Source organism: Anas platyrhynchos, chromosome 1 (assembly GCF_047663525.1).
Source record: "Anas platyrhynchos isolate ZD024472 breed Pekin duck chromosome 1, IASCAAS_PekinDuck_T2T, whole genome shotgun sequence".
NCBI lineage: Eukaryota > Metazoa > Chordata > Aves > Anseriformes > Anatidae > Anas > Anas platyrhynchos.
The window spans coordinates 61,014,668-61,158,846 of record NC_092587.1 but is presented as its reverse complement, the minus strand read 5'-3'; the positions used below and the strand labels follow the sequence as shown (position 1 = coordinate 61,158,846).

The window sequence follows — 144,179 nt, the reverse complement described above, 5'->3', positions numbered from 1 at the left end:
ATGATAAAAAGAAAAAATCCACCCTTGGTTGTTCCTTTGTCAGAAGAAACTCTGAGACTTTAGTTTAAAATAATTTCAGCTGCAAAAGCTATATCATGCTGTATTAACTTTTGCCTATTGTTCAGAGTTACCTCTTCTAAGGGGTTTATATTCCATTAACTTATTGGCCTAATCATAAAACAGTAATTCCTAAGGGGCTCAGAAAGTGCTGATTATCTTCTAACGAGATAAAGTACCTCTCATGTCTAGGTCACTGCCTTGAAATCATTGCTAGATCCTAGTGGCTAAACATGTTCACAATCTGTTGATTAAAAAATATGTTAATAGTGGTGACTACTGCTGCCCCCGAGCAAAGTACTTAAACGAAGAACCTAGATGAAAATGTAGAACTTTGGTAGGGAGGACTATAGTTTTTATCTTTCATTTCTGTTATTTTTCATCAGGTCAGCAGTTCATGTGAAACAAATTCAAAACTAACCTTCAGCTCAGACCAAATATGAGCCCAGTAACGGTTTCTGAATACATCTCACCCACGCATTTGTCAGGAAATTGTATTACTGTGAATTTTTATTTCAATGTCATACCTCTAGTGACATGACTCAGAAAAGCAATACAAACCCGGAAATTAAAAAAATCAGTAAAAATTAAAATTTCATTTAACACAATTTCATCATATATCCAATGATTTTTTTTTTTTGTATATATTTCCATATGGTGTTATGACAAGTCAGTGGGAGTCAGGCTTCATATAACACACAATTTTAAACACATATTTTTTTGCAGGATATCCCATTTCATGGGAAGTTATAGAATTATTTTTTTTCTAAGCCTAAACAAAACAAAACAGAAAAGTAATTTCTGAGTTCTCCATGAATTGGAAATTCCATATTTCAGTGTCTGATATTTACATAACTTCTTCATATACTTACACACATATATGTACACAACTGAAAATACTTTTCAGTCTCACTTAAAAAGCTGAAGACCAGGATTTTGACATGCTGGACACTGTACACAAGCAAGCACAGAAGCTAAAGTATAAACTACCTTTCCCTTAGTATAAATATTTTTGCAATATTTATATTAAAACCTGTATTAAACATAATTGTGCAGTGAGTATGGTTTAAACAGAACAAAAATGAAATCTGTTATTCTAAACTTCAGGAAAACACTGGAAAGCAATCTTTCTTTCCCAGTCTAGAGCACAGATGTTTGCTGTCTCACTTTTGTGTTGCTCCTCAAGTGGGGGGAGGTGGCTGAGCCTTTCCTTAGTGCCTGGTACACCCATGCCACTCCAGACCCCAAGCAGCAATTGTCCCTTGCAAGGCTTTATGACACCTGAGCAAGGTCAAGGACCTTTGGAAGGCAAGAAAGGTGCTTTTCTCTCTGCACAGCCTGGGTGCCAGATTCTTCGCACCCCTCTCAGGAGAACAGCTCTGTGTATTGATCAGCACAATACAGCTGTCCACCCACGTGGTTATTAATGGATAATAAACAGCTCAAGACCCAACAAACAGTATTTTTCTTAGCAAGCACCAGTCTTGAATCAATTAAATAACAACAAGAAGGGCTCTAAGTAGTGCTATCAATTGTAAAAGTTATTACGCTCTCAGGATGTCTCACTGAAAACTCCCACGCAAAGCAATCAGATGTTGACTGCTGCTGCGTCTTAATCAGGAGTTTTCTGTAGGGTCACAGAGCCCCTCCAGATTACCTCCAGGAAGGAATGAGACCAGTTTGCTGGCCGGAAATCCGAAAATGTTGTGTACCTTTGAAGGAAGGTATGAGGAAACAGGTGCTTTCCCATTTTCACTGCTTCATTTAACATCTTACTGTTGGGTTCATGTTAAAGTAATTGTAGCAAAGCACAGAGCAAATTTATTTAATTTTAAGGCCAGGTAGAAAAGAGTTGGATAGACGTAATATTGTCATGTCAGAAAAACTAAGATGAGATTTTTTTCCCCTTCTTGTTTGTATTTGTAATAAACAAGTTATTTTAAACAATCTAAGCTATGTTCTGTAGTGTAAAGTAACTTCCAACCTGGTGTTATCACATTTCTCATGCTGTGTCTGTGATAACAAAGGAAAAAGGGAAGGGTGACTGACTTCAGGTCACTAGCCCACAGCAAGGGGAAAAAGTGAGCAAGCATATTTAGCAGAAGTCAGTAATGCCAAACAGGTCTAATTTCCCCTGTGCCCACACTTCTGACATAATAAACAAACAGAGCAGAAGTTTCAGTAAGAATTATAATACAGTAAAGTAACAAACCTTACCCGGCATGCCCGTACTTTCTTCCATGAGGGCAGAGAAACAGTCATACCAAATGATAGAGAAAAAAGAAACTACTTAAAGGAGCTTAGGCAGCAACTGAGCAAGGACTTTGAGTATGCAAGTGCTGGGCACTGGCTCCCAGTATGTGGAAGACTGAACAGAGTGCTGGTAAAACACCCCTAGTTCCCAAATACTTGCAGTTGCATTGCTAGACTGCCTCAGCCTGCCGAGTGCGGAATGAGAAGTCTCAGTTCATCCCCAGGCTGTGCTGGGATTAACTCATAAGCAAGTATCACTCTGTCTGTCTGCAGACCTACCAGCTGGTCTCTGCTGCCCACACCACAGCAAAGCAGCAAGACCCACCTTGACCCATCCTCCCTATCTTGGGCAGAGCATGCCAGCCCAGCTCCTGTGTCCTGGAGAGATGCAGGGCTCTGATTCCCAGCCATTCTCTACACTGGCCAAGTGACCAGACCATCAGCAGTGTCTCCTTGTATATCATAGCTGAAGCACTCCTACTTTTCAGTAGAAACACTTTGGATCCCAGTGATCCCTTCGTATAAAGATATTAGGATACTCAAATGGGGCAGCAGATAGCAGTGGATGCCTCAATATTAGCTGGGACATCAACCAGCACTTACTTTCCCCCTTGCTTGTCAGTGCCCCAACCACAAGGCTATGTGGTTAGACTAACTTTGTTTAGTCCAATAAGCGGAAGTGTTTTATCTGGATCAATCATTCTTATAGAACAAAATGGAAGATGTATGCTTGAATCTTTTTTGTCATGACAGTTAGGGATGTGAACCAGGGTCTTCTAGAGGTAGGCAAGCATTCCTGTGCCATTAAAGTATTGTTTTAAATCTAAGAAACAGAGAGCAAGCTGGGGCAAAATTGCATCTGTGAACACAACATAGAAGAAAATATTCAATATTATTAAGCTTTATTTTTTTCTACACTGCCTCACTGCCAGCTAGTGAGAAAAACAGGTCCTCTGCAGCAAGCAAGCTTCCAGGACTCCCTCTCTAAGGCCCTCATCTCTTTACAAAGGGAGATGGGTTCTTTCTTCTTCAGGGCTCTTTCATTGAAGGGAAGCATACAAAAATGTCTGGCATTGCAGTGCCCAGCTACTTTTGTGTCTCTAACCCAAGAACTTTATTAACGAGGTAGATGGATGTTTAAGAGGTTTGCATCTGACCAAAACCCAGAAGATCCATTCCTATCTATGACATATAACGGGAGCAATTAAAACCCAACAGAATAATTATAGCAGTAGGAAAAAGAAGGGGGGGAATACACTTGCTTTCAATGCTCATCATTACTAATGCGTCTATGTCTGCAGATGATTGTTGCCTGCTGTTTAATTAGAGGGAAATGCAATGCAATGCATTCCTGTGGAGGAGTTTCACAGGTGGCTCTCCCAGCTGGGGACCCCAGGCTGCCACCCAGGCTGCTCCACCACCTGTCCACTGCATCAGGCTCTTCAGATCAGGATCCAAGAAGAGTTCTGCTCTCCAGCCCTAGAAGAGAGCTAGAAGAGAGATATTTTATATACAGCTTTATAACCTCATTTCCCAGCTGACCATGAGCACAAAGTAAGCTATTAAGGACTACAAGCAGAATCAGGCCTGGTAGTTGAGATAACAAATCAACTAAGGCTTCATCACTCAGCCCCATTTGTTGAATTAAGCTATTGATCTCACCTGAACATCCCCAGCCCTGCCACCCTTCCTTTTTCCTCTCTTCCCATCCTTCAGCTTTTACCTTGGAGAAAAACTTAGTTACAACCCACCACTTTCAGCTGAAGGACACAGGCTTCTGGAGTCATAGAGATGCCAGTGGTGATGCTCTCAATGTATAAGAGGCTGCGTATGAGCATGAACTCATGTCTTTGTAGGCAGCAACCTTACTCAAACTATGTTTGGGTCATAATACGCCTGTTGACCTTTAGTACTATTTGAAGTGAAATAACAAAACCAGAGAAGGTGGTTTTTGAACCTTTTTTCTCTTCTAGAGTCAAACTATGCAAAATTTTGCATATATTGAGATTAGTTGATTACTGCGGTTTTCTAGCTAAAATGTGTTTGTTTAGATGGACTATTTACTTTAGAAATAAAACAACAGTTCAGCCAGAAGCTCAGATAATCCAAAGCATGTACTGAATCTTCTTTGAAACTTAATCCATTTATAAGCTTTGCATTTTACAGTAAATGAGGGGATGTTCAAAAGAAACATATTTTTAACAGCGTGTGAGAGATGTCATTCCAGAATGCTATCTCTGTGTTTTTACGTACTTCACCTCTGCATATTGCTGGGAGCTTTCCTCATCTACAGCATGCTTAGTAAGAAAACAAAATGGACTTAAAAAAAAAAAAAAAAGTCATCTCTTTCACCTTTGGGAAAGTTGCAGAGGTATATCTCTGAGGTATATACCCTTCAGAATTGTACTATAAAATCTCAGTGAAAAGAGAGTAAAATTGGGCAGGAAAAAATATGTATATTTCTTCTACAGAAATCATCACTAATACTGGTGAGTTTTCCCACTCCATCCAGCAGTGAGATATGTGAAATAAGTGATACTTATTTGCCCCATCAGCTATTTATCTCCCTTTATCATTCTGATAAATGTGCTAATTTGATACTGTATACTAAAAACAACTTGCAACCATCCATATAAACAAGAATCTACAATTTTCTGGCATCATCTCTGTAGAACTAAGACTACAACTTAGCAAATCTTCAAGGGAGAAAGCTGGCATGTAAGTTCAGGGACTGAATGCCCTTCAGTAGGGGGGAAAGTGCCAGAAAGTGAGTTCAGATGTCTTTTCTCAAAGTCCTGTCATTCAAGCCCAGAAAACAAGGTACAGACATTTTCAGTGTAGGAGTGAAAAATAAATATTTGAGTCAAGCAAGCTATTTGTGTAAAGTTTCTCAAACAAGTTTAATCTGGAGAAGAAGGAAGACAAAGTTTTAGACTGAATAATTTAAATATTTTGATGAAAATGTCAAAAGGAAGCAATATTTTTGAAAAATCACCTAAATTACATTTTAGTAAGTGAAAAAAATTAAGGAAGGGAATGGAAAAAAAAAAGCTTTGCTTCATTTAAATAGATTCTGACGGGAAATCTATTGAGAAATCTTTTTGTTTGACCTAGTATTTTTTATTATAATTCACTGTAATTTATGAGCCTGAAAAAGTAACTGCAAAACTTTATCTAAAAAAATAGCAGTATGATCACCTTGTCTGACCTTCTGCATATGACAGACCATGGGGTTCTATCAAGTGATTCCTAAAGCAAGTTCTGAAATTCCAGTTGAATTAAAACTTATTTTATAGGGAAGAAAAAAATATATATATGTTTTTGTTGAATCTTGAAACAGTTCTAAAATAATCCTGGTTTAATGACTACAGTTGCTGACAGATATAACCCATTTCTCTAAAAGGTGCTTCAGAGATTGATTATCCTTATCTTAAACATTTGACATTGATTTCTGTTCTGAATTTGAGTAGCTTCAGCTTCCAGCCATGAGAGCCTTGTTGCAATTTTTTATGCCTTCAGAAGGTTAAATTGTTGTCTCCTAGTAAATCTGCTCCACATATAGGCACTTATCTGCTGTGAACAGACACCACTTACCTTTAAAGATAAACTGAAAAGACTAAATGTCATGAGTATTTGTAATAAAGAAGATTCTCAGGACTCTAATAGTTGTTGTAGCTCTTTTTTGGACGTTTCAGTTTGCCAATATGTTTTTGTTTTGTTTTTGTTTTTGAATAAAAATGTGAAGTAGAGCTGATTGGAAATACTGTTTTATTTAAAACACCTTTTCTCTATGTAAAGCTTTGACTTTCATGGAAACATTGAGTTACTTGAGATTTCTAAACTGCCTTAGAATTAGATGAACAATGAAAATATTTTTCAGGGACATGGCTTACACATGTTCAAATCCTCCCAGTTCAAAGCAGGCATCTTGAATCTTTAACTCCCATAATCCAAGGGATTGACCCAATCACTGACTCTAGTGTTCTATGTTGATTGTCTCCAATTGGAGGAGTTATTCCAGTTTTTGCAACTCAAAACTCAGCAGACCCAAACTGAGAAAACAGTCATTTGTAATGTGCTGTGAGAGCCTTCTCCTGGCACCATTCCTGGCATAAAAATTTCAGGTTCATATCCCTGATCTGAACCAGGTAGAGCAGATGCCACAGAGCTTGAGCTCTGACATGGTAGGAGGCACCATCATCTTGATTGTCTTTTTGAGTGGCTGTCTGACAGGATAGACATGCCCAGGTCCCTCTGTAGGAGCTCTGTCATGGCAGAAAAAGTAGGCAGCTGCTGCTTGTGACCACCGAGGAGTCTCAAACATACCATACATCAAGTACCTAGTTCCCATATCACCCCATGGGGAATACAGCCATTTGAATTTCAGTCCCTGGTGGCCCACGGGAGCAGTGCCACTGCTTATCTCCAGCTAGCTTGGCTTCCTATGTGTTTTCTCACATTTCATGCATGCAGAAGTCTAACCCTTTCAGTTTTGCAGGGTTAAAAAGAATTGTTACACCCTGAAACATTATGTGGAACAGAATCTTTGCTTTCTATATAGTCTTGGTTTAAATACAAAAGCTGTATTCAGTCATGCCACACGTAGTGGTAACAGAACCTCTTCTGATTGATCTTTCTCTGTTTATACAATCAAGGACTACAAACACTTTTTTCTTGCTACTACTCATCCTTAGAGCTCATGTTGCAATGAATATCCACCCTGACCCTGCAGCCCTTTATCTCAATCATGCTTTTCAAAATACAATCTTCTCCTTACATAAATATGATATAGAGTTTTCATTCCTAGATTAATGATCTTGCATTTAGCTGTATTGAAAAAATATGTTTGTTGTTCAGCTGAGCCCCCTACACTGACATCGACATACAGCTTTGGAGAGTTTCCATATGTCTCATCCTTCCAGCTGGAGAAAAGATTTCCACAGCAGATGTGCCTGCGGGAGTTGAGCAACAAAAATAAGAACAAAAATAAGAAAACTGGGGAGATTCTTCCTTGCTTGCATACAGGAAGGCAACTCAGAAAACTGCAGTGAAAAGATTTTTAGTCCCTAATTACCTACCAGCTATCTGTCCAGGAAAACCAGGCCTCTGAAAAAAGTGGAGCCTCCTACACTTCCCAAAGTCTTCTCTACGTCTGCAAATTGGCATTAATACAGTTCATGCCTCCTGCAGCTTCAGCTCCTCATACAGACAAACAGATTTGAAAGCTAGTCATGCCCTTTTCCCTCTCAGTGAAAAGGCAGTCCAGACAGGAGATTTTGTATGTTGAGGGGGAGCAATAGGGGAGGGAGGGGTATGTCTGTGTTTCCCAAGATACAGATGTAATTCTTGGGCCTCAGGCAAAAAGAAAGAGAGACAGAAAAAAAAAATCTGTGCCTAAAGGCACCCAGCTTCACAGTTCAACTAGGTCCTGCACAACTCTTCCAGATAAAGGAATTATTCGGTTCTGAACTGTTTCAGGCGCAACAACACATGGGAGCCAGTCTCTTCTTTTTCTGAAGCACAGAATGGATGTTATTGGATATTATTGGATATTATTATTTTAATGACTAGCTAACTTTTGAGATGTTTTTTAGTATTTGTTCTAGCCTCCTAATGCGAGCAACTTCCCACAATGGTAGGAACTGTTGAAGTGACTGTCTTAGTCCCATTCAATGTTCAAAGGAGTCTTCTCTGTTTTGCTTGTCCTTTGTGAAGCTGTATTCCCAACTCACCCCATAGAAAATACAGATTTTCAAAGATGTACATAAGTGGTTTTTTAGGACTATGCCTTTTATGTACAAGTTTGCTTTTGGAGTTTGTCTTTTCGATACAATCATATAATAGATTATTTGCAGTCCATCACCTTGAATGGACTCCTCTCTGTTTTTCCTATTTATCTCAGGATGCACAAGGTATTTACTCATCCCAACTTTTACCTCAAGACAAGAGATTCAATTTTCTTGAGAGAGTGATCCATGAAGCCTTTAGTGTACTGCTGAGGCTCCTGAATTGCCCCTTCAATCCGGAAGATATCTTTCTGCCTGTTTTTCATTTATATACATCAAAAACATTTTTTCTTTGAAATACAGCCACCTGCAAAGATCTTTTTTGCCATTTAGCAATAAGACTTCTTTTCTGTTTTACCATTCGTTCACCTCCCAAAAGCATTCCCAGGGTCCATAGAGGACGGCCTGCACGTTACCTGAATGAGCACGGTATATCCCTGCATGAAAGAACATTGTATGTATAATTAAGACAATGTGTTTGGGACATACAAGTGTTGTGACTAAAAGATAATCCAGGCTCTCTCAGTCTCTACCAGTAACGTGCTTCCACTTCTTATTGAAATATGTTCCTGGTTATTTGTACAGTCCAACTGTACATTTCAAAGTGATGTTCTTTGGGAAATTTTTTTAAAATCCTGCAATTAAAAAGTTTTAATCCTGAACTGCCAACACTCTCACCCTTTAACTATAATGAAAGTCCAGCCTAGTGTTTTTTAAACTTTCTAAACATAAACCAATACAATTTCCAGTGAAAACAGACAGCTTTTATGAAAGCGACATTTGAGGGAGAGAGTTAACATACACATAAAAATATATTTCCAGAGAAAGACTCTCATTAACTGTAATTTCATGTTTTAAAAATGAGGTGTCTTCCTGACCTCACAAACCGCTGCAAATGCAAAAGGAAAATGCAAAGAGCTCTAATATCCCTGAAGACAAATCTGTGGTCAAAGGGAGAAGCTTTAATACAATGTCCCTAAAAGAGACCTAGACAGCTCATATTGGACAGCAGTAGCTCTCTGTCACCCATTTCCCAACCTGTCTCTGAGCCTCCAGGTCCTCCATCAACAAGGTGGCACAAGCTGTGGTTGTAGTTGCACAGCTACGCAGACACATCACCATTTCATACTGGAAAAACAATCAGTGTCATGGCAGATTAACGTAAGCCCCTTTCGTTTCCAGAGTGGGGAATTTATTGATTACCATAAGCTGCAACCTCATTAAAATATCACAAGAAATAGTATATTTCTGACATTTCTAGTGCTTTCAGTTTTTTAATTCACTCATCCTCACCAGGAACAGCTATCAGGAGTGTGGGAGGACAAGTCCTGCTAACTAGATTCCAATGGCTAACAGCTCTGATCCAGACTTTTGAGGAAGAGGGAAAAACAATCCCCAAATGATGTAAATCTTCAAAGGATAGCATGAACACTATTCTGGGCAAAAACAATCTGTAGTTGTCCCCCACCTCCCCATTGACTTCACAACATTTTAAAATTCCCTTTACCTCTGTTTTCAGCTCCAAGACCAGATAAAATTGTAAAATTGATTTTCCTTTTTTTTTTTTTTTTTTTCCCTTCACTGAAGTGTTGCTTATGGACTCCTTTGTGCAACACCTTACAAAGACAAAAACTTGTCCTGATGAAGCTGAAGAAAATGAACAGTGGATGAGTTAAGGTGAATATACAACATGGGTAAAATACTGCTAACCCTGTGAAAGCTGAGATGGAAACAGAAGAGTGGAAGCAGTCATACAGACCTACTAGCTTACCTTTTTCCAGTTGTTATGATTTCTGTGGAGAATGACAACTGAAGAGTACCCTCCAGCTGAGGTGAATCAAAGAACTCAAGCAGCTTGTTTCAACCTTTCACAGAGAACAGCTGGTGGCTGAGGAAAAAATGTAGTGGATTTTTACTAGCAATAAGAATACAGGTCTCCTTCCATTTGAAGAAACTCTTGGTTGCTGTTTCTAAGCATTATAGAAATGATTGGTCCAATTGAGCTAAGCAGAGGGTAGAATTCAGCCTGGCAGTAGTTCTTTTCCTCTGGCAATGCTCTCCTGATCACCAAAATACATGGGACTAGATAAATATCAAGCAGGAATTGTATTTTGAGAAAATACCTGAATCTTTACCACTTGTTTTCCTCTCATATTGGTTTCAAAGCCAGACCTCTTAAAGATATTCAGTAACATCAGACAGACTGTGCTCAAAGCTTGGAACAGGATGGAGAGGAACCAGGCTCAGGTCCCTGCTGCTTTGGATTTTGCTTCATCCCAAGCACAAGCTCCACACAGCAAGCTATAATGTCAATATCCATCAGGTTATACATTTGGCAATACTGCACATTCCTTGTACATAAAATAATAATAATAAAAGTAAAAAAAATGCATAAAGGGGAACATGAACCAGATAGGTTCTTCCTCTCTCACATGTTGACATTAGCTGAGAATCAAGAGAGTTCAAGCAACCCACCCCAAGCTACAGCAGTGGATAAAAAGAATTTTTGTTTGAAACTATAAACATGCAACGCAATGACTAATAAATAACAGTTTGTACATATCCTGTCACACAGAGATATAAAGGATATGCAGCCAACAGTTGCCTTTAAAAGAAATTGACTTAATAAGGATGAAAATATTACCGAGGTTACCTACAATCATTAGCTAAAGTCAAAAAGGGTACTTTTAAAATATCAATAGATGAAAACCTTTACATGAGAACAAGCTTAGTGAAAAGAGAACACCTTATCCATTATGGTGTTTATTTTATTTTAATTATTCACATAATTCATTATACATCTTAGATAGGGTAATCAAATATTACAGTAGTGCTTTATCTTAATCTAAGGTATAAAACACATCTTCCCACTGCTTTGTGATCAAACTCCTCTGTCTCTAAAATTTAGCAGCTATCTAGCTTCCTGTTACACTAATTAAAGTTAAGCTATTGCTACTCATTCATGAAAAACTACTGTTCCCATTCTTATCTTGTTCCACCCCTAACAGTGATTTACTGCTGCTTTGACCAGAAATCCATCCTATCTGAAATGCTATCTTGGCAAATCTGCGGTATCATATTAAAAAAGCAAAAACAAAAAACAAAACAAAACCAAAAAAAAAAAAAAAAAAAAAAACACCTTAAAATATATTCCCTATTCATCTCTAATAAGGCTTTGAATTTTTAAGTAAAAAATGCAGAAAGAAATTACACTAACTTTTTAAAAGAAATTCCTAATTTAATGAATGCTTCTAATGTGTAGCTAGGAGAATTTCACTTTGAATTAGCATAAAGGATCCAAGACATGTCCCCTCTAGAATCCCTCTGGGTTTTTAATGTCATAAGTAGAAAAGTAAAAAACAGGGTGCCTCCAAGTCATCTAAAATTCATTTCAGGCAAAACCTGTGATTTTGCTCTTCATCCAGAGCACACTGCTGCATTAATTGTGAATGGAAATTTATGCATATTCAAATTCCAAATAGCCAACAGGCTTTGGCCGGCTTTTCTTTTGTCCCTTCCATTAAGTAATCATGAAAATTTTAGAAGCTCAGTTTTGAATAAAAAATCAGTTCTTGCTTGATTAAAGAATTGATAGTGAATCAGCAACGTACATGTAGATATATTATCCCTATGACGATAACATGTCCTTACATTGTCATGTTGTCATGGGCTGTATCCCCAGTTAATTCAGTGAAAAGGCAGAGAAGGGTCCAACTTCCAATTTCCCCCAGTCCAGGAGGGCAAGGAGCTGCTCAGCTCTGCTTTACACTTAATTTGCTTTCAAGTCTGTACCAGGTAGATGTAATTACTGTCATGTCTAAATAGGGTCTGTTTTGTATTCCTTTTGAACTGCTATGACTAAATTATGTTCCAATATGCAAAACATTACGCCTAAAGAGCCAGATTTTACCTCTTTATAACTTTTAAATCCTATTTGTTTAATTGTAAAATAGAGGAATAGAAACTTGGACTCAAAGTTTCCATTTTATGTCCTGGATCCCAGGGCTGGTACTGGATTCTGGCTCACTTTGCATTTTGTCTGTACACTGTGAGAGGGAAATGGGTAAATTGGGATATTGGGACTATAAACATGAACTTTTTTCTGCTTGTAATGCATGTGTGTCTCAGGATAGTATTGGGAGCAGGTGGCTTCCTGAAGCCAAGCACCACACAAGCACGAGACATTTTAAATACTCCCCACAACTTCACTTCAGCATTCCCCATTTTCACCTGACAGAAGTTGCTGAAGGGGTTGATTGTTAATGCTTCAACTCACAAATCACAATTTGTGATTGCATCACAAATGCATTCAATATTGAGACTGATGTAATAGATAATTCCTTTGTAGGCTTTAATGGAGAAGGTTTTAACAAACACCACTTTCTCCCTAGTATTTTTTTTCTTTTTTTTTTCCTGTGATTTCAATAATAATTTAAATATTGTTCTTTACATGTGGAGAGTTAGGACTTAACTGTAGTCACCTCCCTCTGTACATACGCACAGTCTACTAATACTTGTACATGTTGGCACACAAAACAAATATTAGCTCTAGGCAGCAGAGGAGAGGAAAATAAACTTTAGAAAAACAAGTGCACTTATATAAGTATTTGTCATATCTTGTTGCAGGGTCCAGCAAAATCTAATGAAACTTCAAGAGGAATTTAGAAAACAATCACATTCTGTTACTCTGTGGATAGATTCAAAGGCATGGAGATAACAGAGAAGGCCCTTGAAAAATAAAATAAAAATATCTCTTTAAACTGAGTGAGCTGCAGTTTTTCAGATTATTAGGAGTATTTTATTCCTACCAAATGTGAGAAGAATAGGGACTTTTTTTCCTCACAGGGAAACAGTTTGCTCTTGATAAGTGACCCTGGTTCTTGAGCAAATGAGAGAATTACAGCTACACTTGTCCTGGGAATGGTGTGTGCTCCAGGGGAAAAGAAACAGATCCGGAAGTCCCAGGTCTTTCCTAACTCTCTTCGACATTCCTGGAGATCATGAATTACATGGATCTACCAGGAAAGGGCTTGCTAAGCCCTTCCTCACTTTCCTTCTCTCTAGGAAATTGCCAAGTCTGTATAATATACTACCCCCCTTTTTAATCCTCTCTTGAGGTTAATAAGTTGCCCTGAATACTGACATGATAAATGTATGAGGTTAACACTTGGTTAATCATTCTTCCCTCTTTGGATATTACATTCTGAAGGTGAGTATATAATAAGCTTTTGTACTTGTATAGTTACAGTGGAATAGAAATACCTTGGCTTCATTTTACATGGGCTTGGTGGTATTGTCTATATGCTGATATACATTTTGTATGTAAGCATATTTGTATATGTATATACACGTGAGCATACTGTGTGAGTGTGCATTTAGTGGCTTACATTTGCACAAGAAATGTATCTGATAGTTTATGAGTGTTTATCTGTTATGCACTGAAACTTTGAAGTTATACACAATCCTTCAGAGGCTCCCACAGTTCTGTTGTGATTTTTTTTTTTTTAAGCAAACTGTTGCTGCCTATAGGAATGCTACAAGGGAAAAAGAGAGTTTGTTTCCAGTGTCAGTTTGTCTGCAATAAAACCACTTTCACTGCCTCACCAGAGAAATAAATCTGGGATTTGTAGCTACTCTACAGGTTATCCTGAAATAGTCACTGACACATTGACAAATGAACTATATTCATTCTTGCCTACTGTTAGAGCTTCAGGGAACTTCAACTTCCTTGAGAGATAGAGGAAATAATAAGGTGGAATTGTTTGAATACTGTCAGTTAAAACCATACAATATGCCTTAAATTCCTCTTCTCCTTGATTCTTGACTATCTGTATTGCATCTAGGTAGCTTTATGGGTCTCCTTGTGTCACCTCTGAGTTGTCAATTCCCTATCAATTTAAATAAGAATTTTCTCAGTGTGGAAACTAGAGATTAGCAGATACTACTCCATCAGGATATACAATAAGGATGACATCTGAGAAGCATCTTTGACTTATGATCTTTCCTCTTCAGTGCTGCAGTACAGCTGTTTCAGGAAGATTTCCAAAGATAGAGACTGACATCATTTAAGATGTTGTGACACGTCTTTCATTACCTCTGTTAAGTGCACTTTCAGTGTAATCATATGTCATGATAGACTGTAAAAGAGTAAAACAATTGTGCCAAAACTAATAGAAATTATGAAATCAGAGATTTGAAGTTAACAGAGATTAACTTAAACTAGAAGAATAAAAATAAAAATAAAAAATAAAAAGCTAGATAGAAATAGATGATGGATAGCTAGTTTTTATCATCTTTTTCTATTACATTTTCTTGTTCTTTCTTTCTCCTTTTTTGCATTAATTAAAGTCTAGTTCAAATCAATGAAAAGATGTTTTCCCAACAGAACCCTCAAAATAATTTTTTTTGGGGGGGGGAAATTCAAATTGTTTAACCTTGGGGGAAGTATAGGGGAGGGGATGGAGAGGGTGGGGATAGGGAGATGAGGGGACAGGACAGGACAGAAAAAGCTGTAAGTAGATGATAAAAACCAATAACTGTATGTGGCCACAATGTACTGAACCAGCACACCAGAGATGGAAATATTCATGGTGAATTTTTGCTTTTCTGCACAGTATTAAAAATTTGAAAACAGAAAATGTAATATGAATATGTGTCCTGCTTTCTTTTCACTAAAGGAGACATTACATAAAAGAGCATCATTGGTTTAGTCATAGCATTTTTCACTTCAAGATTTCAGCACAGTGCCAGTATTTATTTTTCCACTGGGCTCGCCCTCATGCTCTTTCTGGATATGCATAAATAAATTCCTGCCATATATATCCACTTTTAACAGCAACAGTTTAACTGCTCTGGTCATAAGAGCTTATAAATTAACATTAACAAAGAAGTTATGCTTTCATTGCAATCATTCCTCAACCAAAAATACCCCAAGAGAACTGGCTTGTAAAAAACTCTGGGATGTGGGGAAGAACAGAAGGATTTCAACGATCCATCTCATCTCTCAAACATGAAAAGCTAAATTTTAGACCAACCTGGATGCAAACTGCAGTAATTTAATAGTTAGACACTTCTCTGCAGGTTGCATAAGCAAATACAAATATCATCAAGAGAGACTGTGTGCTTCTTTGCTCCCAGTCAGCACAGGAAAGAGCTAGTTGCAGGGTAATGGCTCCCCTCCTCACTCTACACCCGATAAAGGAGCAAGACCAACAACATGGACTTCACACAGTTTCCATTTGCTGATGGTATCAGGAAGGTAATTTGGGGCTGTTCAACACTTTCCTTCCTAGCCCTTACTCTACTTTCTACTTTTCTACTTGCTTTTTCTGGAAAACATTTTTTCTGGAATTAAGCACTTCCCCAAAGCTGAAACAACAGTAAAATTTTTCCTTCATGCTTTGAAAATGGTGTACACCCTGCTGTGGTCTGTGCCTGTGATTTTGCTCAGGTTGGAGCTGCCACGACTTCCAGCAGAGTGAACATAAGGAGACTTCCATCACCCGATATACCTATCAGACTGAACTAGCCCTTGCCTACAGCATTTCTCTTAAGAGCTCAGTAACAAAAAAAAAGAAAAAAAAAAAAAAAAAAAAAAAGTGAGTTAAAACTATGTCAGTAATCAATGAAAAATTTTCTTCTTCTCGAGCAAAAGCAAGAGTAAAAGCAAGAAGTAGACAGTAAGCAAAGTCTAACAGACGCATCCATAAAAAATCCCAGGGTATCACTCTAACCATCTAGTCTGGCCAACAGCCCTACACAGGTCACACAGCTTCCAGGAACCAATTTTTTTGTGTGTTCAGACAAATGTCTCCTATATGGAAGAATGATCACTTTTAATGTAACAGTTTTCAAGAATGAAGAATTCATCACAATTCAGGAGAAAATTTCGTAGGGTTAATTACTTCCAAAGTTTAAAACGTACTTCATATTTTAAGGAATTGTCTCTCAAGAGTGTGATTTAAGATGTGTAGGGTACCACATGGCTTCAAGTTGAGAAAAAGTCCAAATAAACTTTTTGCAGAACAGAACATGTTGCTTTCCCAGATTACTTTTTCTTTATGTTGTTGTTTTCTAAAAGTTTGAAAAATATAACTCTACCTTACCTTCTGCCTATTTGAGGTGTTTTATAGAAGCAAAAATTTCCTTTGCTTTTATTTTAGTGGGGGCATTTGCACCATTTGGCACTGATAACAACATATGTATGCTGGCTAATGCTCCCTTGAAGGACCCTGGACTAATGGGAATGTTTACTTCACTGGACAGGCTTCCTGGAAAAGCTTATTCTTGAAATAAGTCACCTACCCTCACTTGACCCTGCATTTGATGTCAAGATAATACTTTGCTTTGGATGTCGCTAGCTCAGCATAATTTTCCTTCACTAGAAGCTCAAACACAATCAAAGGAGGAGATGGGCTCAGAGAAGGCAATATCCAATTTAATTGCAAATATTTATACTATTAGTTAGAGATAAATTGTGTTATGAGTTATGAATAAAAATAATTTTAAAAGAAAAAGAACTAAGATTTCAGTTTCTTGTATGGCTTTGATCCTACAGTCTGGCACAGGCATATGATTTTTCATCCCTTATGTATGTAAGCTAACACAAATGCACAATGCCAGCTCTATCCATCTATTTCAGAAGAAACTAGCATATTTACACACCTTACATTTGCATACTCTATAAAAATCAATTTAAATTTAATCAAAGGCAATGATTATATTTTTAATGAAAAAATGTGAAACAAACACTAATATACATAAGTATTTCAGACAAAATTTGAATTAAAAAATAACAATTATTTTTTTCATGTTTTACTTTCCAATTTAAGGAGCAATTTCTACATTTTTCCAACTGATTTTTTTTTTTCTTATAGATTAAGGTTTATGACTTCAGAGTCCTTTTAGTGGTATGTTTCTTCACCAACTACAGAGAAACTTTTTTTTTTTCAAAATGAAATAACATTGAAAATAAAGATTTCATAAATATTTAAAATATAAAAGAAATAGCTCTAACACTGTTGGAATGCTAAATCATTTTGGCTGTTACAAGAAAATTTCACTAAATAGATTCAGCTTTTCCAACAACTTCTAATATTAAGAAATTGACCTATGCCAGGCATCCAGACCCCAGGTTACTGAGTCCATATAGCTCAAAAACAACTAACTGTTGCTGAAATCTGGTTCAACAGAAGATCCTATGAGAAAGTGTCATCAACTTGAGTATAACTGAGTGCAGAGATGTTTGCCTGGGGAGGGCAGCAGGTCAGTGTCAGATAGAAACCAAAGTAATTCAGTAAAATGACAACTGATGCTCTTCTAAAACTGTGCCCAAATCAGCACGAGCCACTGTTTTTCTTCTTTTCTTTTTTCTTTTCTTTTCTTTTCTTTTCTTTTCTTTTCTTTTCTTTTCTTTTCTTTTCTTTTCTTTTCTTTTCTTTTCTTTTCTTTTCTTTTCTTTTCTTTTCTTTTCTTTTCTTTTCTTTTCTTTTCTTTTCTTTTCTTTTTTCTTTTCTTTTCTTTTCTTTTCTTTTCTTTTCTTTTCTTTTCTTTTCTTTTCTTTTCTTTTCTTTTCTTTTCTTTTCTTTTCTTTTCTTTTCTTTTCTTTTCTTTTCTTTTCTTTTCTTTTCTTTTCCTTTCTTTTCCTTTCTTTTCCTTTCTTTTCTTTTCTTTTCTTTTCTTTTCTTTTCTTTTCTTTTCTTTTCTTTTCTTTTCTTTTCTTTTTTTTCTTTTCTTTTCTTTTCTTTTCTTTTCTTTTCTTTTCTTCACAGAAGAGGAAAAAACAGTGATTTGGAATGCTAAATAGAAGTAATTGCTTTGGAAACACTTCCAATATTTTTATTATTATTATTTTTTGTAAGAAAAGAGAATACAGTGTAAATCAAACTGATGGTTTTCCTCTGCCACCTCCCAATGTCCTTGACAGTTTTTATTAATGATAATAAATTCATCAGTCACAGATTCTGTATTGCTTTAAAGCCTCAAAGCTAGAATGTTACATCATGTATTTACAACATTTTTACATCACTCACATCTTTTACATTGCTTTTAACAGCACAGTGCAGGACCCCCTCAGAGAAACTAGCATTTCTCCAAATGCACACCAGTGATAGGGAATTCACGGGCTTATTTGTCTATTGTCCTGTTTTACCTAGAGTGTAAAACGTTAGCAACTGGTGGTGACTAGGAACAGTCACTGGAACAGGCTGCCCAGGGAGGTCGTGGAGTCACCATCCCTGGAAGTCTTTAAAAGACGTTTAGATGTAGAGCTTAGGGATATGGTTTAGTGGGGACTGTTAGTGTTAGGTTAGAGGTTGGACTCGATGATCTTGAGGTCTCTTCCAACCTAGAAATTCTGTGATTCTGTGACTATAAATGACCACAAACAGAATTAGATCAGGCCAAAATGTATGTGTGTATACTAGAAGGCTTCTCCAGGGAACACGTTAAGGGCACACATTGAAGAAAAAATACAGCATATACTCAATATAGTTTCCAAAAAGACCTAGTTAACATCTTAACTTTTTAACATTTTAACATTTTAACTTTTTAAGATGTTAACTGTGCTGAAGCCCAGTGTTGCCCAAATCATGCCTCATTTTCTAAGCGCTCTCTTACCTTCCTCTGTAATATTAAAGCAAACTGTCAAAGCTCCCGAAATAGCTGAATGCCATCACGTTACCCTTAAATAAGGGATCCTCCAAAGTAAAAAGCAGTCACAATATTACTCAAGGCTGGACTAAAGATTCATTTCACCTCCTAAAAAACAGCTTGTTTCATCTTTTTTTTTTTTTTTCTCTCTAGGTATAGCTAGCACTTTTCATACCCAAACAAGATATTTTCTCTGCATCTTTTCTTCTAATACTGTCAAAGTTAATCTCTGTCATTTCCTGCTTCCTTTCATTCATTCTTTCAAATCATAGGGCAACTTCAGTGCTGATTAAGTCTGGAGAACTTTAGGATAATACAGAAGAGGAAAATTACCTTGGAGGTATGAAAGGTTTATCACTGCACTCTGCATGTCTTATGATGCCAAAAAGGCACAGGTGCCTAAGATTATCATCGTTTACATGGCTCACAATAATTCATAATGAATTATAGTCTGTTTCTAAAGATGAACTTATTTAGCTCAGTTGGCTGTGCTTCTCAAGTGTTTCAAAACAATTTTAAATAAAAAATAAACTGATATACTGTATAGCTAAAATAGAAAATTGAGTAAGAAACAAAATAGGAGCACAAAAAAAGTTCTGTAAGGTTGTATTAATAACTAATATTTATTTTTATTCATCCAAACCTGTAATAGTTGCTATAGATTATCAGAAGCAGCTTCATAATTTTTTCTGTTGATCTGGATGAGCTGGATTGGGCAAGCTTGCTAATCAGGACTGATACTTTTGCTTTTTGAAGATATGAGCATAAAGCATATTATCAAAGGTGGAAACACAGAAAGCACCTTTGCTGCACTGATGCTCAAAACAGCCCATGCAAACCAGGTAGAAGAGCATATAATTATTATATTTGCAGAAGACAGGAGAGGTCTTAGAATATTCTTGCTATGCCAGAAGGCTTTTCAGGGCCAACACACTTTTAAGAATGAAATACCCAGTGACAAATCAAATTACTCAGAGGCTGTTTCATCACTTTACTTGAACAACAAAATATTTCTTTTAAAATATGGCTGTAATCAAATGGAAAAGTCAACAAACATGAAACTACAGAACAATTTATTACAATGGTGTTTTGCAATATATGTGCTTCCTCAGCATCTCAGCTAGCTTTTACCTCTCTTTCTCCCACTGTCCTGCACTAAACTGGAATATCCATCTGTTAAAATATAGTCTCTCTTGTTTTTGTCATCTTTGTTGGCTTCTTCTTCTCTGCTGCCCTCAAAAGAAATGGATAGCACAGAGCTCCTTTATGAAAACTAAATTAGCAGAATTCCTGTTACAGTTATTCCTTCTTTTCTTTCTGTAAATGTCACATAAACGCTACTTCAAAGACATAAAATTGGGAAAGAGGACTCCAATACATACTGTACTGTTAATTTCTGGGTGATTGCTTTTCCATGCCTACCATCATTGCCTACCACACAGCTCCTATGTTTTCCTAAGCTTCAGTTAAGGATTTTCTTGATCTAGTACACATATAAGAGTAGATTCTGATACCTATGCTGTATAAGTAGCTTCATCACTGACACTGTCTCAATGTAAGACACTCTTTAAGGCAAGTAGGAGTGCCACAGATGTAGTATATTTCCAATAGAAATGGTAAAATACAGATCTTTGGCTAAGAAATTTTTGGAAGGTGGTATGACAGACAAAATAGAATGGAAAGTGGGAAGAGAGCATTTTGCACAGACAAATGTTGGCTTAAGAAAGGTGTACCATTACAGTGCTTCTGCAAATGTCAGAGAGAGAGAAGGGGTGAGGAAGCCCACAGTTAAATTTCCTTTCTGGAGGAGTATCCCCTTCCCACTGTAGTTCTTGGAGGTGGCATTCCTCAGGCAACAGTTGGTCTGAAGTATTTTCTTGAAACTTCCAATCTCAGATTTCAGAGATTTCAGGTCACCGTGAAGAACATACAACAAACCTCATTAAAGCCCTGTGTCAGAAGCGTATCCTTCTGAAATGCTGACACCTCAGGAATCAAGGCCCCCAGCAGCATATGGACACAAGCTTTCAAAGCAAGAGGATTTTCAGTTTTGGAAAGACATTATTTGTCCACAGAGTGCCTAAATGGATCACATGCATGTATCTATTCTGCCACAGCAGTGACACAAACCTTCGTGTGGTTGCCAGCCTCTAATGTCAAGGATGGCTTCCATTAACTATAGAAATGTTGCTATCACTAACTCTACTAATAATAGCAACTTCCCAGGCCTCAGCTGCCTAATGGACTTTCAGAATACATACAGCTAGTGATTTCCTTGATTTCTTGTCAAAGCTGAGGTCAAAAATAATCTCAGGAGACTCCAGACTTGGCCTTTTCAAAATTTTATGCTTGTCAAATTTTAGTGCAGAAGATGGATTATCAATGCAAGCACTGGGAGAGCAACAGTTTGACATGTACAATGCCTCAGACTGATTCAGATATATGGACATTTGTGTGTCAGCAGAATCAGAAACAGGATGATCCGTCAGTTGCACTCACAATGGATTCCTGTATTTCCTATCCAAAACAAACTGATTACCATTAGCATACCCTTGAATTCATTCTTTTTTTGTTTGTTTTGTTTTGTTTTGTTGTTGTTGTTGTTGTTGTTTTTTCTGTTCAAGAATAAACAGGCAAACAGTAAAGTAACCTCATCCATAAGGTTTCCCACTCCTCTACAATTAGCTTTCCTTTTAAAAAAGCCTGATACATGTTATATTCACTGTGGGAAGGAATCACAAATTATACAGGAAACCTATTTCCCCTCAGAGAAAGGGTGGGCCATAATTTTATTCCTTAACGTTATAAATTAGGCTTTTCTTTGCTTTAAAAGTTATAAAATACAGTAAAGATTAATAACATCATTGTTTGTGAACCACTGAAATATATAAGTTTTCACAATAAGGAGGCAATATTCTCAGTGAGACACTAATCTGCTGGTAAAGAGAAATGACTTAGGAAATAGCCATGCCTAAGTTTACTGACAGAAAGCAATTAGAGCTTCTCTCCAGCACTTAGAAAACAGGCAATAGAGTAATTGACTCATTGCACTTTTTGAAATAAACCAGCCAGACAACATACAGAAAACATAATCTTGATACTTGCGTAAAACTGCGAGTCACAAATCCTATGGAATAAAAGGGTACCAAAGAAACAGCAAAACTCAGGGCATCAAGAAGACCCTGATATCAGTGACAGATTAGATAGCTAGACTGGCAGACCGTTTGTATATAATGATGCAGCTGTACTTAGCGTATGAATATATTTCATGTTATGAAGTTTCCCTCGGGCATTAAAAATGTTTTTTAGTCTGTGCATGTACATGCAAGAGGGAAGGGACAAAGATGATTTATGAACAGGCTGCATAGAGTGTGATACAAGTAGCAACTGCAATGTAAACAGAATATAATTTCCAATTTAGTTACAACTTGGATCTAAAAAGTAGATCAGGTCTTAGAGCACAGAACTCTGAGCATTCTCAATAGCTATAGGGACAGGTTGTTGGATGATGAAGCTCTGTACAGTTCACAAGCAGACTGGAACTTGTGGGACGTATTCTGAGTTTATATCCATATAGTTAGACAAGGGTTATGCCACTGTGGCTTTTTTGTTGTCTGGCCAGTGGCATCTGCCCCAGACAACCAGAAGGTAAGTACTGTGGCTTTGCTCTGGAAATGCTGGTGGTCAAACCAGAATCCCTTTCCTCAATACAACCATTTTCTGCCCATGCACAACCAGAACTGCAGAACTGCAGTTTACCGTCATTTCAGAGTCAGCTGGATGTATCCTTTATGCTTTGTAGCATCTAATTATGTTTCTATGTCTTCGATGATCACTTTTATTTTTTTTTAATTAACACAATTAAATTAAATTTTCTAGTTCTAGTGACTGACTTGTGCTTCCTGCATTTTAGGTTTCCTGTAAAGTTTTAGGTCAAAATAAAACCGCATTTTTTCTCACTAGTTGAAGTAAGTGACAGTAAATACTATCTGGAACAGGACACCAGTGATTTTCAATTAACATTAAATAGGAAACTGTTTAATATAAATTGTTATTAAATGGGCATATTAGCATTAAATTAGTGCTAAATGGCATAGACAAACTTCTCCATTAAGCAGGCCCTTATTAAGTGTATTCAATCTTTTACAGTATGCACCATTCAGTCTCAGGTTTCCTCAGCTGAAGGATGTTTCTTGATAAATGGTCATTTATCACATTTATGCCTCTTAAGCTCCTAGCTTCATTTGATTTCTTTTATAAATATTCACTAGATAAGACATTCTTGTAAATTTTGCTGTGCATTAATTCTATGGTTCCTGCCAACAAATTGTCCTTTTCTTTGAACCTTTCATTTGAGCTTCACCTCACACATATCACTAACATTTTTTTGCTGCTCCACAAGATGAATTCATAGTGTTTGATGCTTGTCCAATTTGAATGAGGACCAACTGCTGATATCAATAATATTAGAGAAGAAACAAAGGTAGAAAAAGGTTTGATATTTTTAAAGACAATCAGTGCCAGAACATACTCTTCATTTACATGAACTAGCAGCTTCTAAAATTCAAGAATAACTTTTAAAAGTGAAGTTTGTATGAATCAAAAAATTGTCATATATGAATATTTGTCTTCACAGGAAATCCTTGTCACTGGCTGAATGACAAATAGATGTTGAATTGCATAGTGGGGAGGGTATTTGCCATGAATTTCCCCAAAATGAAAAACCTACAAGATTATCTGTGTGGACTATATCTGAAAGCTACAAGGCTCACTGTATTCTTAGTGAGAGAGTACCAGAGTCCTCTATCCCTCTGGTATTCTGAAGCTCCTCTGAAACTTTGTTTGTTGGGTGTGTGAGGATACAGCTTGAAATATGATTTATTCATAATCAAAGAAACCTTGGGGTTTTTAGTCAACAGATAAGCTTTAAACCATACTGTATACAAGGCCTCTTGGATCACTGACTTTTCTGCTCCCACAGAGACCATGTTCCATTTGTTCACTCCCTGAACAAATTTATCAAACTTTAACTTAAAAGGTTAACATGCCTTTGAGAGGCATGTGAGCCTCTCAAAAGAGGCAGCTATGTCTCACATCCTGATTTCGGAAGTAAAATATCTTCCCAGAAGGGAACTAGAGAGATAGATAGTGTATTAATGAAATTGATACAGAATTGAAAAAGAGCATAAACATACTCTTTTTAAAGGAATTTTTCATTTTGCTCATCTCAAAATGGGGAGTATGATAGTTTTAAATATAGTTTCAGTGAGTTTGTGAAAGCCCCAGCCTAGATTTTCTAATATATATGAACCGTTATAAACAGAATGAAAAGCAATTCTTGCAGTCTGCAAACATTGAGTCTTACTGAATTATCTTCAGAGAGAAAACAAAATAGCATTATACAAGAATTTTGTGAAAAACAGCTTGTCCTGTGTTTGTGAAGTGCCAGCATGTTAGAAAACCAGTGCAACAGTTCAATGGGTTTCCATGGAAACTGCCAGACTCAAATGCATGGGTGCACAAGTAAGCTTGCCACGTGCCCATTATTGGTTTGGAGGATGGAAAAGTTACATTTCTACAACAGCTATATAGATCAGCTGAGCAAGATGCTTTCCAAGTAATGCACTTGCAAAAATAGATAAGCACCATCCAGACTAAAACTTGTTTGTACTTTTTACAGCAAGGTGCATAATTTGATCTCCCCTTGAAAATGTCCAGATTGCAGTTTCTACCCATTGACTATTTCACCCAAAATACTATGGTCTTCTGCTGCAAGGTAATTTTCTGGGGAAAAAAAAAAAAAAAAAAAAGAACACCTCATAACACAACAGGTAGGATGAAGACACCAAAACTGAAATGGGAAAGTTATTACATCAAAGAGAACCACACAAGCATTTTGGATACCAATGAGATACTTAATAGAATGAACCACAAATAGGATTTACATTCACTGCTCTTATCTTATGGACTATTTCTAAAAAATATGAACATAACCAAGCTCTCAACCACTGTAATTTATCATTATTTGGTGAAATCTGTGTAATTCTGAAAGCTTTCGTAACCAGAGTATTTAACAGCGTTCTTCAATGGAAGGATACAGATTAGGAACGTCAGAATTTCACCGGGTCCCTAATGTATTCTTTCTCAGTGTAAGGATGTTGTCTTCTTTATTAAGCCTTTGAATTTGCTTGATGTTTGAGTAAGCAATGCAAATATCAGAGTGTCATAGTCACACCATATTGTGCAGAAAACTTGTGCATAGGAGAAATTCTAGAAAGCCTAAAGCAACTGGTCTAAGTCCAAAGAACACAGTGCTTGGGTAGAAACTAAGACATTTGATAGTTTTGTCTAGGTCCATGAGTCTTATGCATAGCTGGAAGTGAAAACTTCTTTGTCAGCATGTTAGAATCTTCTAACCTGAGTTTCTGGGGAAAAAAAAAAAAAAAAAAAAAAAAGGACAATGTACTTTTTGTACTCTTGTACTCTTGGAAATGACAAAAAACTGGGGAACCTTATGTCCACATCAGTTTCAGACATAAATATATCCCAGGACACCCAGGACATTTACCAGAGAAATCAAAGAAGATAACACTGGAACTTACCCTGACCAAAGAAACCAAAAATACTTTGGCTCATTCTCATAAACCCCAGACCAGCCTAGTAAGCCACCAAAATGGTAGTTCCCTTAAGAAGACACTGATCAAAATCTGAGGACTTTTACAAATGGACCCCCTGAGCTCTGTCATTGCCCAGGAAAGTTAGTGTTGCACAACTGTTAGCCCAGATGGTGAGCTCAGATTTTGGATAACTATAGCTATCAATAACAGTCTAATAATAATAGAACTAATAACAAAAAAAAAAAAAAAAAAAAAAAAAAAAAAAAAGAATAAGACCCTTATTCCTAATTAATATGGAGGTACCTCTTTTATATTCCTAATGTAGATGTCTACAGTTTGGAGCTGAATCTCATCCTCAGTTTCAGCCTCTCTTTCCAAACCATGTATATTTGCTTGTGAGTTTTAGTGCTTAGCCACATACCAAACAGCAGTTTGAGTATCAAGTATTCATGTTAGTAACAGGGATTGTTTAAAAAAGCTGTATTTCACACAGCACTCTCGTAATTATATATGCTTATAGCTTCATATTAGTTCAGCGACACCCTTTTAAGAAGAATAACAACTTGACAGAGATTAATAGTGATACCCATCTACAGCCTATGCCCAAACATTATTTTTCTAATTACTTGCTTGCTGTTTCACAAAAGATTCCTTTTCAAAACATATGTTGTGTCTGTCTTCAAGAAGTAGATTGCTGCCTTTGCTTTAAATTTAGATCTAAAGCTCTCTGAAGTATCCAGCCATGAGCCCTTCTACGGGGTAGCTGCTGAGACACGCAGTTGTTGAAGATGTTTCTTTTCATATTACTTCTGTTGAGGATGGAACACTTGTGCTGTAAAAGTAGAGGAGATGAGAAAGAGCACTATCACTTCACAGAGGTTAGCTGGCAGAGATACAACATGATCTCTGAGCCTCGTAGCTTGTCCAATGGGCTGAAAACCAAACAATATAACAGCTTCAGAAAAGGCACAAATAGGTGTTTTGCACACACATGCATTATTGCATGTGGTACTTTTCCATTCCTTCATTTGACTAAATCACAGCTTCAGGACAAAATGATGAGACAAAGAAAACCTTGTACAAATGTATTTAGTAAAATAGCTGAATGAGCTGACTCTGGAGAATCCTGCATGTTCAAGCAATATTTTCTTTCTGTTTTTTTTTCTTGACACTAATTCTGTCTCTGGCTTCCTATAATACATAACTGATTGGGAAATTAAAGCATGAGTAGAGATCAAACAAAAAGTCACAATACTTGTACTTTGTTGTTCTTCCTTTCCCAGACCAAGTCATTCATATTACAGTAATGCAAACTCAGTTACGCTATGCAAATATCAATTTCTGAAACCGAGGACAGTACAGGACAACAAGATGCTAACCAAAGGATCTGCAGAAGATCTTGGCATTAATTAAACATATGATTTTACATTTTTCCTGAAGCCAAATTTCAAACTGGGAACCTTTCAATCCCTAAGTACAGTATGTTTTTAAAACAGATAAAAGAAGAGAACTGTCAGTAGGGCCCTGTAACTTCACTTCCCATTACATACATGTAAACTTTATTACAATTTTAGCCCTCTACTGGTGAGAAGTCTTTATCAAATTCATTAACATACCTGTACTTAGCTGAAAGTAACATATTGTAATTCTTTCAAGCCTATCAGACAAAGAAAACATTGGTCTTGAATACAACAATGAGGCTTGAATAGAACAATGGATCACTCTTCAATAGGTATAACAGCTGCCTCCATGGCATAAGAGTATCAGAAATTAACATGGAAAAAAAAAAAAAAAAAAAAAAAGTACATTGAACTTCCTGGTGGGCATTTGGAATTCTGAAAGGCTTAAACTAACATAGCTCTTAGAGATCTGCTTATTATCTAGGCTCTGAAGTCAAATAAGAATGTCTCAACTTATAATGCTCACCAGAGCTTTTTACAGGGGTACACAAAAAAAAACAAAACAAACAAACAAAAAAAAAACAGAAAAATTTTCCACAGACTTCAAACACCCTTTGAATTCAGACTCTACAGTTTGCACTCATACTGACACTAGGTACTGTGAAAAAAAAAAAAAAAAAAAGTAATAATAATAATAATAATAATAATAATAATAATAATAATAATAATAATAAAAAAAAAAAAAAACCATCTTTGGCCATGGAACAGCAAATTATCAACCATAGTGATAAAATTCTTGTCTCTACTGTGACAAGCCAATAACCTGATGAAGTATTAGAGACTGTCATGAACTTCTCGCAAGTTCTACATTATATCTAAAGCTGCCCCTCAGCTGTTTGTGTGAATTTTGAAAGGGACAGCAAACACTTTCATTGAAATAGTTATTGCTTCTGCAGATGTTGAGGTTTCCTTCTGGAAAGGACTGCACTCATGAGGACATGGTAGAAGCTTGTGTTTTCATGGAAGTTTCACTTAGAAGACAGACATGCTATTTTGTGAATTCATAATCTGAATATGGGACACAGATGTGCATGATGTAAACATACATTCAGTTTGTCTGAGTACATTCTTCAGAGCAAGCCACAGCTGAGGTACCTCAGAAATAGAACAACCACCAGGAGCCAGCTAAGACCTCATGAATGCTTTGATTGATGAAAGAATTATGCACATACTCCTGGACTTTAACCAAACAACAGATAGATGAAAAGGCTTAAAACAAAGTCCATACTTAAACATTGGCATGTGCCAGAAATATTCCAGAACGGGGGCTCAAGCCTGTACGAAATGTTGCCCTAGGTTCATTTCATCTGGGAGTCATGTATTCTGTTGCAGCTTTATAACATGTAGAGCACAATTTGAGAGAATAGTTTCCACATTATATATGAAGATGCATTTCACTTCTCAGTAACACTTCATAACTATAGGCTTTTCAATTAAAATTCAACTGCAATAGGATTCTTTAGATTGGCTTACAGCATCCCTTAAATTCATACAGTCATCAGAGTACTGGCTGGAAGGGATTTCTGGATACCCCTTAGCTTATCTCACATAAAAAGCGGGACTGTGGCCAACATTAGATTATACCAGCTGTTGCTTTGTCTAGCTGAGTCCTGAAAACCTCCAAGGACGAAAAGTCTCTAACCTCTCTGGATTACCTGTTCCAATGCTGCAACACCCTCCCAATGAAGATTTTTTTTCCTAATATCTAGCATGAAGCAGGCCCCTGATCATTCATTCCTCAGCTTGACCCTCTCTATTTTGTCCCTTTCCCTCTTGGACTGGAGAGACCCTGAACTGGAAACTGTGAAGTGTGGCTTCACCAGTGCTGAATTATCACCTCCTTTTGGTCACGCTGCCCCTAAGGTTTCCTGCCATGTGTTTTGTGTGTTTTGCAACAAGAGCACACTGCTAACTCATATGTTTGGCATCCACTGTGACCCCCTGGTCCTGTTCAGTGGGGCAGCTGCTCAGATAGTCTGTCCTAAGCCTATGATGATGCCTGCTGCAACTTCTTCCAGGTAAGGAGCTTTGAACTCCCTTCCCTGCACTTTGGGAGGTTCCTCTTGGCCCAATGACTGATTTTTTTTTTTTTGAATACAACTCAGCTGTTAAGTATTTCCCCAGTTTCACATCATCTGCAAATTTGCTGAGCATTCAATCTGTTGCCAAAGTTGAGTAATTAATGTTAATACAAGCTACAGGAATTAGCACTGATTAGATGTTATTCCATGGTGTTCCCAGAGCTCATGTGAGAAAAATGAAATGTCCCAGTAAGGATTTCCAGTTGTCAAGAAACAACCAAGTGTGGAATGACAGAGTCCACAAACAGAAACATCTGCTGAATAGTTATTTGCTTGTTGCAGCACACTGTGCTCAGGATTAGCGCAAAATAAAGGGAGAAAAAGACATGCTCAAAAAAAAAATAATAATAATAATAATAAAATGCGGATAAAAACTGTGAATAAAAACTGGCAGGATGGATAGTACCTTCCATTTTTATTTTCTCTACAGCATTCATATTTTAGCTGGCTATAAGTCTGTACGGATTATATCAGCAGATATTTGAGTTCTACACTGTGAATTTACCCTCCCCAATGAACAACATATATTGAAGGTACCTCAAAAGGTACCCTCAAAAAAATAAAATAGAGCTTTGCAGTCTCAATTGTTTTAACCACAGGTATCTTCTTATATTTAATGAATCATTTTTTCTATACCTGAAGAATGTTTCCCCAGGTGCACACAGGAAAAGAAGGAGGAAGGAAGGAAGGAAGGAAGGAAGGAAGGAAGGAAGGAAGGAAGGAAGGAAGGAAGGCAGGCAGGAAGGAAGGAAGGAAGGAAGGAAACCACCCTTCATGCCTGAGAACTAACATATTTTGTAGAGCAACTTTCCTAGTTCACTGTTCTCTTGGAAAAAACAATAATAAATAAATAAATAAATAAAAAGTCATCAGACAGGCTGTTTTCACATCAGCACAAGGCATTGCATCTCATGGGTTGGAAGAGATTGCCGCTTTGTTTGACTTTACCTTCGGCATATTATCTTTCCTCGAGACAGAAAAGCTTCAGTGTTCAGCATCACATCATACTTGCATTGCAGGTTAGTCCTGGCAAGAGAGAGGAACATTTGAGACTCATGGAAAGAGTTTCTACATTATCATTGTGATGGGATTGAGGATTTATGTCTCCAAAAGCAACACTTAAGCAATTTTTCTCCTGAAAGAGGAAACAAACAAACAAGAAACAAAAATTATGAAACATGTCCATCAAGGCTGAAAGAGAACTAGGTGAGTGATCAGTTTTGCCAGGGAACATGACCTCCATTTCTGAGACAGCTAGCCTACTCTGTACCACTAAAAGGTTCCCATGCATGCCTTAACAGCTCCAATGACATGAAAATCAGTTTACCTCACATTACATTAGTCCATATCTCTGAAGAACTATTGAGGAAGGACAGTCTGTTTCTCCAATGGCAAGACACTGCATCTTTTCTCACTTTTTGCTGTTCACAAAAGGCCATCAACATAGGCCATCCACACTGCACCTGCATGCTCAAAGCAGTGGCAAAATCAGCCCCTCTCATCTTCTTATGCTAATAGTTAATTAATTAATCCACAGAAGTGGAACAGCTTTGAATCTCTGGTCTCAAGCAAACTGATTTAGGACTCACATATACTAGCATATACTAGTCTTATAAATCACTTGGCGATGCTTTCTGGGGAAAACAAAACAAAACAAAACAAAAACACCTTTCTTTTCCCTTGGAACTGTTTTTGGTTGATTACCAGAGACAAATCTGAGTAAGAAAATGAATCATATCCATGCAGACTGTGTTAAAAAGCCCAGTGATCACCTGGAGGGACAAGAAGCATAAAGTGATCAAGACTGTTTTTTATTTGAAGTTAAATGCAGACTGACACATAACAGTAACTTAGCCCTTTACTGTAAACTCTGGCCGTGAATAAAAAGCACTGACTAGCCTACAGCTTCACACATTCCTCATCAAATCTCAAACTGCAAAACATTTAACCACAAAGAGCAGCCCCAGTAAAAAAAAAAAAAAAAAAAAAAAAAAAAAAAATCTCTTATGAAAGTGATGATTTGACCTGAAATGCTGAGTCAAGGAGAACCTGAGAAACTGTTCTTTGGCTCCAGGAATACAATGCCCCTTGATTTCCCCACATGTGGTGTTTTCACTCATTTTTCTTCATCTTTCCTCTCAATCTGGCACTAAACTGTTCTATCCTTCCCTGTAGTGAAGAATATTTATTCAGATAGAAATTACACATTCAAAGGAGAATTCATTACCAAGAGCAAACCATGGGCTTACATTTGTGTTTGGATCCAGGCTCAGATGGAAGATAGAACACCTTGTGAACTCTAACCAAGGAGTAGGGGGATGTCACCTAACCTTGCAATCTTCTGTCAAAGAAATCTTCCATCCTTCGGTTTGGTTTCCACCAGCAATTTTTACAAATTATTCCTTGGCTAAGTCTATGCAATCCAGTATTGCACATTAAATCATAGGTTCATTTCCTTGCAGGTTTGTGCTCAGCAGAGGTTGGTCTATAAAAGCTGCCATCAGCTATTGTCAAATCAGAAATGAGAAATGTTATTAGACGAAACTGTGATTCTTTCTTCCACTGGCTATGAATCAGTGCTTTACTCCTTGTTTATTGAGTTACAGAGTATTGGCAGAATGCTGCCATTATGTCCAAGGAACATTCTTTCAATTTTTTTTTATTTTTTTTTTTTATAACTACACTGCACCCACTATAATTGTGTAACAGCACTTCCTTTGAATTGAGACAACCCGCATTGCGGGGTGTCTCATTATTTATGAACTAAAGTGATGAGAATCTCTTCACTGAAGACAATGGCCAGGCAGAAGGCAGCGGGAAGACAAATCACGCAGGACTAGAGCTATGGGCTCTGGTGTTCTCTTTTTTGCTTTGTGTTCCCATCCTCATGGAATGCCATGCCATGCCTGGCTCCAAATGCCTCCTCAAAGCATCATCTCCCTATTCATATAGTTCCTCCCAGTAGGTTCCTTTTATCCACTGCTCCCACTGAGCCCCAACCACTTCCCTGTACAAAAGCTCTGGTCAGCCAGACTCAGCTTCCTCTGCCTTCATTCAGTGTTGCCTTGAGTAGTGCCAGGAGCAGGGAGCCCCTCTGCTACAGCTCATCATGAGGCAACAGTTAGGGCACTTTTCCCTGCACATAGGCCTACTTTTCTGTAGACCCATGAGGTTAACATAGGAGGTTATGATCATAAACTTCAATAAAGATTATGAATCACTGTATTAAGTGCAGGGTTAGAACAGAAGTATATAGTATATAGTTCATATATTCAATCCTTTGAAAGGTAAGCCAATGTCTAGGCTGGGAAAGACTCACAATTAATTGCAATTGCCTACACATGGGATATGTGGAGATCAACAAGGTACTCCAGGCTCACTCTGGATAAAATAGAAGAAGCATAGGCACTTCCAAAGTGCCAGCCCTATGAATCTTCTCTGACTCCTTTTGGTTTAGGTACAGGGCACTCAAAGCCTCCCATCACTCCTCACAGTCTGCAAAGGGGGCCCAGAGTGATGATCACTGTGACAAGCCACTTTTCCAGTTCAGAGCTCTGTTAATAAAAGGTGAGTGTTTCAAATGCAAAAAGAAGAAAAGCTTCCCGAATACCCTGTTCTGTCTGTGACTGTTCTGGCATATTCAGCTTGCAGGAGCTGGATGGCTTCTGGGAGAAACACCACTTGTTCTGGGATGCTGATGGAAGAAGGATTCCTTCCGCAAGACCAGCCCTGCCACTAGCAGCTCCATCAGCTCTGAGCTCTCAGAAAACAGAGAAAACAGAGCTCTGGACATGGGGATAAGCGTGATGAATGTACAAGAAATGGAAGGTGGTGTTTATGTGGGGAGCCAAACCTGAAGGAATAGAAAATATGTGGTGAAGATGCACCTGATGCACCTGATGGCTGCTCATCATATGACTTAAGTGTTGGGTACATGATTGTTGGAAAACTGTAAAGGATCACCAAGGGTAGTTCCTGAATGAACTCCTAGAAGACAGTGAGAGTCTGGTATAACTTAAGATTAGAAGGATCTCCTGCAACAGCTTCTGATTAAGAATTTGGGCTTGAAGATTGCTGAAAAGAAGTTTAGCTCCTATCAGCTTTCTAGAAAGGTAACAACTGAGAAAAAAGATTGGGAGAGAGATATTTCCAGCTGTGAACTCAATTGCTGTTCCAGATGGTGGCAGAAGAAAGTCACAATATGATCACAGAGTATCTGCATCCCTGTGTATTCTGTTGTGCTTAACTGCTACTTACAACTTGCTCCCTTTTGCAAAAACAAAAGGTGTCACAATCAAAGCTGCAAATAAGCTGAGACCTAGCTGTTACAAAAGCAAGTTTGTTTCTGCAGATCTCACTTTTCATTATGCCCTTGCTCCCAACACTACTAGTGTAACCTGTAAAATATTATGTTTCTCCCTAAATATGCCAACACTTATAACTGCTTCTGGCAGGGAACTAGAGACATGCACCAGAGAGCAACAAATCAGGAATGGCTGAGCATATATTTCTCTTCACTAAGAATCATCGGATTGATATGAAAGGGTAAACTAAGAACAAGGTTCTGTCCTGGTCTAGTGCCATGGTCATGAAGTGAATGTCAAAATGATACCACCACTGTAAAGAGGTCTAGATCTGCCATTGAGCACTAACACCAAATTTTCAAACTACCAGTTCTTTGCATACTGCATAGTAGAAGACAGAAGCTCCTTTCATTTCACTAACTCCGTAGTGCAGGTTTTCAGACTCAAAACAATATTTTTGTTTTAGGAATATAGCAGTCTCTTACACTGGCTGTTTACCAGGCAGATCCAGGCAGACGATGCAGAGGAGCAGGCCAACTGGAGCCATGGTATTAATAGCTGTGAAGAAAAGAACATTATCATGTCTAATACAGTCATGGACAGATGGCCTGCGTGTAGCACAGTAATCCTTCAACACAGTTTCAGGCTGTAAAATACATCCTCTCCGTCAAAATAAAACATACCAAATAATGACTCAGGATGCTCTGCTTCCTTTCCAGGGGCAAGTCCCATCACAGAAATGTTTAAATCAGCACCTTTTCTTACATTTAAACAGATTTATCATCATATTTTTTTGTTCCTACATTCATTGCTTCCCTGTTCAATGTGATTCCCTCTGTTCCATTTCAGCAACCCTCCTCCAATACCAGGGCATCCACAAGAGCCCCTGCAGATGCAGTAGCTTGCAGCAGAGCCCTTACTGGAACAAATCCCCCATTCCCTCCCACCTCCATTCCCCCAGCGTCTGTGAAATCTCAGCAGTTAGGTCTTGTCAAGCTGCACTAGAGCTTTGCATAGCTCAGTTTGAAAGAAGCCAGACAAGGTGAAAAGGAGAGGAATTTTTTCCAGCTCCTCTCTTTTTTGACACATTGACATTTTTATAAGGAAAAAGACAAGAACATGAAGATTAAAAATTAAAAAAAAAAAAAAAAAAGAAAAAGAAAAAAAGAAGAAGAAGTAATAATTAGAGAGAATGAATGAGAGAGGGGTTAATCACGTGGTAGCTGAGAGGCAGTGAATCACTGCTGGCATGTGTCATGACAGAATCTTTGGACTGTACAAAAATGTCTTGCATTAAAAAGCCCTGTGTACCCCTCCAAGTTGCTCATTGATGTGCTGAGTACAGCAGCTATTCTGACGCATGGCTGAGCGCAGCTCAAATGTTTTTAGACTGTCTTTATATCTCATTGGCTTCCCAGTAAGTACATGCATCCACTAGAGTTTAAAATATGACCTTGGAAGGGCAAAGTGTAAGGCAAACTCTGTGGCAGGGTGCCCTAAGAGACTGTCACAGCTCTGACTTCTTCCATGCACTCAGCTCTAACAAACCAGATCCCAAAGTCTCTCTCTTCCCAGTTTTGAATAAGAGGCCTTCTCCACAATGATTAATAATAGCAGGAGCTGCTGTGCTGTCTTCTCTTTTGTCACTCCTACAGTCTTGTATTTATATTGCTGCTAGTAGCTGTGGCTGCTGTTTCTCCAGTGTCTTAGAAATCTTTGCAGTATCCAAAACTCACATCATTGTTCTTTCTATCCCTACTGCCAAATCTCTTTATTACTGCTTTCGTTGGCTAATACTACTGCAATGTTATTCAGTCATTAACCATTTAGTGTATGTCTACATTGGTATAGACTATAATGTATCTCAGATGATCTCCAAACCATACAGTCCAGGTACTGGAAGGAGTCTTAGTTATTATAAGTTATTATAAACTAAGACACATTGTAAATTAATCCATGTAGGAGTGTCACTGAAGAACTTCATGGTTCTATGGCTATGATTAAACTTTCTCAAGCATCCATATGATATCCATGATGTGTGCAAAATAAAAGTAACAGTAGTTTACTGACAAGCAGCACACATGTATGCCTACCCTGTCCTTCCTGTGCACCTTATTTTGAAACAAAACAAAAATTTGGTACAATGTCAGAACTAAAGAACTAAAAGCACTAAAAAAAAATCTGATTTTTGTATAAAGCAAAATATAGATTTTAATCCATGAAAAATACGTGGTGCAAAACTCTGTGCTGAAGTAATTCTCACTTTCCTCTTCTCACCACTCCCTACTATGTTTTGAATTTGTAGCTGACTGAACACTGGTGTGGGGATTGTAACTTTAATGTCTTAATTTTGTGACTTCCACTCATTTAAATTCTCATCCATGAAGCTGCATGTAACTTGACCACAGAAAGGTCCCCAAGTCAAAAACATGACTCTTGCACACTGTCAATCAAAGTAGCCAAACAGCAGAATGATGGCAGCTTGAATGAAAGGCAACAGCAAAACAATAAGAGTCAGCCCAGCCCTGTCAAACTGCCATGTTTAGCCAGATTGTTGTTAACAGGGCTCTAAAAAGGGCTGGCTGAGGCTGTGACTAGAAGGCAGTTTTGTCTTCTGTTAAAGAAAGCAGATGAGCTGCATTTCCTTGTAATCTGTGATGCTGGATTTCCCATCTTTCAAGATTCAATAAATTTTTTGTTGTAGAGAATAAGGGGTGGAGAATTGAAGGGAAGGGGCTGGAAAAGAAAAGAAAAAAAAAAAAAAAAAACTTTTTCATTCTTCCCTTCTTTGGTCAGTCTGGTTTGGTTTATTTTATCTTGACTGTAGGAAAGGATAAAACAGACTGCCCTAGAACTTGTATAAACATTATCAGTAGAAAAAGCTTTGTTTGCTCTTCCCTTCACAATTCAAAGCTACAAGCTATTAACATCAGTTGTCATTTTTAAAAATGCAGAGTACCAACTAATTTCTGACTGTGTATGTTAGATACAGCTGTACCTAACAGTAATCACTGTTCAAAATGCCAGGCAGCAACATGAGGAAAAAAAAAAAAAAAAAAGTATAAGAGCAATACTAAAAAGCAAATAAAATGAGGTAACAGCACCCATGTCTTCCTGTTTTTCTCCCCTCTCCATTCACAGAATTCATAGCATTGCTGTCAAAACACAATTTCCTAATTTCCTTACTTTTCAAGTATTTTCAAGTATCTTCTTCACAACACACAGCTTTGTGATAGAAACATCCTATAGTACTTGTTTATATAAACATGCTTAGCTCCTTTAAGTCTGCTTCTTTTCCTTAACTCTCATGAAGCAATGCCAATATAAACCAACCTGAAACTGGTCCAAACTGCTGCCTTTCACAGCACTGCTACCTTCCTCCCCCTTAACTGCTGCAAAATCGTGTGCCCTCCTGATGCTGCCTGCTTTTGCTCTTGCTCAGTGAGTGAGCTCTGATAGCATTTGAGCTGCGTGCTCAGATGGTCTTGCTCTCTTCAAACTGAGTTCATTTACGTACCCAAGGCACCGTGTGGCCTTCAGCACTCATCTGCTGTGATGGGAACCAGCACCTCTTCTGCTCTGTTTGTTTGGGCTGGACTAAGGCACATTTCTGCTGTCTCCCTGATAGCATGGATAATCCTTTCTCCCCCTAACAAATTCCTAATTCATGTCCATGCTTGGTTCTCTGAACTTCACTTTTAATTCCTGTTATTGGAATATATGCTCTTTTCCATCAAAAGGAAAACATCTACCTGATGCCACTCGGCTTTGCTTGGCTATGAGTGCTGGAAGCTCTGCTTCTGTCCCATGTAAAACTGACATGAACAGAGCTGAAAAACAGAGGCACTGCCATGGCAAACTTGGCCAGCTGGATTTGCCAGCACTCTGCAACACACCCCACTAAACAAGTTTTATGCGCATGGTCAGGAAAATGTAATTATTGTCAGCACTAAATGAAAAATATTTCACTGCATAGCAGAATTAAGCCTTCTTTCCAAAGCAAGTTGCTTTGAGGAGAGGCATTTCCTCTCCTTTTTTTTGGTTTTCATTACCCTGAAATTCAGCTGAACTGAAGTGAAGAGACAGGTTCCCGGAGCATTGTACCAAATAGCTACTGACCCCAGCACTCACCAGAGAAAGAAAGTATAAGAAAGCCTGAAGAAGCTTGGCTGAAGTATTTTTGTGCTTCTGTCCTTATTCACCTGCACCATCCAGGGGAAATTTATTTGAGAAAATTCTGCAGAGCAAAAAGTTGCAAAATCATATACTGTGTTAAAATTATTCCAGAATAATTCCATTCTGGAACATTACTTTAATCCCAGATTATTTACTGTTTCACCAAAGTGAATTTGTCTGGAATCTGCGTAGATTTTTAAGCCTTTCCTCGAGTCTGGAATAGTTATTGCAGAAATGTTTTTTTAGTTTTGTTTTGTTTTGTTTTTTTCTCTCTGTAACTATTATTGTCAATTGCCCCATTTTACCACAAGACAGAAGGAAGAGAAGATAATTCACTGCAAGAGGGAACTCTAGTCATATTATTCCTAAGGGAAGATGGATTTATGGAGATGGCCTGCTCTGGTTTATTTTTTCTTCCTTTCACCAAAAAAGTCCAAATCAGAAAGCATTTGCTGGATGGCTTTCATTGCTTTGCTGCCAGGCTAGTAACTGATGCTACCACCTCATTAACTAATCCATTTCTAAATTAAATATGGACAGGATTCAACAAGCACGTATACAGGAAGGGGTAACGTAGATGAGTGTAATGGAAGTGTAATTGTTTTTGATGCGATGTAATGTCAGTAAATGTTCTACATTAATTGCTCTTCCAGGGCAATCCGCCTGCTCTCCAACTTAACTCGTATAGGATGTTAGTTTATGTAGGTATATATACAGAGAAAGCTTTTTGGCTATTCCCCTGGTGTAAATATCAGAATTAAATGACATTGAGATGGGAAAAGGATGAATAAAATAAAATGCCTAGGATGGTAGTGTGCTTTCTTTACTTAGACCATAAAGTAAATTTGCTAACTTACCTAAGGCTTTATAAGCACAATAAAATGACTTGCAGTGATATTTTTCCCTGAACACTGTCTCAGTCCACACTTGATTTTTCAATAAAAGCAGCAAGGGACAAGACTGTGCCAGAGGCAAAAATGGGACCAAATGGCAATTGCAAAGGGGAATTCCAGGAGGTGGCTGAGCAGTGAGAGCTCAGCCACAAGCTCTGGATCAGGTAGCACCTGAAGAAACAAAAGTGATCATGAAAATGTCCCAGCCACAGACTGCACTATGCAATGACCTGCATAGCACTGTACAGTGTGTCAGAGTCCCCTTGAAAAAAAAAATGCAAATACAAACAAAATAAAAATAAAAAGATCTTTACCTGTCTGGTACTAATCTTCTGTATTCCACCTAACAGATCTGTTTCCAGTCTGTCCCTTGTTGGGAAGAAACAATGCTTTGACTAAGAGAGAGTCAGCCTTGGGCTCTCTGCTGAAAGCCTGCAAAATCACAGGAGGCTGACTTGGTGTTGGCCCAGTTTGCAGAAGGAAGCCATCTCAAAAGGCAGAGATGGCTAAATGGTGAAAATGTGTTTTCACAGGTATGAGATTGAGAGCAGATAAATTCATAAAGTGTGTTCTGCCTTGAAAATTACATGACAATTTAAAGATCGAGAGTAATGGGGGAAAAAAAATCAGTAATGATGTGTTCAAAGCTGAACTCACAGAAATAAGTAGAGAACAAATCATTTCACTATCAGAGAACAATATGTCTTTTGATCGAATTCACTTCTGTGGTAGGCCAGCTATATTTTTTAGTAGTAACTGTAGGGAAATGCTTCAAGTTATTACTAGTCTCACAAAAGTACATGGATTTTTCTGCTTTCCTGGAAAGCTGATATTCTCTTCAGCAATATACAGACACAGTAGTAAAATTTTATTTTTTGCTTTTGGGGTCACAGTACATGCCAGCCCCTTTCAGCAGTCACTGCTTTGAATTCAGAGTACATGCTACCACTTTATAAAGTCAGCACAAGTTCAAACTGTAAATATACTAAAAATAAATAAATAAATAAATAAATAGAAAAGCACATTCCTTAGACATAAAGGTAAGTTTCCATATCACATTTCAGACTAGGCAAAATAATTAACTATGCAAGAGTGTTCACCTGTCACCGAAATTTCCCAGTTTACTAGAACTGAAATAATCCATCTTATAACTGATCAAAATACCTAAAGGCATGATCATTCAGTTCTTCTGGCTGTCAGCTTCTCATGTAGCTTAGGCTCCCATGTAGCTCTGTGGAAATTTAGCCAAAAGGAAAAATTCAGGGAGAGTCACGGAAAAAAATAAAATCTCAGTGAATTGAGTGTGAAATTTCTTCCACTAATACAAATTCAGATTATAAATGGGTTCACTCTAGATCACTCATAGATCTCCTTTTTCTATTTTCTTTCTGAAAATAATTGTAACAGTGTGTTTTCCTGGCAACGAAGTCAGAATAATTAGCTCATTCATGTCAATTTCTGAATTTGAAAATTTTATAATTCCTGCCATTTAGGCAATCCTAAAAGTTTCACAGAATCACATATCAGGGTTCACACCATTCTGCATGTGCCCAGCTAGAAAACAGTCAATGCAGGACAAGATTTCACATAACAAAACCCTGATGCTTGCAATTAACTCCCAACGATGAATCCCTCACATATAGAACAGCTTGTAGAATCTGTTCAAGAACAACAGCGATACAGAATTTAAATGGACAGAATTATCTGTCCATTTAAAAATATCAATGAAATTGGGATAAATATAACAGGTTAAAAACTAACATAGGGATAATATGTGACATCTCCAGCTTTACCTATGCCTGTGGCAATGCTGTCGCTCAAGCCCAGAAAAGATGAGAAAGAATATATATATTTTAACACTGGAAACGTTACAGAAAACAGGAAGATAAACAACCAGGTAAGAACTGAAGTCCAGATAGCTCTGTGTTGTTTCCATCTAGCCTATATACTTTGTGCTGTCTTCTATTCCTATTAAGTCATTGAGCCTCAATACCTTTGGTATATCTAATATATTTTGCCCTTTTCCACCCTGAAGGGGATGAGACTGTGAAGTACTTTTAGAAGTCGAGAATCAGCCCAGTTCTAAAAGATGTCAGTACAGACAATGGCCAATAGTACCTGGGAAAAGAATATGAACAGAGCAAGTAAGACAATCTCCAACTCCGAGCTTGTGTCTGTTGCAAACTCTTCAGCTGCACCTCAGAGACTTACTAAATTACATGTGGCAACTTTGCATTTAGTAGTCTGAATGGATTATATCTTACTATGAATTTGCCCAATCACTTTTTGAACCTGATAAAAAAAAAAATATATAGCAATAATCATAACTCACCAGAAAGAGTCCCACAACTTAAGCACACACTATGTTCACAAGAAAATAACTCACAAAATGCATATATAGTCTATGCAAAATATATTTAGATATAGGCCAGGTATCTAAATATGCATGTGTATTTACTTTTTCTATATATCTATGTATATATTTCTATTTTTTTGTTTATTATATATATGTAGATGAATAAGTTTTAGATCATTTCATTACATCTCATACAGTGCAAGTCCTAGCATGCTGACCAGCTTGCAGAACAGAAGACCCAGCTGTCTTGCAGTTCTCCTGCTACTCAGACATCAACCTCCATCCCGCATAAACCTACATCTCTGTGTTCCCCTTCTCCCCTATATAGTTTTCTCATGCTTCTATGTACACGAAAGCAGTGCTGATGGTTCATGTTGTACTTCTCCACTGTGTTTTGAATTTACACCCTACAAGTACCTGACAGCTTCCCAGGCTGGAGTTACTGGGGTGGGTTTCCAGCTGGTCTCCTGGTCTAGGTGGCAGATATATGTATCAAGAATTTCTGGAAGCTAATAATAGTATTCTGCATTGAAAATATGAAAACATATGATCTGCATAAGCCTTATGTAAAACAGTTATCAATAGTGGTGTACTCTCCACCTGTGCCAGATAGCAAATGGACTCCCTGCAACATCGTTAACACAAACAGTTGATAAAGAAATTAAGCATTTTTACAGGCATATCTTTGAGTCCTAATACCACATCACCACAACCTGCTACTGTCACCAAAAAGACTCCTAAATCATGACAGAGAAAGAATAGCAATTTCATGCTGAAAACATTGACTATTTCTCTTCACTGTGCCACTTCATCCCTTACAGTCTGCTCTTTAAATAGAGGTAAAAGCTTTGCCAAATGGTGCTTGTAAATGTGATGTCCCTTGCAGAGTGTCCTTCCCCTGGGATTTTGTGGTTGGATAAAGGAACATCACAGATTAGTTCAAACCCAAGCATTTTCCAAAGGACCGAGAGTTATTATGCATGAAGCTGTCTGAAGTGGTGCTCAGGGCTCTTCCAGACCAGCTTTTTGGAAAGTCAACTAGTGCTAGCTTTTTGTCTGTGAGCCATGTTTTCTTTTGGTTCCACGGAAGAAAAAAAAATAAAAATCAGATTTCCTTCCAAAACTTATCAATGTAAGCAGTTAAAGGGGATTATGAAAGTTTTAAATTTTAAGAGTTCACACAGAAAAAGTCGAGTAGGGAAAAGCCTGTAGCTCCATCCCATGACTGTTGAATATGTTTCATGGAGCAGCCTCTTCTTGAGATGTGAAAACTAGAAAGCAAGTAGCTTAAAGGTGCATAACGTACTGTGACAGAGAGCAGAGTGTTGAAACAGAGGTGTTTCACCAAAGAACAGCAAGTTAAATTCCCTAAGTTCTTGGTACGGTATGATGCTTAGGAAGCAGAGTTTATTTCAGCTTACTGTTCCAAGCCAAAAGGTATCTCTAATCCATTCTCTCATTCATTAAAGTTTCTTGATGCAGAGCTTTAAACTGTTTTGAGCAGTAGCCTGTCTAATTTTACAAGTGCTCTTTTGCAAGCCTACCTGGTAGACTATGAAAACAAACTTCTAAGGAAAAGATGCTTTCTCTGGCAGAAGGCTAGGAGGTGCACTGTAACCACTAGATAAATGTAGGAAGAAAACATATCCTGACATCTATACCGCTTGCCAGGAGAAACCTCCTTGAAACTGTGGAGCAAGCTTGAAAGTTTAGTTTTCTTTTGCCTCATTTTCCTTGCGTGTGTCACTGTGAATTTGTCATCTTTCTCACACAATGTTCATTCAGAATTTCTCAGCTTTGTCCTTTTTTCACATAATTCAGCTTTACTTTCTGATCTAGCTATGGGTTATCCCTTTTTTCACTGTGGTAAAATGACTATTTTAAAAAAATTAAAAAATTAAATGTCCCATCTCTTTTACCATAACATGGCTGAGGTTCAATGCCTTTTTCTGTGAATAGAAAGCTGTGATTCCTAGGAATGTCAGTTTGGTACTTCCAAAATTACATGCTGGTTGACATTATAAAAATTTAGATTCTTACACAAAATTGTTTCTCTTCCTATGGATATTTATAAAGTGTGTTTTCAGGATTACAGACAGCTTTATAATCTGCACTATTTCTGGTGGGAATCTGTGTTTGCTTTCTTTTCTCTACCCCTTTCTCAATATCCCATATGTTTTTACCACAGGTTTTCAGTGTCTCTTCTTTCTGCCATCTGAGAGTGTAGGAAAGTTAAGAAAGGTTACAGAGGAAGGGCTTTCTGCTGGAGCCCAGAAGACCCAGACTGTCTACTCCTGTCAGAGAGCTGGGGGGACCTGTTAATTTCATAGGTGGAGGCCAGGCCAGCTTTGCACAGCTGAGAAGAAGAAGGCCTATAATCTCTGAAGAAAGCAGCACTACAGGTTTCTGACTATGCTATGATCATGTTCCAGGTGCATACTTTACTCTTTGGATTGTGATGGTAAAATTGCTTGAATAAATCTGTATATGTAATTTGGTTTCCACTTTCCTGCTCACTTGTGCACAAGGTAATCCATATGTCTGCCACTCCTGCTATTGTCTTTAAGCAAGAAGCATGTTCTTCTGTTTTCCTTCATTCTCAACCCTGGCTGCACGTACAGACTGGGCGATGAGACGCTGGAGAGCAGCCTAGAAGAGAGGGATCTGGGGGTCGTGGTAGACAACAAATTGAATATGAGCCGGCAGTGTGCCCTGGCAGCCAGGAGGGCCAACCGTGTCCTGGGGTGCATCAAGCATGGCATCGCTAGTAGGTCAAGGGAGGTGATTGTCCCGCTCTACTCTGCGCTGGTGCAGCCTCACCTCGAGTACTGTGTGCAGTTCTGGGCACCACAGTATAAAAAGGACATGAAACTGTTGGAGAGTGTCCAGAGGAGGGCTACGAAGATGGTGAAAGGCCTGGAGGGGAAGACGTACGAGGAACGGCTGAGGGCACTGGGCCTGTTCAGCCTGGAGAAGAGGAGGCTAAGGGGAGACCTCATCGCAGTCTACAACTTCCTCGTAAGGGGGTGTCGAGAGGCAGGAGACCTTTTCTCCATTAACACCAGCGACAGGACCCGCGGGAATGGAGTTAAACTGAGGCAGGGGAAGTTTAGGCTGGACATCAGGAAGGGGTTCTTCACAGAGAGAGTGGTTGCACACTGGAACAGGCTCCCCAGGGAAGTGGTCACTGCACCGAGCCTGTCTGAATTTAAGAAGAGATTGGACTGTGCACTTAGTCACATGGTCTGAACTTGGGTAGACCTGTGCGGTGTCAAGAGTTGGACTTGATGATCCTTAAGGGTCCCTTCCAACTCAGGATATTCTATGATTCTATGATTCTATGATTCTCTCCCATCATATTTTGAGGGCTACAGCCCGTAACAGGGTTCTTCTCTCACTGACTGAGCCAGACCAATTTACAGATGCTGAAAATCAGGTGCTGTTTCCAAAACATATTACTGTGATGGAACACTTGTTTGCTTTATGATTTCCCATTTCCTTTTGGCTTAACCTCTCTGTCTCACCGCTCATACTTTATATTTAAATGAGCCATTTGCTCAGAGAATGTCCATTTCACAGTTCCTGGAAAGATTCATCCAAGTTCACTCAGAAAATCTCTCCACAGGTGAAAGTGCTGTATCAGAAAAGCAAAATCTGCACCAGCAGAAATTGTAGGAGTGCATGTGAATTAGTGATAGCAGAACTAGTAATTCACACTAGAAAGCTGAAACATTTTTAGATTAGTCCATTCCAAAGTAAGCCACCTTTAAAGGCACAAAGAAAGGAAAATAAATGGTATGCGATCAGAAGTCTGCCAAATGTCCAGACGTCCAAATGTCTTACCACTTCATCATAGAATGGCATTGGTTGAAAGGGACCATAAAGATTATCTAATTCCAACCCCCCCTTCAAAGGCAGGGATGCCACCCACTAGATCAGGTTGCCCAGGTCGCCATCCAACCTGGCCTTGAACACCTCCAGGGATGGGGCTTCCACAGCTTCTCTTGGCAACCTGTGCCAGTGCCTCATTACCCTTACAGTGAAGAATTTTCTCTTAATGTTTCTCTTAAGTCTAAATCTATCCTCTTTTAGTTTAAGACCATTCCCCCCTTATCCTAGCATTATCTACCTGAGTAAAAAGTCCATCTCCACTTATTTTTATAAGACCCTTTTAAGTACTGAAAAGCCACAATGCGCTCTCACAGGAGCTTTCTCTTCTCCAGGCTGAACATGCCCAGCTCTCTCAGCCTTTCCTCATATGGGGTGTGCTCCAGCCCTCTAATCATCTTTGTAGACCTCCTCTGGATTCTCTCTAACAGGTCCACATCTTTCTTGTGCTGGGGGCCCCAACTCTGGAAGCAATATTCCAGGTGGGGCCTCACAAGGGCAGAGTAGAGGGGGACAATCACCTCCTTTGACCTGGTCACAAGTCTTTTGATGCAGCACAGGATGCAGTTGGTTTTATGGGCTGCAAGTACGTACTGGTGATGCAGACTTCTTCCAACAGGTAACATCCTTTGGAAACTACTGCTTGATGAGGCCCATTCCTGTCCCAGTTAGCCCTGATTTCCATATCAAATATCATATCAAACTCAATCAAATATCTTATCATACTCAATCAACTGACTGCAGAGCTTTAAATTCATTATAATGAAAAGATTATCTCTGTTCAGACAAAAGGTCTAATTCTCTCTAGCTCAGATCTCATATACCTGCAAAGCAAAACTCTGGAAAAGTTTCTTTAACTCACTGTTTGTGATGGAAGAGAGAGTTTGGCATCTTCAGTTGCATCCGATTCATAAAAAACAAAAGTCTGAACTGATTTCCAGGCTCTGGCTTAGATTCTCAAAGGTATTTTTGGACATCTAATTAAAGTATTGCAATGTTTCAGCAGGTGATTCTGAAAAAAAATAAATATGGTGACTGCAATCCTCACATTGCCAGGAACCAGTAAGCCCAGAAGTTATCTGAGTTTGGGACTGTTCAGTTTAGAGAAGAGGAGGCTTAGGAGGGATCTTATCAATGTCTATAAGTGCCTGAAGGGAGGGTGCAAAGAAGACAGAGCCAGGCTCTTTTCAGTAGTGCCCCATTCCAGGACAAGAGGAAATGGGCACAAACTGGAACACAAGAGGTTCCCTCTAAACATTAGGAAACACTTTACTATGCAGGTGCTATGCACTAGCACAGGTTGCGCAGAGATGCTGTGGAGTAGTCCTCCTTGAAGACCTTCAAAAGCCACCTGGACATTGTCCTGGTTAACCTGCGCTGGGTGGCCCTGCTTGAGCAGGGGCTTGGGCCAGATCATCTCCAGATGTCACTCCCAAGCTTAACTGTTCTGTGATTCTGTGCTTCTGGGTTTTTCCCTGCTATGAAGCTGAAGTTTTCTCAGGGCTTCTTATCCAGCTCATCTGGACTAGCTCCTGCTTAAAGTCCAGAACACTGTATTTCCTATCCACTTGCTCTACACCTTCAGAATCGCCCACACAGTTGGGAATATTGTTCTCAGGGAGTGTTAAGGTTACATGGACACAGCCATGGGTGCTTGAACACACTTGGGCAATGAGTCCCTTAATTCAGCATGTGCTTTAGCTCCAAAAGCTGGAGGTTCAGTCCCTAGTAGCAGTAGTTGTCCTAGCCCAGCTTACTGTATCTGCTGCAGAAGCGATGATTGTTTCTTTATTTGGCTAGATTGCTAAAACGATACTCAAAACCAAAATTTAAAAGCAAGTACAGTCTTTCCTTTCAAAAATGACATGACTTGGCTTTGAGACAAAAACAACACCAACTTGAGACATGTCAAGAAAAATGTGGCAAATTCATCACCCCAACCCATCATCTCTAACTCCTGTTCTTAAATATGCATTTCTGAAGCCCCCTGACAGCGCCTGCTCCCCTGGAGCAACAGCACAGCCTGCCAGCTACAGACTCTGGCCTCCATTCTCTAAAGTTCACACCTCCCACCTGGCACCGAAAGCACAGATATAAATACTTGGTTTTGTCCTGGCAGGGTTTTGTCCCGCATGCCAGGCATTTGGCTTGGCGCTCCTGTCACTTCAGTAGTTGATATGGGTGTAAGAGGAAGAACGCCGGGCTGACAAGAACTCGTCTGTGCCAAATAGAGAGCAAGCAAGCAACTGGGATGTGAATAAGAGGGGCCTGTGGGCACTGTGATAATTTTTTTAAAAGCTTATGTAGCCCATTTCAACCAAAGAATTTGGAGAGATTTTTTGTCCAGATCAGCTTTTCACAGAGAAAAGTAGTTAGGATACCAGTTTTAGGTCTCTCAGGAGATGCTGAATGCCTTGTGGGATGAAGCCCTAAATGAAGCCCTAAATCTGTCAATGGGCCATTCTAGATAAGAAGTGGTCCTGCAGTGCTATTCCCAAAGAAGCCCCTTCTCGCTCCATGGCCCCTTCCTGCGTGCACTTGTTTCCAGGAATTACTGGCCTGCTGTTGAGAAATGCAGCTTCGTCCTGGTTCCCAGCATGGCTGTGAAAGAAGCGGGGGCATCAGCATCCCCATGCGCATTCATCCAGGGAGAGGAGCTTCCCATTACACCTGCTGTGTCACACAAAGGCCGCAGAGCGCCGCAAGGACTCAGCTCCCTCGGCTCCACGGGAGGCACAGCCCTCGCCCAGACTCTATCCTGCAGCTGAGCCAAACAAGTGAACAAAAGCAGAGGCTTTCTCTCCCCTCTGCCTCACTACCATCAGGAGGGCCAAGAAGGAGGCAGTGAGCTCTCCTGTTTTACCTCTGCCCTGCTCTCTGGTCCCATTCAGAGCTGTGTTGCATGGACAGTCCTCCCTCCACAAAAAAGATTTACACTGGAACAGTCATTGACACAATGCACAGTCTTGGCCCATTTGCCTTACAATTTTGGGGTCTCTTTTAAGTTAAGACTCCTTAATTTTAAAATTCCTAAATATCTTTGAAGTGCTGGCCTTCAGTGTTGCAGCTTGCTATCTTAATGGGAGGGCAAAGTACCATGCAAAACTCAGATCAGACTAAAACCCTTAATTTCCCTAAGCTCCCTCCACAGCTAGCAAAGAGAGAAGCCCTTCATGACATCTATCAGATTTGTTAAATTAGCCCTCTACTTTGAATCACCTTCTGAATAGACTTGTCATGCTTCATTGACTACAGAGAGAGCCTAAGGACATCAGAGATTGACCCTCCACCTCATACACAGGGATAGTGGGTACTTAGCATTGACAAATTGCTTAGAAGTTTTGCAATCAAAGGTGTTAACTGAGAACATGTTGCTAAAATACTGTACAAAGCATAATAATGGTTGTTAAATTATTGTTGTCATTGCTACTACTAGCAACAAAAATGCATACTTCTGGTTTTAGGATTAGAGTGTATTCCATCTCTGTTGATGAAATCCATGTATTTCAGGGACTCATAGCATAAACACTACAAAGTAGGAAGATGGCTGCCTTTTCTGTTTTTTTGTCTGTTCTTTCTTTCTTTCTTTCTTTCTTTCTTTCTTTCTTTCTTTCTTTCTTTCTTTCTTTCTTTCTTTCTTTCTTTCTTTCTTTCTTTCTTTCTTTCTTTCTTTCTTTCTTTCTTTCTTTCTTTCTTTCTTTTTCCTTCCTTCCTTCCTTCCTTCCTTCCTTCCTTCCTTCCTTCCTTCCTTCCTTCCTTCCTTCCTTCCTTCCTTCCTTCCTTCCTTCCTTCCTTCCTTCCTTCCTTCCTTCCTTCCTTCCTTCCTTCCTTCCTTCCTTCCTTCCTTCCTTCCTTCCTTCCCTCCCTCCCTCCCTCCCTCCCTCCCTCTTTCTTTCTTTCTTGGTTTGGTTTCCTCTACAAGCTAGTTCTTCTGCTTTCTTGTGCTGCCCTATTGTGACCCTGATATTAAGGTTGCAGAGCACTTACTGCTTTTGGTACACACTGGACAGAAATAAAATAAACTTGTCTTTTCCTTCCTGCACTGGTAGAGAGAACGGTGGCCTATTTAGGGAGCTTTCCTGATAAGACAGCAAGTAGCAATGACAATACACAGGCCCAGCTCAAATTCAACTACTTATAAAACAGCCTTTATCTCAAGAAGAGTGTGTTTTGTCTTTGTGTCACTCAGTTGTGCAGGTGGCTTGATGGACCCCTGTCATCAAGGGAGGATAATAGCAGAAACAACAAACTTTTTACTTTAGTCTCAGTTAAGGTTCTGATTCTGTCATTCTTTGTTGTTTTTTTTTTTACACCAGGAAGTGCCCTACTGAATCAGTAGGATTATCCACAGCACATAAAGCACAGCACTTTCTGAATTGTTACAGGACTGAGACATTATGCAGCTGAGGATCTTTATACACTATATCATGATACTCAGGACATTCCTCCGGGCTGAAAATGAGCTGTTTCATGTTCAGAATATATCTAAAATCAAGTCTAAAATATCTAAATTCAACACAAATATTTTTTTAGTGTATCTTGCCTCGAGATAAGAAGAGGAATCTCTGGCCTTCCTTGCAACCAGTTCCATCTCCTGCTCAGGTAATTCTATTTTGGGAACTTGGAACAGGGCTCTTCAGCACCTCAGTCTTCTGCACTTTCTTTTTTAAATTTTTCTGCCATGCATACCTAGTTTCTGAAGGAGGAGGGAAGGGAGTGGAAAGGGGAGGGGAGGGGAGGGGAGGGAAGGGCAGGGCAGGGTAGGGCAGGGCAGGGCAGGGAAATTACACCATGTAATTTCTCTCTGGACACTACCTCCACCTTATGTGCTTTGAGGAAAAAGTGGAAGCTGGTCCATTCCTGCAGCTGGAGGCTCACTTTGCACCATACTCATTGCCAGGCAGCCACTGCATCGGACTGAGGCCCACTGTGCACCTTGGAGCAGCACCATCCACACTTCACCAAGGCTGAGTATCCAGGTCCCATGAGTACTTGTGGTGCTACACAGTGAATAGTAGCAATACATAAATTAATGTAATAAAAAGCCTAGAGCTTTTCAGATGGAAAAATAACTGTATAATTACACGGGTGTAGCCCTCTTCTTTATCAACAGTGGGTTTCTGAAGTTGTATATCAAGGTTAAAAGAAATAAAAAAGAAAAAGGAAAAAGAAAGAAAAGACAAATCTGCCTGTATTTCAAAATGCAACAGTATGCAAGTTGTCACTATTATAGAAAGCTCTTTTCTCTTTCCTCCAACCAAGCATACTGCATTTCTCTTTCACTCTCTCTCCAGAGCCTCCCATAACACTTAAGTATTACTACATAGCTATCAATGAACTGAAAATGTTTAATGTTTATCATTTTTTTTTTATATTATTATTATTATTAAAAGGAAACATTACTGATCTTGAGAGGCATTATCTACTGTACAGAAAAAAAAAAAAAAAAAAGAGTTACTGACCTTTTCAGATCCAAGCTGTTGTCTTTTGCTCCTGGGGTAGAAGTGGAGCAGCAAATTAAAAGGACTACAGTGCAACTGAGAAAAGAAGAGACAGAATAAATACAAATAAAAATATTCTTTGCCAATGGAGACAATAGTTTCCATGGTGATTGTGTAGCAATAAGCCCTTCTATAACTCAGGGTACCCAGAAGGAATGGAATTATTTCTGACTGTAAAAGAGACTCTGTGTGTGTGTGTGTGTGTGCGCGTGTGCTAAGCATACTTGCTTGTGTATATGCATGTGTGCACAAGTGTTCATGCATGTGCACATGTATATTCGTATATTTTTATATTTGCATTTAATATCAAATCTTCTTTGACCATAAATTGCATAAAATGGTGTTTCCTGAGCAAAGTTCTCAGAAAACAGTGAAGATTTTATAACAGATGTGTTTCAGTATAAGATTGTTTTTGGTTTTGTTTTTGTTTTCTTTCCCTTGTGTGTTTTTTCTTTTTTTCCTAGGGATAATCAGTACAGGCTAATAAGTAACCTGAGAGAAGACCTCTGCAAGGATGACTTCCCAAATCATCATAAAAGAGGACAACAGGCAAGGAGTTGAAGTATTATTTTGGGGGAATGTTTCATCCTGTACACGAACAGCTGAATGTACAAAATCTCCACTCTGAGTGAAAATCAGGTGTTGTCTCTCATCTACAAGGCAAGGGATGAATAGTGTCTGCATGTGTAAATATTATGCATTTACATCAATATTATGCATTAATTACAATTTTACCTTGTATAAGACCAGAGGGATGATGAATTACAAACAAGTCATTAGCTTCAGCTGTAGTGGTGTATAGGCTGAGACCATAGACTCATTTCATGAACCACCAGTGTCAGAAATTTTGAGCAGAAAGTAGTAGCAGAGTTCGGGTCCCTTCTACATGAAGTGCCATCCATTCATGTAACCCATGCATAACAAAAAGAATCTATATAAAGACAGAGATGGCTTTCTAAAACCCTATTCCATGAAGGAATCACCAGAAGAGAGCTGACCCAAAAACTCCTTGCCAAGCCTGTTTGTGACTTAGTCAGCATTTGTGTACAGAGGTAGGAAGGACAGGAGAAATCAGAGACCTGGGTGTCCTGAATGATGGAGCTTAGGGACAAGCACTACTTGAGACAGTCCTCAAGCAGCTCAGGCTCACTGAAAAGATCAGATAGCTCCCAAGAACAAGAGAATTTTAAAACCATCATTACTTACTAACCTAAAGAGGTAAGTAGCATATAAAACAGGAATTAAGACTTTTCTTTTGTAATTAAACACTAGTAAGCACTTGGGTTTCATTTACAAAGAAAAATTAGGTTGTTGAGTCCGTTGATGATTTGAAGAACGCACTGTTGTTTTTCATGATTTATAGTAGTCCACTTTCTTCCAAAGAATTTCAGAAAACTGTATAATCTCCTTGTCTTTTAACTGGTATGGAGCATCTCCCTCTTTTGGCGGTGAGTCATGGAATGGCTTGTAGTAATTTTTTTTTCTAAAATTTTAACTAATAGTCGGGCACAGAAACAAAAGCAGGAAGAGCTTTGAAAAGGAAAGCAGATTTAGGGGAAAAAAAAAAAAAAGTATAATGAAGGGACAAAAAGAAAGGAGAAGAAATGACGTACAATGAACATTACCTGAATTTCCTCCTCATTCAGAGTAGTCCATTAATGCAATTTAACATCTTTGCTCTATTCATGAGACTTAATCATCTGTCACAAAACACACACTCATTAAAGTCACTGTTAAAGTGAAACAGCTAAGCATGACATGGCTGGGAATAAGGTTTTACTGTTGCTTATCTGACAGAATAATTAAAAATAGTAATAATAATAATTCCAGACTTCTTATACAGACTCCTTAAGGCCACCACTGTGTCAATTACACCAGATACTAAAACAAACTCCCTTATATGAATGACAAGTTTGGCAAATTCGGGGCAGACAATTTTCGGCATTCCCAAATCAAAGAGCCATTTTCTGCTACAACCATTTCTGGTAGATTACTTCCTACAGATTCTTACTCTTCCTACTCTTTCTGAATTTACAAAGATAAATATTTCTGTGACATGCAACACTTATAGCTGACAGGAAATTAGTACAGCAGAGGCAGACCACTAATAATATTAGGAATTAATTACAGGAAATTCAAAAGTCTTCCACAGTTGCGACAACCAAATGATGACACCACATTTCTGTGTATTAGTTTATTTAATTCTTTATCTAAGAGCAAGTAAATTATGTTGATACAATTGGTAAACATATACATTCGCTAGAGCCTCTCACAATCCCACAGAGCTAAGAGAAACATTGAAGGATATTACAGGATTAATGCTTTCATTCTACAATATGGATATATGGCTTTCATACAAGTTTAAAAAAATGAAAAGGTAACAGACTACTAGCTTACAAAATCAATATACAAACTGAAAATAAAACGGAAATTGAACAGGGTAAAGAATGTAACCCATGAAAAGATACTATATAGCACTGGTTTAATAGATATATACAGAATTAGAAATCCATTGAAGACAATATTCAGGCTTTAATGTTATTTTGACTTCCATTTCTTCTTTTCTTTAACACCTAAACTACAAGTGTCAAGAGGATTCCTCTTTTACTTTATGTTGCTTTGTTGTCATTGTTGTTGTTTTTGTTGTCTGTTTTTGTTTTGTTTCATTTTTTACTTTTCCTCACTTTTTCTTTGCAGAGAAGAAGCCTTTTTCTGTCTGGGTTTCTACTTAACCCAATCAGTTCTTCCACTTCAACACTTTGAATAAAGCCCTTCCATGTACTTGGTGTGACAGAAAAGAATGTCACCTTTATACTATGTCTTATTGGCCATTTCATTGGTGTGTGTTTTGCATTTTCCTTCAACACAGCCATCCTTAAATTCCTTAATATCCTTAAATTGAGGAGGGAAGATAAATGGCTCTTCAGCCTATATACTACCCTTGTATTAAAATAATAACAATAATAATAACACAGGCCAAAAGCTTTTTCACTTCTTTAGCTTTAAAATACGTCAGCATGACTTGTGAGAGACCTTTTGAGCTATGGGTACCTTTTTTTTAATAGCTTTGCTTTTCCATATATGGACATATATATATATATATATGCAGTATGTATGCATGTATATTTAGAGAGCTGCTGTATCTGATTGTGACAAGCTGATGAGGCGGTTCCAAGCTCACAGCAGCAGCAGTTCTTAGCTTGCATCTGCTACAAATCCCCTCAGCAACCACAAGAGTCTCTGGACTACTCGAGGCATTTTCTTCGGGTGTAAAAACCTAGATGTGCCACATAATTATAATATGGGAAGCATAATGACTCACCCATTGAGAGAAGTTAGTGTCACGTTGCCAGGCTGATTATGATGAGGGAATTCAAACAGTGTAATTAATTAAATGAAGTTGGCTAGGATAAGACAGTCCAGAAGAGGCTATCCATTTTCCTAGCTGTATATCCCAGAATTCAAGCTGAAGCTTTTCTACAGTCTTTAACTTTGAATGACTTTCCAAAATGGGCACACTTGGAGAGCCTCTGTTTTGTGTCATCTGTAAAACCATATATTGGACCCATGATTTCAGTTTTGTTGTGTTTTTAGATAACTACTGATTTTTTAGCCAACAGGGATCTAGGAAATATAGCTGAGGTCCCATGTTTTCCTTGAAATATCTCACTTCTGCTCAGGTCAGAGTGATGGGGCCTCAAGGCAGACTGCCATTTTTGAAGAGACACAGAAGAGGAACACTAGGAGAATGATTAGCCTTTACCATTTACTTTGATTTCAAAAGCACATGAAATTTTCTGCTACTATGAACAGCACTATCTAGACCTTCTCCAAGTTCAGTCACCCATGGGGAGGAACAGGGTCTTTCCATGCCCTACTTCGCTCATACAATTCTCACTATTTTTGAAGCTCTGTGTGCCTTGTCTCTTCCCTTTAACCTGAAGGTAAAGAGAATTCAGTGGGAGAGGACGCAACATCTTGCTCTGTTTATCTGGCTAAGGGGTTCTCCTGTTTGAGGGTAGCTATTCTTTCATTACTGTCTACTCTTCCATCATATAGGACTCATTTCTTTTCTCTAGGAAGCCTCACCCAGGTTGAGCTATGACAGAGGTTTTACCAGCAAGCCACCTCTGACTGAACCCAGAGAATCAATAGCTTATTCTTACATTTCTTTGTCCATTGTTGTCTTCTGATGAACAAGTTACATTCTGTCATTTATTTTTAATGTTAGAAGGACACAATAAAAGGTACCTAATAGTAGGGGCTTGCTGAGGCTGTTTTACAAGCCAGCAAGTAGTGGAGAATATACCCTCCTAGCATGAGAAGGATCAAAAATGTATGCAGAAGTTTGGGCGGGAGGTAGATTGCCTTAGCAAAATTGATGGAAAAAACTACAAACACTATCAAAATTAGATGTGAGTAGTAAAGCAGACAACAGGTATAGTCTGTCCCCCTAGAGGAAGAACACAAAAGTTCAGAGAAGATGCTGTCTTATAGAGTTTAAAAAGATTGCATAAGACATGCCTACCCTCGTTCATATACTGTTTCTCCTTACTGTAAGAATCTGGGGGATGTGATAAAGGATATTGTGTCATATCAGAATGGTGTACCTGAACAATATTTTGCTTTAGAAATGTGGAAGGGTTACATTGCTAATGTAGTTGCTGGCCAATTTCAGCAGCATCTGAGTTCAGAAAATATATTCATAAATTAAAAAAAAAAAAAAAAAAAAGATTCCTAGTCTGAAAGAAAGCCAGGTTGCCTCCTGGTGGACACATTCTTTTGAGGATGGAGTGGGAACTCTTCTGTATTTTCAGTAACATTCCACTATTGCCCAGTTTGCATTAAGGCACAAACCAAGCAAAGCATAAAAACAAATGTGCCACTCGGTAATCCTGCCTTCTCTACTCAAAGAAGCAAGTGAAAGAAGTTTACATAAAATGTTCCTTACCTAGTACATGTCTCTTCTTGACATGGGCCCTACATGGCCTGTTGGTATGTATTTATAATTATTACACTTTTATTTCTCCTTATTGAAGAAAAATATATCCGTTTTGAAAATTTTTCCCTTTTGAAAACTTCTATCTTTGAAAAAATTATACAGTTCAGAATGTTGTTATGGAATTAGAAGATAAGAACTGATAAGTTTGCTTTCCCTTTCTAGAACCATAATATGTACCTTATGCTATAGTCTTCCTGCACTTCATAATCTCTTAAATATGCCAGGCTAACAGGCAACGATTCTCTTTCAATATGGGCACTTCTGTCAGGCGAAATATCAAAGTGAGAAAATCCCCCAGTCCTCAAGTACTGATTTAAATCAAGATATAGACAGGTCTAATTGCTTGGAAGCATGGTTCAGTCTACTCAGAAGAAGGAAATGGAGCTAAATCCAAATCCCCCTCAATCTAATCTTGCTGGATTCCAGGATGTGGATGCAGATTCATCCTTAGATAATGTTCAGCAACTCACTACTTTCTTTTCTGAGCATTTATATCTTCTAGAAAAAGGCTGTAATTTAGGGGATTTTTATCATCTCCTCATACCATACTATAGCTGTAGCAAATGAGAATGGAAATCACTTTGTGAGTGGGACATTCCTGAAATGAGTTTCAGTCAGTTCAGCTAGTGCCTTATGGATGAGGAGGGCAGAACACGTATCTCATCCGAAGTAGCCAACCTCACAGCCCTGTCTCATAAGCTTGCCTTCCAGAGGGTGAAGGATAGAGGATTAGAAAACAAATAAGGAGAAAATTCATAATAACTCTGGTAGAAACTGAGCAAGATAGGGCTGGAAGAGGTTTTGTTCAGATATTTGCCTCTTTCTTTCTTAATAATGTCACTAGTGAAGCAATTACACCTGTTCTCCTAGGTAGCAGGTGCCTTCTTAAAGAATTGAATTGACTCGCCTCTTCTTTTGAACCTTACTTGATGTTTTACCATCAAATACTTTTATCATTGCCTTCATAGAATAAGTTCCCACAGACCATTTTCTGCTGGAAATTTTCTTCATTGTTTGTAAAGTGTGGCATATACAAATACAATTATTATTAACAATATGCCAATATAGATCCAACCATATGTGGCTGAGTAGTACAAAGAAGTGCTCTATTTCACACCCTTTGCTCACAGGACCACTGTACTTTCTGCTGGTCCTTACATGGCATTTGGTTTGCTTGTTTGTTTCTGTAAACTCTCTCCATGGAATACCTATACCACCACCACAATGGGATCTTGACTAGCCTCCTTCAAAAACTGTTAGGAATGTTCCTTTAAAAATCCAGATGAGCAGTTATTATTAAGGGCCATAAGATAACACAGGAATCAGGGGAATTTATTTTCTTTTTACTCACAGAGGTGGAAATCAGAAGTCATATCTAAAGTTTCCTAAAGGAGAGTCAAACTGTCGGTCTCAGCATCATTCCCAACTCCTGCCAACTCCCTGTGAAACATGGACTAGATCAACTGGTGTAGGACAATGGTGCAACAGTGTCTACACTCAAAGCTGAACCACTTTAAGTGAACTGAACTGATGCAGCATTTAGACAGACAAACCTTTGGTGAGTGAGAAAGCTTCTTCCTCTGTTTGCTTTCAATCAGATCTACCAATGCATTAGTTTAAATCTGAGGCACAAGCATTGGCAGATTTGATTAGACCATGAAAAAAAAAATAGCACCCAGAACCACCCAAATAAAAGCCTTTATGAATGGCAACTTGCATTTTTGGGTTTGGTCATTGCGTGTCCACAACATTTGGGACATTTTTAATTACACCACTGTCTCAGGTATGTCTAATAGTATCGTCAAAATAACAAGGACATCAACAAAGACTGCAAAACACACCCAAGGAGTCTGAGAAATACTTGTGTGACTAGTCTATCTTGAGCTATGCGCAGCCTTGGTTAGCTGGCTTCAAAAGGGTTTGGGAATGTCCAGAAGGACTTGCCTCACTGCAAGTTGAGATTGGCCATAGTCCTCATGTTAAAAAAAAAAAAAAAAGTCAAAAGTCAAGCTCTGCTTTTTTTTATTTTTTGCTTAGAAAAGGGAAGTGAGAAGTTAGTCTGGAAAATGACTCTGCATTTCTACAAGCTAATTCTGAAAGAGCAGAGTGATTTACCCAGATGAATAGATGAATGCACCATGATGCAGCTTCACTGAAGTCAGCGGGTATCTGCAGGAATACAAGGGAGACTACAGGAGATTTCCTGTTGACCAGCAGGCAGGGCTGGAGTCTACATAAATGATGAAGCTTACTTCTTAGAGTTGAAATTTAAGATTTATAATTTAAAAGCAAAGATTTAAAAAAGAATTTGGGCACTGAAATCCTATATATTTCCTCTAAAATATCTGGTCTGAAGGTTGTTTGGTTTGTAAGACAACCCTTTACCTGGGGATATACAACCCTTTGCCAGATATTTTTTCGACTTTGTCATTTCTGTCAGGACTCATTGTCATTTGAGATAGGTAAAAATCAAACTGAAAAACAGCAGGTTGTAAGTTTTCTTTTTTTTCTTTTCCCTGCCAAGTTTTCTTTAAAAAAAAATAATAAATAAATAAAGTACAGAACTATTTTTATTATGGCTGAGATTTCCCAAGGTCTTTTTGCTTATATAAAAATGGAAGAAAGCAAAAGGTACTATGTTGACATATTCCTTCTGTTTTACTAGTAGAGAAATAAAAATTAATTTCATTCCTATTGGTTTCAAGTCTCACAAATTGTCCCTTTTTTGGTAAAAAATATAATCCATCTCAGTTTTCAAACTGAGTTTTTAAAGTTTCTGTCACTTTCCAGCAGACATACTTTCTATTTTTCAACCAACTATAGCTAAAATCAACAGGAAGATTCCTATGAATGCAAAAGGGAGCAGGGTCAGGCAGAATCACAACAATTTCAACTAGATTTCTGTGAAAAAGATATTCTCCTCTCTCACAAAATAAACAAACAAAAGAAATCATTTTTCTGCTTTTGCAGGTAAAACAGTGGATATTACCATCCACCAGTGTTGATACGGTGTTTTTAAAAAAAAAAAAAAAAAAAAGTATTTTGCAATTTGAAAAATCGCTGCTACAAAATTCAGGACTCTGTTATATCCAACCACTAAAAGATTTTAGATTTTTTTACTGTCATCAACCAAAATAAGGCCAAGGATAGAGGAGTGTTACTAGTTTTAACACAGAGATGGTGACAGTTTGGAAGGAGCATCACCACATGTAGAAGAAAAATCTTTGCCTGCAAGTACTCAACAAAATGCCCCTAACATTTCCCCAAATGAATAACTTCACACAGCTATCCAGAAATAACAAGAATTAAGAAACAAAATCTGTTTTTCTTTCAGACACATGGTCCCAATCTTAAATAAAACTGCATCCAGACGAACTCCTATGTCCACACAGGGCACCACTGGCTTCAGCAGGGTTTTACACAGGTTCAGGTTCTGCTTGCATGGAGTAATTACAAGACTGAGACTTGAGAAAAAAAAAATGTTTTAAAAAACCTCTACATTGTTCTATATATAATAGACAATTTTCTAAATGAGTTTGGAGTCCTTTATTACAGGCCTCTAAAAATTGTTGTTAGGGTTATACATTAAAAATACTAAAGTAATAAAAAAAATGATTTTTTTTTTCTGTTTGCTCATTTTCTTCTATTGTACCATTAAGCTATAAATAATTTTAGAATAAAATGCCTAGTTATAAATGAAACCGTTAACTGAACGTGTTTGCTGATGTCCCTTTCTCACATTGCTCAAGTTGGCTCCATTAATCCAGCATCTTCTCTTGTTTCTTGCCTTCCTTTTTCTTCTTCTTTGATTCTGTAAAGATAACAATAACCACAAAAAAATATCAACAACCAATACCCCTGAAATTACCGCTTACTTTCTCTATGCACATAAGAACTAATTTTGTTTCCTTATTCTTCATAGGGGAAGGGGAAACTGAAGGAAAAAGAAAAATAAAAGGAACGATCAGGGACCTAGAGATGGAAAGGGGGTGCACGTCCAGTTCAGATCCCTTCCTATCTGAGCAGCTGACCCTGTTTGGCATGCAAAGCATTGTCTCAGGAACTTGCTTCAAAAATAAGAAAACAGCAGGCAGCTCCTGGAGAAACCGGGTCATGGCTCAGCGGAGAGCTGGAAGAAAGCTTTGCACACACTACCCACACACATTCCCCTCCCTTACTTCCTTTCTGTTTCATTGTTTGTCTTTGGCTTTCCCTGAAAATGAGAGCACTCCAGATCATGGTGAGAAAGCTCACTTGTTTCTTCAGCTTCTCCATTGCCAACAGTTCCCTTTTTGTCTGGGACAAACACCTACATACACTCGAGAGGCAGCTGAGGTTTGGCCTGGAGTCATTCAAGCACGGTCTGTCCATCCAGTTATTACTGATAGGATAGGGATGAGAAGAGGGAGAATGTGTTGCTCTGACTAATTTGGGGTCAGTAAGGGAACAATGTGAAGCTACAAGTGAAAGCATATGTATTATACCACTGTCTGCAGTAAATTCCCCCATGGTGTCAGGTAGCGTGTGTTCTATGGGTAGAGGAAACTGACAGAGGGGCCTAAAAACTAAATACGGAATTAAGGGGATGAGATATTCTTATCACATATAACCTTGTAATGGGGGAAATAACTCTCACTGGGAGCACGAACAAATCCTCACAGATACCACTGTGAAATACAGCAAAAAAGTTACTGAAAAGAGACAGAAACAGGTTTTGTGAAGTATCTTGCCTGGAAATAAAACAGTAAGCAGTAGACTCATGTTTGCCTTAACCTAGATTTCACTGATATGCACTTCCCTCCTTTGAATACTGCCTCTATTTCTTCCTTGTCAGAAAGTACAAAAAAAATAAATAAATAAATAAATAAATCTCTGGATCTCAAGTTAAACAATGAATATCACAGAGAATGTAAAAGATGAGCACTTGGGCCTTAAGGTGGTCTTTTTCTTCAAAAATATTATTTTTTCTTTGGCCAGTTCAGGTAATATAGTTAAAAAACCATCACCTATGGCAAAACCAGCTTACTTGGATTAAAGCCAGGGGAGCTTTGTTGACATCCTTCAGCTATGCATAGGGCCACAGTACCTTCAGGAGAAAGTAGACTTAGGACCTCTGATTTCTTTGACTGTTGCTTTTCCTATCCATTAATTTTTCAAAGCAACATTTTTTCTTCAGCTTTTTCAACAAGACAAGAATTCTGAATAATCTTTTCATCGATGTGAAATAAAATACTGGTTTCATTTTTCTAGCCACATAATCAGTTCTAAAGTCTCATTCCCTTAAAAACTTTTTTTTTAAAAAAAAAAAAAACATTGAAAGAGGTAATGATTTAAAACAATAAGCAATTGTTTTCAGTTTGAAAATGTGAAAACTTTTTTTTTTTTTAATTACTACTATTTTTCCTCTGTCTTTTTATATGTGTCAGTGTGTGTGTATGTGTATGCCTGTGGCCTAGAGAAATTCACAGTATCTGGAACTATTTTCCAAACTGTCATTCCAAAATGTCATTTTTCATTAAGTTAATATAGAATTTGCTTTCAGCTAAAGATTCCCCCCCACACACTATTTCTCTGTCTTCTCTCTTATCCTCTTTTACTCATGTCTTTCTCTTCCTCTCATTTTCCCACTGTATCACTGACCCTCCTGAACTCTGTATTTATTGGTCTCTCTCCCTTTCTTGACTCAGAAATAGCAAGATTTTATCAATCAAACCAGCAATGGAATTTTCTGGTCTGTAATTTGTAATATCTATTCAATCTTACCACAAACAAAAATTCACTCTGCAGACTTCAACTATATTTACTAAAAGCAAAGCAGACATGTAACTGTGGGCTGACCACTCTACTGAAGAGTATGTGCAGTTCGTGTTTGGGGTGAAGTCACTTATTATCAGGAGAAGTTTTTATTCAGGAGTCATTGTGTGGCCACATCAGATCCCCATCATCAAAAACTATCTGCCTTGCACTTGGCTTGAGTTACCAGACAACCTACTATTTATTCATTTGCACTTGAGCCCCTTGTGTATGTATTTGCCTCTATTAGCCTCTCAGTAAAAGGGAAAAAGCTAAATCCTCCCCATTGGCCACCTTGTGATAACCTGCATGTCATCCAAACCTCCAAACCTGTCTACCTACACAGACAAGGGATTCTGCTTCATGCCTCAGGAGAACAAAAGGCTCCTGCCAGGGATTTAATTCCTCTCACACCACCAGAGCTTAATCTTTTGGATGGGTATGATGTATTGATTAAAAGCACATTTACTCCATGAAACCACATGCACCCTCAGAGCTGTGGCAAATATATATATATGTATATACACACAAATTGTTGAGCTTTTATATATATATATTTTATATATATAATATATAAATATATTTATATATTATATGTATTTATATATAAATATATTTTTATATATATGTCTATTATATATATACTTATATATATATATAAGCTCAACAATATATATATATGTATATACATACAAACTTTTGAACTTTTATATATATATACGTATACAAACTTTTGAGCTTTTATATATATATATACATATATTAGCTGAAAAGTTTCCCAGTCTCTTTAGGCTCTTTTAAAAACCCTACCCCAGACACCAACACCCAGGTACTAACCCATGAAAATGTTGCTGGTCATACTGTCTTGCACAAGTCTGTTCACAGGGACCCTTCACCCATTTTTACTGAAGTCAGGCTACAGACTATGGTATGTAGAAGTAGACTTTTGCTTTAAGATGTACTTTATTCATGTTTTCTCACTACTTAGACCTACACTATGCATGTGTGTCATTCAGGCTTTCATTGCTGTTCACCCCAGACTACTATCTCAACTTTTATCACATCCTATCAAGTCAGCTCACACAGCCACACTGGGATCCACATCATCCTACTCACTCAGTCTGACAATGTTTCTCTTTCCAAGGTAGCCAGCCTTGACTGAAAGGGTCCTGACACCCTCCTCAAAAGCCCTGACCAATTCAGAGTACAGCGCCAGTTACCTGAAAACTCAGCAGCCCCATAACCCTACCAGTTAAGTGAAAGGAAGATCGCAGAGATACACCACCACCAATAATCCCATTGAGGTTTCTACTCCATATGTGAAGATTACCTGCATTAAATCCACCTTAGCACAGATTGGATGTAAGTCTTTCAGCTCAGCCATTTCCTCTTAATATGAACCCAGCCTGCCATCAGAGTCTGCAGTAACCCATGAATCTGTGCACTGGAAATAGCTTTTATGACGGGGAACCCTCTGTGCTGCTTTCCACATCTCACTGGCACAGCAAAGCAGCTTGATCACGCTGACGCTCAGTTTCAAGGCAGAAGGAAGCAACATGGTGAGTGGCAGCTACCTTGAGCAGAATGCTGCCATGAGCAAGCACCCTGCAGCAACAGCAGCCTCCTGCACCTCACCTAGCTGATTAATGCAATGCTTGCAAAGACAGAGCTGTGCATCAGCTGTGTGTTGGCTACCGGGAATGTATTTGCCCAGACAGGTACTACCAAGAATATCTAGAGTCACCATGGTGAGATGATCCAAATAGATAAAATCCAGAACATGCAAAATTTTAAATCCGAAATCTCATCTGAATTCTCATTGCACTAGCTGCTTTAAAACTAGGTGGCTTCATATTTTCAATACTGAGTCAGACATTGCTGGGAGGTATATACACAGTGGAGTTAAGGACCCAGAAAGGAGGGAACAAGGCAGAAAGCAGGATCGCTTCCCTACCTGCTCAGCAGGACTAGGTGCCTAACTGTTACAGATTTATCCTGGACGCCACATCTGGTTCACAGGCCACAAACTGGAACATCTTGATATAAAACCTTATCAAAGGTGAGTGAATAACTTTGATATTTACACTCAAATCCATTAAAGGCCTTATCAAAGCTAGTTATCCCATGGACACTGATACCAGGGTCAGCACTGAGCTGCGAGTGGGTGTTTTCTCTCCCTGTCTCTCAACACGAGGTAACTAGGCTGTGCAGTAGAGAGAAAGGGCATGGGTAGCTCTTTGCCTACTCCTCTGAGCGCACCAGGCATTAGTGCTCCAGGCAAACTGTCCTTCCACCTCAGCACACAGCCACATTGAGGAAAGCAGCAGCAGGAGTTGGATATGTCTTCTCCACTCTCCACCAAGCTTGTTTCACATCAAGGAAATACTTAGCTTTACCATCCCTGTACATCCTTGCAGCAAAACAAAAGATGAGGAGAGCGAGCTATGAATGGTCCAGAATATTAATGAGGATGGCAAAACAGTCCTCAGTTTTTGTGCCTGTTTTACAGTATATGCTTTCTGCTGTCCCTCCCCCTTCCCTCTTAGCCCGCAGTGTGAGAGCTCTTGCACAGCAGGAAGCCAGAATCCTGGATCAGGGCACATGCAAAGAGCTAACTCAGAACACCTTGCCGATCCTGCAGAGAGCAGCAAGCAGCATCCAAGCAGTGCACAGACATCTTGCTCCCCGCCCCCGGAGCCCAGAGCACTTCCAGTGAGATAAAAACACCCATGTGGCGTTGTACAAATAGCCCTGCGAGAGCAAACTGTGTTGATGTACACACACTTGATTTTCTAATCATTCAACAACCTGAATAACCCTATGAATAACCTAAGAACTATTCACAGGATTAAAAACTGCACAGTTGTGGATTAGCACTGGGCACACTTCTGTCTGCTTATACTGTCTACCAATAACAAAAATCCAGTGAATTTAAGTTGAGGACCCTACCAAGTAAATAAATTAATTTAATATGCCCAGCTTTTCATATGCAATTTATAATGGCAGCAGTTCTCCTTAAATAGTCATCTTTATTCTGGAGCCTTATTCTTACTATGCAAGCAATAAAGGAAAGTAATTACATCAAACAGAAGCCATGTAAGATTTGAAGCCCCTCTTAATGCATAAGGCACAAAAGTGAAGTAACTGCATTTTAATGGACTACAAGCTTTAAAAGCCAAGACTTGCAGGTATTTATTTTCATTTGTTTAGGAGAAGGTAACAATTCACTCATGGCATTGCTGAACTCGTATACGCAAAAGTCAAGCAGTGTCTCCAAAAGCTATAAAAAAAATAAAGCATTCAGAATAGCAAAATCTGTGCTGACAGAGGGTTAGAGCTATGCATTTCAACACCAGGTGTTCAAGACAGTTTTGTCAGGAAGCAGTGCTCAGTTCCACTCAGTACAGAGGAAGGCAGGTTTCCTAAAGAGCTCTCTGCTTCTTACTGCGGCAAGTTTCCTGAAGCACCTAGTTACTATGGTGGTAGTTAATGGATACAGGACACTTCTGAATTTTATGGGTAAAATGCCAGCCTCCATAGAAGAAAGAGGACTTGATTTTGACAAAGCAAAATATTTTATTCCTTGGTTAAAAATATTCACCCTAAAAGGCTGTACCCTGCTCTCTAAGAACAGGAACAGTACTATCTTGTGATTTCCATGATTGCGGAACAAATCTATTGATTCTGAAATACCCTTTAAATATGTTATTTCTTCTATTTCTACATGAAGACAGCCTTTCATGGTCATCTAGTTTCTTGTACTTATATAAAGCATTTATTTATTCCAAATCAGTTTAAGAAGTAAAAAATATTGCAATAGCAATTTTGTTCCAAAATGAATTATTAAAAAGCTCTTTGAACAACACCCAGTTGTACTGGATGGTAACAAAAGTAATATTCCACTAGTTACAAAGCCATAGAAGGCAACTCTCCAATGAATCAATGACCTTGATGTGTTTTTACTTCATTAATGTATTAGAATTGATTACATCCTCCACAAGTAAGCTCTGTGTTTAATCACTGTCTCTTGTTGTCCTTAAGTGTTTCTCGATTTCTCTACTCCTTCAGTCACTCTTCTCCAAGCAGGTTTTGTTCTGTGTCTCACTTTGCTAAACTTCTGTTTGGGATAGCCTTGAATTTGTTCCCAGCTAAACACTGCATTCACCCAATTCAACCTAAAGGATGAACATATGTTAGGAAGGTGTTCTGCTGTGTGTGTTATCAATGGGGAAACAGCTAGATTCATGCCTGTAACAAACACTAATGTATCTGACAAATAAATGGACAAAGGAACCACTTGTGGAAAAGGTTCTCTAATTTCTTTCTTATTGGTATGGCAGGAAGAAATAAATGCGGGGAAAAATTAATCCAATTTATTCTAAAATCATCCGTGAAGCTCTAAAATTCTCTGAGGCAGAAGCCATCATTTGAACCTGTCATCTGAAGGTAAGACTTAAATGTCGTTAGGTTTAGAATTCTAACTTCAAACTAGTCAAGTATTACAGGATATTTTTTTTCTAAAGATGTAATTTGTTGAAATTTGTGAGAAAAAAAAAAAAAAATCAAAACTGCCTACACACAGACACACAAAAAACAACAGAGATTTACGCATCTTCTGATTTTGCTAGATGTCCTATTTGTCCAGTGACAAGAATTAGGAAAGTTCTTCTCATTTTATTTTATCGTGGTTCACATGTATTGAATATATTAGAACCTTAAGAGTAAGTTAAACCTTTCACACAATGTCTGTTTTGCACTTGGAAACCGCTGAAACGGTCTGGTTAATTGGAAAGTGTTTTCCAGAAGAAGCTAATTTTGCTCTTCTGTTTTCTTCTTCTTTTCATCTATATCTGGCATGTTTGCACTGATTATTCTTCAAGGAATGGACATTCTTACTGCTCTTTGTCATGTGCTGCGCTCAGCACAAGAAGGACCCCATCTCAGCTGGCTCTTCAGCTATCTGTCCCCGCTGTACACAAGATCCATCTTAATGCCAGTAAGGCAGATGCAGGAGTAGACTGACACATTCAGAGCTTACTGTCTACATTCACTTGTCTACAGGATACTGCTTAAAACAAAGTAATAATAATCCCTTTAAAGTTTGGCATTTACCTACATCCACAGAGAAGCAAAATGCTACATTGAGGCAGTTTCTATGTCAAACGTAGATCAGTAAATAGTTGTTTAGCAGACAATTATTTGTGGTTAACTGTGAATAGAAACCTAATTTTATTTAGCTCTTTTTTGAAAACCAGATGTGCACATTTCTTAGTTGTGCTTTCTGGATCTTCCCAGCCCGGGCATCTTCTCCATCTTCCCTCAGGGCATGGGACAGAGACTTTGCTTTGGTCAGTGCTCCACAATGAAGAGCTGCCTGCAAAACTTTTGCACTAAGTACAGATAGAAGAACAGTTACAGAGAAGGTGATGTGGAAAACGAGATGGAGGGAGAAAGCAAGAAAGAAGGACAAAAATAAAGCTTGAAAGGAAAGGAAGTGGAGAAGTAGAAAAGGAAAGGACAGAAAGGAAGGAACAGAGCTTTCTCTCTGTTTCACTGCTGGGAACAGTAATGAGTGTAAACATTTGCTGATGGCATATCTTTTATCACAGTAAGTCCCACAGCTTCAGGCATTTTCACGGCTGAGGGGCAGCAACTACTGCCAAGGAGGCTGGATGCTGTTGCAAGCCAGGAAAGTGAGACAATGAGCATGTAAGAGAATTGGCACATAGTGGGCTGTTTAAACTTTCACCCCAAACGGTCTGCATTAAGAACCAAAAGAAACTCCAGCAGGCACAAAAGGGTTAAACAAGAACATTTGTCACATCTAGTTTTTCCATCTTCTGGAGCAGCACATTAAAAAGCATTTGAAATACAAACTAGGGGGTGAGAAAATATGGAGGTCTAGTTTTCCCATGAAGTTTCCCAGCTTTTTTCTTTTCGAAGTCACCTGTTAAAGCTGCAGAACTAGAAACTGAAAAAAAAAAAGAACTTAAAAATATTTCTCTTTCTCCATCACCTACAAGCATTTCTCGCTTCCTGGAATCAGGGCTGTGTGAATCAGATTGATGGTGCATCTGATCATAGAATCATAGAATATCCTGAGTTGGAAGGGACCCTTAAGGATCATCAAGTCCAACTCTTGACACCGCACAGGTCTACCCAAAAGTTCAGACCATGTGACTAAGTGATGAAGCATTCAAATTATTTGTCCAAAAAGTCTAATTTTTCAAGGGTACAAAAGCAGTCTCAAGGGAAACTACAGTGGAAAGACTCCAAGAAACATAAGAAAATGGAAGCAGAAAAAACTCCATTAAATGACATCTAAACTTGATTAGGTTAGGGTTGTACTGGCAGCTTACTAGCAGCTTGAGGCCAGTCCACACTCTAGCCAACATTGTGTTTTATTTTTCATGTATGGCTTATTCTTGTTCTCACTTAAATTAATGAGAAAAATCATATTTCCTGATAATACTGCAGCAGGGAGCCAAGTCACAGAGACACGTCTCAGACATTAAAGTTCCCACTGAGTTTTACTTCATCTTGAAATAACTAGCCATGTCCTCAAGACTATGAAGGAGCAGTGGGAAATACAATCAAGCACTTAGTACTCGGTCTCACCCCTCTGGACCACTGTTTCTCCTCTTGGTTTTCACATTTCTCAGCTCCATGAGGTATAAATTATTCATGTCAAAACTGCCACTCACAATATTTATGCAGTGCTCAGTACAATGGCACCCTTTTTCAACTGGGGCCTCTGGGCACTCATGCAATACAAATAATCATGATGATAGCAACAATAATAACAGCCAACCATGTTGTTCCCACTGGGCATCCACTGCCAGTGTCTGCCCCACAAAGCTCAGATCACTGTATTTCACTGCAGGCTCCTGGTCAGTGTCAGGGACCATTCTTGAATAAGCATCCCTCATCCTTCAGGGAAAGAGAAAAAAACTCCCTTTTTTGCCTTTCAGGGTTTTGTTTAACTATAACAGCTGTTTCCTAATACGAGAAAATCCCTCATTTTTATATCTAATTAGTTTGAGCACAGCCTATTGTTCTGCCTCCTGTAATACTAATTATTACGCTAGCTGTGTGCCTGCATGACTAATGAGTTACATTAAAGACGGGGAGTTCTGCAACCTACAGAAGGAGGTACAGGAAGAGAGGGATTCCAAAACAGAAGACACCAGCATCTTTCAAACAAAACAAAGTCACAGTCCTAACAGGTCATTTCTTCTCCCCCACATCTCCTCCAGCTACCCTTCAGAAGCAGTCATCTCATTGCTGCAGGAGGAAATTTGAGGGAGGGCACCACAGAAAAAGCAACCCAACCACCCACCTTGCAAAATGGGGTAGGCCATGAGTGCTTCCTTTTTGTCAGAGTAGCACCCAGCTTGTCTGAGTAACAAATATCTGCAATATCAGGTGAGCAATTAATTCAGACGTTATTGTCAGCTCCTTGCAACACATCAGCAGCCAAGTCATTCTGCCAAAGTGCAGACAGTCTGTCCCAGCAAAGCACTGTTATTAAGATGTCCTTTCTGCAGGTAGGAATCACGCCTGCAGTGCTCAGAAACCACATGTTGCATTCTGCTTCTAGCACCAAAGTAAGGACAGGGATAAACCACTCACTAACAAAAGCCCAGCTCCACACTTTGACAGCAAGCTCCCTTAAGAAGACACATGGCAAATTAATGTCAAACACTGTCATAAACCCACTGAGATTATAACATCAACATCAAAGACCCTAGCTGAAGACCATAGTTCAGACACCTTGAAGTGAATTGTCACATTCTGATAATTGCAGACTGGGACAAAGGGAACAGCAGTGAGACCTAATAGTGAGAGCAGGGAGCAAAGGGTCAACAGCTCCTAGCTGAGCAGCTGGACCTGCCAGTGATACTGTAGTACCCTGGAAAATCATTTAGTCTTTCTGACTTTCAGTTATTACTTTTCTTGAAACACTTCCTCAGCTCCAGGGAGTGATAGGAGGATAACATAGTTGTAGTCTGTAAAGTTTCTTTGATAGAAGAAGCAATGTAGTACAGATTATTTATATTGAATTAACTCTTAAATAAAGCTCCTCAAACAATGGGAAATTAGTAAAATCACAAAGTGCATTGTCTTTCCCCTAATGTAGGAACATGCACATTGTGCCAAAGACAGGAAACTGCACTGACACCTTGCTGGACTCTCAGATGCCACACCTGATCTGCATTACAGGAAAGAGATTACAGTCAATACTATCCACAGCAGCTCTTGCCTTCCAATGAGCAACCTTTCAAAAACAGTGTGCTGGAGAATGTGACCTTTGGGTGCAACCCCAATTATTAAAGACTGTGGCATAAGTAGTGTTAATATTTGTCAGCTGTAGTTGGAATTATTTTCCTAAGTGTCAAAGGCTGATCTGAGCCAGAATTAAGAAACTCACAAATCAGATACACTGTAAATTGATAAAGACTTGTGAAGGGAGATATACTGAGAACTAAATACATCTGGGTGAGAAAGTTATCAGAGAATAAAGTAGCTGAAGGAAAAAAATGAAGGGTACACAGCTGAAAGAGCAGGTAGACTGCTTATCCTATTTAGTTTCATCTTTATCAGAAGAATAAGTAGCTAAAAGTACAAGAATTATGGAGAGAGACAGGAAGAATGAGAGTGACAGAAAGACATAGTGAAAAAAGAAATAAAGCCTATCAGGCTACCTAGCTCAATAAAAATAAATTTCTCCTCTCTCAGCAGTAAAAGCAAAATGTTTCCTGAATCCTGACAATACCCCATTCTTTTACTTTCTGGCTGGCTGGAACCCAAACAATCATCAATCACATTTGGGTGGCTGTGAAGTAGGCCAGATGGAGTTTGTCGGAAGCATTTTCTGCTCTTCAGTGGAAGTTGGCCATCAGAGCAGCTGCTCAACAGAAGTGCCTGATTCTTTCACATCTGTCAAGATGGGTTAGGGAGACCTTGAACATCACCGGCACTTCAGACAGTGATTAGAATATGCAATTGTGTGTGCTAAAGGAGAGGTGGCTGCCTCCAAGAGGATCCTGTGATAAAAATTATCCTTTGATCTTTTCCAGCCTTTGTGATGGATTTTCTCATGACCTCATTTGTGCACTAAATACACAAACCCTAGTGTCTGGGATACTGCTGTCACATCACTGACAATCTCTGTCAAAAACAGCATTCAAGAACATTCACCATTTTTTATCGTGTGATAACTGTATTTCAGCACAGCAGCCCAAGACCAATCTGAGAACACTTCAGCAAAACTAAGGAGAAAAGAGCTCAACAGAAATACAAATAAAATTCAGAGTCCTGATTCATCATCTGCTTTCTCCCTTAAGTCCTACATACAGCAAAGGTTCTCAAATAATTCTCCTATTCCAATCTCTAAGCTCCAAGACTAACCAATCCATACTTAGAGCGTCAGCTGTTCAGAAGGAAAACACCAATACGGAGCAACTACTAATAAGGAAAAAACACAAATGTTTAAAGAAAAATTATCCAGGAAGTAACATTAGTTTCCAAACTAATGAGAGTACTTAGTAAAGATTTTAAGTCCTTTCCATGAATGATGACTAATGATAAAACAAATCCATAAAAACTCTTAGATCACCAGTTTATCAGGCAATCATTAATTCCTAAGGTTAATGATGATCTCCTGGCTTAGTTTATCAGAAGTTTTGCTTCAGAACGAAGTTCCTCAAAAAACAAACAAACAAACAAACAAAAAAAACTTAAATCAATACATCTGCAAAATGCTAATCCTTAGGATTTTCCTGTAGATGCAGTTTTCCTTTCTCTTAAGCACGGGTCAAATGCCCACGAAACAGCACTCATATTCCAAATTGAGTGAGATGAAGGAGATACAGGATTCATGCTACCATCATAGGTTTCCTAGGTTCATGAGGTTGGAAGGTGGTTAAGCAACAGGAGAACAGCAGTTACAGGTGACATCAAATCATTTGTATTATTCTCAAAGAGCAGCGAAGGTGAGGAAGAACTTCAACCAAACTAAGGAAATGTGCCTGGTGAAATCTGAGGCACAATACTGCATTGGGCAAGTCTAGACGAAAAAAATCTGACTTACCCACTTAGATTCATTCTTGAGTTCTTAACTAATCGTATTTTTATTTTATTTCTTTTAAATAAGATTTGGGGAAAATTGTGAGGTCTCAGATAAAGATAGCTGTTCCACATGCAAGCTGTGATCAGAAGGAAAACATTAATTTACTTACTGAGCACAATGATGAACAACAAAAAGGAGTATTACAATGCTGTTTTCCTTTTCAATACAAATCTGTAGAGAACATGCTTGGAACACTTTGTACAGTCCAGTCATTTAATCTCAAATATAATTTAGTAATAATAAAAGGAATTTGGGCAAGTCCAGTAGAAAATATTCTTAGCATGGGCAAATTGTTCTACAATAAAATACTTAAGTCGGAGGCGCTGCCTTTAAAAACAGGCAAGTGACAGAAAGTAACAAGAGCCACAACTGATTGGAGAAGCTAAATGGGGACTTTTACTGACCCTATTTATATTAACAAATTAAAATGAAAAGTGATGTAATGAAGAGGCTACAAAAATGATCTAATACAAGGAAAAAATCAGGGCATGGGAAAGAGGGCTAATCAGTAAAATTATTAAAACCCTTTTTCTGAATATACTGCTACTTTTCTGTGAAATATTCTTAGTTGGTTCACATCCAGTTTTCACACTCCCAAGCTACTGCTGTCGGAGATGTACTCAGTGATGCAGTTCTTGAAGCTTACACCAGTCTGAAATGTAACAGTTTAGCAGTAGAACAGATTCCTTTAATCAATAGGACCCTCACTTACTATTCTGCTGCCAGCACTCACCAATGCTAGAGAGCCACTGCCTTTCTACTCCAGGCAATCGCAGTGGGAACTGACAGCGGTTGAGCAGCCTTTACAGATCTAGCTGCATATATATACAGACCTGACACAACATTACATCTCAGGAAACAGACTGCTGCTTCCAAATAATGTATTATATGTTTGTTTTTTGTTTTTTCCTCTTGTAGTCTCGAGCCACTGATGTGAAGCTATGGGAGAAAAAGGAGCCTAATATATACCTGTAGTTCATTTCAAGTGCTCAAACAGTAATCTAGATCTTACTTCTTGGTTCCAAAGAATTAAATATGGTCTATTCTAACTATAGATTGAATTTTCCTTTACCTAGATGTGGGTAGGGACTTATGTCCAGTCTGTAATTTCCTTCTCCTCAGGAAGAAAACTGACATACTCTACATGTCAGCACTCCGATTTTTAACTCAAAAATAAAGTTCAGTAGGGCACAACATTTCACACAGTATTCTTCTGCTTGACCTAACTTCTTATTCTAGTTCCTCCTACTGCGGTCAACACACTTTCCAGCATAGCTCCTATGCAGTTATTCACATATCTGCAATAGTGATTTCTTATCTTTAGCTCAAGGCCCAGGCAAACTGCAAGTGTTGACTTCCATGCTTGGTGCTCCTACTGATGTGAACAGCAGATGAACAAGCAGGTGGCACACAGGAAGATGCTGTAAGATTTCCAGGACAAAACAGGAGAGCAGAATTTCTGCCCATGTTTATTATGACTGCAAACCTACATTTGTACTTATTTCTCTATTTGCAATCTTTCAAATCAAATGAATTCAGGTTTGTTAATTAACTTGCACCACATAATTATCTTGCTGCAGCCAGTCACGATCCAACTTTCAGGATCAGTACAAACTCACTAAAATCCGGAATCAGTTAAAAGGAATCCCAGTCCAGAAATTACACAAGCTCTGCTAGGACATGCATTTAAAACCGTAACTTGAAATGACCCTGTACCACCCAACAGCACCATTCTCACAAAAGAATGCAGCACCAAAGCTCTGCTTTGTCTCCCTTTTCTTCCAACAGCCATCGATAGAGCCCACTGACTCCACAGGGGCAGGACAAGGCAGAAGGCTTCAAGTGGCTCGAGTGGTTGAGCTCCTCTGGCAGCACAACAGGAAGCTTCATTCAATAAAATTCCAAATGCCACTTAAGCATGAAAACTTGCTTTAAAAAAAATGTCTTTCCTTCCAAACTAATGAACAATAAAATCACACAGCTCAAAGCCCCCTTGCTGCTTTTATTCCCACTCAGTCACTTCTGTCCCCGAAGGAAGATGTTTATTGCTGTCAACTCAACCAAGTCAGCTGGTCTCTGAAAATCTAGTTGTATAATTTCTGCTTCACAGTCTGTATTATCTGCACAGGTTCTAGACTCAGCACTTATCTGATAGCTCAATGGAAAGTGTGCAAGGAAGGCCAGTTACAGATGCACTGACTGCAAAGTACATGGAATCACGCACACATACAGAAAGCATCTGTCACCTAATCAGACACCTCTTGGGTTGCACAAGAAGAACAGGTCACTTGCAGGTACCCTACAGATCATTAGTGCACTGCTATCCACAGTTTGAAAACTGCTTATCCAAGTTCCACGTGTCACTCCTAATCACATTTATTTTTATAAATAATTATTATCCAAATACCCAAAGTCTATGTTTAACCTAGCTGATTTTCAGCATAATAAATGCCAGGGTAGCATAGCTTGCATCATCCACTTAAAAACACATTACTTTGGTAGTTCAAACAAGATCTCACAGCTTTAGCTCCCACTATAAGTCATCCTAAATAAATAACAATTATTCCAACAAAAGAGTATATTAAAAGGCCTCAATGATTAGAAAGAAAAATAAATAAATAAACCACAAGTTTGTCTGATTTAGGACACCAGGAATCAAAATGCAGGGCAAATGCCTTTGTGTATACCTGGAATTACACTGTCACTTCCAATTATAAAAGACATTTACATTCCATACTCTCCTCCCTGCTGTCTTTTAATAAAGAATATACTACCCACAATGTGCAGGACATCTGCATACCCTCTCTTCAGCATGCAGTGAGCAAAACATCCCTTCAACACTATGTGTTCAGAAGGAAAACAGTCCTTTTCCTCAATTACTCAATACCAAATGCCAATATGAAAGGTGTGTTTATCTCACCAAGAGGTGTTTTTGCATGCTATTACTGTGGTGTTCCTGTCAACATGCAAGTTATGAAAAGCATCTGAACTCTGAAGGCCTGCATCAGCAAACTAATGGCAACACATACAGTGTAAGGTTGAAACTGGGACCCTGATCTTCATCTCACCTCATCTGTTAGTCTGCCTTGACTATACAACCCAGTAATATTGCCGACCCGATAGCTGGCAGACAGGAGCAATGCAGAATGAGGAAAGGCCATTACAGTACAATCTCTTGTAGCACTGAGTTCCTACTGAAGCATGTGGGACATCATTGATCTGAGTGAACTAGTTTACAACTTTCTGTAAATGGAATTTACCTTGAGGTTTCGGTTTGGTAAGCTTCCCACAGGGCTTTGAGATTGTAACAGTCTTCTGGCAATCAGCATTATGGAGAGCTCTCTTTAGGTTTCCAGTTCGAGTCTTCAGGGCAGTATTCAAGTCACATTCTCCCCAGGCCTGGAACTGGTATTTACACTCCGCTGCAATGAGTAAGTAAATGGCAATTTTTAAAACAGAATGACAGGATGAAAGTAAAAATGTTAAGAATCCAATAGTAAATCACAAACAGACAGTGCTTGTAGACAAAATGATCATGCAACTGGTGAAAGGAATCCCAGAAAAAAAAATAAAGATGATTTGCAGTAACAATTGCTGTCTCCCCTGGCACAGAAATGCTTTAGGATGGAATCTTGCTTTTGCATGGATACTGCATTATTGTCAGTTCATAATATAGATAAAAAGAAAATGCAATCAAATAGGGAGATACACAATAAAGGAAAAAAAAAAAAAAGGAAAAAAAACAACAACGGGAAATATTGTTCACATTCTATATGATTGTTCCTCCATTTCTATGATGCCAAAGGTTAGCAGACAAAGCGTGAACAGTTTCAAGAATGTATGTGTAACTATGAACTTGTCAAGTCTGAAACTGCTGCACTGATTGCTTTGGTAAGGTCACACTGATGTCAAAGTCATACAAGCTGTTTACTGGAAGAAAAAAAAAAAAAGTCAAATTTGCAAGAGTAATCGAAGTCCTGGACAGACATCTTGTCTAACACATATTTCTGAACTGTTATAAAGGAACCTTATGAACTGAATAATATGGTTGAAATACCCTGGTCTCCATTCACTCCTCTCAATGCACACACAGTGTGCCACCCATGCTCCATGCTGAAAATCACATATCACAAGGTCACGTAAAGCCTGTGGTAACCACAGCAGAGATTCACAGCTGTGAGAGAACAGATGACGCTTACATTGCTGCCTTAAATAGGGTTGTACACAACAGGAAAATAGATTTAAGCATGCTGCTGGAATACTGATTTTAAAATAAGTAGATTATATGGACTCTGCTGGAGGAGCTGCTTTGCTCTGGGGAAGATGCCTTCTGATGCTTTAAATGCTCTAGTTGCAATGGACTTGAAATGTGGAGGTACCACCTTCACAGACATTTACAGAGCTAAGCAGAAAATACAGGCTTCCTTCAAGACATTTAAGAAAAAAAAAAAAAAAATCCAGCCTCTTGAGACTGCAATGCTTACCTCCAAATTGCTTCTTCCAGTTGCAGGGAATTTTACACTTCTGAGTCTTGGTGGTTTGCTTGCACTCCGCCCCAGTGCGGGTGCCCTCGCGTGTTCCCAGGCCGCAGTCCCCATTGGTGGGCACGCAGACACTCCACTGCCATTCCCCACAGTCAGACTTCTTCGCCTTTTTCTCTGAACAAAGACAAGGAAGCAAATCCAATCAAGAGAAGTGGTCAGTATCCACAGCTGATAGAGCAGCTTCCCTTTACTAAACATGTTAAACAGTCACAGCACCTGAAAGGGTGACTAAGGAAATGGTTTGTAAAACTGCTTCACCAGCAAAAGATCTGCCATCCTTTTCACAGTTGTGCAGAGCCAGGTCAGCCTCTTAGGCTTGGATTCCAAAGCAGGGTGGATTGTTCAAATTCAGTCCCACTACTACATCTAATAGTCAGAGAAGATTCTCACCTTCAGAATGGGGAGTCATCTAGACCCCCCTCAGGGACCACTGACCAAAACAAGGAGAGAGCACTCAGAAAGGGACTCTTCTCTGTTCCCCATAACTGATGTAAATACTTTCAGTTTCATCTGAAGCACTCCACACTGTACAGATAAGGAATTTATGTGTATTGGGATTTGAGCACCTCTAGGGAATAGCAGTGGGTTACAGGCTTTTCACTTGGTGAACACCATGTTACAATATGTCTCTAATGGCAAAGAACAAACTACATGGAGAAGGGCACGGGGTTCATGGCACGTTAATGCAAGTTACTTATGGTTATTGATCTTCCTGCATGTAAATGGTCAGAATCTTATCAGTACAGCTTGAAACGCTGATAACCTATAGTGGTTTTGTTACTCAGGGACAAAAGTAAGAAGCAAGATTTCATTTAAATCCTTACACTCAACTCTGATGAGAAAAGGCAGCAATGTTATGAAATTGAAATGTTCACAAAAATAATAAATTAGTCCCCCAAATAACACAAGTAATTGTAGATAACCTTATATGGAGTGGATTTGCCTTTTAGTTATTGCATATTTTCTCATACTTCCTTACAGCCACGGTGATTAGAAACGCTCATTTTTAATGGGAATGCTCACAAAGCATTATTAATCAGTATGTTAGCAGCCTGTAAATAATAAGACCTCAAGAAAAACGCCATTAGGATGCGATCCTTAAAAACCATCAAAACTGGGTTTGGCGGATGTGAGTTTTCCACTCTAGGCCTGTTTCTCTTGCAATGAAGTCTGAGTTCATCACTAACAGAGAGCACTTTGTGCTGGATGTCTGGCTGTCCATCTGTAGCATTGAGTTAGTTCAAACCTTTGCTGAAAGATTTCCATATCATGCAGCATTGGTGTAGTATTTACTTATACCACACTGAACAAATAACATGGTAACTGCTCTTTCATCACACATGTGGCTCTCCTTAAGTCAAGCAGGAACCCATTCCCAGAGCAAATTTTAAGGAAAGCTGCTTTGCAATACCCAGTCTCTGATGAACTGAGGACTCCTGTCACTGGGGCTCTCAAGCTGCTAGCTTTCAAGGAAATTAATTTCAGTTTTCCTATTTAATATAGAATAACATGTCAAAGCTACAAATCCCTATCCTGCATATTAAAAGGTTAATGAATGCTCTGAATTTCACAACAAAACAAAAAACATATGACATTCTTCCACACATCCAATGTAGCTCAGGGATTAACCCTGGGTTAACTGGACCTTACCTGGCTTCTCTTTCTTGCCAGCCTCAGTGGTACTCACTGCTGCCAGAATGAAAACAAGTGCCAAGAGGGCAGCTGTGAACAGCCGACGTTGCTGTTGTTGCTGTTGCATTCTGGGGAACAACAAGACAGAGTAAAAAGAGGTTTGGTTAGATTGCAAAAAGTGGGACCCCATCTAAACTGGGGGAAGCTCTTGGGGGAAGCTCTGCTTCAGGGCCTGAAGACACAAGCAAGTCAAACACAATTAGCCATTGACAAAATTAACAATTATTGTCCTTTCAAAGAGAATACAAAGATTCTTAATTTTTATTTTCCATCCCTTGTACCAAATCCCTGATCAACAGCACTGTGGATGAGTTTTGCCCAGAAAAGTCAATAATTATTGTTCTCTGCTAGAAAGCATCACAGTCTCTTGATGGGCCTGGAACTTCTTTCATCTTTCCTGATCTCTAGCTGTGATTTATTGTGTAAAACTACACACAGCATATAGTTTGTGTTCTACTTTATCCATTCATACAAAGTATGAATGTTACAAATTATGAATTTGTAACATTATAATGTTACATGTAAATGTAAATGAATGTACAAATTATGTTACATAATCTACCTTACAAGTCTACCTTGCAAGGTTCTTATTAGGCTTACTCAACATCTGAAAAGATTTTTTTTTTTTTTAAAGAAAAAGACTTGCATAGGTTATATGTGATGCATTACCTTAATTGTTATTGGCATGTTGCTATCTGTCTTCTCCTTCCCCACCAATTAGTGTCTCTTCTTAATAGCAGTTAAGCTAATTGACTAAAATGCAAAATGGGCACAGAGATAGGACTTGTGCACACAGAGGCTATCCACAGCATTCTAATGAACCCCAAAACTGTATTTGTGAAACAAATATTTAAATACAGGGAAAAAAGAAAAAAAAAAGAAACAAACAAAAAAAAGATTTAAAATCATTTGCTTGGAGGTGAAGGATCAGTTATTAGCCAATCACCAAAAGTTACTCAAAGCTGTCTGACTTAAATGTGTCAGATCTGGATTTTAGCCTGTACCAGGAGTGTGGACAGCAGTTTGAGAGGGGATCCTTCCCCTCTATTCAGCTCTGGTGAGGTCACACCTGAAATGTGTCCAGTTCTGGGCTCCCCAGTACAAGAGGGACATAGAATTTCCAGAGAGGGTTCAGTGTAGAGCCACAAAGATGATTAGAGGACTGGAGCAAGGAAAGACTAAACAACTTGGGCCTGTTTAGCCTAGAGAGGAGAAGATTGAGAGGGGGATCTTATCAAACTCTACAAATACCTGAGGGGACAATGTAAAGAGGATGGGATGAAACGCTTCTCAGTGGTGGCCACTGATAGGACAAGGAGTAATAGGTATAAATTGAATCACACAAGGTTTCATCACCATATGAGGAATAACTCTGTGATTTGGGTGACAGATCACTGGAACAGGCTGCCCAGAGAGGTTGTGGAATCTTCTTCTCTGGAGACATCCAAAACCTGCCTGGATGTGATCCTGTGTAACATGCTCTAGGTAATTCTGTTTAAACAAGGGTTTAGACTAGAAAATCTCTAGAGATACCTTCCAACCTCAACCGCTTTGTGAAATGGTTTACACACATTTCTTTCTCACTTAGCTATAATTTGCATTGTCACATTTTGGCATCATTCACCTGAAACTAGGGCTATAACAACTACTTATGTGAAAACTGAGAATTCTCCCCCATTTCCCAGAAGCGTCTCTCTAGTAGGTAGAAGGGTACCAAGACAGTGGTCTAACGGTGGCTTGGATGAAAGGTCTCCCTAACCTTTTTATTTTTTATTTTATTTTTTTCCAAAACAGGTCTATGCCAGGACCTAGAAGGAGGCATCACCAGTGCTAGCCACTAAGATAGCCTTCAACACTCCACTAAACTGACACCATAGAGTTTAGAGGATATCTGAGATCACTTCACTGAGAGGAGAGAAATAATTCTCACCACAAACAAAGAACAAAATGTATCTGAAATTTAATTTGGCACTTCTCACTATTCCCTGCTGGCAACCATCTTGTTCAAAAGCAACATAATTGTAATTGACATGGAAAACAGGAGAGGAATCTGCAACACAGGGACTTTTAAGTATCTATCTTTAGATTGATAGAGAGATGTTAGAAGCCAGATGACAAAATTTAATAGTTTTGTTTCAGTATAGTTCATGTGCAAGCTACAAGATACCTGGCATTCAAGTGCCTGAAGCAGCTGTCATTAACCCCAGTTTGGTTTACCGAAAAAAGGACAAACAGTGTTCCCAGAGATCTCAAACAGAGCCTGAAGCTGAGGCACACATGAATCCTGTGTAAGGTTTGTTTGTTTGCTTTGTTTTCTTTCACTGTATGCTTCCAACTAGAGCCTCTTCTGTTTTAAAGAAAATTAAATTAATAAATAAATACGTACATACAATATGCAATAAATAAGAAAATAAAAAATCTGCCTTTTTATTCAACTCATCAAACAAACTGGATCTCCATAATTAAACATAGTTACAATACAGTTAAGACTTGACCTTTCCCCCTTTAGGCCCTATTCCTTGGAGAAACTTCACCACCAGTAGCACTGCACCTCACCTCACATCCCATTTTCACTACAATTTAACTTCTCACTTCCTCTCTTCCAAACAACTAACTCCTTAATTAAAGAAATATTAACAGCTTGTGTGAAAACACAAAGGGAAAAAGAGACAAATAGTTCTGTAATCTCAAGGCACTGACACATGATGAAGCAAGGCAGCACTAGGGGCTTTGCAGCTCAGGGTGCCACCAAATGCAAAGAAATACATGAACTGGGCTGAGAGTTTCTTTATGCATCATTGCTGCCCACCCCAAGGACCTGGGATGTAGTAATGCACAACCCCACAGGCTGCCAGAGTCACTGGGAGCTGTGAGTATCTATCTCTAGGGAAGCTGACTTACATTGAGTTGAAAGAGACTCAAATTCAAATCTCATTGATATTATTTTCCACAAAATTGCCAGGAAAAATACCTGGGTTGTAGAGTCTGAAATGCTCCAGAAGCCCTATAAACAAAACCTCATGGAGCCCTGATGTAGCATATTTGCCAAAGACTCCCTGCAGCCAAAATCCTTGCCAAGTTGTCTAAGGAAACACTAGACCTGCAGACATGTGTATCTCTCTGGCAGAGGGAGCCAGGCTGCTTCTTAACTGCCTTTGCTATTAATTATAAGCAAGAGGAAAACCATGTTGCACAGAATGAAGCCTCATCTTACACCACACAAACACATCAAATCCAACATAACAGGTGAGACAACAGAAATTTACATCATTTTTTTGTACATAATAGAACAGCAAGAGCAGGTGCTCCCATGAAATTACAAATATGGATAACATTTCTAGTTCAACCTTTGATTTAAAGAACTGTCAAAGATATTAGTAGCAAATGGACTCCTTTGACGTTTTGATTTTTGTAATGAGACTTTCTACTACGCCAATGGTAACAAGATCAGGTGATATTTACAACCAAGAGGAAGAGAAAAAAAAAGAAAGAAAAAAAAAAAGAAAGAAGAATTTTGTGATGGGATGAACTGCAAGAAACAGCAAAGAGAAAAGGTAGAAAACAAAAAGCTTAGAACAGTTTAAATGATGAGTTAGACCAAGATATGAGAGAGAGAGAGAGAGAGATTAGAGAGATTTAATAAGAAAAGACAGTGCTAAAACCATGAAAGGAGCACCAAAACAGAATTACAGTTACAGAAGACAGAAATGGTTAATGAGAGTTAAACACTGAAACAGAAAGCATTAGGAAAGAATGAAGTGTGTAACGAGGTGAGAACTGAAGCCCAGCTGAGATGCACTGTAGCAAATAGCTTCTTCAAACAACTCTGAGGCATAGGAATTACTTCAATCTTACAGCTGATTTCCCAATCAATCTCTGCTTGGGAGACCAAAAAATAAATGGGGGGGGGTGGGGGGGAGAGAAGAGGTGGATGAACTCATCCACCATCCATCTACACTGAGAACCTGAGAGAGTCAGGCAGAAGTCACACTAAGTGTAGAGTTTAAAGAGCTTGAGCCTCCACTACAAACCCCTCATGGCCTCCTGAGCTGATTTTACAATTACACACACCTTTCATGAACCTGATTCATTAAATCATTCATTTCCTGTGACAACTATAGTTCACATGACTAGGTGCACCAACTCTTCTAAGAAATATCTATCCCATGGACACACATCCCAACTCTAACGGAGATCCAAATTGGTATCCACATAGGGTAGCACAGTGGCAGGCAGACACATCCACTTGTAGAAACAATACAGACGCTTTCATGCAGTCACCAACAACCCAAGAAAAAAAATAAAAATTACTCTCTTCAGCACAGAACCCTGCAAATGCAGCTTGTGTTCTCCATACCTAAGTTAGCAGCCCAAGGCAACCTTGATGTCCCTGATGTTTTCACACTGCATTCCTTAGACCTTTGGCCTTCAGTTAATGCAAGTTGTAGTCCCTGGAGCAAATGCTATTAACTCACACACGGTTTCTCCATTTCTCACCTGCTCCAACCAGAATAAGTCTTTTCCTGAACACTAGCATCCAGAACAAAACAGATAATTTTGGATGAGGATCCATTGGTGAGCAGCAGCCTTTATTTTTCCTATCCCTACTGAAGTTAGCATATGCAGCATATCCTAGGATCACATATGCCTTTTGCAGGTGGCTTTTTTCCTGTTAATATCTATTACTCAAAATCTCTTCCCTTCGTCTGTTCTTCCCAAAGCAACTGGCAAGGCCCCAGCTTATAGAAACAAGTGTCTTATTATTAGTCCATATGAGTGTAATCTCCCACTCCAAGTCTTGTCACGTGATTTAACCCATCCATATCCTCCAGTTCCTTCCAATAAAATATACCAAACACCATCTGTGCTGACAATGCTGTCACCCTGCAAGTATTGTAACGCTATATGTATTGCTGTTCCTTAATACAGGCCAGAGGCTTTGTAATGAGTTTGCAAGGCCTTGAAACTGAAGCTTGTCATGGTTTGCTCTGTCCAAGCTTTCTTTAATCTATCCATAGCTTTGTCACATTTGGTTTAGCTGCAGCAGCAATTTTTCTAATTGACCAGCTGGCTATGGCTAATTTGATTTACTTTTGTTTATCTTTGCGTGGAGCCGCTCAGGTTTTATGACTCTATTACAATAATGTACTGTAAAGAAATATAGGGCTGGTGTCTTAGCAAAGGACTTGAGACATGGAGACACAGGATACAATATTGAGAATGTGTATGGGAGGTACAAGAACAGGCATGGACTTGACAATGCAGACCTCAAAGCTATAAAAGAAATCTCACCAATGGTCAGATAAAGAAATGAAGACCTGTAGCTGGAGAGAAATAGGAGTAAAAAAGAGAACAAAGAAATAGTTTCTAATATACGCAAAAGACAACACATATATAGTAAGCTTGGCTATAACACGGAGCCACAGACCAATGGAGAAACAGAAAGGTACAAAAGCAGGTCATCAAACATTTAAAACCAACCCTAAGATGATCCCAAAGTAAGGAGAAAGGAACCATCAACATGGACATCACATTCCTCCTGGGAAAGGACTCTAGATGCTGACAGGTCACCACAGCATCATCAACACTATAATGAAACCACTGACCTCAGGGCTCAAAGAAGCTGGGGAAGGGTTAGGATAATATTAGGAAAATCAGTTGAATCATAGTGTATGTATGTATGTGTAACTATTTTAACTGCTATTATTATATTTGATAGACATATTCTTTCTCCTTCTGTAGTAATTACATTTAGACTAATAATAATTCTTGCATCAGACTGCTAAGGTTTCAATCATATGAACAAAATTCTCGATGCAAATATATATAAAAGGACACAAAAATATTACTCCTTGGCCACAAGCAATATTTTGAGCATCCTATGATTCACAATTTATTACAATATCATTTTCATCCCATGATCATGAATAAATAAAATGCATCCCTAAAGCATACTTAAGAAATTCCTACAGCTCAGTATTTCTCTTCACATCACTGTTCATTTTGATTCCTCTATAAACTCCTTACCAATGTTAGGACAACCTTTTGCACTGATACCCACCCACCCACCCCCCTTATATTTTTTCTCGATTGAATGAATTTATCATCGAGTTCTGAAACAAATACTTTAATAAGTTATGGTTTGAATAGTCTCAGATTAGTCACAGCTAGAAAAATCAGTTTTTAAGTGAGGTAGTTTGGGAGATCAATCTCCTTTCAGTAAGCACATGCCATGTTTAATGAACATTTACATCTATTTCTTAAATATTTACTTATTCAAAACACTATTTATTTTGCAGTCTATTGGGGCAGATTAACAGGTCAGCAGTTACCTGAATCCATTTATTTCTTCTTTCTAAAATATAAATATTGTATTTGTTATACTTCAGTTATACAAAAGCTGGAAGCATTTGATGCATGTTTTAACAATCATTTCTAACAAACCCAAAATGTCAACTGCCACTTTTGCAGTTCTCTAAGATGGAAGTAGTTTTCTCTGTAAAGAAGAAGTTAAGAGGCTGAAATGAATTTCTTAGGAGTTTGACTTCTGCAACAGCTGCAGAAACTTCTGCTTCCCCAGTACGCTCTCATTCACAATGTGACACATGCCTCTATATCCTATGTGATCTCCCGTATTGAAAACTGACACAAATGCTTACTCACTTTCAGAGCTAGACCTTTGTGAACTGTAATCACCCCGCTGTAAAGTGTTCACCCTCCACCCCACACACATTTTCTCTATTGCATTTGTTAGTAACAGGAAGAAAAATAAATAAATAATATTTAAAAAAAAAAAAAACACTGTTTGCCTTGAAATTTCCTTTGAAAGACTTAAGTCAGCTTGATTTTTGTTGATTCTCTGCAGCAGGCCACTCCTGGACTTTAAAGACACTGCCTTCCTGGGTGATCAGTACGTTTTCCACAATTCGTTCAGGAATTACTCTAGGGGCTTTCTTTTCCTTCTCTTTCTTGAGGAAACAGATTATTTTTAATTTGATACCAAGATCTGAAAAGGTCCTTTATTAAAAGTCTTGCTTTGGGCCAACACATTTTACCAGTTCAACTAATTTCTTTAAAAATTTATTTTAAAACTGAAACTTTATTTTAAAACTGAAAAGCTTAGACTTTTTTTAGTTTATGATCCAATGCAATATAACCTGAATCAGCTTATTAACATTTCATACTAATGGTCATTTTTAAGGATGAATTTTGTGGTCATACTGAAATAAACTCTAAAATAGCATCAACATTTAAAAGTCCTGTGGTAGGTAGTAAAGAAATCCTATCCACAGATACCTAGCCCCTATTACTACTAGGGCTTTTTTGCCATCCAATCTAAATGTAGAAAGATAAACCCTTCTATAATGGGAATTACAGTTCTCTTCTATAACAAGAATATTATATTTTCCTCATGCATAACTCTACCAGGACTTCTAACTAAATCTACATCCACCTTTGGGTTGACATTAAAAACACAGACATTTCACTGTACTCCTCCAAATTAATTCTGAATCATGAGTTCTATCCTCTGTATACCAGTAGTATTTATTTGATTACTGACTATCATTAATTTTGATTACAGCTACATCATTTTTACTCTGATTGCTACTGGGACATACTTTTCAAGCCCTGGCTTCTGGTCATGTTTACAATTTCAACATGTGCCTGGGCTAACCCAATGATATTTGCATGTACTCCACCTTTTTCCATTTTCTTCAATTCATTGCACAGGCCACTTCCATCTGATATTTCTGTCTGATCTCACACAAATGTCTTTCAGGTACCAGCTTTTCCTTACATGTCTTCCACCCTAACCACTTCAGTTATCAATATGTAACATATTTCTTTGTTATAGCTGTCCCTCCATTATAATACTGTTTCTTTATCTAATGCTACATGTTTATTAACTTTATTTTTCCTTTCTGGGTACTGTAAGTAGACATGGAAATGACACACGTTTCTCTGTGTGTTTCCTTATGGGTAAAGTTCCCCAAGCCCTCCTCATGGCACAAAGCCTTGAGCCAGCTTGCTGATCTCTATCATTTAGTTGCACTTCCACAGGTCAAGAAATGCTGTGCTCCTTTCAAACAGAAATATAACTTTCTGTTTAAACCACTAAGCCTATACACAAGCTAAGTTTTCTGAGGAAAGCACCTTTAATTATAGTATCATTTGGTAGACAAATCAGTTGCTATCTGTCTTGAAAAAAAAAAAAAAAGCCTTCTCATTTCTCACCATGATTATGTTTCAGAATCATTTTATTAAAGAAAAACCTATTAGAACAATTATGAAACACTGAGTTTTCATATATCAAATTAAATAATGAAATGATATTTTACCTTCACCTAGGAAGAGCAGGGAAAAAAAAAAAAACAAAAAGGAAAAAAAAAGGCATTTGTTCAGAGTCCTGCAATCCTCTACAAAGCATAATCTTTGTCCTCAATTCTTTTTCACCTTTTACTTTACTCTGAGGGATCATTACAGTTCTCTGACATGACATGACATTTTGGGACCTGCACCAGTGACAACAAATAGCAGTAGCTACTTGTCTTGGCCTGTGTGCTAACAAGTTAGTTTAAAGCGGTGTAGGAAATTCCAAACCCTAATGGAGAAAAGGTCCTTGCATCTCAGCTGCAGGAGAACAGCTGCTTGTAGGGTTCACATCTCAACTCCAGTCTCCAGGTCACCATTCCAACACACATGAAACACTGCAGCCAGCAGGTTGCTCTGTTCAGCAAAGCAATACAGAATTTAAGCTAACAGGAATATCTCAGCTTTTCTTCTTTTTTTTTTTCTTCTTCATTTTTCCATCTTCCACTTCACTTCCCTGTGTGGGGGGAAAAGAAGGGCCACCCCACATGGAGGCAGCTCCAGCAATGCTCTCCCCTTTTTGTAGGATCAGGGAAGCTGCTAAATGGTAGCTAGTAGGGAGGAGGCAATTGCCTCAAATGAGAACCAGTACTGGAAGGAGCTGCAATTTATTCGGTGGTGTAGTAGTAAGTAATAATAATAGAGTATAACTATCTGTTTTTTGCTATAGATCAGCCAGGGAGAAGTAGGAAAACTTTAGAGAGCTGAAATTTTATTTGGTCAACTTTCTTTTTCTTTTTTTAACCAGCATTTACCCTCAGCTACAGCACAGGGCACCCATAATAGCAAGCCACAATCAAACAGTTAGCTTAAAAGTAAAAATAAAATTACAGCATGACCCTGCTGATAAGCCCAAGTCAAACACTTCACTTCAAAAATTGCAGTGTGCAGCTTGGGGACTACATTTTCCAATATGTAATCAACTTCACATTCTCTTTCCAACATAGGCATCATTAAGGGCCAGAAAAAACAAGCACTGAGGCCAGCAGGTTATGCCAACGCTATACAAATGAGCAGGGAACTAAGAGAGGCACAACTGAAGAAAATGATTTAAATGTAAACAAAGAAAAAGTTGAAAACAATGATCAATTAACATGCCTCATATAGCTTTGTTCAAGTAAATAAGCTGAAGTAATTAGTTAACTTGTGGATAACAGTTCCCCTAGCCTTTGATATTTACATAATCAATTGCATGCTTGTCTCTTGCATCAGGTTAAGGCAAACACATGCTGTGGATATTTTATACTTCTGGTTCTCCAGACATAAATTAATAGTTCAAGCTGATAACAGATACCCCTGGGAATTCTACCTTTTAGTGCAGACCACCATAAACTCAGAATGACTCAAGATTCAAGGAAAAAGTAAAAAAACAAAACAAAACAAAACAAAAAAAAAAAACACACTTTTTTCCACTGAAAATGTTTTGTCAGAATTGCAATGTTTCATGTAGAACAATTTTAACAAGAAAAGACAGCAAGTTTATGAAAGTATTTTTGTAAATTAAAATAAAATTATTTTTGTTCTTATTAGCTTATTAGTATTAAACTATATTCCCTACAATAAATAAATAAATAAATAAATAAATATATATATATATATATATATATATATATATATATACATACTGGCTTTACAAGGTGTCCTACTTATTTCACCCTCATCCACAATGCACACATTTACTTCCTCTGGTATCCTCATGGTGGTTCTGAGTGAGTCAGTGGGAACAAACACTGACTTCTGTAACTGCCTCATGTATTGACCTTCCTCTCCCACAGCACTAGTTGAAAGACTTAAAAAAAAAAAAAAAATAATATATATATATATATAATATATTTAAAAAAAAAGAAAAATTTCAGTTCATACTGCTGTATTCCTAGATCCTATCAGGAAGGCCTCTTTTAAGCCACTTCTCTGTGATTTTTTTTTCTTTCTGCTCTGCTCTTTCCACAACAATCACACCTGCTGTGTCACTATCTATGAAGTCACACAAAATTTCTTTACGTTTTCATTTTTCCAAGACTAGAGATGAGATTAAACAATCCTGGATTTGATCAGCCAACACCTAGGCAGACAACAGGAGACCCATATCTGTTCTCTCCAACATTTTTTTTGTCTCATTTATATGAGACATATATCTCTTATATGTCTCTTCTTATATATCTCTTATATCTCCGTATGTCTCATCTGGAGAATCAGTGTGTTGTAGTCATGTTTCCACAACCATCAATAAATCATCTAATCTCCTTCGACACCTTTACAGCTTCTCCAATGTACAGAAAATAAAACTGCTTGATAACAGCAGAAGGTCCAAGCATGCCTATTCGGGGAAGAACATGCTCTTATTCTTTCTGCCTCCCTTCCCACCCCTCCAGCTACCGTCTTTGCTTTAGCTAACAGTCTTCTTGTTGACTGAAATGTTAAGACATACAAGGTATTTTTTCATGGTTTTGCAACTCCTCTGACAGAAGTGTCTAGATTGCTACTACTTGGCTACCAAGAAACTACAGGACCAGAAAAGGGCAAATAAACATCATAATACAGAATCTTTTGTTATAAGGAGCACAGCTGACATCTACTTGGCCAGCTAATGTGTTTTCATCTACCTGAGATGAATTTGGGTACCTACTGAAAATGTATGAGAAAGGGGTGGCATATTCCATCCAGTTGGTAAACACAGAAATTTATTTCTCATTGTCTCTGTCAGGCCAAGAGCAAGTGTTCTTCACTATTCTAAATCTATTGAAAATGAATAAGCTTGAGAGGCCTCATTTTCTTTACTGCAGTATTTGTAACAATGCCTGTGGTAACAGATTAAAAAAAAAAAGAAAAAAAAAAAGAAAAAAAAAAAAAAAACAGAAGCAATCAATGCATACAACTATTTTTGTAATTAGGACCACAGCCAAGGGCTATTACTTCTACCATGAGGAAAAAAACCTGTGTGCAGATATAACCTGATATCACCACAGTCCCAGTCAGTAGTCACATACTGTTATGGAGAATGCATCACAATTAGAGAGCTGTTTAAACTATGATATGATTTTCCTTACATACAGCTGCACCATACAGGCCTGGCAGCTACCTCCACTGTATTATCATTTTCTTTTTCTCTTTCTGCCCCAGTGAGGATGTTTTCAGCTCAATAGCAATATAGGCAAATCACAGCATTTGTCACTGTCCTCACTTCTCCATCTATGAAACAGGAATAATACCACTTGACTCCTTCGAAAAACACCGTGACACCCATAATGAAAAAGGTGTATATTCTATACACCCAAAATAAGATAGCCCATTTCGTTATTTCCTCTACTTATTATGGCTCCCAGTCTCCTTCACTGTCTGACTATTCAAATGCCATTCCAGAATATGCAATACAATCAGAACCCTATTTAAGCTGAAAGCACGTGCCTCAAGCCTCTCACCTATGCCCTCTATTAATCTTTTTGAGGTACTGCACATTTTGAGGTACTGCACATTTTTTTTACGCCAGAGGAACTATTGCTTCAAATGACAAAAATCTCACAGTATAAGGGACAACTATGCAAAAACAAATGAGGAAAAAAATATATACACAACATGCAAATGAATATCTTTTTAGCCACATTGTAGCATAGGGATACAATGTGTTTTTCAGTCAAACTTCTCCAAAAGCAGGTTTGCTCCTCTGCCGGTCAGAAAAGAAACAGCATCTCCAAGGCACATACACTCTCCTACCATAGTATCAGTCAGAAAAGAAAGAGAAAACCCCAGGCCTCAGCTTCTTCAACTGGTATTCCCCAGACTCCAAGCCTTTCCTACTTAGTTAGGGCTTTAAGAACAGCCTCTCTTATTCCAGTGCAATTTAGCAACCACCCAGAAAGGAGCCTACCTTGAATTCATAAAGGGACATGGACCATGGCATTTTATAGCAGCAAGAAATGAGTTGGGATTGAGAGCAACTCCCTTTTCAACTATGGGAGCCTGGCCAATGTCCACAACCACTGTAGGACTCTAGGAAGAGTTGCCATTTCTACTCCTGTTACTTACTTTACCTGCATTAAGCTTCATATTTCTATCCAAGGCAGAAAAAAATATATATATTATTATTGTGGCTATACCATTAGATGCAGACAGCAGAAGATGAACTTATAGAGTATGTGATATATAGGGATGAGACTTCAGAGCAGCCACATTGTGTTTTAGACTGTTGGGCTCTTTTGTATACTCCATTAAAAATATATATATATTTTGGAAGTAAATACAGAGCTGCATACTCCCACCAAAATGCTGTTAGCTGAACAATAAATCTGCTTGCTGTTGTAGGAGTACAGTTTAGAGGCCACTGTGCCTGTCAGCTGTCTTCCAGCTACACAACAGGTCAAAATACTTGTGATCTTTTCAATGTCTGTTTCCATCTGGAGCTGGTGGGAGAGAGGGGGAGATGAGGGGAAATTGTTTTCATGACTGATTAGCTTTCCTCATCTCTTGGAATGCACCTGGGGGAAAAAATGAGGAAACCCCATTTGACTAAAAATTCTTTTTATCTGACATCCCTTCTTTAGTTTGATGTCCACCATTTAGCTTTGTTCTTTTAATTATCCTTCCAAGTCTCATCTTCTCAATCCCAGATGATCTCTCCTTTTACCTTCACTCCTTGATCCTTGTACACACATTTTTTCAGAGAATCAATTCATGAGTCACTCTACATCTTACAGCTGCTTCAGGTCACAGAATACTCTCTTAGGACCACTAAAACAATTCTTTTTAAACAACAAGTTGCCTCTCCAAACTGGAAGACAGTGTTCATCAAACCATTGAAAGTTTGATGTTCCTAAGAGAAGTCATGTCCTTTTAAAGCCAGACATATCTAATTCCATCCATGTTTAGAAAACAAAGACTGATATCTAACATTGGAGGAAAACTAGGAAGGAACACAAAGGAAAAAATGGTGGGAGTTATTTATACTATTAAATATTTAACAGAATAATTAGGTAGGAAAACCATACAAACCAATAATCAGAGAACTAAAAACTTATTAACTAATGTAAAGCGTGCAAGACAAAACTGAAAATCTTCTTAAGATATGGGCAGGCAAATATGTATTTCTCCGTATTCACTGTCCAAGCAAGAGATAGAAAATCTCAGCAAGACAACTGGAGATTTTGACAGCTGACAGAGAGAACTGAACCCACCATTATCCTGGAAGTCCAAACAGGAGAACAGGATAGCCAAAAATAATAATAATAATAATAATAATCAAAATGGAATTGAAGACGGTCATCTGTAGTATACAGAGATAATAGCCAGCCGAGAAGAAAAATGATACAAAGCCTATTTTTTTTAATTTTATTCAAGATTCAGATTGATAAAAATGCAACAGGTCAGACTTGAAAAGCTTTCTCCAAAGTTGTTTTTCCGAACCACGATGCATAGAGATATTTTTATTATTTTTTTTCTAAATAAAGTCCAGATTCTATGCAAACGTGGCAAGAATTGTAACAAACTGTATCATCACAGAATTACTGAATAAGCACAGTGAATGCCAGAATTACAAGACTGAGTTTAAGAAGAAAGCAGTTGGCATTTTTAACCTCTGAACGGAGGTTACAGCCCTGGAGGAGGTTATACTACTGCTGGAAGGCAGCTTTGATTTGAATGGAGTTCTTATTATCATATAAATAAGGCAATTTTTTAAAAGCTATACACCAAAATGTAATAATAACTAGGAAAAAAAAAAATCAGGCTGAGAACAGCTCAGATTTGCTGTTGATCTACTGGTTGGTTGTTTCCAGAAAATATCCTCTCACTTCCCTCCAAACTAGGCTGTATTCAGCTTTAGACTTTATATAACAGCATCCAGCCAAAAGCTATTTGAGAAACACCCCTCTGGGACTTTGAAAAATGAGTTAGTTACACAAACTGAGTGCTAATTCAGTGGGAGAAATTAAAAGAAAAAAAAAGTAAAAATCATTTAAGATTATGCTTTTTGTTGAATTTTATAATGATTTCAAAATAAAAATGTGAAGCTTGGAAGATCTGTCTTCAGATACTTTGTGGTTGATAGTAGAGGTTTTGATTAATTTCTTACTTCTCAAGAGAGTCCTAGCTGCAGCTCAAAGATTTTTCAGGTGAGCACCTCAATCTCCCATGCAGAGGCTGTAACTCGTTTCATAGTACAGATATTTCTAATGGCCTCAAAAGCATTTTCCTGGAAGAAAAGATTGTTGTGCCCTAGTAGCTATTTAAGTATTTTATACTACATGATTAGCTTTCACATGAGATTTGGAGAGGCTGCTGCTATAAAATGCCTTGTAGGATAGTATTTGCAGCATTCAGATATGCGAGATTTTGTCTGGGAGGAAAAAAATAAAAATAAAAAATGTTTCAAATCCAGCAGAGGGGGGATACAAATCAGGGCTGTTTCACTATATGTTCTATGCAAAAGACCTGTATATAAGGGCAAGGCAGTACAATAGAGTAACTTCACTACTCTTTCTTCCCTTGTCTGAGCAGCAGTTAGTCTTTTTTTTTTTTTTTAAACTTAACCTGCAGTTATATGCAGCTGCATCTCATAGTTGCATTTCTTGGTGAATAAAATAATTGAGTGATTCAAGAGACTTTTCTTGAGAATGTGTCTCACATCAGAGCTGCAAGACAGTCCTTTTTTTTTCCATGTATGAAAGAAATTGCTCATGCTCATGAAGGGAGGAGTTTTAGAACAAAGTTTCAAATTTTTGTGTTCCCTGAATGCTGCACTCAGTGTTAATTAGAGATTCAAGTAAGAAGACTCTGCAGGCTAAAACCTGCATTTCAGACTATATTCCTAAATCTGAAGCCCAGGTGGTCTCTTTAGAGGCGACTGATCAGCGAAGCTCAAGGGATCACGCTGTTTACATCATTTTGGATGTACATTTTTTCTCTTCCTCATGTAGACTGCCACTTCTCCTCCTCCTATTCTTTTGCACTGCTATTACGTGCAGAAATTCAGTACTGTACTTCCCCATATGAAGAAATTGGCAAGGAAAGACTGTGTACTCTTGGCAGAAGTTTATCCTGGAATTATGCCAATAAGCAATCATTTTCTGGTTGCCACAAGCATTCCATTATTTCAGTTCGGCCATTCAGTCCACTCCAGTTCTGCTCTGTTAGTGCTTCCTTAATAAACCCCATTATCAGGGGCTTAGGCCTCAGTCATTTGAATTCATGCTCAGCTGGGACTTGGTATTCAGGGGCCCAGTCCGAATGTCCTTAAAAAAAATTTTAAACACTTACTTTGCCACAGAGCAGAGACAATGGTATTTCGTTGGCTGCAAGTTATATTTGCACTCTTGAAGACTTAAGAAAAGCTGTATTTTGAGACTTGTTTTATAAACACTTGGAGGCTTTGGTTCTGGCTAGAAGAGAAATGCGACAGCAGTCTTTTTCCTTTATGCTTCTCTGCATGTACGTGCCTGTTGTTTACCACAAAGATGGAGGAGGAAATGAAACTATTTTAGTCACCTAGATTTTTGGGGGGAAAAATGAAAAGCCTGAGCCAGCACCCAGGGACAGCACCTGAGACAGCTCCCAGCCAGTGTGGGGCAGCCCCAAAGCCCCTCTACACAGCTCTGGCTCTGCATTTACCCTGGCTTCTCCTCCTGAGAAGAGTCTGTGGTTTTAGGAACACCTCACACACACTAAGCTAGCAAGGTGACCGGCTCCAGGCTCTGCATTTCAAGCAAGCAACGTCAGCTGCGTTGCTGCACACATCAATTAGGAAAAACAGTTTGCCCAGAGATTAGTTCTAAATCCCAGACTGTTGTCTTTGCCACTGAAAAAGCCACCTCCTTCCTCTCCTTTGCTCTCTGTAATTATAACCAGAAATGCAAACCTCGGAAAACGCAGCATCTGCCCTGCATCCTAATTAGCGTGGCTGATCCACTACTGCAAACTGACTTGCAAGATGTGGAAGACACTGCTGGCTTGTTTCAGAAGTAAGAACAGGAGAAAACCAGAAAAGTATGATAAAAACATGTATGTGTATCAGACTTCTCAGGTGAAACCCTACTCCATTTGCTTTTGCTAGTCACTCTGCAGGTTGCAGCAGAGTGTAGTCTAATATAGGAGGAGAAGGAAAGTACACACGTTTTCCTCAAGAAAGGTGCTTTACTCCAGAGTCCCTTTAGGAAGGCTTTTTATCTTTGTTCCTATAAATCCATCTGAAACCCTTTGCTTCTATTGCTCATTCAGGAATTTGGAGAACAGCCTGGTAAAAGCTGCAGTCCAGGGACTGCACCAAGACCATTCACTGCTGCAGCAGTAACGAAGGGGAGTTTGTGTGCAGCTGCAAAGCCAGTTTCAAGGGCTCCTGTCTGGGCCCTGGGGCACTCATCAGAACAAGGAGCTCCTGAAGACGGGCTCTGGGTTCATCCCGTGCACCAGAACTACACGGAGATCAGACTGGAGACACCAGAAGTGCAGTTGCTTCAAGCAGGATCAGAGTCACACAAAACTCTGAGATTGCAGCTGTCTAAAATTAAAACTGGAGCAGCAGACCTTGTAAGATCTCTACTGAGTTTGACGTGTTTCATGAGGCAGTAGAGAGCTGCATACATCTGTAACTCTAAATGGCCCTTCCCACTGGCACTTTGTTTCAAATTTCTTCACTGATGTTTAATAGACAGAAAAGTATCGTGGTATGCATGGCCTTTACAATTTCAGTAAAATGGGAATTGTTTCGATGACTCTCCCAAGAATATGGTCCTACTTAACTACTGAGCTATGTTATTTCCCCTCTTCTTTGTGAACATGCTAAGAATAATGATGGGGAAATAAAAAAAGCCCTAATAAAACTGCAGTAGCCAAAGAAGTTAATAGACATGAATGGGGTGGGGGAGGAGGCATACAGGGGTTAATAAAAAAAAAAAAAGTGGAGGACATTAACTTTACACCAAAATTATCAAGAGCTATGACAAGTCATCATTTTATTTCTCTGCAGCTCAAAAATATAATGCAATCTATCCATCCTTGTATTGGCAACAACCAATGGGAGAGATTTCCCCAGCCATACTACAGAAATTTATTAAAAAACCCCAACCACAAGGTTAGTATAATCTATCTTGAATTAAACGCATGATCTCTCATTAGAGAAGATAATTCAAAGGTCCTCGAGGTAGACTCATTTGCAATATCTGTATAGGTGCAATACAGCATTGCCCTCTGCTGGATTTTAAGCTGCCTACTTGTGCTAAAGTTGCCTCTGGCTGAGCTTTAAAGGATGATTTCTAAACAAGCACTGTAATCATCACAGGGGCAACACCTCGCCATGGAGCAAGGAGAGTAGTAGTGGATTAACACTTATTCCTAAGCCTTTCTTTCCTCAGCATGTCTTCAGATAGGAGTAGTGTTGACTCACTTAGTCCTTGCCTGGTCCAGCAACAGTCAGACTATTATGCATTCCTCAGAGACCAAACTCTGATCAGGAGCCTTGGACATTCAGATCCACAGCATCTGAATGGGCAGAGGCTAAATCTAAAGTGAACTCTGACTAAAGCCATGGCACCATTCTGGTACTTACAAGACTGGTCCACATTCTGTCTCTTTCCACATCCAATTGGGCACTCTCAACCACACGGCATTTCTGCTAGACAAAAGTCTGCTGCCACTGACAGTAAACTCCATTTTTGATATCTCCTTATGAGAAGTCAAGTGCCATTTCCAATCTCTTCATACAGATGCTACCTCAGTGTGGACTGATGTATGAGGAGTCTGCCAAGAACAAGGAAAGGCAAACTGGACACAGCACTATAATGTAATGCAAAGTTTTTCGGCTGTTCTTGCTGTTCAGTGTCTACTCAAGTGCACACACATACACAGGTATACCTATAGGTGTATACGCATTTAAACACAGCTGCCTGCAATGGGTTAATTGTAACCCATCCTATCTAGATAAAGACAACAAATCCCATTCTTTACTCCTTCAGCTATTCTTCCTGCTGATCGTGTAAAAGACACAGCAGGGCATTTTGCATCCTATAGCTTGATGCTGTGCAAAATGGGACCACATCCAGAGAATCAGGACATCTGCTAATTCAGACTAATATATGGGAAACAGAGTTAGCAAAATACTATTTCAGGGAGGAAAAAAAAAAAAAAAAAAAAAAAGAAAAAGGCAAAAAGAAAGCTGTTTTCCATTTATACTACTTCTACACTCTTGCTCTCCTTAGATGGTCCTTTACTGAATTCTTTTCATTTTAGCTTTTCCCACCATTCTTTCTTTCAGTTGCTGCTGCCACATTCCCTGCTTTGTCTCATTTTAACAGTTCTTTCACTTTTAGTCTTCCACCAAAAATGCATGCTTTATTTGCTCTTTTTAACAAGCAGCTTGCAAAAACAGCTGCTTATATCCCTAGTTTTCTTCTGATTCCAAATCTATCTTGCATCTCTTCCACACTTGTTGCTGCAGGAACACCCACTCTCCTCTGTTAGTGGCATTCTTAATGATAATAAGACACAACAATAATAGCAATAATAAATAACAATAGCAATAAAAATAACAGACAACTAAATTTAGAGATACTTTCTTGCTTTGTCACTTGATGAGAATCTCTATACTCTAAAAAGCCTCTTGTCCGCCTCTCTCTGCAAGGTACTCCGCAGTTCGCTGTGGGCGGCATCTTCCTAAAAATAAATGTCATGATTTGATTTCTCTCATGTTACAGCTAATTAAATTTTGCCACCATATCATTTCACTATTGCAATATGTTTTATTTCCAAAGTATCAAAAAACACTTGGTCCTTTTCTTGCTTCTTCTTCTTGAAAAAAAAATTAAAATAAAAATAAAACACCTACATTGCCTGATCTCTTAGAGGAACTTAGCACCAATAGTCAAGAAGATCAGATAATCTAAGTTTAGCTGGCAAACTGTAGAAATCGGGATACTGAAGTGTAATAAAAGGTCTGTGTCACTACATATGAAAGCACTCAGATGCGAAAATGTCAAGAATAGTGTAGAGATAAAAGGCTGACAGACACAAGATAAGAATCATATCTAGTAAAGAAAAAAAAAAAGTAGTGAAAGCATTCACATCATCCAGAAGCCAAATCTTACATATAAAGATCTACATTCCAAAGTTTTATGAACCAGACATTAAAGAAAACAATTTATACCATCACGCCATTTTTTTTTTCAGAATTGTGCCTTAATTTGCATATTTGTGTAAACAAAAGAGCAAAATGAACTATTAATATTTTCCACTCACCTTAAATAGGTGACTGAACCACACACAAAGCCACAAAATGGATCTTGTAATCATGGCAGAAAACCAGTCATGCAGTAAGTCCAAAATAATTCCAAAACAATCAATAGTTGGTGTTATTAGGAGTCACTAAGGCCAGTCATGCAGATGATCCCTGAAGCTTACCACCAAGGGAATAGGTCATGATGCAAATGGTTCAGCAGAGTAGTCACTGTTGCCAGGGAATATATAAAAGTCTCCAGAAGTAACACACAGGTGCATTCCCTGCATTAGGTCTTAAAGCCCAACCAATAAAAGGAAAATATGAGGGGAAAAAATGCATTCCTATTTGAAATATTTTTATTTATTATTACTTTTGCATATCAGACCCTGTACACAATGAATAGAGTAGCACATTTTCTACAACATTAGCTGTTGTTGTTTGTTGGTTTTTTTAGTTAGTTGGTTGGTTTTAAACTGGAAAATGCTTTGTGACAACAATGTATCAAAATTAAATTTGAACCGTAAAAAATCTCTTTGTGACTACTGTGGTGCCTTAAGTCTATCTACTTGTAAAAATACACATTGGAAAAAAAAAATAAAAAAAAAGGAAAGATGACTTTGCAAGACTATAAATGGCCACAAATAAAAGAGTGACAATATATCCCTGATAATTCTTAATAGCAATGCCAGAAAGCCAATGCAAGACAGCTACCAAACTGATGATTCCTCTTTTCTTTCGCAGGGTGTGGGTGTCCCAAAGGTCCTGGCACATTCCAAAGCAGTTTGCAATGAGAGCCTGGAGGCCAGTACAGGAGTGGGAGGATTCTGGCAATATTTAGCCTCCCCCTTTCAAGTTAAATTCTGCCAATAGGGAAGGGGTAAAAGAAAAAAAAAAGGGGGGGGGGGGGGGATGGAGGAGGGGAAGAGAAGGAGAGTTCTCTTTATAGTTATATTATATTATTTGGAAATTACTGCCAATAAGAAGGTAGAAAATGTCTAACATGGATTTCAAAGGATACATGTCTGGAGTATGGACTAAGAAAGCCTATCAGGGAAAATACCTATGGAGATTGAGTTCCAGTTTAAACTGCAATAAAGTGTGAGCAAAGTAGCACGGTCTAAGCTCTAACAGACTTTTTTCTTATTTGTATTCACTCAGGCCTCTTGGAATTATGACACTTAAAAAAAAATTTGCAAAACCGTGCAAATGGTGGGGCAATGCTGATAAAAGTGTAACGAATTACTTGTTGTTATTCAAACTTTATGAAAATGATGTTATTCTCCATTTTAAACCACTAAAAACAAGCTGAAAGATGCTTTGTTTACAAAGCCTGAAATACTGGACATTTACATGAATACGCATCTTTCCTACCTCAACTTCTGCACATCATAAAGTAAAACAAACACTCAATGGATCTGGATTCAGGTCTCTTCTCCCATATACAACTACAGGTGTGTGTGTTCATTTCTGTAAGGTCGCATGCTTTAATATAAACCCTATATTAAGTGAACTTGTTGCCTTTAATGAATGAGAATAGAGATCCCACAAACTCCATGATTTTTTTCTGGTAACCTGCCATACTGAGAGTGTTAACCAAGTATCTGCTTGGATACAAAGTCCCAATGGACTTAAAGACTTTACTGGTATATGAGATGCCTACATTCATAGTATGTGGATCTTTTTTACCTCAGTGCCCAGCTAGTGCTCATAAAGTCTCAGACTGCAGTGCAATTTAAGTATAGCTAAATATAAATGTAGTTCAGCTTTATCCTGGATAGCTAGAATATTGGAAATAGCTGGCATCAACTGGCATAGGGTTCATTATAAGCAAATTTACCTCATTACCTTTTTGTATTACTGTAGCCACGCAATCTTCAACATCCAAGCTACCACTCAGTCAGCAGGCTTTTCTTGATTTCAGGTATGTGCTCTTAGTTTTCCCGGTACATCAACCTTAATTCTTGATTCTGCTCCTAAAGAATTAGCTCAACAAAGCTGAATTCACCTTCTATGGTGTATGCCAGCACAGGAGACAAGGGAACAAACCCCAAGTCCAGCCTAGCATTTTGCTTTTTTCCTTCTGGATAGTTTGCAATACGTTTGGTATACTGAAACCTGTTGGCTCTTTTCTATTTTTACTTTTTGCCAAGAAAGGCGCAGTTCAGCTTTTGAGTAAGATTACCTCCCTCTTCAATAGAGAATGGCTGGCAGGCATGCACACAGGAAGGCAGGATTAAATTCAGACTTGCATGGAGTTCCATACCATTTCAATTAACTCCCTTCTTCACCACCCCCTCTTTAGGTCACTGTATCACATTTACAAAGAAATAAACCTTCTGCATATCTGTTTGCCAGTTACTTTCACTCATCTCTTTGTTAGAGAAAGCAAGCAAAAAAGTGCTGTCACAGGGCACCCTTACCCTGGTTCACACAATGTTTGTAAGTGCATGAGATTGCTTCTCAGGATAATTCTGCCATTCTTTATAATAGAAGGAACAAAACCACACAAAGCAGTATACACAGAGAAGAGTTGAGGAAAGAGGATACTTGATCCCAAAGTGTTCCCCTATCTTCATTTCATTAGTACTCACATCTTCTTCTATGATGGAAGGAAGAAAGAACAGCTTATATTGCTAAGGATCATAACACCAGCTTCCTCATGTGTGGATTCAGGGAGGCAAGAGGGAGCATTCCTGCAGGTAATTAGCCTTGACTGCTAATCACATCAGCCAAAAGTGATGAGCAAATTAGAGCTTCGGTAGAGTAGTTAGTCTGATGCTCTTCCTAGATCCCCAGAGCAGCATTGATGGTTACTACGATGCTCTGATGCACAGAAATCAGCAATACATCCTCACTAGCAGACCAGGGCTCGCCTTCACAACCCACCCTTCCTATGGAATTAAAGACAGCGTGTCATCCACCAGCTTCTCACTCCACCCCAAGGACCATGTTTCGTTATAGGTCAGGGCAGATACTCAGCTTGATTCATTCTACAGATTTGCCTTCACACTGCTACAGTACAAACCAAAGAGCAGAATATTTGCTTGATTTTCTCAGTCAACATTTGCTTGCTTTGCAGTTTCTCAGAAAAAGAACCACATTCCACTCATACTGTGAATGCAGTAAGAGTTTGACAGGGACTTACATTCAAATTTGTCTGTATCCCTTGACTACTAACTCTTTTAGACCTTTATTTTTTTCTTTTTTTTTTTCTTTTTTTTTCTGTTTTTTTGTTTGTTTTTTTTTTTTTAATTAAAAAGGGAGGGAGAAGGAGGGCAAAAACACGATAGCATGGTGCTTCTACAGAACCTGTCACCTGAGATATTCATTTCTGAAAATAATAGGTAAAGCCTCAGCACACATACCCACATACCCACCTACAATAAAGGCACTTCAATTCAAAAGTTATAGATAGGAAACAAGCAAGCATGGCACAGTTTGCACCTACACCATCCATATCTGGGTCCTGAGGGAAGTGAGCACACAAACAGTCCCAGCACCCAGTTTTACAAATCTCTGCCAAGTGTCATACTTGAAGCATGAGACTCAAGAGAAGATTCCCTCCAAAAGCCCACTTGGAACCAGGGCTGGATCTCACACAGGTGAGCTGTGGCACTTGCACCTTTCCTCCTGTGTCTCAAGTCCCCAGACCTGGCCCCTCTTCCCAGTGAATGCTGCCTTGCCAACAGACAAGGGGCACAGGAAAGGGATGTCTCACTTCTGCTTTGCAGCTGGGCATCACACCAATCCATCTCTCATTGGGTTCAGCTCCAATATGCAGCATAGTGCCATGTCTCTTTCTTCATCCCATGCTTGATATTTGCGTTATTGCTTACATCTGCCGCAGAGGAAAAGAAGCAGGGCCCTTGCTTCAGAGACATCCATGGTCTATGCTACAGCCGCCCCAAAAGAGTGAGCTTGCCTAGTCTGTGCACAGAACACACAACTGTGGCTCTCTACTACAACTAAGAAGTTCCCAAAGGGGCAAGGGCTTGCTTTTACAAGTGTTGCATATACACACAGACGTGTTATGGGAAATAGTCTCCAGAAGCTGACAGGGATGGGACAAGCACTGTCTTTATGTTAGATACACTAAACCGAGACAGAATCAGTCCCAGCTCTGTCACCCAAGAAACAGACACTGAAACCTTTCAGACTCTAGGACTGTGTCACAGATGGTAAAAGCCTAAAACAGATGGGATGAGAAAGGACTTGGAAGATGATGATGATCAGGAATGGAACGGGCCAGACAGCAATAAGCAGGCTGTGCGCTGAGGAGGGTCCCTGCAGGATGAAGGCTGATACACAAGTATCTCAATATGAAGCTCAGCTCAGCCCAGCCAACTGTGCTGAAGCCATGAGGGCTGAGGCAGTTGCTCAAAAAACTCCAAGAGCAGGCAACTACTTTCTGTGGTCTGACATTTTAAGAAACTCAGCCTAAGGAAATGGAGAAAAATAAATCCTTCTGAAGATTCTCTTCTCAATCCAAGATGATGGTAGCTTAATTACACTGGAACTTATTAAAGGCTAAGCCTTAAAGAAAAGCAGCCTGTGAGATTTCAAAGGATGGAAACATAGAATTTAATGGATATTACTACTAAGTCCTACAGAATTTAATTGAAAACAGTCACAGGTAGATGTCAGATTCCAAACCACTGGAAGATCAGAGTAATGTGAGTCTACCTCATATAAACATTTACATAAATCAGAGGCTGCTAAGGGATTTAACAGTGGAAGTTCTGCGTCAGAATAGTGGGATTTCCAGCACCTATTTCCAGATCTGTGATTCAGGCTCTCCTACCCCATTTTCTGCCCCCTTTCTCTCCCTGTCACAAGACAGGCTTGCGGTAAGCAGCTTTCTGCCAGAACAAGCTCAGATGATTAAGCTAACTACCTCACAAGGCCCAAGGATTATATCTCCCTCTTTACTGACCCAGAAATAACCTTAGAAAGAAAGAGCAGACCTCGTGGTGCTGGAGACCGGAGGCAGGAAGAAGTGAATGCATCTGAGGAGTTCAGGCTATTCCAGTACCAAGATGATACCAGCTTGTTCCTGGAACACTCCTACCAGTTTTACTAGCAGCAAGTCATACTCATGGGGTTCAGAAAAGACATATTTGAACTCTTCATGTAGTCAGGTCATCTGGACACCACACAGACCTTACAAAACATCCAAGTGTTCCTCTACATATATTGGAGATTTAGCACTTTCTCCAAATCAAGCACGTTTCTGATTTAGCTAGCTTCCCACCAAAGCTAACCCTTGGCAACTTTTTCTTCCCCCCTCCACAGCAAAGGGAGCCACACAGGATGCCTAGGACTCATTTTCCTGCAGCTTGAGCATGTCTTATACCACAACAAGGTTTCTATGAAGGAACGAGAACATTGTCCCTGCAGCCACAATTCTTCATCAGGATGTTAGTTGGTGCACATTTCTGGAACAGCAGTTTAAATGGCAGTGTTTCTATAACTATTTTTTTCAAGTAAAAAGCCAGTTCAGCATCATTTGTCCCCTTCTTTAAATGCAACACAGTTCATGCCCTTCTCTTCACCTCTACTAGCACACACTGCCAATCTGTATACTTACCTGTAGCATACATATTAACCAACTGAAGGGCAGAGATGGGGTAAAAGCCTGAACAAGACAATCACTTGTGAGTCACAGAACTGACGCATACAGGAATCACAGCACTGCTGAGGCTGGAAGGGTCCTCAAGAGGTCATCGGGTCCAACTCCTGCTCAAGCAGGGACACCAAGGGCCAGTTGCCCAGGACTACATCCAGATGTTTTTTTATCTCCAAGGATGAAGACTTCACAACCTTTCTGGGCAGCCTCTGTCAGTGCCCAGTCAGGAAGAGACCCACAGTCTCACTTATACTCAATTCCACAAGCAGGCCTGGTTTTATACGAAGCTGGACACTCTAGCAAAGTCCTGATCAAAAGCACTTAGCATCATATGGAGATTTGCATCTCCCAGCCCTGGAGCGTCCAAATCCCTATGTGGCATCCATAATAATGTGTGCAAGTTTTACAGCCAAGACAGAGAAGCAAAAGTCTTGTGAATTAAAGAGCTCCTAATCATGGGCGTCATGGGAAAAAAACATGCATTGCCCTAAGAATGATATTGCAGGCCAGATCAGAAGTGCTACCATCTGCTCTCCTTAACTGGAAACAGAAATAACAGTACTTGTGAGTGTGGGGAAAGAGGGAAGAGAGATACTAATACCTAATATACAGAAAGTAGCTCTCCCAAATCCCTACCTATTCAAGGAAACAAAGAAACAAAGTTGATCTCTCTGGAAGGCCTGATGAGCTCACAGCCTGTTAATTTTTTTTTTTATTTTTTTATTTTTTTTACTTTTTTTCTTTAAGGTTCATGCATAACCCTAGAGTCAAGTGGGAGCCACAGCTATAGATTCTGAACAATCACCTACCAGACATGCTACAGGTTAAATAGGACATAAAACCAATTCACCCCTAATTCACTGGCAGCAAATCCCTCCCCAGATTTTCTAAATTCTTCTGCAGCCCAGGTCTTATCATGTCAGCAAGATACACCTTCAAGTGGAAAATATAGCTAGTTTATGCAGTTCTGTATGCTGCGTTTTAACTCTTGCAAAATGGCTTGACAGAAGAAGGGAAACTGCTTGTGCTATACCCAGCCAATCCTATTACAGCCTCTGCAAGGCAGTGTACTCCCACGTCTCAGATAACACACAGATTAACAAGGTTAGCTCTGTGATTGCTGTTGGTACAGAAGAATCAACATTAACAGGTGGGTTTGCTACAGAGAGGGTAAGAATATATTACAAGCGGGTATGAAAATAGAAAGAAATGGAGAGGAATAGGGAAGAAAACACCTCTGAGGGTGAAAGTACAAGACGCTCTGTGGAGAAGTTATATCAAGCACAGCAGAGCAGGTAAATCAAATCTCCACCTTAAATCTGCTTCCTCTCCATTGTCTGCATTTCGTGTGCATTCTGTTTTAAGTGAAAGGAATAGAGGAAAGACTAACAGACCTGAAAGTCCTGCTGGAGCAGGTCTATATCAAACAAACATCTCACCAGCAAGAACAAAGGAAGAAAAAAAAAAAAGTCGTACAGGATGGTTAGGGGAGAATGGGCCTCACCTGTCACTGTGCTTGTTACACAAGCTGCTATTGGGACAGATTTTTAGCTCTTTTGCATTAAGCAATTGAGCAATACTATCCAGCACAGATATCAGTGATCAAATGCCATAGTTACAAATCTGATGGCTGAAAGGACAGCCTTCATGCTCTGGTGCCTGTAGACTGGGTGCAAATCAACCAAAGTAGGCCAGTATCTTCCTTATTAACAAAAACTCTCCCCCCTCAGTCCCTGCACTGCTTCATTCTACCTCTCATGTAAAGAGAGCTACAATGCTTTTATTCTCCACTCACTTCATCTCTGCCCTATTTCTGAGGTCCCCTTGGCCCAAGTTTGCATACCTCTGAACCAGTGGCTGCTGCTGTTGTTTTGATCCTTTTCCTGGCTGGTTTAGTTCCTTTATTAGCTGCAGCATGTCTCCAAAGTTAGATCTGTTTCTCTCAGCAGTCTCATTTTGCATGAAATACGTATTACAATTGATTGTCTCCCTAATTAGGGGACTTTTAACATCTCTAGAGTAGAGTTACATATGACTGACAGAGTTCTCATCTCATTTAGTAGCATAAACATTTATTCCTCCTTTGCTTCTCAGTTTAGGATATTTCTGGCATCTCAAGTTATGCCTTCACTATCTCTAACAAAAATAAATAAATAAAAGCCACACATGAATATCAAACTTCTGTAATAACCTTCCTAATTCCCCATTTTTATCTCCTGTGGTAACTATATAGAGTTCTGGTTCTTATTTTTACAGCATCACAACGATGTAAGAGTTCTGCAATTTCATCTGAAAGTCCAGTATTTCTTTTCACTTTATGCTAGTTAAAAAAAAAGTGAAGAAATGCCAAAGAGAAAAAAATAATAATAATAAAAAAAGTCCTTTGACAGGGGGAAAGGATGTAAAAATATGGACTTGAAATTTAAAAAAAAAAAAAAAAAAAAAGAGAACCATTTATTTTTAAAGATACTGCAAATTATTTGTGATACAAAGGAATAAATTATGCTCTTTTTTTTTTTAAAAAAAAAAAAAAGCACTGTAGACAAAGAACTCTACTAGCCTCCAGCAGCAAGAACAGCAATTTTCTAAAAAATAAAATAATAAAACATAACAAAGTAATAATAATAATAATAATAAACAACAAACACAGAAAACACAGGATCCTCAAATGCATTGAGCCATTTCTTACAGTGCCACAAGGAAGCTCAGGGATGCTAGTGAACAATAGGATATGCAGAAGAACCATTATGATGCTACAGACCTAGCTACTGTATCCTGAGAGAGGGGCAACCAAGTCTTTCCAAACATCCCAGCTTGACCTGGATGCTGAAGGCTTCACATCAAATACAATTCAGAATACAAACAGATTTTAACAAGTCTCAGTTGCTGAATGCATACTCAGGACTGGCAGGGACAGTATTGCCCAGTTTGGGATCCAGACAGATTTTTCACAAGCTTAGAAATATAGTGAGGGAGGTTTGAAAGAATTCAAAAGGAGTTTAGCACCCAATTTTTCCCATTTTCATTTAATACAGAAAACACAGGAGAGCAAGGATAAAAGTTTTATATAGTAGAAAATTAGTAGGCTTTTCTGATAGTGCATATTAAGATTAGACCTTCATAAAAGTAAAACTAGATAATCTTGAGGGTGGAAGGGTAAAAAAAAAATCTGAATCTCAGCAGTGCCAAGAGCAATATCCTGCACTCAGGAGCTAACAGCAAATTCCACTTTGAACTGCTGGCTCATCAGGCATTACTAGTGAGAAAGAGGAATTTGCATACAGGATCCTGATTACAACCATGAGGACACCATTCAAAGAGTGGATGGAAATTCAGAATACATCATGCACCCAGGGAAGGAGGTCCTGTTACTCGCTTTAATTTCCTCCTCTCTGTTATCAACATTCGGTGAAAAAGAAAATCCAGCAAGTTTTGCGTTTTTGTTTTGTTTTGCGTGTGTGTGTGGTTGGTTTTGTTTTTTAAGTATAGGTATTGGCAAGTTTCAAAATGTAATGGTTTAAAAAGACCTAAATTTTGAATGTTTGGAAACAGCTTGATACACTTTCCTCTACTTTACATACTGTCTTCTGGGACAGACTTTCTCTCAGTGACTATTTGTACAATGCCAAGAAAATGTCCCTCATCTTGGTTGGTTGAGTCCTCCTGGCACCTCTGTGAAAGAAATGAAAGCAATGATCCTAATGAAATCTAAAGTGCCCAGGACATTTATCTATATTCAATTCCCTCCTCCCATTTCTTGGAGGGGAAGGGCTGTTTACTTAACCAGAAGATTACATTTGTTGATCAAAGGCAGAGGGGAATCCTCTCTACCTCACGCACCCCATCAGCATGCAGATTTCAGAGCTCAGCCTCACTGAAGCAGCAGTGTATGGTAACACAAATGAACTACCCCTATATTAAGTCACCAGATGTAATCCTGACAGAAACTCCAAGCTCTTGGGTCCCTCCTCCTCTGATCTCTCTCTCTCTTTCTCCTGCCTCCCCCTCCCTTTGCTTTGATGACTTTGACAGCCAAGTTCTTGGAGAGTTACTCCAGGTTACGTGTCACTTTTAATGGGATTCAAAGCTTTAATTCAGAAAGTGGCCACTCTTGACCTCTGGCCCCACTACCACCCACTCTGCCACCCCCCTTCTTTCTCCATTGCCATGGAAATGAATAGTGGAGCGAAAAAATGGGAGCAGGCAAAGTCTAAAGCTTTTCACAGAGCCCCCAAAAGAAAGATGAATGAAACTCATTCATCAGCAAGCAAGAGACCCAGAGAGCAACGCTGGCTGAAAAGCGAGCCAGAGGGAGAGCAAGCAAGAGAGAGAGGCGGACAGAGATAGAAAAGGTTACCTCATGCAGGAAGTTATGTGATTTGAAAAAGAAAAGCACAGGAGGTGTGAGGGAACATAGTCCATTTTCAAAAACTGCAGATTCCACAAAGAAAGATGTTGTTATTTGGGGTTGGGGGTTTATTTCCTCAGTCTCTTCCCAAAAAGAATTTCTCAACAGTTTACCAGGAAAGGATGGAATTTTAAAGGGAGAAGAGAGAAGTGCCTGAAAAGAAATTTCAGTGGATGCCTGTTGGATAGGTAGCTCATTTAAAGGAAAAAATAAAAATGAAATTACAAAGCTGTGTTTGTAGTGTTGAAGTTTCTTTAATCACATCTCCTATGTTATATGTATTTTACCCCCTATGCAAATATCAAGGTAATTTTTAGCACTAGAGATCAGATGTACGTAAGATGCAATAGCTTATTCACTTAGATATAGCAGAGATTTTCTGGCATATTCCTCCAGCTTCTACATTTTTCACATCCTCACTACAACAACATTGGCGAATAGCCCCTTCTTTTAGGGGTCTTGAACAGATGCATATTTAAAAAAAAAAAAAAGTTTAATAACACCATGTATCCCAACATCAGACAAAGGAAAGATGTCCTACTGAATGCTGGCCTACAGAGGTCAAGGAGGGAGCTTGTTGATGCCAGCAACAGAAAGAAAGGGATAGAAAGGAAAGCCTGAGATGTAACAGCTCCAAAATGCCTATTTATCTACACCATCCTGGCAGGTGGGGGAGAAGCATAACAGAAGAAAGGCAAGAAGCAGCAGCAAACAATTCCCTAAAACTAGAATCTTTTGCAAGAGGTATTAGATAAGAGAATCCTAGATTATACTGGGATATTCATACCATTAATGAATAACCTGTCAAAATTCATCTCAAGCATACCAAAAATTGTGTAGAAGCCAACAGAACAATTCAGGATGCTTATGGGAAGAAAAGCTGTAACAGGCAGCCCTCAGTAAGATGCAAATTATTACCTAAGAATGTCTTCCTGATAGAGAAATGATAGTGTAGTTCTGCCAGCCCAAAGCCCAGTTAACCAGTTAAGTCCTACTCAGAAGAGAGTCTACCTGGAGATTAAGAAGTAACTCCTGGGAATAGTTGTCCCTTGCAGAGTGATTACCATTCTGAACCATGAGATTTTTTTCCTCCTTCCTAAAGCTAATTGGGCATGATTCCTTTCATTCCCTCAACTCCTTTAAAGAAAAAAAAAAAAAAAAAAAGGCACTATTAAAATAAAAAGGAGAGATGGGGATCACTAAACTTTATTCACTGTTAATCCAGCGAACAAGATTCCAAGCTTCCTTGAAGTGGCATTAGCACCTTTACTGACCAGTGAGCTCAGACATAGAGTTCATATTTAAGGTTCAGCTTCTTGATAATCAGTATTACTCTCTATGGTGGCTCATACCCTAGCTGTAGCTAGAGCCACGAGGCAAGGTAGTTCAAGCACATAGGAGAAAAGCTCACTTTAGCTGTGCCTCCACTAACAGCACAGACAAAATCTGCTGGAGCCACTTGGCTCAATGTAAAAATCACCACTACTAAAGAAACAGAAACAACAACTCAGTATACTCCTAGTCTCTTTAGAAATACAGAAATATATAAATGTCCTGACTTTTTCGCCTCTTCTCCCCACTCCTCTGGCCTGAAGTACTGCCTATTCTTCTCTCCCCAATGCCATGGACCTGTCTCTTTGAAAACCAATTTTCTGAAGAGACAAGCAGCAAGAAAGGTCACTATGCAAAGGTGTTTCTAGTCTTCCTAAATTACTACTCATTCAAGGCATAGCAAAAGTTAGTAGGATAATGCCATTTCATGAATGCAGAGCAACCACTCGGTTCTGGTCTAAAATGACGTGTTTTAGCGTAAGAACAGATAATAGTAACATCTTAGTGTTAAATTACTGTCTAAATGATTCTTCATTCTGGTGGCCTCAGGCTAAGGCTTTGAATTGTCTTCAGTGAAGATATCTCTGATCCATCCTTAAATCCCACTGTAGGGAAGTTCAGGTCAGTTCTGTGCCGCACATCTGTTTGTTAAGCAGACAGATTTTGGCAGCAGTAAATTGCACCACAAATGGCTCCACAGAGGTGGGAAGCCTCATTTGTTCTTCAAAGTAACCAACTTCCTACAGTAAATTTAAAAACTTCAGTGCTCCAAACCATGAAGGACACCTGCATGTCATTAAGTACTTAATGCTGAGCATACAGCTTTCTGGGTCACCATCTGTTCCGTGGGAGCACCAGCTCTGGCTGCTGTTCCCAGTTTTGCCTGCTCTAGGGTTTGAACTGTCAGCCTTGGCAGCTCACAATTACCCAAAAGGTAGTACGGATGAATCTTCTATGTCAGCTATACAAATTCAGAAACAGTGTCCCAAGAGAGAACAATTCAGCCAGCCAGAGTTCAATCAAGTCTGTTTAAGGATTAGGAGCTAATCAGGATAGCTCATAAGGTATATGCCTCTGTTTGTTGTATCTACTGCTGCCCTTCTAATCTCATCAAGATGTCTGCCTACCTGAAATTATCTGGCTCTGGTAATACTTATCATCTGTGTCATTTAATCAAAGTTCTCGCTTGTGCTTGGAGGTTTGCTATCAAGGCAACTATATACAAAAGAAAGTTCAAAATCAACATGTTCTTGCCTAACCTATGGAAGTTGTTGAAAGGACTGTAGCAGAGAGCTACCTGCACAAAGCCAAAGAAGAAATATCTAAACTGCAATGGAAATCCAGAATGATTTTCCCTCTGCTCCACAGGAGCAACATGGGATAGATGTGCCTGCACTTTGCCGAAGTTTTCAGCCTTGAGTTTCAGCCCTTTTCAGATTGAGTATCTCCAGATGGTTACACCACATAGATATCATTGTTAAAGTAGGAAATGTTAATCACATAGAAAAAAAGAAAAGGTAATGGGGTCCTAGTGGTTACTGGGGAAGCATGACCTGTACACAAAGCAAAGTAGAAGAAATGAGAACAGAGGCTGCTCAGAGATTGGGGAACTGATGCAAGCTATAACCACTCTCCACATCACAGGTTTACCTGCTTTTTGCCATGTGTCCTCCCCACGCAAGTTGTATTACACATGAAAATCTAATTCAAAAAAGTGTACTTTGTAGAACAACGCAGTATTCTATGGGAAAGAAATGAGCAGGTTTTTCTCCATTTGGGAAAACCTTCTTTGGGATTTGATCTTTCAAAAGCTTCCTAAATAAAGCCAACAATTTATTATAACTATCGTTGGTTTTTGAATTGAACTAGACTTCAAAGCTACTAAACTCTTTTATTCTTCTCAGTGAGAGGAAAGCCACCATTTCTTCTAACTCTGGAAACAAAACTTGCTTATCCACATGAGTACAATTATATAAATAAAAGTTCCACACTCCCATCAGCAAAGGAAGCCAATAAAGCTGAAACCTTCCTTCTCGCTTTCCTGAGTCTTGCAAAGCCCAGAGGATCTCTTTACCCCTGCACACCTTGCTCATTCCCCAAGTAAAGAGTAGGTAACTAATAGCACAGCCACTGGCAGAGATACTCTTCTCTGAATTCATTTGATTTTATTTATTTCATTCTAAAGAGGTAGACCTTTACGTAGACAGATCTATTTCACCTTAGATGCATGCCTTCATTGCTTTATTTACAGAACAGGCTTAATTTACAGAAAGTCCAAAGAATAGCAAGACAATGCTTGGATAAAAAACATTTGTGCTGAAGGACCAGAATTTCAGAAATAAGGGCTATAAATAAGGCAGGGTAAGAAAGGGGATAAAAAGAAATAATAATAAAAATAAAAGGAGAACACAACTCCATCTTTTGATGGTAAATACCATCTAATCATGGCCCTTCTGGTTTTAAAATGTACGTTTCCCCATTTGCTTTGGTTTTGACATTATGTTTGACTGTATTCTACATCTACAGCAATTGAGTTACAATTTGATATGATAAAAGGCAACACATTAGTTGTTACTTAAAACATGTTACAGCCTGCATATGAAATAAATTGGCACCTAAATTGCAATATTCATGTATTACAGTTAAAATTAAAACTCCATTATTTGATGAAGCGTGTCACATTTGCCATCTTTTAAAACAGACTTCTGTTCTGTTGACCTGCCCACATTTCATCTCTGAGCACATGCAGAAAAACTCTCCTGTCAAGTCAAAATAGGTATTCTTGGGCAAAAGCGTCAAATTAGTTCCTTATGCCAATCTTCTGGAATCCATGACCCGCATTTGCTGCCTACTTTTCATAAAATGAAGGAACTACCGCCTTCCATGAAAGCTTTCATGAAATTATCATCCTGCATCCCCATCATCTACCCTGTAAAACTGAAAATTAGTTTTTAATTTATTTTTTCCTATCATGGCTTTCTCCTGTAAGTTAGAGGCCTTCTAACTTGTTATTTTTCTTCCTTAAAACATATTTATAATGTGGTTATCTTCTGTCCTTCTCGAGTCCGTCAGATGGATTAAGCTCTTTAAGCCACCAAGCAAACTTATTCCAGCTATTAGGTTGTTGGAGAGCTTTCCCCCCCCCCTCCCCCCCCCTTTTCATTTCTTTTCCTTTTGCACCTTTTGAAAATGTTGACACTGATTCAAAATGCATTATTCTGGTGTCTTTCAACAGCAATGTCTCCGTACTCTGGCCATCTCATGTATATGCCTAAGAATCATTTTTAGACATTTCTCCAGAGCACTACATTCAGAACTCACATGGCCATGCCTACCTCCTATGACCCCTAGAAATCATTTTTAGTCACTGCTTTCCAGACATTTTCCACTATGTGACTTTCATTCATTCATTCAGACCTAGAAAGGACCAGATCACACAGGGCTAGGACACCTGCATCTTTATTTTCAGCCCTGAAAACGCAACAGGGAAAATGTCACCTATCCCTGAGACACAGACATAGGCATGGGAAGGAACAGGTGGAAAAAGGCTCCCTGCCTTTCCCTGGCAACTCTCCCCATTTCCAAAAAGGTAGATTGAGGACTTCAGCAGCCTCAGGCTGTTAATAACAATGCCAGTGCTCAGTTAGTAATGAGTTTTGCAACATTTAGCATTTTCCTTAAAGCATGAAGTCTAATTCTTCATTAATGTTTGAAAGAATAAAATAATATTTTTATTTCAGTCTTCATTTTTAAAGAAAAATACTTGGAAGTGTGACCAACGGGTTGCATTTAAATAATAAAAACCTATGTAGAAGACCAGAACAAAGGATCCTATCATTGTTTTGGATTTTCTTCATCTAGTGATTTTTAGGCCAATATCCTGACAGGAAAGGGGGAGGAGTGGGGCTGTCAGTACTGTATTCAATGAGTATAATTACTCTGAATTAGCGCTAAGGGGTTTAGAGAAGAAAAAAAAAATACTATTCCACAGAGTTAATATAAAGTGGGCTTTCATGTACATACAAACCCACAAGGAGTGAGCTACTGCCTGCTGAGAACCATTTGAGAGCCAGGGGATTGATCAGACTCGGCCAGCCCCTTGCTTAAGAAAAAAAAGCTGCAGTTGTGAATTACTGTAAAGCAGTATTCACATGACTGATGGGTTTACCCCCACCACCCCCCCAACACATTTGTTTCAAAGATCCATTTTGTCTTCTGCGCTGATGGTGTGAATTAACCCCTCTCACAACGGCTTGGCTGGATCCTGCAAAACCAGTCCAAGGCCTAGCAGCTCGACGAAGCTTTTATCTTATGTAGTTGTGTGACTGGGAAAATTGGAAAGAGATGCTATTTAACACCCAGACTTCTGAGGAGCACCATAATATCAGCCTTCTCAAATAGTCTGCAAACCATCTGCCATCAGACCTGCCAGCTCCTCATCTTTCTGGAGCATCATTACTGAAGGAGCTCTCCTTCTGATTTCCCTTGCTGTCTGATACTCCAGCACCCACTTGTCCTTACATCCCAGGGAGCATAAGATATATTTCCACTTCTTGCCTTTTTAGCCCTATTTGTTATCAGCCCAGATCACATCCAGCTTTTAAAAAGCTCCTGAAATCTCTGAAATGGATAGTATGACACAAAGACAGATTTCCATGGAACCCTGATCACACACACCTGCTTACAAACAGGCCCACTCTATCTCAGCAACAGATTATTCAGTCAGAAATAAACTGTTTATGACAATGCAAACTGCCCTGTGCTAATCCTGGTTCCCAGTAAGACTCTTCACATATGAGTATGATTTCTTTTCCCTTAAAAATGGGAAAGAAGAAATGTATATGTATATAAAATATACACGTATATAAAAAAAAAGAAAAATGAAACAAACAAAAAAAGTATTAAATGCTATTAGTTACATCAAGATGCATGCAGATAAGTGAAATGTAGCCTTCCCACACACAACCCCATAAACTCATATCACATTATATCTGCACCATTTCACTTGTCTTGCTCTGGACTTCCACAAAACTGTGTGTCTTACCCCACAGCACCTCTGCATTCACAGTCCTGTCCTAGCTGCATGGAGGAAAAAAAAGGAAGAGAAGAAACGATGCATTGCCACCCCAGTTATCTATGTCACAGCTGTACTCCCTACCAACACATGACCAAGATTTCTTAATGGCTTCGTGCAGCATCCTCTGCCCCTGCAGTGCAAGAGCCCTCCATCCCAGCCCAAGCACAGTTGTCCAGTGGTTTTACAATGAACATTAGGCTGGGGAGCTCCTCAGGATGTCCTGCCTTGGTTTTGTCAGGGCACATGATGGAAGTTTTCTGTCCTCGAGCTTAGAGTGCCTTTTATCTCTCTGCTTGCACAGTCCTTTCTTTGGTACCATCTGTTGTGATAGTTAGGGTAGATGTCACAGGAATCACAAATGCCAAACCCAAATACTAGGAGATAGTATTGCTTTAAAAAAAAAAAAAAAGCTTCAAAAGGGACAGATGCTGATGTAGTACCAAATGTCACACACATTCCAGCCACTACAGACTCAATTCTCACTTGAAGATGCAAGTTTTCAGGCCAAAACTTGTCATGTCTGAAAGCACCCAGTTGCTAAGTTAGTCCATGCGCAACAAAGTTATCAGGGGCCAATACAAACCAGGACCAAAGCTCAGCTTTCCAGGGATAAATGGGTTAGTGGTGAATGCTCAGCATCCTCTGCAGCCTGCAGTAACTGCTGTCAGACCTTCTCCTGCTATACAACAACTTTGTTTCCAAATTTTATATGAGTGCATTTTATTTACCTCAAAGGATGGCATGTTTCATTTCTCTGAGAAGAACTCTCTCAATTTCAGTGGATCTGTCCAATTTGTCAAGATCATTTTGACTTTTACTGCGCTTGTGACCTCTGTTGCTGTGATTTGCAAGTTCTACAAGTGTACCTTCTGTTCCCTCAGGCAAACAGGGAAAAAGGAGAATTAGATCAATGGCCACTATTCTGGGACCGCATGGAGCTGCACACTGCCTGTAAAACACACGTATTGAAAAGCAGCCCTTAAGACAGAGTAATGAATTCTCCTCGAGCCAGGGGTAGCGCTGGGCCAGCAGGGTACATGAGCATTACCAGCGTGCTGATATGACACCACCATGCTAACAGAGTCGTCAGGTCCCATGGACACACTGTACAAAGCTTAAGGCTCACTCCTGCACCAGGCCAGCAGTCTTTTGGTTTTTTTTTCTGTTAAAAATGTTTCCACCGAGCTCTGGCCAGGACACTAAATTATTCTCTTCCCTCCCCCACTAAATCCCCTAATTGTGCAGCCTGGTCCAGCAGCAACAGCAGCAGAATGTCAAACACAGGTGTGCTATTAAGAAAGGTCAAGTTATTTAACTCCCAAAGCCTATGCACAGTAGAGTACCATTAAATGTAGACTCGTTTTCCCCCTCATTCAACCTAAACAACAATTTACTTTAAAACAGAAGCTACTTGTCGTCACCTTGTGGGCTTTTTCATTTGCCATGTTCAGCAGCAGCACAGGCAAATGATCTAAAAGCATCATCAGGAGAAGCAGCAGGTTAACTCTAACCTCACTTAGCTTCTGCTCCTGCTGATACTTTGTGCACCCCAGCAAAAGCGGTAATGCATTTAGAGTCACGTGGTGACAAGCAGCACTAAGCCCTTGTGTCTGTTCATAGCATCCTGCATAAAAGCCACTTGAGCTCATCAAGAATAAGAACGAGCTCTTTCTTAAGCCCAGCCCAATCCAGTTAACAGGCTTATATGGAAATGCTGAGAGACAGGGCTTACAAGTGGCAATGCACCTAACTTGCACACACTGCTTTACTGAAAATTAAGAAAGACAGGAGGTATGCACCATCCAGCATACATTCCAGTTCATAACCCTTTTCTCTCTATATATGTCCATCTGACATCCTTTTCTCTAAAGACACGAATTTAAGAAAAAGCCCAAATGACCTTTGAGATTAACAATCATTACTTTAAGTCTTCTTCCAGTAGCAGCAAACCCAAAAACTCCTGATAAATACAGCAGCACGTTTCTGCCATCCTGATCAGTTAGCCTTCCCTTCCTGCTCTTGGCATGTACTTGTGTAAGTTGATTGACTTCTGCTAGAGATGCCAGCATGCACCAAATTAGAAAGAAGATGCACTGAGGCTCTGAGATTGCTTGTTGTGACATTAGTTGGTGATAACATACTATTGCTGAATCCATCTGTGGACAGAGATGCAAGCTGGAGAAGAGGCTTGTCCTGACAGTCTTCTAAGGCACTTCAGGAGGTGCCTAAACTCTGCCCCCACCACCACAACCACAGAGCATATGGGGTAGCTCCAATATGAAGGATACAACAAAAGATGCCTGCCATTTTGAAAGCCAAAGATTTGTTTGGGATTCATTATTGAAAGGGTAATATACTTAATGTACCTGTAACCTTAAAACCTCAATTTTTTCATAATAGAAATAAGGGGTTAGGAGGGTGGACACATCAATTTTTCCCAGAATATGGATAATTCTAGGAATTAAATGAAAGACATTTAAGAAGTATGAGTGTTACTAACAGAATTTAATTTAAAACATTCTCCAGGAGATGCAGGGAGACTAAGTCAGCATCAGATTAATTGAACACAGCCAGACTTCAGGGAAAATGGGTGGTTTTCACAGGATATTCTGCCTCTGACAACATACTTGTTTTCAAATAGTTGTCCATTTACCACAGCTGGAAAGCATCAGGGCATAAAATTAGATATACATGAGCACAATCAGCTTGCATTTCTGGTATCACAGCTTCCTGGAGCACAGTTTGCTTTAGTGTTAATCAAAAAAAGGCAGTAACAAAAAGAATTAATGACAAGCTATACAGCCAATCCAAATCACAATAAGCCTATTTGATATATAACATTACAAATAAATAAATATGCATATAGTAACTATATATTTAATACAGTTACTTTGGTAGACTTTAGATCAAGCCTTTAGCTGAAATGCTTAAGGGAGGGTCATTCTAAAAGTAAAAAAAAAAAAAAAAAAAAAAAAAAAGTGCAGTCTTGAGCTATGTACTCTACACACCTCCCCAGCACACAACAAAAAGACTGTCTGAGTCAGAAGTATAAACCTACCTTCTCACGCTCTCTACAATGAGCATTTTGTTGCTAGGAGGTACATTAGGAGAGTGTTTCCAACTACCATGTTCTGATCTACCATGGTAGAATACAAGCCTCCAACTCAGACCAGAGATAATCGATGTAAAACACACAGTGATCTAATGACGATGACAATATCATTTTATGGGAATGTGAAAACAAGATGATTTCAATAAACGATTTCTTGTCAGTATAACCAATTCTTATGGTGGCAGCTCACTTGAAGCTTACAGAAGAAAAGTTAGTCACAAAAAATGGAAAATAATTGACTCAGGAACTGGGCTACATTTTTACACTGATTTCCAAAGGAAGAGAGAATAGCCACAGTTACAATACATTTCCATGGTATGCAAATATAGGATTCTCTCACAATTCTTTGAAATCTTAACTTAGCACATTATTATGGTGGATATTACGCTTCGGAGGTTGTTGCCAGTCCTAAGAGAACCAGACTTCAAGCACAGCATTTGAGAGTCACTTCGTTGTGTTCCCTGCAAGCCTTCCTCTAATAAAGTATGCAAGGACTGAGCACAGATATTCTGAAAAGATGCCAAAGTGCAGTCACTGATGATACTCCTGGTCACTCAGAGGGAGGAGGGGAGCACTTTTTGAATGAATTTATTCACTCAAATATCCTTAAGAGAAAGAAAATGGAAATCCAACACAAGGGAAACTAATAGAACAACTTTGACAGGTGAGATGTAAAATGGAGAGTAAGAGGTCCAAGAGCAAGGTTGAAGAACAAGGAAGCAAATACATAGTGACAAGTAATAAGGCATTCTTTAAGCACATGGGAAAGCAGAACTCTGGAAGAGCTGGTGGGTCCTGCAGACTGCTGAGATGCAAAAAAGTCAATGGGGGCAGAAAATGAGATTGCAGAGAATTTAAATGGTTCCTCTGCTTCAAATTTCAATTGAAAGCAGGGAAGAGAGATGCAAGACCTAAGGTTATACAAGCAAAGAACTTGTCAGACAGAGTTAGGGGAAATAAAATAAAACAAAGTCCTAGAGAAATTTGCTTGTGCTAAACTGCATTCCAGCACTAGGAGCTAGAGCTGTGAAAAATCCGTTAAAGGCAGATGTACACCAGCTAGCCTGAAATAAAAACCCTACAAACTCTTTTTCACAACGATAAATCATCCCTCTCTAATCTGGAAGAATAGTCAGGATTTTTAGAGGATTCTTTATTAGATATAAATTGTTCGGATTTTCAAAGAAAAAACTATTACGATACCTTTTTAATTATGGGATAAGAGATAAGGTCCTGTTACTCTTAAAATATTAGTCAAGCAACTGAGAATCCCATGTTAAGAACAGTAACTTCTTCATACAGAAGGGGGCTGGCTGGTAGTGACCAAAAGATCAGCCTAGAATCAGTGTTGTTAAGTGCATTTCTGAAGCACCTGATAGAAGGAATGCAAACCAAGGTAACAAGTTGCACTACTCATAGAAAACAATGATTAGTCTGTAGTATGGAAGCCTTTGTCCTCTCAATAACCCAGGCAACTGAACAAATACCAAAAAAAGAAAAAAATCACCATGGGCATCAAAACTAAGTGGAAAGAAAAGAAATATATATATATATACACATACACATTTACATGCCACTATATACCAACGATTGCTGAATTAACTTACATTCTAAACATCAAAAAAGTCCCTGAGACAAAAGATAACATACCCCTGTGCTTAGCTCAAGAATTGTTTCAGAGTAGACAAATATTTATAAGAGCTTTTAAATGTTTAAGCTGTAATATAGAAAAGAGTTTGACTACAGCAATTATAATGCAGTTCTGGAATGTCAGGATACATTTCAGATACATGTGCCCACTAGATAAGGATATGAATTATGAGCACTCTCAGAAATAAACAATCAAGTAGTCTACTGATTTATAACTTAACACGGGGCCATAAAAGGCCACTGAAAATGAGAAACATAGGAGAATGTGTAACATTTATGAAAAATGACCTACTAGACAGTTCAAGTAGAAGAGAGGTTAAAGCAAATCATAGATGGTATTATAGAAATAAGGATATCAGATACACAGGAAATCATAATTAAGATTAAGAAAACCTTAGCTACTGAGAGTTATGGAAATACATCTTCAAAACCAAAACAGTTGTTTTTTGTCCATGGGGATGGTTTATGTCAGGGGAAAAAATTTCAAGTCTATGCTCATTTAAAGTTACAGAAGATGAAAACTACTTGCAAATAGTTTTAAACAGTCCACATAAGCCCTTTCTACAATGTGACCCACACTCTTACATCCATTTTCATATCTTGTGCAATTGCCCTACTACTCCTCACAGGACATGACCCATGCCTTAGTAAAAAAAATCCAGATCTATTCCACGGCTTTTATTGCTGCAACAGAAAGAAAACAGCAAACTGGGATTGGATGGGAACCAGGGTATGGAAACTAGAGAAGTAGATGGGGCCCTGCAATGCAGGCAGCTTACCTGGGATCAGCTGCTGCAGCTTGGAACTTCTGCTACTGCAAGAAGATCTGAGTAGAAGACATATAAATTAGATTTAAAGAAAAACAAACAAAACAGGAAAAGCACAAGTATCCTTCATTTCAGAAAAATCATATACAACCATCAGGAAGTGAAAACTATACATATTCTACACTAAGGGTCTCAACCTAACATTGAACCAAAGCTAAAATGCGTTTTGCAAAAGAAACTAAAGAAACTATGATCATATGGGAAGAGAAAAAAAAAAAAAAAAACAAATACCAAACACTTTGTCTTGTGGAGCAATTGAAAAAGAAAATGTGTAAGTCTTTGGGGAGAAAGTGAATCAAAATTTCATTTGTATTAAATCATGTAATTATAATGAAAATAACTATAAATCATAATTACAAACTATTAAAAATTGCATGTAAGTTATATTCTAATTTTAAAATATCTACTCTGAAAGAAATTTAAGCTGATCAGGAAAGGATAAGTTTCAGAAAATGCTCAGCTTTTAGTTTCTACTTCTCATTGCCTATCAATGTACATTATACTATTCTTTTTGTTAGAAAACGTGATCATCAAAATGCCAAAATGAACAGCATCAGCTGCACATCATGGGGCATCATGAAAAGTTTGCTGTAGATAGCATATCTGTCTCATATATGTTTTGATTTCTGGTTTTCATTCCCTTGATACCCATTAAATACTGCAAATGTTCATGTATGAACTATGTTTTCACTGACTTGGAACAGTTACTGAATTTAGTAATCAAGAATTCCTATTTTGATAGTCCTGATGTGAAATATTTAAGCTTCAACTTTTCTTGACTTAGACATGTAATTTACACTTCACAAACTTCTCCTGCTCTGGGTTTTTTTTGTTTGTTTGTTTCAGAATTCCCCATTTAAATAAGATGAGAAATTCCCACCTACTTGAGAAATCTCAGTTGGCAAAGTCCCATCTTGAAGTAGAGCCTTATTGCACATGCTGAAAGTGTCAATACAGAAAGAAGTGAACTTGTCATTTATAGTATTTATTGTGCAATTGGAAAGTCTGAAGTTAGATAACACATTTTAAAGATGCATCCCTACAGTTTGGAAAGTTTCTCCAAACAGAGAGGCACTTCTGATGTGTGTGTAAAGCACAATGTTGGGGCAAAGCATCTACACATCTAATTATTTTTTTCTTGTATAAAAGTGTTCAGTCTACATATCCACTCAACCTACTGCTGTGATTAGCACAAGAAAGAGGTTCTCAGTTATATACTTCCTTGTAGGTATAGTCATAAATAATTCAAACTATAGTACATAGCAATTAAATGAACAAAGTACATGCTGTAATATGGTACACTTGGTTTTCAGTCTTTTCCTCATATAGCTGTATTCAAATTCCAGCCATTCACAAGAGCACACACCCTTTGTGAAAGCCAGCACAGATTTGCTGCATTTGGGCTCAGAGAAGCAACCAAAGGAAAGCCAGAACCACTTTTCATGTTTCGCTACTACACAAACAGATGTGTTTGTAAATATTATCTCAGTTGCAGAAGATTATAAGGATCCATTTTTGAAAGTAGCCTGAAAATAATTTCCTAGGTCAGACTCATGAGTAGGAGGAAAAGAAGGTGAAACTCCTTGCTCTCATTCCTATCCTTTTTAAAGTTGGGATTCTTTCATCACAAAAACATTACCAATTCTGCAGATTGCTGGGGGCAGGTAGAAAAATGGTCCCCACTTTGCCACATTACTGATTTCTGACAGCTTTACAAAGCCATCTCAAATGTTATGTCCAAAAGTTTTCTCCTTTCACAGGTGAAAACAGAGGCTGCTCTTAGTGGACAGACAGAAGCATCCACCTGCCCTCAGGATGATGTCCAAACTTTTCAGTGCTAGAAGGTTGTAAGGTAAAAGGTTTGGGCAATGGGTTATGCCTGGCAGACACTGTGCCTTCAAAAAATACAGTTATTCATGTTGATGGACAGAAGCTTACATCAGAAAGCCTTGGAAAAGTACAGTTATTAATATTGATGGACAGAAGTTCACATCAGCTCTCCAATAGTTTGACTTTCAATATAAAATACTTGAGGAGCTCACAGTTAAAGAGAGGATACCAAAGACACCACAGTAAACACATTGCTCTGAAACTTATCACAAGAGATGTCATCCCCACCTACACATAAAAGGTATGAGCCTGAACACATACAGTATCATAAAACACTCACTTCAGCTGTGTTAATCTTCTAGATTAAGGCATTGATCCAGCAAAGGTTTCATATGCTTTTTTTCCATTGTCTAAGTAATCCCACTATTCCCAGTGAAATAACTCATGGCACATAAAGCTGTTCTAATGCATAAGATTTACAAAGATTATAGTTAAATTACAAGTGACTGGGATGACTGACTGGTTTTAAAAGGCAAACATACCTCTATAATCCAAGCGGACAAACAATGAGTCTGAAACACAAACTGACCTCAGCATCCTATTTAAAGCTAGAAGCCACAAAGGGCTTTTGAGTTTGCCTTCTTTATCACCCCATAAACTCAGTTCCTACACTGTTTTGCTAGGGCAGGGCAATTCCTAAAACACTAGATTCAAAATAGCTACTCCTATTTATGCAGTCCATAATCCCTGCAGCTCTTTATAAATCCTCTGCTGGTGGAGGACATGTGATGATTATTAACCGCGGGAAAAGTGGAAACAACCTTTAGGCTCCTGTGAGTTCTGCAGGTCTTTAGTCAAACTGCCCATACCATAACTGGATCTCCTAGGGTGGGTTGGGGTTGTTTGGTTTCATTCCCCACCCCCTAATCTTCTGTTGCTTGAGAAAGCCTAGAAGAGGAGGCAGCCTGCAGCATGGAGCAAGTATGCTAATGCCATATCAAACTAACTGCCATGCCAACGGCAATCAAACACACACGCCTGCTCACACACTTCTGCCAAATAATCACTTAAGCAAACATCAACTACAGAGATTAGCAACAGCATCTGACAACATGCAAATCAGGCAAGAAACATGGGCTGAAGGGACATCTTAGCAAAGTGAGGATTTAATACGTGAAATGTGATGAAGTTCCTGAGTCAAAACTCACAGGGTGTTTGGAAGATTTCTGAAAATCCAATCTGTCGGCCTTCTAGAGAGAGCTAGTATATTGGTTTCTTTTCACCACTTGGTCCCTACTGCATATCAGTTGCACCTAGGCAGGCTTCTAATAAAAGAAAGTGACTCTCGTGCAGATAAAAACATCTTTGTGACCTCAGGGAATGCAGCAATCCAAACAACCAACCAGGCAGTCAGTCAGGTGGCAGGAGCTACTGGGAAGCAATCAGAGCATCTCAGGGGCCTTTCATCAGCACCAGAAGGAAAGATAAGCCTCTACAATAGAGGACCGGGTTTTAGACAACTGAGGGCAAATCACCCCTGGAATACAGAAAAGGCTACTTTCAAGTAATTCTTATTTTTCAAACTACAGAAACAAAGTACTGTCCTACCAGAATTAAGATAAAGTATCAGAAAAATCACTTTATTGGTCTTTAATTTACTAATACATACACCACTCCAAAGACACTCTCAATGAAAGTAATAAGATTCTGCCACAAGGAATGTGAGAACAGTCACAACCATTTGCCAGCATTATAATGCATTTGGGTCTTATTTTTAAGATTTTATTACCCAAACAAAAGGATGGCCACTCTTTCTAAATCTTAGGCTGAATTCTATAATCCATCTTCTGACAAAGCTCTTGCTGAAGCATCAACTTTCCCTGAATAATGGCTGGAGAATGTGTCCCCGTATTAGTATTCATCTCCATTTAGCAGGAAGAACATGATTTAGTGAGCTGGAAAACATCTCAGTATGGAAGCAGATGAAGTTCAGTTGTCCCAAAGAAGACTATGAGGTGTAGTGCCATGGCACTGCAGGGACAGCACTGTATTAGAGCTGCCATCTTTCTCACATGCTATATCTAAGTTCCTTCCTGTATCATTTTCAAAGTCAATAGACAATGCTACCTTTCCTTTACTATCTAATGAAGTGTAGTAGAAGAGTATCAGAGAGATATTAGTATATTAGTTTAGGTATTTTGAGCAAATAGCACTCTTTGCATTGTTGTTTGCAGGATGCAAGCAAGAAAGAAGAAGAAGAAAAAAAAATGTAAATTTCTACTTTTTTTTTTTTTTTTAATTTAAAACAGATTTTGATATGGAACTACTGACATGCTGTGTCAAGCATATTTCAGATAATTCTGTCATGGAGGCAAAGATGCTCCAGACTGTGGGCCTTCTGCTGCTGACTACAGAAGGGCATGTATATTTTCGTTACACTATTAGGGCTCTCTAGCACTTTGAGATACATGATGTGTGAAAGGTATAGCTAAATAAATTAAAATGTTTAAAAAATAAAAATAAATAAGAAAATAATAAATCTGTTTCACTAGTGATCCAGCTGAAACAAGGATCCTTAAATGTAATAGTTTGAACATCTTTAGTTGGCCATGAAACTCATCCCATTGTTCCCAGGATTCCGAGAAACAAAACCCAAGAACAAAGCACGTTTTGTTCCTGATATTTCATGGAACTGAATTTGAGAAGCCAGTTCATTCGTGGCCATTGTTTGCAACCAGGCAGGAGCATTCTGAGTTCCACAGATATCATTAAATGCTTTTGCCAAAACACAGGGATTTCCTCACATCTTAGAACATACCCGTTGAGAACAATTATCTGTTTTTTACCTTTATAATTCCAAGGGAAAACCTAAGGCAACAGTCTAATGCAGGTAGCAAGTCAGATGGTAAAGACAACAGTAAAGGGATCTATCTTTCTTAATGGGCTTTGAAAAATGTAGACTTAGTTTGCTCTCAAACCTGAGAAATATGCTTCCTTAACCTTATAGCTTGCATGCCTTGTGCTCTTACTGTGTCTGCCACCAGCTGGACTGGCTCCACCAGTACCTGAGAACATCATCCCAAGCATGTAGTGGGAGACTTGCTGAAGGAAAGAAGAACACACACAGCCTCTTTCCCCTTACAGTTGTTCCATCTGGTTTTACTCCTGCTGCTCGGAGGAGAACTTGTTCAGATAATGAGCTGCTCCAAAAATATTTGGAGACAACAAAAATTCAGTTTCATGTGCAATGTTATCTAGCTGCAGACCAGTGCCAAAACAGGAATTTGGACTGTGGTATTAGAGATTTCTCTTCTTTCTCTTCCCTCCCCATAGACATCTAATGATGGTATCATCTACAGCTAAACAAGGGATGCTCTACAAGATCCAAGCTACATGGGAGCTCAACAGAGACTAAATGAGGAAGGGCAATTTTTATACCACTCTTGTGAAACATTCAGTGAGTTCTGAAATAGCACTGGCAGGCCTCACAGGAGCAAGGACCAGTTTAAAATTGAACTTGAGTTTACTAAACAGTCATGAACTGGAGCCTCAAGTACTATTTATTTTCAGAAGCTATTTTTATCAGAAAATCCCCAGCTCCTGTAATGTTCTTCTGCTCTGCCTGCGTCCCTCTCCTGCACCTGCCATTGAATAGCACTTACCAAACACTGTGCTCCTTGGGACCAAATTAACATTTTAATATTTTTTTTCTTAACATAAGGAAACCTTAGCATAAGGTTATACACACTGAAACCAGAATGTGTTATTCAGGGAAAGCAAGTGACTTTCTGGGAAGAGGAGGGGGTGGAAGGGTAGAATCACCTGATTGCATCAGTAATACATATAGCTCTTTTTCACATTCCCTCTTCTCATCTCCCATGAAACTGCCTACAGCTGTGTTCTCTCAACCTGCGGTCTGAAAGACATTAAAAACCAGACTGCAAGAGGACTACACTTTTTAAGAAGTCACTCCCACACATGTAAGCAAGAAAGGAAATTAGAAAAGTGTCTTAGAAAAATGCCCCCTTCCCTCCCAACATTCAACTGTTCATACTCAGTTCTAAACAGCAGTCATCATGGTGCTGCCAAGGGAGGTAGTGCCAAATAGGTTAAATAGTTCAGTGATTCCATTCTTTGGAATAACAGAAGGTGAGACATACTGATCTAGTTTGATAAAATCCTACAAATCCCTTATACCTTGATAAAGTAAGCCACTGCTGAGAACTTAAAGTGAACTACTTTTATACTACTATGTCAAATATCACCTTCAACAGGGCATTTCATGCCTTGGAGGTCCTTACTCTTTTACTAGTGAACAGACTGTTGGAGCCTGAAGACAGTCTGAAAAGTATTAATGAACTTGCAATCACAGATTCAGCTCTTGGAGCAAATGAAATTTTAAGCAGCAAATTCCATTCTAGCTGCCAACTCTTATTTCATGGGCTGGATCAAGTTCATGTTAAAGACATTGGGATTAAAGAGTTTCTCCAGCTCATGACCATCTCGGTTTGATACAAGATCAAAGGTTTGCAAAGCATACTTAAAAAAAAAAAAAACACCCGATTTGTCTCCATTTAATGTGTAATACTGCTAGCACAAATAACATTATCTGAGGTGTCCATCCCTGGGAAGTTAATGACATGTGGAAGATACACCTTTTCTCAACTTGCTTGGTTGCTGCTGTATCAATCCACAGACACATTCCTTACACAATTATAATGCTCTGTGGGTTTTTGTAGTAAAATGCAAACTTCCACATTACAGAAGTCATTGATCACTCCTTCAATTTCATTTTTCCACAGTGCTTCTGATGAAGAAAGCTGATGTGAAACAACAGACTCAGATTTCCCTCAAATCTCCTCAAATGCACATTGAATATTTGACAATGACCACTTCTCTATTTTCCTCCACACGGCTCCATCAGAGAGAACCCTCTATGCATTCAGAGCAGCACAATGGATAATGATTTCCAAAGCATTAACTTGGAGCCATTGAGACTTGGATGTTTTCAAAATGCATCTATTGTGCACAAAGGATTCTAGACTACCCCAGCTACTCTAGAAGAGTCTTTTTTTGCCTTTCTCAAAACATCCATCCCTTGAGCCATCCCTGGAGTGCATTGTTGGGGCTGATTCCTTAGTGCAGCAAGTTCCATCAGTCAAAGCTCAACAGATACAAATAATATCAGGATATGGATATAAATTAGTGAGACAGACCCTAAATAGTTTTGACAGGTTTACTAAGTATATATAGCGACACAGAATGCTATTCCTGCTGTCAGACATCAATATGTAGACAGAAGATTGGGGGCACCATGGAAACTCGGTGACATAAGAGTGGTATTGATTGGACAGAAAATGAGGCTGCAATTTAAGCTTAAAGCTGCCAGAGATGCCAAGAATGGAGAATGACCTCCAGCAGTGAATTTTCAGCATAAGCTCCCTGTGAACAAACCAGTCCAAGAAGGATAAATCAGGGACAAGCTCACCAGGGATATGGGTCGACCAAATGCAGGCTACCCTAAGCAGACAAGAATCACTGTGTGTGTGTGTTACAGTGACCTAGTTCATTCAAAGACAGCATTTTAAATAGTTTATTATAAAGAAGCTCGAAACAAAGAGACTTCCTCAATTAAAGTCCTGAAATGAATCCTCTAAATGAAAATGCTTTTGATACACTGATCAGCAAGCGGTTGTAAATATCAAAGCAAAGCTTACATTGTTAAATACCAGTTCCCACAGAAAACAGCGCTGTTGGAGTATAGGTTATGAGGAGGTCTGAACAGAGCGCTAAGTTTCATGAGCAACACCCATTACAACCCTAATGCCTCAGTGCCCCACTGGTACACTTGATAATCCTATCTTCCCTGCTGCAAAATGCAATAGAGTATGTGGTGAAAGAGTGCATTTTCAGAACTCCTGGGAAAAAAAAAAAAAAAAAAAAAGGAAAAAAAAAACGCCTATTTTTAATTATTTTCTGAGGATTCAGGACTACCTGTTCCTAGTATGAGAAAGAAGAAACAGAGGACATGATGGGGAGGTACCTTGCTGGAGCCATGACCACTGAAAGGCAGCTACGGAACAACGTTCACACCAGCAAGAGAGGGATGAATCTACACAAAACATCGATCAGTACAGGATCCTCCTTAGTGCCAGTATGGGTATACAGGAATATGGCAGTGGGATCACACCATGGTCATGGTTTGTATTACTTTAGTAAAACCAACCTTCTGCTGGCAAGGATGTATCATCTACAGACTGTATCTCAAATAACGGTGATAGACATCTGGATAATTGTAAAAGTCTGCTTTTGGTAGGCAACTTCTATGCTATAAACAAAGACTTACCCATTTGTAAAAGAAAGATTTGTTGCTGGCTTCTCTTTTTTTTTTTTTTCCCCCATCGAAGAGCTTGCTTTGCAGCATGCTAAAGTCAGTAAGTTTCTGTCCTTCAATTTCATCCAAAGGTTTGTAAATAATAAGTCAAAGTGTTTAGCTTAGACTGGAGACAGGGGTATATTAAACCTTGCCATTTCCTTTCTCTTTAGGGAAAGTTACTAAATTGCACAGCAGGGTTTGTTTGCTTTTTTTTTTTCCTGTTCTATTTTTTTTCTTCTCTTCCCCCCACACCCCATTTTGTTCTCTCCAATGAAATACCTTATCCATTCACTTCCAAATTTTTATTACCATAACAAATTAATATTTCTTGTCACAGATATGCAGGTTCCTTTATCCCTTCAGACCTCATTATTTTTAAAAGCTCTTTTTTCTTTGCAGGGAAAAGATAGAAATACATAGCCAAAAAAAAAAAAAAAAAAAAAAGAAAAAAAAAAAAAAAAAGAAAACCTTTGCTTTGTAGGTCAGCTCAAGTCCACTGTCTGGAAAATGTTAAGGACAGGTATTTCTTCCTAGTGACTTTTCTCATACCCTTCCCTTCTCTCGCTGTTCCTTCTCTCCACCTCCCTAATACAACCACAGTTACACACTTAGTCATTTCCTTGACAAAAACATTCAACTTTGCTAGAAGGATAGAACAATCATGGCCAAAGAAAGAAGAGAGTTCAAGAGTCAATGAGCCACAGGTAAAGAGTTCTTCCACTGTACTACAAGCCATTTAGAGCAAGTAGGATCTAATTAAAGCACCCACTGCTATCCATAGCAGCAGGGTTATCTCACAGAGAAGGACTTAACACGTTGCAAACATTTCCACAATGCTTCTAAGAACCAGCTAGTCTAGGACTGACATCTTATAATCCAGCTTCAGAGTTTCACTAAGCTAATGCACAGCAGACATTCACTACCAAAGCGGACCGCTTGCCGTGTGGAAGAGAGGTGTGTGACGGCCAGCTAGAACATGTAAAAGGAGCAGAGGAGCTCCCAAAGAACTGATTTTTCCCTTTTCAAAGTTTGCCTTTTCCCTATGCAAAGCTCTACTTTTAAAAGGGAGAGGATGAAGGAGGGCAAGGAGTGAGAAGCATCAGTGTTGGAGACCACAACACATTTGCAGAATAGCCTGTATGCTCAATAGGAGAAAACTGTATTTTCACCATTGTTAACCCAGATTTTCTCCCAACCCACCCTTCCAGAGGAAATGCAAGACATAAACTGACAAGAGCAGTTTTAAGTAAATCAGCACTTGCTAGAGTCAGTTGTTTCGCCAACATCAAAGTACAGACAAGAAAGCTAAGTCCCAGGGGAAAAAAAAAAAAAAAAAAAAAAAAAAGTATATATATAAAATATATAAACGTATGTATAATATGTAAATGTATGTATCAGTTAAAGTGCTCAGTCTGAAGGTACAATTTAACCTCACTTATCAGGAGTCTCAGCCGGGACACTCCTGGCACAGGGCACCTGAGACCTGCAGGAGTTTCGCCACCCTGGGGTCCCCGCTGCCCTCTCGTCCTCACAAAGCGGATCAGCCCGAGGACTCTGCTTTCCCTTCCCCGCCGTGCCACGTCCCCCATCACCACCACCAGCACCCCTCTCCCCCTGCCACGGCTCTTGCCGCTCCCCGACACCCCGGGTTACCCACACCCCGAGCGGAGCTGCTGGTGGGCAGCCCCAGACCTGGGGCAGGTGCCTGTGGGGCCACAGGTGTTCCCCACCACCAGCACCACCACCACCGGCCGCTCTCCTCAGCACCTCCGAGGACCGGGGGGGACCCGATGCGGTGCTGGGGTGCGAGACCCCGGAGCCGAGAGGGGGTCGCGCCTCCCAGCCCCTGCTTACTTACTTGGGGCGGAGAGAGGCTCTTCTCCCGCAGCTGAGAGGGGCGAGCCGCGGGTGTCCCCGGTGCGGAGCTGCTGGTGGTGGTGGTGGTGGTGGTGGTGGTGGTGCTGCTGGTGTCGCAGCGCGTCCCTTCGCTTCCCCACGGACGGGCTCGCCTTCTTCTCTTCCTCCTCCTCCTCACGCCCCGCCGCTCTCTCCGGCCGGGGGATTTCTTCCCGAGATTTTTATACCGGAGGCAGGGAACCTGATCCTCCGCGCTTTGACTCGACAGAGCCCGGGCTGCGGCGAGCCGGCGAGAGGAGGGAGGCGAGGCGGGCGCCGGGGCAGAGCGAGCGGCCGCGCTGCCCCCTCGTGTGATGCGGCGGGGGCGCCGCCGGGAGGGTCACCCGCGGGGCAGCCTCGCCCCCGCCGCCGGGGGAGGGATGGAGGGAGGGGGCCGGGGGCGGGACGGGGCCGCTCCGCCCGAGGATGGGGCTCCGGGGGGCTCCCGGGGTGCCCCCCGCCGCCGGGGGGGCTGGAGGGGCGCGGGGCCCCCGTCTGAGCCGGTGCCGGGCTTTGCAGGGCGGTCCCCCCCCCCCCCCCCCCCCGCGACAACTTTTGTCGGGGTGTTTCAACGCTTCTGGTTGTGGTGCTTTGCTGGAGTTGTGTCAAGGCTCTTATTTAGGCTTTTCCAGCTTTTGGGTTCATTACATCCATTGAAAAAGAATGTTCCCCAAGCCACAGCTTAATTTAAAACGAAGTGGACTTGTTCCAAAGTCCAGGCAATTTCTGCCTAATTCCTGATCCCCAGAGCAAGTCTCCGTCTTGATTGGAAAGACTGAGCCCATTGACTGCTTGGGTCTCGGCTGGGGTTGCAGCTTGTGGCTCCTGCTCCAGGTTTGCACAGAAATCCAGTTCAGATTCTTCTCCTGTTTCCAGAGGAATGAGCTAAAAAAGTAATTTGTCTGGCACCGTACACATTGCATCATCTAACACCTACCATCTGTGACAATGGAAAGCACTGTGCGGCTAGTCCCAGCGTGGGCAATTGCACCCACCTGGAGTCTTTCTTCGTAAAGTAAACTACTCCCTTCCATCCACACCTTGGCATCTTCTTTTCATCACAGAGTTATGTGTTTAGTCCTGGCATGGCTGTTAAGGATTTGCACGACGGGCAGATTTAATGACAGTGATGTAAGTTAAAACAACAACTTTGGTTTGCAGTATAAAGCGGTGGCTTGAGACGGAGAGAATATTCTTTCTAGCAGCCAGCTGAGTGGAAATGAGCACTCTATAGTACACTTTGTCTTCATGTTTCAGCGTGTGTGAAGCTGAACGAATCCTTGACAGCTACCTTGCACCTTCCTGGGGGCTTCTTAATGAAATCCTGGCATGCTAAGCACTATGTACATCTAGAGAAAGACGCTTCCCATCAAGAAGCACCTGGTGGTGGCTGACACTTTAAGCCTTCAGTGGGTCTCCATCCAACCACAATAGCACATTTCAGATGGTCAACCGTGTCTGAGTAGCAACAAGAAAGTAGGGAAGAAGACAAAGTCTGACCTGAAAATTCACCTTGATTAAGACCAAAGCATTGCACCAAAGTGAGTCAAGAGATTTCTTCACAGAAATCATCTTACAGAAATCTGAGTCTTAGTTAAAGACTGAAATTTTCATTTTCCACTTCTCAACAAACAATAGAAACTTTCTGCAGAAAGCAAACATTTTTCACGTGAAATGCGTATGATCTCAGAAGCATAATTTGTCCATTGAATTTTAGAAGCATTAGCAATCTTTGGCCAAACCTGCTTGCAGCTTTTCTCCATGCCTAGTTTTCCATAGCTCAGAAATTAATTTTCTGATGCTAAGTTTACATGCACTGAAATTAGTTTTGTGTGATACGGCTTGGCTCTTGATTCAAAGGCTATACTAAAACTGCAGATGAGATTAACACAGCTGCTCAGGAAACAAATGGTCTGAGGCACCTAAGAATGAAAATGAAAGTATCTTGGTCTTTGATCAACACAGTAAAATGTCTTTTAATATTAGTATTATTTCTGTCTCAATAGCACCTTGAGGCTTAACCAAAGTTTCCAATGCAATAAGCACTGTCCAGATGTAGAAAGATATTCTTTACCCTAAACTGCCCAATGTTTGATGCCTTTGAAACTAATGGAGTACAACACTTGAATTTCGTACTGAACCTTTGCTATTGAGAGAGAACTTGTGAAGACAAGGAGGTGAGACTGTTGGTCAAGACAACAGTCTTGGAAAGATCGACGTATCTTCTTTTGCCAAGAAAAAAACATCGACTCTATGTCGACTCACTGCCTCAAAGGTGCCTGTTCTGCTGGTTCCCAGTGGAAAAGAACAGGAGAGCATGAAGGGACTGATAGAAGACAAGTTATGGCTATTCAATTGCCACAGGGATATTTTCCTTATTGAAAGAACTGTGAAGTTGGATAGGTTTACCTCAAGAAGTTCTCTGCTGTTTTGTCATTCCTTTCTTTTTTTTTCTTTTTTTTTTTTTTTTCCAGCCAGGGCTTTTTCCTACATGATCTTTGAACAGCCTAATCTAAGCTTCTTGTAATGTACAGAAAAATCCATACAGAAAATAATTGTCTTTTATTATTATTTTCCTGGTCTGGATGCACAGATAACCTAGAAAGGAGAACTGCTTGCAGACTGTAAGTGTCTTTAACATCCTCAATGTTTGTTTACAGCTGCTGGTTCAGAAACAGCGAAAAATAAGTGAAGAATGGATTAGCAGCTGTGGAAGTCAAACAAGCACTTTCATGTATCCACTTTGCTTCCCAAAACTACAGCCTAATGAGCTGAATTTCCTTTGAAAAAGGAACGATGAGGGCTAAGAGTATAAGAAGTTATAGAAGGACTTCTTATTCATGCCACATGTAAGTGCTCTTGTAAGCAATCCAAAAGTATTGGATCCCAAATATTTCTATCTGTAAATATTCAAGGCTGTTTGGGGGAAAGAAGCTCACTCACAACATGAGATGTGATTTGTGCCAAGATTTAGAAAGATCCTCATAATAAATTTCCTCTTACTGAGTTTTTGTTGTTGTTGTTTATTTTTTCTTCCTTTGCAAAGTAGTAAACAATTTTATCATCTGAAACTTGTGTTTTGTTTTGTTTTCTGTACTTTCAGTCAATCATTTCACCAGCAACCTGAAGGAGATACTTGGATCTTGTCACCTTCTAACAGGAGTTTAGCACTTCTTTTCTAAGATGACCTTGAAAAATTCTGACTCCAAACCTACAAAGTCAGTAATTTTCTTCCAAGAAGTGCTTCACTGGTTTTGGTCCCACAGCTGAGTAGAAGGAGGCTGCGCTTTTCAAAAAGCAAACAAAACCACTTGTGCACCAGTTAAAAGGTCAGCTTGGCCTGAGCTTGCTTTGTTTGTTTCACAAACACTGTAAGTATCAATTTCTTTCTCCAGTCCTCTCTAGCCATCAGCAACAGCAGCTCCAGGAAGATGTAATGTGATTCCAGGAAAACAAAATAGAGAACTTGAGAACAGCTTAAAGATTTTTTCACCTTTTGCTCTACTGTTGTTCCCAAGCTATTGAGCTGCCAAACTCTGGCAACTGAGTGCCCCGCATCCCTATTCCTCCGCTAAGATCAGATTTCCATTAGTGATACTGAATTATTTAGTGAATGCATCAAACATGGAAATCAACCACTTCTGAGCTGTGTTCCTTCTCACTCCATCTTTCATTTCAAGTCCACACAATGGCAGGCTTATTGTCACAGGGACTATCAACCCTATAATTAGAGTGGAAAAATCCATGGAGTTCAAAAATAATAATTCATACCTCATTCTCTTGTATAAGTTCTCTAGTATATTAAAAATCAGTTTTCCCAGATGTATGCAGAAGAAGGCAAACAGAGAGCGCGAACCCAGAAGAGTTATTTTTTTCATACACATATGCTAAAATCTTCAGATATTTTAAAATAATAAGTCACTGTCCCAGGACTTGGTCTTATGCTTCAGTCACCAAACCATGAATACATGTTGCAACTTTACACATTTGACTGATTCTATTTTCTACAATGGGATTAAAGCTCTTGTGCTCAAAATTATTCATGTGCATACATCTGCATGTTGCAGTTTGAAACCCACAAACATAATGCAACACAGCAGGCCTTTCCAGACCCCAGCATTTAAAAGAATGCCATTCGTATGTTGGCTCCTCTCACTATTTTCTTCTTTTGTGTTGGCAGTCCTGGGAATGGAAGTCCTACATATCCAGGATTTGAAATCTATTAGATAGATAGATAGATAGATAGATAGATAGATAGATAGATAGAAATATAATCATAGCTCTGATAAAGACATTGATGCTATGAGTAGATAGACTACCACTTTTTCTTTCTTCCCCTGTTTAAATGAACATGTTCATTCTAATTAGTTTTACAGCTTGGGGAGAAGTATAAAATATAACAAAATGGCATTTTATTTTGAAGGGCTGAATAAAAGCTACTTTTTATTTTTTTTTCTTTGTCACTGTATTTGTATAAAAAAAAAAGCACTACTATAATCATTTGCCTATAAGCTCAGATATAACATGCAACCATTTTCCAGTTAAAAGTAAAACTACGTTAATCAAATTTTGATATACAAAATCAGTACCATTTCATTCAATGTTTATACAATTTAAAGTAATGTTTCTTAATATATTCCTTTAAAAATTAATTAGTCCTTCTGTGGGGAGATACCATTAGGCGTGCCCTGAATTTACAACTCTGAGCTGAATGTATGAACAAAGAAGAATTTCTGCTTACAAAAATATTCTCTTACCTTTTAAAATGATTTGTTTGTCAATTTGTAAAGGGTTCACCTGTGTAATTATGATTATGCTAAACTTCACATTTAAAGACTTAAGTGGTTTTGAAAAGTTTTCCTTACGTGTAATCAAATGATGAGATGTTCTCCTTCAGTGCAAGTGTTGAACAGACAGCTAAGTCCTTGATTATGAATTTTAGTGAAATCACAGCAGTAAAAAAGGAACACTGAGAATTTCATATTGACAACTAATAATCAAACATGCTCAGAAATACCATTATCAAGACTGGTTTATAGCTGGTGTGTTTATTCTGCCACAAATATCTTACAAGGCTATAGTGGTTCAGCCTCAGTTCATAATTTAGCTTATCAGCTCACTATTTCAGAGAATATAGTAAAAGCTTGCATATATTATCTGAGATTTTTGTCTTCAGTTTAGCTAGTAGCACTCACTGGAGTAAAGTCAAGCCTGTCCAGACTGAAACTAGCAGTTGTTAAGTAGCAGCAGCTCATCCATAAAGTAGGACATAATAAAAATGGGGCCCTAAAAATGGTCGCTGCTGAGGATGATGGGGTCGCAAAGCTATTCAAGTGCCAGCTTGGTAGCTAGATGTTTTCATGAGAATAAAATAAAAACTGAATTCATTTTAAGGTTAAGTAGTACCCTCTCCATCCTACCATTTTAGAAATAATTATGGCAAAATGGGAAAATTAGGAAATATGTAATGTATAGACATAGACACACACATAATGAGTAACCAATATAAAAGTCTATTGTCAGAAATACAGAAACTGGAAAATGAACAGCATTATCCTGCGCATGTGCATACCATATTAGTTAACATAATGGCCATGATTTTCCTCCATAAGAACAAAATTAGGTACATCTGTTCTTAACTTACTGGCAATTTCTTGCTTGAGATTTGAGCCAGTTGCATGGCCCTAATAAAGCACAATACATCTTTGATGGAAACTCCTGTGGGATGCTGTTGCCTTCAACATCAGCTTGATCTAGGTTTTCGTGGTGGTTTTACCCAGCTGGGCAGCTGAACTCCACCACAACCAGTCTCTCACTCCCCCTCCTTCTGCAATGACCTTGGTTTCTGCAGGGCTGTTTCTCTCTACACTTTCTCACTCCTCTCTCCCAGCTGCTGTTGCACAGCATTTTTTCCCCCATTTCTTAAATCTGCTCTCCCTGAGGCACAAACATCACTTACTGGCTTGGCTCTGCCCAGCAGCAGGCCCCTTTGGAGAAGGCTGAAACTGGCCCTTATCTAACATGGGGCAGCTTCTAGACACTTCTCACAGAGGCCACCCCTGCAGGCCCCCACTACCAAAACATTGCCACACAAATCCAATACAGTTTTCACACTCAAGAGTTTAACAAAACATGGCATCATCATCCATAAAGCTAAACCTGATTGTTATATAAAAAATTAATACATTAAAAACCTTTAACACCCGCACTAAAAAAATCATATTGTCGTCAAAGTATGGGGGCTACTGTGGCTAAATGAAATGTGTTTTCCCCAGAGACCTAGTTCTCAACATTATGTGATTGCATTAGACATGCATTTTTTAATAGCAAAAAATGAACAAGCGAACAAAGGAGAGGAAGTCCTTGTTATTCCACTCCCACTTTTAAGGGAAAAGCTTGAAAATATAAATGTTAAAAGGCTGTTAAAAATTCCAAAGTTAATGAAAATGTTCAGAATATGTGTTAAAATCTGTAACATAGACATAGGGATACACATATAATATATAAAATAAACATATGCTATGATGTAATGTAACGTAATGATATGATAAACATATAAATGTTAAAATTTGGAAGCCTTACTTTTTACACATTTTAAATCTGAATTGTCAACATAGTGAGAAAGACCTAACAAATCCATACTTAAGTTCTACGTTGGTTTCTTCTGGTTTCTCCTCCAGCATATTTTGCAATTCAGTGGTTCTTTCTTCACATCAGAAATTAGAAGGGGGCAGAACACAAGGAAGGTATCTTCCTGTGCAGTATAAATTCTGACATCTCTCAAAAGACCCTGATTTTAGGCTCATTTTGACAAAACTACTATAGCTATTTCCAGTAATTGTTTTTTCCATATTAGTCATTTTTGGAGGGAAACGATGGAGATTTTAAAAGGAAGTGGGTCTGATAAAACATTTTTAGTTACACTTCAAGAAGTAGGAACAATCTGTGTAACTGTACAAAATCTACAGCTGTACTCATCTTTGGGCTCATTATTACTACTAAGAAATGGATATGAAGTAGGGTCTCATACTCAGTCTTCTGAGATCTATCAGGCATTTTATACCTTTTGATGACCCTGAAATCTTTTAGTGTTATATATGCAATATTTAAAACAAAGGAACACAATCTTAGCTAAGATCTGTAGTTTCTTTTGTTCTATTTTTAGTATTAATGATAATTAGTTTACTACATTAGGGATGAAATTATATTAATAGGGTTGTAGAACATAAGAGGATAGATGAAGTTGTATCTCAGTAGCAATATTCTTTTTTTCTTTTTTTTTTTTTAAATTTGCTTTTCAACACTATAAGAGATTGCATATACTTTTAATTCAGAATTGTTTTTGCATCCCCAAGTTATTTATTTTCCAATTACTCAGGCTAAACACTATGATATAGCAAAGTAGACCTTTCCAAACAGTCAGATTGAGCTCCTTTACCCTTTCTGCATCTCTACCCTCTTCAGCATTCTTCACATTCTCTTTAAATATCTTGCATCCTCCTCTTTACCTGAATGACATGAATAAGATCCTATTAGGACGGTGTAAATAATGCATATTTAGAAATTGCACCATTATGAAGGAGTTGAAAGCAATAACAACACAAGATTTATGATTGGAACCACTGTTAGCTGCCTGAAGACAGTATAATATATAATGAAATGTTCACAATATTTAAAAAATGTTCATGTGCCTGGTATAATTTACCTACTTACATTTCCTCCATCATTTGTTCTTAGGAAATAAAAAACATGAGGCTTCAATGAGGAGCTTGTATGTGTCAATGACCCTGCAGCACTGTTGTTGTCTGAACTCTTTCTTTATTAACATATTTTAAATTTTGATTAACTTTTTTTGTCTCTGTTTGTGTGTGTGACATCTGTTTTGTTTCAGCTGTCTGGGATAGGAAATGAGAAACACTTTAATTGTTGGCTTGCCTGTCTTTACTCTTGCATCTACAGGTACCGTTCATTTTTCAGTTGAAATATTGTTTTGGAATGTTGTAAAATGATACTCCCCATAAGTCTCAAATTGTTCCTGCAATGTTGGTCAAAAAACTGAGACACCTAATTTTGAAGCATAGTCATTGGACCAGGTCACGAGTGTAATTCAATGCTCTTTAAATAATGTTTTTTCCCTTGGTTGTTCTGATGATGAAAGAAGTGCTGGAAATTTATGAACTTGTTTAGCAAGTGTGTTTTCTGTGTTTTTTATTATTCACAAAATTGAAAAGTGAAGATGGGAGAGGTCCCTGCAAACTGATACACTACCTGGTCTGGCCAGGAAAAAGTCATCCTTCATGGAGACCTGGTTTATTAATAGGAATAATATTTTTTATTCAATCCTACACGAACTCTGACAGCTGGAGTTTTCTCTGCAGCCAACACTCAGCTTCATTTTACAAGAAACACCCAGGTCATACTACAGGCAGAGTAGACAGACACACATTCAAACTCTTCTCACCATGGTGCCTATTCTCACCTCTGATTTGCCACATCGACATAATAAGCCAGCTGCATAAGTGAGTCAGAAAAATTGCCTAACACTTTGCTAGAAAAATTGATCTAGGAAGGGGGTTTACGGTAAGTTTTGCTGGGTTTACTGTTATTAAAGAAGAAGGAGAAAAAAAAATGGAAATTCATTGAAATTTATTCCTTCTTGGGCTGGGATAAGAATGCATTCAGAATACTTCAGGATCGCAGCTACTCAGACTCACTGATCATCAAGCTATCACCCAAGTGTCACAAAAATGCTATTGATTTAAACTCTCCTCTGGCTACAACTTTTCAAAATTCAGATCTCACCCACTAAGATTACTGAATGGAATTTGAGAGAGGCCAGTAATACCATTTTAAAATTCAGGTGCCTCGTTACTTGGGACAGTTGAGAACAGGAAGCGCATTGTATCTGGAGCTACTTCAGAATCCAGATCACTGTTAAGCTCAGGCTGTCTGAAAAATGAAGACAAATTAAAGAAAATGGAAAGTGATTTCCTGTTCCCTGTGTGCAGAATTACTTCACCAATATTGTGAAAACTATAATATTCATAACTGCTAAAGTTGTTAACCGAATGTCTTCCAAACTGATGAGGTTTCAGTGAGGTGTAGGAACATCTCATTAATACTTAAATATGGGACAAGGCTGAACTTCTATTTTTGATGACAATTCCATTGCCAAATTTTGGAATATGACTTCTGCAATGCATTTCTTAAATTAGCATATAAAGCAGAATAAATTAGCCATTTCTGCTCAAGGTTTGTTTCTCTATGAAGGATGGTAGATTATTTTTTATTGTTTTGATTGATACTTCAGAATTGCAGCTAAGAATAGATATATTTATTTCAAGAAGAGGATGATAGATTGGAACATGAAAGAAAGAAAGAAAGAAAGAAAGAAAGAAAGGCTTAGAACAGCAGTTTTACCTAAAGAATATTTAGTTTTATCTAATTCTTATTAATAATAGTAGAACATTTCATCTGAAAATCTATAGATTCATCAATGTTTTCATCCATATTTTGATAGTAAAACTGATCGTTAAGAAAAGATAAATCCAACATTTATTTTCTTTAAATTAGTAAGCAAAACAAATGACTCTAAGTTCAAGCCGCTGGGTGCTAGCTTGCATGTGTGTAGGATACTAACTGGATTGTCCCTACCACCAGTTTCAATCCATATTTTGTGCCTGCTCTGATCCCATGACAAACAGCAGTAGCACAGCTTGCTCTTTTGTCTTGTGGTTACACCAGACCTCATTAGACTTCTTTATTTTATGGATACACAAGTAAACACTGGTGACTGAATGACTGTGGTGTCTGAGACCTGAGTCAGATCGCTGAACTGTGTCTACAGCGTTATGTGGAGTGGTGTCATGATCAGAAACCTATACCTTGTGGCAGAAAGGTGAGGAATGAATTACCTGCTTGTCTGAAAATTGCTTTTGCTTCTTCCAGGCAAGTAAACGGCTTCTCCAGGGCCACAGTAAGGCAAGCATGAATGCAGCTGTACCCTGGAGCAGATCATTTTTTAACTGTTGTGCTCGGCTCACACTGAGATAAAACCATTTTGTTGTTGTTGTTGGCAGGTACGCTGGTGTTTGAACTTGTGGGGTAAGCAACTCCTTATTCTATGGACTAACGGAGAACACCAGACCAGGCTAGGCTCCATAGTGCATTATGCTCCCTTTAAAAGGGAGAAGAAAACAAAACAAAACAGAAAACATTCCCCTATCTATTGTTTTAGGGTCTCAGAATCAGACTTTTGCCTTGTGTAAATGCGTATCAATGGAAAGAATGTGGAAGGCTGCAGGCTGTCCCCTCCTTCTCCTCTTAGTTTCCCACTTAAAGGCCCAACAGAATCCAGAAGAACAAATCTGTTTCCTATTTTCTGCACAATAGGGATGCAACTCTTAGCTACAGGGAAAGGAAGGGGGGAAAAAAAAAAAAGACACAAAACAAAGTGCATAAGTTCATGAAACAAGCCTCGGCACAAGAGAGACTGCAGCAACTAGAAAACTCAATAGCAGACATATACTGCAATAAAATTTGCCAGATGTGAGGTTAAAGAAGTGGGAGACAGGGGACTTGCAGGACTGCTGTTTTTTCTAACAGTGGTTTCCTGGGTGCCTTTAAGTAAATGAAAGAAACTACTCTTTAGATGGATTTGGTGTTTTCAGTTCCTGATATGGAAAGTCCCATACATTTAGTGTTGCCTCAGATTACCAAAGTGGGGGCAATAACAGCCCATTTGTCAATTCATGTTCCCAGCTCTTCACAAGTACTTTTTTTTTTCCCCCCTGCCTTTTGTTTTCTGTTTTTATATAACACCAAGGAAAGCCTTGATCTAAATAAGGGTTCTAAACAACAATATGACCCCAAACACCCTGACCAAACTTGGAAGTTAACCCTGGTTTGAGTTGGACCAGATGTCCAACCCAACATAAATTAGCCTGTGGTTCTATGTCACTGCAATAGAAATTCAGTGCTTTTAATAAGCAGACAGGTTGGTCATGAAAGTCTGCACATTGTCAAACTGCAGCTTAGGGAACTAGACAGCTTGCTGCAGTTCCTAAAGTCACCTTGTTGGACATTACTCACAGCGACTCCCACATTCATCTTGGGTTCAGCAGGCTCATATATCTGTGTATAGTTGGTGAGCAATAACCCATCTCTCAGATTAAACAGAAGGTGCAGTTAAGCCTATTGCTGGTGATACCAAGGAACAGCAAAGGCAATTCATGAAGGCAATCAGTCACACAGTGAGAGCTAACCCTTTCCTTCTAACTTAGCTTAATTTCCTTTTACGACAAGATTACCCATCTAGTCAAGCAAGGGAAGCTAGCAGACATAATTATTTTGTATTTGCAAGTCCTTTCCAACTTGGGATATTCTATGACCCAATGATTCTCCCCAAAATAGCCAGTAAAGTCACTCAGAATTGGAAAGGCTTTGTGCAACTCTCCCAGTAGTGGCAGAACTGGAAACCTCAAGAAAAATATTTACCCCTTGCAATTAAGGATCTCTGCTGTGTTCAGCAGAAGGGGATACTGCATGCATTGCCTATGAGGAAAGTGGAGAACACACTGAATTTGTAGCATCTTTCTCATCTCCTATTGAAATAATCAATCAAGCTTGGATTAAATGCTGTGGCTACAGAACTTAAAGTGAGCTTTCTTTCCAACAGAAAAAAAAAAATATTCTCTTGCTGTATGTCCAAAGAAGGCCCATACCAACCAGCTTTTGTTTGATTATGTTGTTTCTGAACTCGTGAGAATACATGGCAAAGGGCTACAAAAACTAAATGCCCCATATTGCTTAGAGTAGATGTGAAGCAGAAATAGGGAGGTTTGATACATCTGGGTAAGACAGAAATGCAGATCTGAGACAATTATAAATAAGCGTCTCAGCCTGGAAGCAGAAAGTTCATTTCTGACATCAAAAAGATTCAACTCCCCAGATGTTAGGTAGGAAAAAAGAAAAGAAAAAAAAAAAAAGGCAAAAAAGGCTAAAGGGAAAAAAAATAAAAAGCACTGCACTTGCAATGATATTTCGGAACCCCCAGGTTCCTGAATCTAAGGCCTTCGTATACTTACCACAATTTTTATAGATGTCATTTTTTTTGGATGTCTGGGTTGCAACAGTGAAAAAGGCTGACATTTAGAAGTATCTGTGAATCTGTATTTTGGAAAAACTAATGTAAGTGTTCGCTAATTAAAAATAAAATAAAATAAAATAAAATAAAATAAAATAAAATAAAATAAAATATCTAGATTGCTGGCTTTTAAGATCAGAATACAGAAAAAAGTGTAAAAGTTATAGAAGCTTTGGGAAAAAAAAAAAAAAAAAACAAAAAACACTTTCAAATATGAGAATGTTAGAAGATATTAATATGCTAAATCAAACAATGACCAACAACCCTAATTATTCCTTATTCTCTTTTCCTCACATAAGCACACAGATGCCTAACTTCCAGCTACAAGTCTGACCTCCCTCATTATAAAAGGGAAAAAATATCCAAAATGAGCTGCAGAGCACTGCAATACCAAACTAGGTGTCCCAGGGGGAGGTCACTTTTTAAACATGAGCACTACAAACACAATTCAGATTGACTGGAAATCCAGTGTCAGAATTTCAGGCTGACTTGTAGAGTCATGCACTCATGCAGCTACAGACATACTGCTCATATGGTTTTATATTAGGAGACATTTATTTCTGTCTACAAGCTTAAATATACAATCTACAAACTGTCTAGCAGTTTACTGTAACACATTTTTGGTTGTATCTGTTATTATATCCCAAATTTCCATCCCTCACTGCAACATTAGGTTATGGATAACTGAAAATTAAAAGCTCAAGTGACTGTGAAAACTACAAAGAACTTTTTATATCTGTATGACACTGAGAAACTGTTGGTTACTGAGTGACCCTTTATTCTGCTATCACCTCGTTCAGTCGGACACAACTGATTATATCTGTTCTTCCATCTTACATTTGATGAAAGGCAGAATGGAGGAACAAGGAGAACAAGAAAACAGCCAGAATAATGACTCTCAAAAGTATATATGGTGCCTTGCAACCCACTATTACCTACTTATGGGAGGATACTGAGACCCATTAGCAAAATGCAGATACTCCTAGAGATAAATATATATTCATCCATGGAATAAGAAAGACCAGAGCTTGTTAGAACATCATTAGTTCTGCCAGCAAAGAAATGGATGTGATACATGCACACATTAACAGAAGTAGGCAGGTAATCATACGCTATTTCTAGAGAATACAATCCTCAGGCCACTGGATAAATATGTCAGCAACAAAACCACAAAATTTTAGACACAAAATATTATTCTGAATCACACAATAGCTTTGTTTGATTTGTTCAGACTGGATAGGGCTACAGGAGCCAAAATACCATTCAGAGCTACCTTTTAAATCTTACTATTACATTTTTAAATCTCTTCTTTATTCTCCTATCACCTTTAACAAACAAAGGAACAAAAATAACTTTCCATCTACTATGTGCACTCAACCTTTTGTCCAGCATAAAAGAAATATGCACCTAAATTGACCCATATCCACCCCTTGATGAGAGGCCTTCTACTTCCCTGTAACTTTGACAGAATGCTGCATCCCAAAACCGAATACTTCTCAAATGACAGTGAATTACCCCCATACAGTTCCCTCTCAGGCAATTAGATGCTTTGGTAGCAAATGCAGAACAGACTAGGCTGACAACAAAAATTCCTCTGCTACTCAGTGCTACTGCTTTCTGTTACCTCCCTCGTTAGATAGCAAATTGATTAGAGATGTTAAGCAGCCAGTGATTCACCTGGTTTCCCATCAAGCTACAGATTGTCCATCTGAGTTTAAGTCCCACTGGGTAGCTCCTGTTTCAGGTTCATGGGATACAAAATCTTCATTTTTCTGGGTCTTGGGATTCACAGCTCACTTTCCTACCTGGAGGATTGCTTGCCTTAATGAATGAGAGCAGCAGCACCCCTCATCCCTGTTTCTTATTTTTTTTTTTTAATTTTTTGATTTCTCTTGTAGTAACCATGTAGTTGGCACAGTCATAGTTAAACTACACTTATCGCTACAGTCAGTCAATCAGAAATACAAATGTGCACCTAGTGCCACGTAAGATTATAGATGGATGGATCAGAAGGAGAAAAAGGGAGCAGCTCTGAAAGTTCCCCTGTCCTGAGTTACGCCTGCTGTGAACTAATACGGCTGCAAATGTAATACCCATCTATCAATATCAGCACTTCAACATGAAAATATGAGAGCCAACACCTTGAAATTATGGGACCACTTCCAATATTTACCTGTTTTTAAACTTAACAACCTTGGCAACGTCTCTTACAAGCATCACTACCTAGTTTAAAAGATCCCTTGTGAGAGAGAACAGCAGTTTAACTGCAGGAAAATACTGAAGTCACTTGGCTGAAGTGAAACTGCGAGGATGGTTTTTGTTGTTGTTGCTGTTGTTTTTGTGTTGGTTTTGTTGTTGTTTTCCCAAAGCAAATGATTCCCATCAGGATTCTTTCTTACTTTTTTCTCCTGAGAATGTTTTTTTTTTTTTTTCCATTGTAGTTGCAATTATGAAAGGCATAGATTTTTAAAGAAACATTTTAAAAAAATTACATTTCAGATGTAAAAGAAGGAGGGAATTCCCCACTTAAGAAAGTGCATGAGAAAGATATTTTTATGTATGTGTGTGCATATGTTTATATGGATACACATATATATGAATTTCACCAGCTTTATGAAAGATTTTTGTAGGGTAAGTTGGCTAGAAACCAGCTCTGAAGCAGCTAAAACAGCTGAAATGATGAAGAACAAGGGAAAATTACAGCAAGAAGTTGAAGCAAGAATCGGGCTCTCTTCAGAGCTGCTTCCACACTCATGAGTTTTGGGGTGCAAGGATTGTATGTGAAGCTGTACAATCTTTTTTTTTTTTTTTTTTTAATGGCAGGCCAAGCAGCTCTGCCTGCAGGTGGTGGAACACCTCCAGATGTTGCTGTAAGGGCAGCTCTAAGCACATCAGAGAGCACCTCTTCTCAACAGGCATTCCCAACAAGCAGCTGGCAGCCATTTGGCGCAGCTTGTTACAGCAGAGTACCCCAGAGGAGCTAGCGCTTTGTACTGCAGCACTTACAAACGTCAAAGCTATGCTTGGTACTGCTTTTTACAGTGCAGGAAGGCCCAGAATAACCCACAACCAGACCAAATCCTTTGCCAGCTCCAGCCAGCCCAGTACAAGCAAAACTTTTAGTCTTCTTAGCACCATTATTATTAAT

The 144,179-nt window shown here is 38.9% G+C and overlaps 1 protein-coding gene and 1 long non-coding RNA gene across 3 annotated transcripts; both read right to left on the bottom strand.

The window, feature by feature from the left end:
- Positions 1-9,643: 9,643 nt before the first annotated feature.
- LOC140001432 (uncharacterized) lies at positions 9,644-33,847 on the bottom strand. Its single transcript, XR_011806651.1, has 3 exons — positions 33,694-33,847; positions 29,853-29,930; positions 9,644-9,984 (listed from the first exon to the last, which is right to left on the bottom strand). It is a non-coding gene; the product is annotated as an uncharacterized lncRNA (long non-coding RNA).
- Positions 33,848-58,044: 24,197 nt separating this feature from the next.
- PTN (pleiotrophin) lies at positions 58,045-129,250 on the bottom strand. 2 transcript variants are annotated; one of them, XM_038165275.2, is made up of 6 exons: positions 128,849-129,250; positions 118,737-118,783; positions 77,144-77,253; positions 75,434-75,607; positions 74,210-74,371; positions 58,045-58,835 (listed from the first exon to the last, which is right to left on the bottom strand). In XM_038165275.2, the coding sequence occupies exons 3-6, from the start codon at positions 77,250-77,252 to the stop codon at positions 58,783-58,785; spliced, it is 498 nt and encodes a 165-aa protein (XP_038021203.1). In that variant the 5' UTR covers position 77,253; positions 118,737-118,783; positions 128,849-129,250; the 3' UTR covers positions 58,045-58,782. The 2 variants fall into 2 exon arrangements, with proteins under 2 accessions (XP_038021203.1, XP_027300812.1); XM_027445011.3 differs by lacking the exon at positions 118,737-118,783.
- Between the last annotated feature and the right edge of the window lie 14,929 nt (positions 129,251-144,179).

Excerpts from the sequence above, each read along its gene's own strand:
- PTN (XM_038165275.2), bottom strand. The coding sequence starts at position 77,252 with ATGCAACAGCAACAACAGCAACGTCGGCTGTTCACAGCTGCCCTCTTG. Across the intron at positions 75,608-77,143 it reads TGGCAAGAAAGAGAAGCCAG|AGAAAAAGGCGAAGAAGTCT; the intron begins GTAAGGTCCAGT and ends GTCTTTGTTCAG. Across the intron at positions 74,372-75,433 it reads CTGGAAGAAGCAATTTGGAG|CGGAGTGTAAATACCAGTTC; the intron begins GTAAGCATTGCA and ends TACTCATTGCAG.